Here is a 120300-nt window from a genome sequence, read left to right on the forward strand (position 1 = left end):
AGAAAACAACATTTCAGAAGATGATGTTTGAAATAATGGTAAAATATCTTTAGCAATTGTCACTGAATAAATATTTTCATTAGACAAATCACATTTAGATATAGAAGAATAAGGTATGTCTTCAGATTTTCTTATCAGCGAAGATCCTGGGTGATTCTCTTTGTTACCATCGGTCAAACGACAAGCCAATTCTGGAAAATTCATTGGGTTCTTTGCCTGGGCAGCTAAATATATTTAAATTAAGTTCATGCAAGGCTTTAGAAACATCAATTGGATAAAACTCTATAATTTCATTAACTTTTTATTAATATCAGCTCCAAAGGAATAATATAAACAAGTTACACATCATCAATAAATCAAATTTGCAGATATTTCCATTTCACCAAACTTTCTCTAAGTCATAATATATATTTTAAATTCATGGCATTTTGTTAGGCTAGATATGTTGACTTTTATTTACCACAATAATCTGATTATATAAATTAGGATTACCCAGCTATCATACATTCTTCTTTTTACTGCCCTCCTTTATGAGGGGGAGGTAAAAATCATCATAAAATGTGTGATGCAATTTACAGATGAACCCTCTCTCTCTCTCTCCCCCTCCCCCTATATATATATATATATATGTATATCTACATAATCTCTAAAATCATGTTGGTACCTCTACCTGTTTGAATGTTAGGCCCATTTCCTTAAACTGTTTCTGTGTGGATCTTCTCCATGGGGGTCATCCATAAATGACGTCACGCATTTTTTTGACGATTTTTACCTCCCCCCCTCTCCCCTACACATCGTCACAAAAAGCCAGACCCCCACCCCCTAAAATGACGTCACACAGTACTAGATTCTAGATCTAAATTACTACAGTTGCCTACACTCTAGATTTAGTTCTTAAGTTCTACAACAAGACTACACTAAACTTCGCTAGATCTAGAATAATCTAGATTCTATATATAAATTGATATTGAACATATTCTAGTCTACCTGTCTTAAAGTAAATAGCCTATTTAGTAATTTAGTAATTAATTCCACTCAACTACACTGTAAAATAAAAGAAACTAGATCTAGAATCTAGATCTCTAGACTACTCTTGAGTCTATAAATTAAAAATAAATCCTGTATGTCGTATGTTACTGTCTAAGTCGGAATTTTCAAGAGGGTTTTTTTAAAGTCATAGATCTAGATATAGAATTCTAGATCTAGAAATCTAGACTCTAGATCTAGGCTATATATATTTATTAATTAAATTAGGCTTGATTTCAGATTTACGATTGAAATCTTTTAGGCCTATAAATATCATATTTTATATAGATTATAGATGTATTATTATTATACAGGTTGTATTCTAGATCTATATAAAATATAATATATTTGTGTGTGTGTGTGTTATTTTAAACTTAATTTACTTAAAACAACTTATTGTCGGATTTTTTTTTATTCCAAAAACGAAAGTAGATTTCATAACTTAACTTAAAAAAAAAATAAATAAAAAATATTCACATTTGGTTTGAAAAAACAAAAAAACGCCAGCTGGCAACTACCGGAGCGAGAACTTGGTAAGCTACTTTAACAACTTACAAGCCCAATAGCAGACATGTCCGTAAATGTTAAAGAACAAAGTTTGAATGAAATCAAGCTTTCACCATTGTTTGCTTTTCAAGTTGATGTATCAAGAGCCGTGAGTTCGTTTTCGCAGTTGCTTGTCTTTGTGAAATATATTCGTTCAGATGATAGCAAATAAGAGTTGCTATTTTGTCAAGATATCAGGGAGAAAATAAATACTTTTTTTTTAAAAACTGGATGATTAAAATGGGAAAACGGATGTGGGGTTTATACGGATGGTGCGCCATGTTGAATAAAAATCGGGCTTTCAGTTGAAAAGATTTAGCTCTCTAACCACTGCATGATTCACCGGTATGCCCTCGCCAGCAAGACTCTTCTGACTTCATTGCTAATAAAAGTCGTAAATGATATTAAATCTGGAGACCTAAACAACCATCTGTTTAAAGAACTGTGCAAATACACACATAAAGATCACGAGGTTCTGCTGTCAAAAGGAAATATTGTGACTCGTGTTGTTGAATTAAATTATGAAATGAAGTAGTTTTGGAAGTGCAAAGGAAACAAGACCTGTTGATATACTTTTACGACGAGGAGTGGTTGGAGAGAGTATCATACCTAGCAGATATAGTCAAACATCAATAAAAGTTAAACTTGAGCTTCAGGGGAAATGAACGAATATTATCTCTCTTCATGATAATCTCGAGGCATTTTTATCAAAGCTTCAAAATTGGCGAAGAAAAACAAAATCTTGGAAATATTGCCATGTTTGAGAAACTCAGCAGTGTGGTAGATGAATCTGATTGAAATATAAATACAAATTTCAAAGAGAAGATTTCTGGACATCTTGAATCTCTTGAAAACAAACTGCGGCGTTATTTCCCTGAGGTGAAAGAAGAAGATTCTGCATTGACGCATTACCCATTCTCTGCTTCCTTTGATGTTGCCAGCATTACCGATGAATTACAAAATGAGTTATTGGATTTTCGGAATGATTCCGCGGCACCTACCATGTTTAATGAACACCTGCTTACACAATTTTGGTGCACTATTTATACCCAAACGTGAAATCAATTGTCTTTCAAGTTGTAGTTCTTTTTGTGTCTACATATCTTTGCAAGAGAGCATTTTCAACACTTCTCTAAAAACAAAGAAATAAATTAAATGTTGAAAATGACATGAGGTTGGCGTTAACAAAAACGGGAATATTGAGGCTAGTTAATGGCATGTAATTTGACTCCTTGTATTGAAACAGTTATCGAGAATAATTTATATTGAAAGTCTAATAGAAAATCTCGTTTTAGTGCTTGTTCATTTCTTTACTTATTTCGAATTTTAATTCTATGTGGGTCGCGCGTCACTTACTTTTTATAAAAGGGGGTCGCCACTCGAAAATGTTTGGGAACCCCTGCTGTAACCCAACATTTCCAGCAAACCCTTAAACTAAATCCCTACCTGAGGCAACAAGCACAAACTTCAAACTTTATTCGTCTGACACACCGTATCGTGGTTCAGTTCCCCTCAACTTTTAAACTCATTCATGCGTGAATTCTTTTGATAAACTCTGGGTGCAAACTTAGTTCAGCAAAAAAAAAAACTTCTTTATAAACACCTTCAATTAGCTTCAAACTTGTTCCAACATCTTTGATTACAAGACAGGTTTTTAAAAAAACTGAACTGAAAATGGAAACGTATGCGGTAACGTGTAGTCTTTTATTTTTTTAACCGAGATTCGAAACCAATGTGTTTTTTTAAAAATCTCATAAGCAGGCCATTTGTATTCTCGTTTGAAGCCGCACAAAAGACGTGTTTTTAATTTATCGTATATCACATTACGCGGGGTTTGCCGTGTAACTTTGTATCTGCATATTCATGCTTGTTTTATTGCCCTTAGCTTTATCGTCTATAAATATTTCTTTTCAAGGCAAATACACATTTACTGCAGTGTAAATAATATATATATATATATATATATATATATATATATATATATATATATATATATATATATATATATATATATATATATATATATATATATATATATATATATATATATGTATATATATATATACATATATATATATATATATATATATATATATATATATATATATATATATATATATATATATATATATATATCAAGAAGGAAGCAGGAAGCAAAACGTATCTTTTAGTGATACATTTCACATTATGTATAAAGCCACTACAACTATACTGAATACCGCACTAAACACTGCCCCCCCCCCCCCCTCAACCAGCCCTAACAAAACTCTCCTGCTGACACATACAATCATACATACAACCCAAACAGCAAAACAGCAATTTGTTCCGTTTCTCACGTCTATTAGCGTTACTGTTTTTTATATTCCAATTTTTTTATCAATACAAGCTCAAGTATTTCAAGCAATATCAAACAGGATGCTATGAGTGAAGAAGGGTAACATAAATGTCTGTCAAATCAAAGAATAATGGAGCGGATTTAGATTTTTATACTAGCATCGGACTCGTTTGAAATACAATATGTACGTGTTGTTGTCACAGGTCTGCTTATGAACAGGTGGTACGGAGTGTGTTGATTTCGTTTTCTAAGAGAAAAAATATGAGTTTAATTTCTCGATAAGCCTAGCTAGATTCACAGGTACACGAAAGCTTACGAATTTTGAATGTTCTGGGTTGTACATACATACACGAACGGATGCACAGACGGACGCACATTTCTATATGTACAATATATATATATATATATATATATATATATATATATATATATATATATATATATATATATATATATATATATATATATATATATATATATATATATATATATATATATATATATATATATATATATATGTGTGTGTGTGTGAGAGTATATAAATATTTATGTCTGAGATAAGCTGACAAATACCCCAAGAATTAAAAGACAATTGATAACATGCTACTTTATTCCAGTCACACACACACACACACACACATATATATATATATATATATATATATATATATATATATATATATATATATATATATATATATATATATATGTGACGAGCGAACATTTATCCTGCCGACAACGCCAATTGTAACGAGCCAACAGTTACCATGCTCGCAACGCCACATGTAATGAGACCTAATTGCCTGTAGTGCCACGTGTTAACGAGTTTAACCACTCATTCTAGACAACATTGACCACAGTATAGATACTCAAGATGCAGGTTCGCTATTGATCCTTTATTACATGAATCAAGAAATGCTTCATAATAACACAATAAATCAACAGGAATGCTTCTCAATAATAGTCTGAATCAACTGACCCCTAACAGTCCTTCACTAGGCTTGATATAACTGAATCCACATGTCTATAATCCTTCTTAACACAATACGGCTAACCCGTTCTATAACCGACTTGACATAGTCACACAGACTGACTGATCTAAGCGAGCGATGCAAGAGGCAAGAGCCTCGAAACGGGAAGAGAAGAGAAGAGAACGAGTTCTGCCGTCCCCTCCTATTTATGCCTTGAAATCGTAGTCGTACTTGTCTCCATTTCCGTAATCGATACTTGTAATCGATGTATCCGAATACTACTGTCGCAGTTTCTGACGTACCGTCCGATTCACTAAAACATCTGCGTCCCATCCATCAAAGTTGACAGCTCGTCTGAAACTTCTCGTACCGTTTCCCAAAATAGCACGCGTTGGCTTTGAGATTGTTATCAGACCGATCCAATAAGCCACCTGTTATGGTTGCGTCAGATTTCATACTGCGTCGCAGCTTCTCGTTCGTTATCATTTGTAACTGGTAGTTAGGCCTACCCCAGTTACATCCACCCCTGCTTTTTTTGTGTGTTTTCAACCACAAACAACGCCTGGCAGGTGCACTTCCTAAATGTCCATCGCATCATCGTAAAAAAAAAAAATTTATTGTTCCACTCACTGTCCACGACGTTCCATTCGTATACGATTGACAGTTATACCTATTTCACATATCAACTGTGTCTACATCATCTTCCTGAGACACAAAACAGTTCTAGAATTCACATCCACCCTTTCCATTTGGTGCCTTCACCAGTTCACTTCTATAGCTCTTTGAACAGTCTGTTTTCATACCAGCGCGACCATGAAAGAATTGATGGTTGCTGACAAAAAATTTCGTATTCCTTCTGTTCCTTAAACTTCTCCGCGGACCACTTATCTGATGGTCTACTGTCTCTCTGCTTCTGGAGGGACCGGGATCCTCATTGTTGCCGGTATCCTCCCCTTGCGTATCGCGGTTGTTCTGTTGATGGTGATATGGTTCCGGAATGGGTATGTGAATTTCCGTTATAACTTCCGGTTCCCTAATTGTCTTGGGTTTCTCTGTGTGTAACTGCTCTTCTTGCCTATTCCAATATTTCTTTAATTGAGCAATATTCGCCCACCGATCCGGTTTGGCGTGATCGATGGGTCTTATCTTAAAGGGGCCACCTGCTGCTTTAGGCATCTCCACGACTTGCCATATCTCCTGTCCCCAGAGATCGTGGATTTTGTTTCTGCCTAACGGGTGGCTACGCAGTAATACCCTGTCATTCAGTTTGAGTGGCGGGTCCTTCGTCTGTATCGGCGGTTCCCTTCGCCGAGATTCATGTTCTAGTCTTTCCTGTACTACCCTGTACATTTCTCTAATTCTTCTCATATGTTCATTCACATATTCCAGTGCGGTGTATGAGCCAGTCATACTCTCCCTTTTTCCTAGGAACAAATCAAGAGGGAGTCGAGCCTCTCGTCCGAACAGCAACATGTATGGCGTAAAGCCGGTTGTGGCATGGGGTGTGCAGTTGTATAGATATACCAACTCTGGGAGAAAATCAGGCCAACGTTTTTTCTGTTCAGGTTCTAGCGTACGCAGCAAATCATGCATGCTGCGGTTGAACCGTTCACATTGTCCGTTTCCCTTCGGATTAAATGTGGTTGTTCTAGATTTGTTGATCCCGTAGTGGCTGCACAGTTGGTTAATTACTTCTGACTCGAAAGCCCTTCCTTGGTCAGAGTGTAATTGTCTTGGTATGCCATATTTGATGAACCAATGTTCTAATAAGACCTTTGCCACTGTTTTGGCAGTCTGATCTCGTGTGGGCACCGCCACAGTCCATTTGGTGAATACATCAGTCATTACCAACACATGTTCCGTCCCATCCGATGATTGCTCCAACGACGTAAAGTCCATAGCCACAATCTCTAGTGGTTTTGTCGCTAGTAGGTGTCCTGATGGCTGTCTCATTTTGACAACTGGCATTTTCCCATGCTGGCACCTCACACAAGCCTCACAATGGCGTTTGACCTCCATTCCCATATTGGGCCAGTAACACCTCCGTCGTAATATTTTGTGCGTCCTGTCCTGACCCTGGTGTCCTGCCCTGTCATGTGCCAACCTTAGCACTTCTTCTCTTAACTGTCCAGGCACCACCACCTGGTGTATTGTCCCATCAATTTGGTCATGAATTCTCCGTATGAGAACACCATCCTCTATACTGAGACGGTCCCACTGACTCAGTATTTTCTTTGTTTCTCGACCAAATTGTTCTCTTTCCCTTCTTCCTGGGAATTTTTGTTCCTGGACGTATTTCAATAGCGGTTGTAAGCCACTATCCGTTCTCTGGGCATCTCTTATCTTTTGGTGATTAAGGCAATTAAAATCACTATTGTCCATAAGTCCGGGCTCTGTGGATATGTGCTCCACCCCGGTCTGCCCGTTCTGCATCACTTGTACCCCATGAGGGATATCTGTTGACGCTCTGACCTCACATATTCCTGTCAGCGTTTCTTCCTCATCGCCCGGTCTCTCGTAAGGATTCCTTGATAAGGCGTCCGCATTGCCATTGGACCGCCCCGGGCGATGTTTTCTCTCTAGGTCAACGAGTGCCAATTCTGCTGCCCATCGCTGTTCGATGGATCCCAGCCTTGCTGTAATTTGAAGTTCTTTTTCAATATCGGATAATTTTTCTAGTTTGCCAACACTGTTCTGTTGTCTACTATTTTTATTTACTTCTTCCGATAACAGACGCTCTAAAGATGAACATTTCTCCTGTGCTTTTAATTTGCATGAACTTTCCCTATCCAGTTTCCTGGTTAACATTGAGATCTCATTCTTAAGTCTACCAATTTCTTCCTTATCATCATTTTTCTTAGCCAACAAATTGTTCACTTGAAACTTTTCAACATTCAAGTTCATTTCACAGTTCATTTTTCCACTATCTGATAATTGCCCTTCGAGTCTTGTTTGAGACTCTTTCATTGTTTGTTTCCTTTTGTTTCTTACGCCATAACCTCGCCGCTCTGTAGCCTTGACCTGCCTTACAGAGGGCGATCGTTTCACCGGACAATACCGTGCCATATGTCCGGGTTGTGAACAGGACAAACAAATTGGTCGACCGTCTGCCGTCCATTGGAGTGATGGCTTGGCAGGACGCGGCCGTCCAACCCGTCCCCGTTTTGTACCGTTCTTTTCCTGATTCTCAGCTGTTGACCTGCTTTCCAACCACTTCAAGCGTTGGTCAACCTTCTCTAGGTGGGCCAACAGTTGAGCCATCATGGTCTCCATCGTGTCGGCCCCTGTGGGTGGGGATTGTCTCTGTTCAGGCACAGAGACTTTGTCCACCGACCAGTTCGATTGGTCCTCATCCTCGGACCTGCGGATCGCTGAGTTCCTGACCTGAAGGAAGGTCAACTGCTGGTCTCTGTGGACCTCCTCTTTCAACTCTCTCCTTAAGATCGGGGTTGCTAGCCCCTCGATGAAATGGTCCCTCAGTAGGCGTACATCAATGTCCGGTATTTTGACCTTTACCGAATCAAAGGCCCTGTTCATCCTGTGTGAGTACTCCATCACACTCTCCGCCATTCTCTGCTTTAAGCCCACGAATCCCGATAGCAGTTGCACTCCCGACCGTCTCTCCCCAAAGGTCTCCATAATCAGATCCAGCACCTTATCTGGATCTGATTGGACGGTCCTATCGTGGCACTTAACCTCTGCCCTAACCGTTTCACCTATACTGCCCATCAGCAGTCTTAATCTTTCCTCTGGTGACATATGTCTCGAGGCCCAGGCCGCTTTGACCTCTTCACTGAACCTGTTGGTTAAAGTTGGATCTCCGTCCCCGTAGAATTTGTTAATATGGGACTCTCTGGGTAGGACCACTATATGGGTCTGTTTCTCGTCCAGAGTAGACATTTTCTTCCTTAAGTACTAAAAAAAAGAGTTCTTTCTTACCGTGTGTGTATGAAAAATTTTTCCTCGTTCCTCAATTTTCACAGTTCCTGAATGTCCGAATTCACACACACACTAAACACAGTTATGCACAAGGTTGACTATAGGTGCCTTAAACGGCAAGTCTAGTTGAATTCATCCTGATCGCAGCGCCAATTGTGACGAGCGAACATTTATCCTGCCGACAACGCCAATTGTAACGAGCCAACAGTTACCATGCTCGCAACGCCACATGTAATGAGACCTAATTGCCTGTAGTGCCACGTGTTAACGAGTTTAACCACTCATTCTAGACAACATTGACCACAGTATAGATACTCAAGATGCAGGTTCGCTATTGATCCTTTATTACATGAATCAAGAAATGCTTCATAATAACACAATAAATCAACAGGAATGCTTCTCAATAATAGTCTGAATCAACTGACCCCTAACAGTCCTTCACTAGGCTTGATATAACTGAATCCACATGTCTATAATCCTTCTTAACACAATACGGCTAACCCGTTCTATAACCGACTTGACATAGTCACACAGACTGACTGATCTAAGCGAGCGATGCAAGAGGCAAGAGCCTCGAAACGGGAAGAGAAGAGAAGAGAACGAGTTCTGCCGTCCCCTCCTATTTATGCCTTGAAATCGTAGTCGTACTTGTCTCCATTTCCGTAATCGATACTTGTAATCGATGTATCCGAATACTACTGTCGCAGTTTCTGACGTACCGTCCGATTCACTAAAACATCTGCGTCCCATCCATCAAAGTTGACAGCTCGTCTGAAACTTCTCGTACCGTTTCCCAAAATAGCACGCGTTGGCTTTGAGATTGTTATCAGACCGATCCAATAAGCCACCTGTTATGGTTGCGTCAGATTTCATACTGCGTCGCAGCTTCTCGTTCGTTATCATTTGTAACTGGTAGTTAGGCCTACCCCAGTTACATATATATATATATATATATATATATATATATATATATATATATATATATATATATATGTGCTCTGTCATAAGAGGTGGACTGTGGGCTGGCCCGCCTGTTTACCGGGAAAAATCTCAGAAGAAAATCTCGGGCGGCCCACAGGAACGGTGCATAGACTTATTGGAGTTTTGCTTTTTAAAAATCATTTGTTTGTATTTTTCCATTCCTTCATGCTAGGCCCTAAAGTTCTGGCTTTGATAGAGAAAAAAATTGCTCGATAAAAATTTCAATACAGTGCAGAGTCCCTTTAAAAACGTCTATGATCGCTTGGATACAGTTATTCCACCACTGCCTGTCATAGATTTTTCCTTCGGTAAATACAGTTATAAGTTTTACAAAACCAAAGTCAATGTGATATAGCACTGTTCTACACCGCACCTAACATACATACGTCAGTATAACAATAAAACACACGTTTTAAAACTCATTCATCCGTAGATTATCACCTGATAGCTATATAATCTTTAATCTTTGACAGGTGATGCCGGTAGAAAGACATGAAGATACGTGACTGGAATAAAGTAGTGTGTTATCAATTGTTCTTTGATTCTTGGGGTATTTGTCAGCTTATCTCAGCAAGGTGCTTATATCAGCGAGGTACTTATCTCTGCAAGGTTCATATCTCAGCGGGGTGCTTAGCGAGGTATTTATCTCAGCAGGGTGTTTAGCGAGGTATATATCTAAGCAAGGTGCTTAGTGTGGTATATATCTCAGCGGGGTGCTTAGTGAGGTATATATCTCAGCAAGGTGCTTAGCCAGGTATTTATCTCAGCGAGGTGCTTAGCGAGGTATATATCTCAGCAAGGTGCTTAGTGAGGTATTTATCTCAGCGAGGTGTTTATCTCAGTGAGGTGCATATCTCAGCCTGGTGCATATCTCAACAAGGTGCTTATCTCATCCAGGTATTTGCACCACAAACTTTAATTACACCACATTACGGATGTCTGTGTTGATTGGCCAAGCATTTGATTCACTGAACCAGGAAGCGACCTGTTAGTTTGTAAGAAAGTCGTCAACTCCTTTCTGTATTTCGTGTGTGGGTTTGATTTAGCCCCATGAGAAATGTGGCGTTTCGATAATATACAGAAAAATGGCTGTTGAAATAAATTATAAATCGAGATAAAACACGACATAGAACAAGAGTTAAAGGTCTAGCATAAACTAAAGAATAAAAGGAGTGGTCTAGCGGTCAGTGTTTCTTCCAGACTTTTTTCTCCGGGGGGGGGGGGCACTTGAAATCTTCGGGGGGGGGGCGGTAAACTTTCTTCGGGGGGGCGGACACTGTTAAAAGTATATATTTTCTATATAAATTATATAAATTTCAAATCGTTCGGGGGGGGGGGGCGGTAAAAAAATTTCTGGGGGGGGGGGGCTTCGCCCCCCCCCCCCCCCCCGAAGAGATGCCTGGAAGAAACTCTGCTAGCGGTAGAGAGCTGGACTGCTAACCCGTAAGCCTCGAGTTCGAATCCGGGTTCAAGTCAGTAGACCGTCCCAGAGTCCACCCAACTCTGATGGGTACCTAACTCACGTTAGGGATAGTAAAGGCGGCTGGGCATAGTGCTGACCACACTATCTCTTCATATGCCGAGGTCACAGAAACAAGTGAACTCTACTTCACTTGCCCCATAGACCGTCAGGTTTGAAAGGGAAACTTTACTTACTTTTTTACTATAAACAAAAGAATAAAAGGATAACATAATGTAAAATAAATGATAACTTTACTGCCTAGAATAAATAAAACAACAAAAGGATAACATCATATAAAATAAATGATAACTTTACTGTCTAGCATAAACAAAAGAACAAAAGGATAACATAATATAAAACCAAGGATAACTTTACTTAGGTTGAAAATTATATGGTGGCCACATTAAATCTAATTATTTTCAAGCCAATATCAATATATGTATCAAGTTATTGTATTTATTAAGACAAATTATTAAATCATCATTAAAAAATATTTAGGTAATTCTTTATTCAGCGGTATAATTTCAGTTTTTCTTAAAAAACCTATATACTTTATACAGTTTAAAATTATATACATGTATTTCTAAATATAGTAACCAAAATTACAAACTAATTTTTAATACAATACAGTCTGATGTGCTTAAAGGTTTATACAAATTATATAGCTGCTAAATTCAACACATTTAATAACTAGCAACACAGAATTGATAGTTTACAGTAATAATTCAAGCGAAGCAACATAAAAACATTTTTTTTAAAACTATTTTGTTGTGAAGTGCTGTAAACATCTAAAGTTCGGTTACATCAAAAGCTAAACAGACTATTTATGTCTTTATAGTTTTTGTTGAGTGATAAAAAACTATGTAGTTACTTCCAATTGTGGGTTAGTTTGTTGTGGTGAAACCTGCATGATGCAGTTAAATCATTAGTACTGTAAAACATGTATTTCTTTGCTCTAGGTTTTAAAAATAAAAATAAAAACATTTTTTATTTAACGTTATAAATATTAAAGATGCAAATCCATATTTCTGGGTGACATACAAATGAAGCAAATAGATTTTAAAGACAGCTTTCACACTTTAAAATAATGTCCAGTTGTCTACTACGCTAATTTTTTTTTAATCTTATCCACCAAGGGCAAGCAATCTATCGTCTTAGTTGAAATATCCCCGCTTAACTCCCTTTCCTCTCTGAAAGCGTAAACACTAATGACATGCGCACAGGAAAATAGTTATCTTCCCTGAAGAAAAATTCCGCATAGTCATGTTAGTTTTTATTTACTGAATAATCTTTTTCTACGTTTATCATTTTGACGCATGAATTATTATTAATTACTAAAACTATTTTATTATTAAATATGTTCATTACGTAAAGCAATTTTTGAAATGTTTACAATACATTAATCAATCACTAAATCTAAACATTTTAAAAATTACAAAGCGAAAATATTACAAATTAAAGGATACATTTTTTTATAAAAATATTGATTTCAAAGGATGGGAGCGTAATGGAGCGGATGTAGTAGATGGTGGAGACTTCATCATCATGATTTTTCTATCTTTTTTGTATCATTTTCCATTTTGTACACGAAAATACAAAAACTTTTACCCCCCCCCCCCCCCCCCCACCCTTTCACCTGTACCCCTTTTGAAGCCAGAATGTAAAAAAAATTGTTATGATAATGTTTTGGGGTAAAAAGACAATGGCATCAACCCACTAGATGAAGGCAAACACGGTTGTAAGTTATTTTTAGGCCAGGAAGTTGCAAATTTGCGTTTGACTCTTTGAGTCGTCTTACTCTTTCACTAAAAAAAAAAAAAAATAGAAACCAAAATACAATTAGCTATTAACTCTTATGAAAATAGGTTGTTAAAATATGATTTAACATCAAATATAAAAAAATAATATTTTGTTTTAAAATGAAATTTATTATATGGTTCATACAGTACTGTAATGTCACCACCCCCCCCCCCCCCTTTACACACATACACACACACGCACACACACACACACGCACAAACACAGATAATCGGTAATTCCCACAGAAAATGAGTAATCCCTAAAAATACTTTGTATATTTTTTTTTTGTAATTTAGTAGCTTTATGGCTTTTGTAAATATTGCTTTAATTACCTAACTTATTAATACTACCAAATACATCTTACATGTACCAAAGTGATAAACAAAATATCTTATGTTTAATTAAGACTTCACAATATTTCTTGTAATGTCGCACGCCCCAAATTTTACGCGGTTTGATGCCATCGTTCAACCCACACCCACAACAAACGAAACCAAACTGTACAACGACTAATCGGACGCTAGTCCCCAGAAAGACTCCAAAAATCCTGCGAGTAAGCCGCAGCGCCGTGTTGAGCCGCAGTTCCCGATTCGTGTAGCCGCAATTAGCGGCTGCGTTCAGCCCCCTTGCTGCCGCGTGAGGGTGCGGCCCATCAGGTACTTGTGGCAGGTGTGGCAGCAGTGGGTGGCCACGATCTGGTTCCTCTGGCATTCCTCCACCCCCAGGTAGGTCATGATGCTGGCACAGCTCAGACGCCCGTAGGGGAGGTAGGTGATGATGGTGGGCCGGTCCCCGTACAGGCAGTCCGCTGAAATTATTTAAAAGGTTACGTTTTAGTCAGAGGCGTAGCGAGAGGGGGGAGGGGGTGCGGACCGCATCGGGTGACACTATTTAGGGGGTGGGGTGACACCAAGGCAAAAAAATAGCAAAATATATAGAGAAAATGATAATTCCACTTAATTAAGTGATTAATTCGAGTGTTAAATAGTCTTTTAAGAGGTGCAAATCGAAAGTTTGAGGGGGGAGGGGGGGGGTGCAAATCGAAAATTTGAGGGGGGGGGGGGGTGCAAATCAAATCACCATTAAGTGCCGCACCAAATTTAAAAATTAACAACCTTGTATCAATTAATTAAAGAATATTGTATAAACTTTGTTTAAATAAATATCGCATTAGGGAGTATTAGTAAATTTAAAAAAAATAATAACTCAATATTAGTAAACTTAACGAAAGAATACTGTATAAACTTTGTTTAAATAAATATCGTAGTTGCAAATTTTTTAAAAATAATAACTCAATATTAGTTAACTTAACTAAAGAATACTGTATAAACTTTGTTTAAATTAATATTGTAGTAGTAAATTTAAAAAAAAAAACAACTCAATATTAGTTAAATTAACTAAAGAATACTGAATAAACTTTGTTTAAATAAATATCGTATATTGTAAATTTTAAAAAATAAAATAACAGTCTTGACAACACTGCGGTTTTTCAACATTTGACAATAGGGCTTGTAAGTAGGTCACCAACTTCTAATCATACTCGCCAGTTATATTTTCAAACCAATTGTGATTATGTTTATTAAATCGGTAAAAAAAGAAATAAAAGTTACTTGCGCTATTGTTAAGTTATTTAAAATCGTAAAAACTGATAATGATACTTTGAGAAATCACCTGACCCTGGCTAACGAGATTTCAAATTTTAAATAAGAGAAGCAAAGAGACTTACAAGCCCTATTAAGACGGCGTGGTAGAGAGCACAACTAATAACTCAATAATCTCGAGTTTGGATCCCGGCCGATGACGGTCAGTGAGTACCTAACCGACAGCATCCAATTGACCAATGTAGCCAACACACCACAGATTGAGTACCTAACTACAGCATCTACTCACCAACCTAACCACCACTGGGTGAGTACCTAACTGACGTCATCTACTCACCAACCTTACCACCACTGTGTGAGTACCTAACTGACAGCATCTACTCACCAACCTTACCACCACTGTGTGAGTACCTAACTGACAGCATCTACTCACCAACCTAACCACCACTGTGTGAGTACCTAACTGACAGCATCTACTCACCAACCTAACCACCACTGTGTGAGTACCTAACTGACAGCATCTACTCACCAACCTAACCACCACTGTGTGAGTACCTAACTGACAGCATCTACTCACCAACCTAACCAGCACTGTGTGAGTACCTAACTGACAGCATCTACTCACCAACCTTACCACCACTGTGTGAGTACCTAACTGACAGCATCTACTCACCAACCTTACCACCACTGGGTGAGTACCTAACTGACAGCATCTACTCACCAACCTTACCACCACTGTGTGAGTACCTAACTGACAGCATCTACTCACCAACCTTACCACCACTGTGTGAGTACCTAACTGACAGCATCTACTCACCAACCTTACCACCACTGGGTGAGTACCTAACTGACAGCATCTACTCACCAACCTTACCACCACTGGGTGAGTACCTAACTGACAGCATCTACTCACCAACCTTACCACCACTGTGTGAGTACCTAACTGACAGCATCTACTCACCAACCTTACCACCACTGTGTGAGTACCTAACTGACAGCATCTACTCACCAACCTTACCACCACTGTGTGAGTACCTAACTGACAGCATCTACTCACCAACCTAACCACCACTGTGTGAGTACCTAACTGACAGCATCTACTCACCAACCTAACCAGCACTGTGTGAGTACCTAACTGACAGCATCTACTCACCAACCTTACCACCACTGTGTGAGTACCTAACTGACAGCATCTACTCACCAACCTTACCACCACTGGGTGAGTACCTAACTGACAGTATCTACTCACCAACCTTACCACCACTGGGTGAGTACCTAACTGACAGCATCTACTCACCAACCTAACCACCACTGTGTGAGTACCTAACTGACAGCATCTACTCACCAACCTAGACAGCATACCACTGTGTGAGTACCTAACTGACAGCATCTACTCACCAACCTAGACAGCATACCACTGTGTGAGTACCTAACTGACAGCATCTACTCACCAACCTAACCAGCACTGTGTGAGTACCTAACTGACGTCATCTACTCACCAACCTAGACAGCATACCACTGTGTGAGTACCTAACTGACAGCATCTACTCACCAACCTAACCACCACTGTGTGAGTACCTAACTGACAGCATCTACTCACCAACCTAGACAGCATACCACTGTGTGAGTACCTAACTGACAGCATCTACTCACCAACCTAACCACCACTGTGTGAGTACCTAACTGACAGCATCTACTCACCAACCTAGACAGCATACCACTGTGTGAGTACCTAACTGACGTCATCTACTCACCAACCTAGACAGCATACCACTGTGTGAGTACCTAACTGACAGCATCTACTCACCAACCTAACCACCACTGTGTGAGTACCTAACTGACAGCATCTACTCACCAACCTAACCACCACTGTGTGAGTACCTAACTGACAGCATCTACTCACCAACCTAGACAGCACTGTGTGAGTACCTAACTGACAGCATCTACTCACCAACCTAACCACCACTGTGTGAGTACCTAACTGACAGCATCTACTCACCAACCTAACCATCACTGTGTGAGTACCTAACTGACAGCATCTACTCACCAACCTAACCACCACTGTGTGAGTACCTAACTGACAGCATCTACTCACCAACCTAGACAGCACTGTGTGAGTACCTAACTGACAGCATCTACTCACCAACCTAACCACCACTGTGTGAGTACCTAACTGACAGTATATACTCACCAACCTAGACAGCATACCACTGTGTGAGTACCTAACTGACAGCATCTACTCACCAACCTAGACAGCATACCACTCTGTGAGTACCTAACTGACAGCATCTACTCACCAACCTTACCACCACTGTGTGAGTACCTAACTGACAGCATCTACTCACCAACCTAACCACCACTGTGTGAGTACCTAACTGACAGCATCTACTCACCAACCTAACCACCACTGTGTGAGTACCTAACTGACAGCATCTACTCACCAACCTAACCACCACTGTGTGAGTACCTAACTGACAGCATCTACTCACCAACCTTACCACCACTGGGTGAGTACCTAACTGACAGCATCTACTCACCAACCTTACCACCACTGGGTGAGTACCTAACTGACAGCATCTACTCACCAACCTTACCACCACTGTGTGAGTACCTAACTGACAGCATCTACTCACCAACCTTACCACCACTGGGTGAGTACCTAACTGACAGCATCTACTCACCAACCTTACCACCACTGTGTGAGTACCTAACTGACAGCATCTACTCACCAACCTTACCACCACTGTGTGAGTACCTAACTGACAGCATCTACTCACCAACCTTACCACCACTGTGTGAGTACCTAAATGACAGCATCTACTCACCAACCTAACCACCACTGTGTGAGTACCTAACTGACAGCATCTACTCACCAACCTAACCAGCACTGTGTGAGTACCTAACTGACAGCATCTACTCACCAACCTTACCACCACTGTGTGAGTACCTAACTGACAGCATCTACTCACCAACCTTACCACCACTGGGTGAGTACCTAACTGACAGTATCTACTCACCAACCTTACCACCACTGGGTGAGTACCTAACTGACAGCATCTACTCACCAACCTAGACAGCATACCACTGTGTGAGTACCTAACTGACAGCATCTACTCACCAACCTAACCACCACTGTGTGAGTACCTAACTGACAGCATCTACTCACCAACCTAACCATCACTGTGTGAGTACCTAACTGACAGTATCTACTCACCAACCTAGACAGCATACCACTGTGTGAGTACCTAACTGACAGCATCTACTCACCAACCTAACCAGCACTGTGTGAGTACCTAACTGACGTCATCTACTCACCAACCTAGACAGCATACCACTGTGTGAGTACCTAACTGACAGCATCTACTCACCAACCTAACCAGCACTGTGTGAGTACCTAACTGACAGCATCTACTCACCAACCTAACCAGCACTGTGTGAGTACCTAACTGACGTCATCTACTCACCAACCTAGACAGCATACCACTGTGTGAGTACCTAACTGACAGCATCTACTCACCAACCTAACCATCACTGTGTGAGTACCTAACTGACAGCATCTACTCACCAACCTTACCACCACTGTGTGAGTACCTAACTGACAGCATCTACTCACCAACCTAACCACCACTGTGTGAGTACCTAACTGACAGCATCTACTCACCAACCTTACCACCACTGGGTGAGTACCTAACTGACAGCATCTACTCACCAACCTAGACAGCATACCACTGTGTGAGTACCTAACTGACAGCATCTACTCACCAACCTAGACAGCATACCACTGTGTGAGTACCTAACTGACAGCATCTACTCACCAACCTAACCAGCACTGTGTGAGTACCTAACTGACGTCATCTACTCACCAACCTAGACAGCATACCACTGTGTGAGTACCTAACTGACAGCATCTACTCACCAACCTAACCACCACTGTGTGAGTACCTAACTGACAGCATCTACTCACCAACCTAACCATCACTGTGTGAGTACCTAACTGACAGTATCTACTCACCAACCTAGACAGCATACCACTGTGTGAGTACCTAACTGACAGCATCTACTCACCAACCTAACCAGCACTGTGTGAGTACCTAACTGACGTCATCTACTCACCAACCTAGACAGCATACCACTGTGTGAGTACCTAACTGACAGCATCTACTCACCAACCTAACCACCACTGTGTGAGTACCTAACTGACAGCATCTACTCACCAACCTTACCACCACTGGGTGAGTACCTAACTGACAGTATCTACTCACCAACCTTACCACCACTGGGTGAGTACCTAACTGACAGTATCTACTCACCAACCTTACCACCACTGGGTGAGTACCTAACTGACAGCATCTACTCACCAACCTTACCACCACTGGGTGAGTACCTAACTGACAGTATCTACTCACCAACCTTACCACCACTGGGTGAGTACCTAACTGACAGCATCTACTCACCAACCTAGACAGCATACCACTGTGTGAGTACCTAACTGACAGCATCTACTCACCAACCTAACCAGCACTGTGTGAGTACCTAACTGACGTCATCTACTCACCAACCTAGACAGCATACCACTGTGTGAGTACCTAACTGACAGCATCTACTCACCAACCTAACCAGCACTGTGTGAGTACCTAACTGACAGCATCTACTCACCAACCTAGACAGCATACCACTGTGTGAGTACCTAACTGACAGCATCTACTCACCAACCTAACCACCACTGTGTGAGTACCTAACTGACAGCATCTACTCACCAACCTTACCACCACTGTGTGAGTACCTAACTGACAGCATCTACTCACCAACCTTACCACCACTGGGTGAGTACCTAACTGACAGCATCTACTCACCAACCTAACCAGCACTGTGTGAGTACCTAACTGACAGCATCTACTCACCAACCTAACCACCACTGTGTGAGTACCTAACTGACAGTATCTAACTCACCAACCTAACCAGCACTGTGTGAGTACCTAACTGACAGCATCTACTCACCAACCTAGACAGCATACCACTGTGTGAGTACCTAACTGACAGCATCTACTCACCAACCTAACCACCACTGTGTGAGTACCTAACTGACAGCATCTACTCACCAACCTAACCACCACTGTGTGAGTACCTAACTGACAGCATCTACTCACCAACCTAGACAGCACTGTGTGAGTACCTAACTGACAGCATCTACTCACCAACCTAACCACCACTGTGTGAGTACCTAACTGACAGCATCTACTCACCAACCTAACCATCACTGTGTGAGTACCTAACTGACAGCATCTACTCACCAACCTAACCACCACTGTGTGAGTACCTAACTGACAGCATCTACTCACCAACCTAGACAGCACTGTGTGAGTACCTAACTGACAGCATCTACTCACCAACCTAACCACCACTGTGTGAGTACCTAACTGACAGTATATACTCACCAACCTAGACAGCATACCACTGTGTGAGTACCTAACTGACAGCATCTACTCACCAACCTAGACAGCATACCACTCTGTGAGTACCTAACTGACAGCATCTACTCACCAACCTTACCACCACTGTGTGAGTACCTAACTGACAGCATCTACTCACCAACCTAACCACCACTGTGTGAGTACCTAACTGACAGCATCTACTCACCAACCTAACCACCACTGTGTGAGTACCTAACTGACAGCATCTACTCACCAACCTAACCACCACTGTGTGAGTACCTAACTGACAGCATCTACTCACCAACCTTACCACCACTGGGTGAGTACCTAACTGACAGCATCTACTCACCAACCTTACCACCACTGGGTGAGTACCTAACTGACAGCATCTACTCACCAACCTTACCACCACTGTGTGAGTACCTAACTGACAGCATCTACTCACCAACCTTACCACCACTGGGTGAGTACCTAACTGACAGCATCTACTCACCAACCTTACCACCACTGTGTGAGTACCTAACTGACAGCATCTACTCACCAACCTTACCACCACTGTGTGAGTACCTAACTGACAGCATCTACTCACCAACCTTACCACCACTGTGTGAGTACCTAACTGACAGCATCTACTCACCAACCTAACCACCACTGTGTGAGTACCTAACTGACAGCATCTACTCACCAACCTAACCAGCACTGTGTGAGTACCTAACTGACAGCATCTACTCACCAACCTTACCACCACTGTGTGAGTACCTAACTGACAGCATCTACTCACCAACCTTACCACCACTGGGTGAGTACCTAACTGACAGTATCTACTCACCAACCTTACCACCACTGGGTGAGTACCTAACTGACAGCATCTACTCACCAACCTAGACAGCATACCACTGTGTGAGTACCTAACTGACAGCATCTACTCACCAACCTAGACAGCATACCACTGTGTGAGTACCTAACTGACAGCATCTACTCACCAACCTAACCAGCACTGTGTGAGTACCTAACTGACGTCATCTACTCACCAACCTAGACAGCATACCACTGTGTGAGTACCTAACTGACAGCATCTACTCACCAACCTAACCACCACTGTGTGAGTACCTAACTGACAGCATCTACTCACCAACCTAACCATCACTGTGTGAGTACCTAACTGACAGTATCTACTCACCAACCTAGACAGCATACCACTGTGTGAGTACCTAACTGACAGCATCTACTCACCAACCTAACCAGCACTGTGTGAGTACCTAACTGACGTCATCTACTCACCAACCTAGACAGCATACCACTGTGTGAGTACCTAACTGACAGCATCTACTCACCAACCTAACCAGCACTGTGTGAGTACCTAACTGACAGCATCTACTCACCAACCTTACCACCACTGTGTGAGTACCTAACTGACAGCATCTACTCACCAACCTAGACAGCATACCACTGTGTGAGTACCTAACTGACAGCATCTACTCACCAACCTAGACAGCATACCACTGTGTGAGTACCTAACTGACAGCATCTACTCACCAACCTAACCAGCACTGTGTGAGTACCTAACTGACAGCATCTACTCACCAACCTAACCACCACTGTGTGAGTACCTAACTGACAGCATCTACTCACCAACCTTACCACCACTGGGTGAGTACCTAACTGACAGTATCTACTCACCAACCTTACCACCACTGGGTGAGTACCTAACTGACAGTATCTACTCACCAACCTTACCACCACTGGGTGAGTACCTAACTGACAGCATCTACTCACCAACCTTACCACCACTGGGTGAGTACCTAACTGACAGTATCTACTCACCAACCTTACCACCACTGGGTGAGTACCTAACTGACAGCATCTACTCACCAACCTAGACAGCATACCACTGTGTGAGTACCTAACTGACAGCATCTACTCACCAACCTAACCAGCACTGTGTGAGTACCTAACTGACGTCATCTACTCACCAACCTAGACAGCATACCACTGTGTGAGTACCTAACTGACAGCATCTACTCACCAACCTAACCAGCACTGTGTGAGTACCTAACTGACAGCATCTACTCACCAACCTAACCATCACTGTGTGAGTACCTAACTGACAGCATCTACTCACCAACCTTACCACCACTGTGTGAGTACCTAACTGACAGCATCTACTCACCAACCTTACCACCACTGTGTGAGTACCTAACTGACAGCATCTACTCACCAACCTAACCAGCACTGTGTGAGTACCTAACTGACAGCATCTACTCACCAACCTTACCACCACTGGGTGAGTACCTAACTGACAGCATCTACTCACCAACCTAACCAGCACTGTGTGAGTACCTAACTGACAGCATCTACTCACCAACCTAACCACCACTGTGTGAGTACCTAACTGACAGTATCTACTCACCAACCTAACCAGCACTGTGTGAGTACCTAACTGACAGCATCTACTCACCAACCTAACCAGCACTGTGTGAGTACCTAACTGACAGCATCTACTCACCAACCTAGACAGCATACCACTGTGTGAGTACCTAACTGACAGCATCTACTCACCAACCTAACCAGCACTGTGTGAGTACCTAACTGACAGCATCTACTCACCAACCTAACCACCACTGTGTGAGTACCTAACTGACAGTATCTAACTCACCAACCTAACCACCACTGTGTGAGTACCTAACTGACAGCATCTACTCACCAACCTAACCATCACTGTGTGAGTACCTAACTGACAGCATCTACTCACCAACCTAACCACCACTGTGTGAGTACCTAACTGACAGCATCTACTCACCAACCTAACCACCACTGTGTGAGTACCTAACTGACAGTATCTACTCACCAACCTTACCACCACTGGGTGAGTACCTAACTGACAGCATCTACTCACCAACCTAGACAGCATACCACTGTGTGAGTACCTAACTGACAGCATCTACTCACCAACCTAACCAGCACTGTGTGAGTACCTAACTGACAGCATCTACTCACCAACCTAACCACCACTGTGTGAGTACCTAACTGACAGTATCTAACTCACCAACCTAACCACCACTGTGTGAGTACCTAACTGACAGCATCTACTCACCAACCTAACCATCACTGTGTGAGTACCTAACTGACAGCATCTACTCACCAACCTAACCACCACTGTGTGAGTACCTAACTGACAGCATCTACTCACCAACCTAACCACCACTGTGTGAGTACCTAACTGACAGTATCTACTCACCAACCTTACCACCACTGGGTGAGTACCTAACTGACAGCATCTACTCACCAACCTAGACAGCATACCACTGTGTGAGTACCTAACTGACAGCATCTACTCACCATCCTAGCCAACACAAAGTGAGTACCTAACTGACAGCATCTACTCACCAGGAGGGGAGTCCTGTGCCACCCACTGCCTCAGCCTCTCACAAGAGTTGCAGCAGATCTTCCTCCTCTGGGCCGAGTAGCAGTTGATCTTCACGCTGGACATCGTGTCGTCATACAACGTGCACAGGTTCGGGTTGTAGTCACCCCAGGGACAACCTGGTGGATGAGACGGGTTTTTTTAATTTAGACAACCTGAGTGGATGATACGGGTTCTGTTTAGGGTTGTTGTTTTTTCAAGAAAGTAAGGTAACGCATTTTGACAATGTTTTTGACATTATAAATTTTTTAGCTCTAATGATAATTCATAAGGACAAAGTGAGAAAATAACTAGTTTCATTCGGTCAGCTTAACAGATAAAAGGGAGGGTTGGTAGAGAAGTCTATTGAGCCACGCTGAACAGTAAAAATAGAGACTGAAACGCTAGACTATTGCTGACGGAGTTTCTTTTTAAATCGTTGCAGTACGTGAAAGGGCTTATCACTCAATCGAGCACAAAATTGAAATTTAATTGAGTAATTTCCCTTTTAACGATGGCATTCATGTTTTTTTTTTAAATGTCTTGAGTTAATAACAACTTGACAATTGCATGCTAACTTAACTCTCTGTAATTGGTGACATTTTAAAATTTGCTTGCCCATGGAGGTTAATTAATTACTTATTTAAATACGGTGAATGTTTTATGTGACTGTATGTGCATATTATTTAAGACCTCACTTAAATGCCATTTTAATCTTACTGTGAGTACATGTTAATTAAAGATTCACTTAAATATTTGCCATGTTATTTTGACTACACGTGCATATTAATTTAGAACTCACTTAAATTGGTGAGATTTTTAAGCTGACTGCACGTGCATGTTAATTAAGTACTCACCTAAATTGGTGACATTTTTAAGCTGACTGCACGTGCATGTTAATTAAGTACTCACTTAAATTGGTGACATTTTTAAGCTGACTGCACGTGGATGTTAATTAAGTACTCACTTAAGTTTGTGAGGTTCTTCAGCTGACTGCACGTGTCGCAGCAGAGCCTCTTGGTGTCCGGAATGTAGCACAGTCCCGGGTTCTTCCGCACGTGCTCGCACGTGAATGCCATGTCGCCGTACTCACACGCCGGAGGGGCACCTGTGTCAGACAGACGTGTCATTATTTACATGTCACTCACTGACTTGTACAACATATTTTAAACGACATTAAAAACATATACAGTGAGAGAATTATAAACAGGAACAAACAAAAATAGATTTTGGTAAAAAAAATTTAATTGATGGTTTTTAACTTTCAAATATATTTAATTTTAAAAAAAAAGATTGAATTCAAATCTTAAAAAATAATTGCGATTATATATATTGATCTATAAATAAATTGAAAATGTGTTAAAAAGACAAAGGACCATTGGAAAAAGATGTTAAAATTGACGTGAAACTTGTACATTTTTTAATAAATATAGGGCTTTATGTTTTTTATAATGTAGGTTTTAAGACCTCATTTGGTGTAGGTTTGCTAAAAGACTGCCAAAGATTTTGTACGTGTTACTACTAAATAGTGCCAGAATCCTATTTGGGCCAAGGTTTATAACAACAATTGTGTACTACCTACTCGAACCTCGATTGGATACAAAAAAAAGTGACAGAGATCTATTAGGGCCTGAATTTGTTTAAACCTTGTATACCGCCTACTCGAACCTCTATCGGCTACAAAAATAGTCTCTAAGACCTACTTAGACATTGATTTACAACACAAATTAATGTTAAAATCTTACTTTGGCGCCTGAACCTCTCACACGTGTCACAGCAGGAATATCTGTTCCTCAGGTCGTAGCAGTCGGCTGGCTTCAGGGAGGGGCAGATTTCAGAGTGGTCACCATATTCACAACCTGTGGGACATAATGTTTTTAAAAGGGGCAGATTTTAGAGTTGTCACCATACTCACAACCTACGGGACAAAATTGTTTTAAAAGGGGCAGATTTTAGAGTTGTCACCATACTCACAACCTACAGGACAAACAAGATTTAAAGGGGGCAGATTTCAGAGTGGTCACCATACTCACAACCTACAGGACAAACAAGATTTAAAGGGGGCAGATTTCAGAGTGGTCACCATACTCACAACCTACAGGACAAACAAGATTTAAAGGGGGCAGATTTCAGAGTGGTCACCATATTCACAACCTACAGGACAAAATGTTTTTAGAAGGGGCAGATTTCAGAGTGGTCACCATACTCACAACCTGCAGGACAAACAAGATTTAAAGGGGGCAGATTTCAGAGTGGTCACCATATTCACAACCTACAGGACAAAATGTTTTTAGAAGGGGCAGATTTCAGAGTGGTCACCATATTCACAACCTACAGGACAAAATGTTTTTAGAAGGGGCAGATTTCAGAGTGGTCACCATACTCACAACCTGTGGGACAAAATGTTTTTAGAAGGGGCAGATTTCAGAGTGGTCACCATACTCACAACCTGTGGGACAAAATGTTTTTAGAAGGGGCAGATTTCAGAGTGGTCACCATACTCACAACCTACAGGACAAACAAGATTTAAAGGGGGCAGATTTCAGAGTGGTCACCATACTCGCAACCTACAGGACAAAATTGTTTTAAAAGGGGCAGATTTTAGCGTGGTCACCATACTCACAACCTACAGGACAAAATGTTTTTAGAAGGGGCAGATTTCAGAGTGGTCACCATACTCACAACCTACGGGACAAAATTGTTTTAAAAGGGGCAGATTTCAGAGTGGTCACCATACTCACAACCTGTGGGACAAAATGTTTTTAGAAGGGGCAGATTTTAGCGTGGTCACCATACTCACAACCTACGGGATAAAATGTTTTTAGAAGGGGCAGATTTTAGCAAGGTCACCATACTCACAACCTGCAGGAAAAACAAAATTTAGAGGGTGCAGATTTCAGAGTGGTCACCATACTCGCAACCTACAGGACAAAATTGTTTTAAAAGGGGCAGATTTTAGCGTGGTCACCACCACTCACAACCTACAGGACAAAATGTTTTTAGAAGGGGCAGATTTCAGAGTGGTCACCATACTCACAACCTACGGGACAAAATTGTTTTAAAAGGTGCAGATTTCAGAGTGGTCACCATACTCACAACCTGTGGGACAAAATGTTTTTAGAAGGGGCAGATTTTAGGGTGGTCACCATACTCACAACCTACGGGACAAATAAAATTTAAACGGGGCAGATTTTAGAGTGGTCACCATATTCAGAATCTGCGGGACAAAACTCAAATTTCACAGCAAAACTTCTCTATCTTTCTAAATTATATTGTTGAAGGAGACTATCTCCAAAACTATCAAGTATTACATGTCAACATGTTATGCAAAATGCTGCCTATCTACTATAACTTTAGCTCGTTTTTCTTGCAGGATTTGCCTCCATAGTCTTTGCCCATCCTAGATAAATCAAAACTTATTTAAAGGAAGCCTATACATTAGCCTGGTCGAGTCGGTAAAGCTCATGGTTGCTAAACCGAAGTCTCGAGTTCAAACCCTCGGGCAAACGAGGCTCGTTATCTGGGAGAGACAACTCCAAAATAAAAATAAAAACTGCTATATTGTAGTTTGTTCTTGGTTGGACAAAGGCTATAGAAGCAAATCCAAAAAGAAAAGCAGGCTGAAATCGGAGTCAATGGCCTCAATGGCGCATAACCAGTTGACACGTGTCAGAAACATATACATTAACACATACTAATTTATCAGAGAATACTGTTTTTGATGAATGCTATATTATTAGATATGTATTAAGTTAAAATAGAAAGTGGAATCTAAATTTTAACAAAAAGTTAACGCAGAAGTATTTTCAGCGCGTTTATTATTGCTATAAAGGACCGATTGCAATAAAATAGCATTTTACTTTTAAGAAATTCCTAATCAAAGAATGTATTTACAATTGTAACTTCTACAAACTTTTATACATAATTTATTATATTAATTTATTATTAGATATGTATTAAGTTAAAATAGAAAGTGGAATCTAAATTTTAACAAAAAGTTAACGCAGAAGTATTTTCAGCGCGTTTATTATTGCTATAAAGGACCGATTGCAATAAAATAGCATTTTACTTTTAAGAAATTCCTAATCAAAGAATGTATTTACAATTGTAACTTCTACAAACTTTTATACATAATTTATAACTCTTTTATTCTACCCCACAAAACTACGATAAGACAACTCTAGAAATATTTCTCTAAGAAGCGATCGGTGAACATATGGGCGGCCACTCCGCCGTATCTGTATACATTGTATGTTAGTGTGTGTAAACGTATGTTAGTGTGCTAGCAGTGTATGTATACATTATGTGGTACTGATAAGCGACGCAGACTACTATGTTTACCTCCCGTGGCTAGGTGTTTTCATCAATGGTTAAACATTACGTCCTTAATGGTTCCAAGTCTTAGTTAAACAGTACGTCTTTGACAGTTCCAAGTCTTAGTTAAACACTAGAATACCCGTCATCCGTTGGATAACTGTGGGTTTCGGGGGTCATCCATCAAAAAACATCACGTCTGTCACTCAGAGGCATAGCGACCCTTCCCGGCGCCCGGGGACAAAGTTTTCGATTTGAACCCCCCCCCCCCCCCCCTCAAACTTTTGATGTGCACCCCCCCCCCCCCCCACTCAAACTTTCGATTTGAACCCCCCTCAACCTATCAATTTATTTTTCCAAACCATTTTGGCGCCCCAACATATGTCCCCCCCCCTTCCCCCCTCCACCTCCCCACCCCCCCTTCCCCCCCCCCCCGCCTCCCCTCCCCTCCCCACCCCCCCGCCTCCCCTCCCCACCCCCCGCCTCCCCTCCCCACCCCCGCCTCCCCTCCCCTACCGTCCCCCCCCCCCCTCCTCGGTACGCTACTGCAGTGTCACTTATCGTCACAAAAAACAGACCCCACATTCAAATATATGTTTTTTATCTTTTAAAAACACCGAAAACACCGATTTCGGACTATCCCTTCATAAACTGACGTCACAGGTGACCTACTCAACTCTACTTCACCTGCCCAGTGTCCTGCCAAGTCTCAGACAACATGTTTTTATCGTTTAAAAAACAATTCCAGCCGAGCACGTATCTGACCACACTATCCTTTCATATGCTTAGGACAAAGAAACAGATGAACTCTACTTCACCTGCCCTGTATCTTGCCAAGTTCAGATAGGCAACGTTATCATTCACATCTAAAAAAAAAAATTGAAAAAAAAAATTTCACTGACATATTGGTCTAGAACCCGTGCCTCCTGCATGAGAGCTGACTACGCTACCATTTTAGCTATTTACTCGTGACGTCACAAGTGAATTTTTATACTATACTATGTGTCTCCTTATGCAACTTGATTTACGCGTATAGATTCTAGATCTAGATCTAAAAATAAGTCTAGTAGTACTAACTTTCAAATTAAATTTTATCTTAAATAAGCCAAACAAAGATTTATATAAAATAATTAAGGCCTGAAATAGATTCTAGATGTAGAATTTACATTGAATCTAGTGACCTACATCTAGGCTAGATCTAGATCTAGATCTAGGCTAGATTCATAAATTTCCTTCGATAGCTGATCTTTAGATCTAGAGAAATTTATCGTAAAACTAAATGAAAAAGACAGTTGAAAATTGATATAAGTGTTGGAACGTAATAAATACAGCAAACGGACGTATTGTTAAAGTTATGACCGACAGAGAATTAGATTTAGAACGCGTTAAACTTTTGAATGGGAACACAATTTTCTTCAATAGACGCCGCCATTTTATTGTACTAAAGAGTAAACAAAAACCTGTGACGTCACTATTCCCACAAAGTTTAGTCAAGGTTTTAACATTTTAAAAAAAAATGGGTTATTCTGCGTAGGAATAAATCAATAAATTAATTAACGTCTTTAAATAAATTTGTGATCAACAGTCTGTCTGCATTAAAAAATTATTCTCTACCTGCATACCATTTTACAGCTTTCCAGATAGAGTCGAACATATCACAATTTTCGATCAGGCAAACAAATAAATATTCAAACATGTAAACAAAGTTGACTTTTAGTAGTATATAGATGACGTCCTTATAGTTATAAGTCTGAATGTTGAGGTCGGTTAACAAGGGGTGGAGCGAAGGGGTGGATCTAGTCAGGCGGTATTTTTTTTTCTAAATAGATATTGGTAATAGAGGGAAGATTATAGAATAGAGTAATCCCCCTTAGAAATATAAGGAGTGGTTAATAAAAAGAAAATGTGAGTAGGTAGCATTGCTTAATTTCGAATTAATATGTTGGTGTTTTTTTTTTTAAGTGGAGCTTAGTTGTGTTAATTATCCAGCGTAGGTATTATTATAAATCTTCAATTACTATCAAAAACCTAGTATCAAATATTTTTTTTCTAAATGTTATACGCTTTCCATATGGTCTAAGGTATTCGATGAAATAGGACCAGCTTTGGGTCGGGAAAAAAGGGCAAAGAAAAAAAAGCTATTTAAAAACAGAAAAAAACGTTGGCCGTCTCTTCCAAAGTGATTTATCCATTTTGACATTGTTTCCTGTAATTGTTCCAGCCGAGTTTTGAACTTTTAACCCCTTGAACCCCCCCTCACCCTCCCGGTGGGGAATGTTTAGTGCGGGCCCGACAAGATCTGACCGCTCACCGCACGTGCACTAAGTTTCTACCTACCACAAGGGGGGTGTGAGGCGTAAACCACGTGACCGTACCGTGGTGGGGGGGGGGGGGGTCGTCACGTGACCCCGCGGTGTGAGGACGATGGATCACCATCGGATATCACAGCTGGTTTAGAAAGTTGTTTGTGGGGATCAGATGTGGTTGCCTGGCTTATATGCGCGTGCGTGCGTTGTGTGTGGGTGAGCGAGTGTGTGAGTGTTAGAGAGAAAGAGTACGAGTGTGAATGTATGTGTGAAGGAGACTGTTGTTATGTGTGTGCGTGTGTGTGTGTGTGTACGTAGGAGTGAGAGAGTGAGAGTGTGAGAAAGTGCAAATACGCATGCATGAAAGTGAGTACTCTATCTAATGTCTGTGTGAGGATCTGTGTGAGAGAGAGAGAGAGTGAGAGAGAAAGAGAACGGGTAAAAATATGCATGCATGCATAAAAGTGAGTATTGTGTTATCTATGCATGGGGGGGGGGGTACGTGTTGTAGAGAGAATGTGAAAGAGAAAACAAGTGCAAATATTATACATGGGTGTGAGGACGTCGGTGTGTGTGTGTGTGTGTGAATGAGAGAGAGAGAGAGAGAGAGAGAGAGAGAACGAGTGTGCATGTTTATGTGAATGTGAGTGTTGTTGTATGTGTGTTTGGTTGTGTGTGAGTACATGTGTATATATATTCATGCGCGTGTTTAAGCGTGAGGTATCTTGTTGAGTGTTGTGATCTTTAATTTTTAAAAATTTAAACAACAACTAAAATACATCAGAAGGAAATGAAAAACTTAAACATGCTATAAAGTCCATCTGTTTCGCTCTGTAATGTAAACATTCTAAAATTTTAACACTAACAAATACACTCGCTGGTCTTGTATGTTGTATTTTCTGAATATTCGTTCAAACAAATTATTTGTTTATTTTTACTGCATTAAAATGTTTTTAATTTCCTTTCTTTTGACTGTACATCAACTTTTAAATGGAAAGCTTAAAACAATTATTCTAAGTGTGTTGTTTACAATTTTTTTTTTAAATTCTCGGAGTTTGGTGTTTGATGTCCAATGATAAAGACAAATTAAAAGCACAGTAAAGAAAACAAAAAAATACGCGGCCAATAACATCTATTTCAATTAAAACTATTTGCTTAATTAAAGTTTTACACCGCGGTCTAGAAATAAAATGTGGATTTATTGTATGGCCAAGATACTTAGAGATGAATGAGGGTGGGGTAGGAGGTGGGGGTAAAAAATTTCAAAGATTGTAAAACGTGTTTTACCGACGTTGTTGTTACATCATTGGTGGGTTTACATAGCCTAGATGTGGAGTCGATTATTCACTTAGTTACCTGATCCATTCAAATATCGCAGAGAGCTTTTCACACTGAAGACGGAAAACCGCATATCGTGGAGATCTTAAGGAAGGTATAAAAAGATGGGCCAAATCTGGAGCCAGCTAGAGAGACTGGCTGAGCCTTTGGAGAGCTGTAATTGGTGGCCCATACTCCAGCAGGACAGAGAACTCTGGAGAGCTGTAGTTGGTGGCCCATACTCCAGCAGGACAGAGAACTCTGGAGAGCTGTAGTTGGTGGCCCATACTCCAGCAGGACAGAGAACTCTGGAGAGCTGTAGTTGGTGGCCCATACTCCAGCAGGACAGAGAACTCTGGAGAGCTGTAGTTGGTGGCCCATACTCCAGCAGGACAGAGAACTCTGGAGAGCTGTAGTTGGTGGCCCACACTCCAGCAGGACAGAGAACTCTAGAGAGCTGCAGTTGGTGGCCCATACTCCAGCAGGACAGAGAACTCTGGAGAGCTGTAGTAGGCGGCCCATACTCCAGCAGGACAGAGAACTCTGGAGAGCTGTAGTAGGCGGCCCATACTCCAGCAGGACAGAGAACTCTGGAGAGCTGTAGTAGGCGGCCCATACTCCAGCAGGACAGAGAACTCTGGAGAGCTGTAGTAGGCGGCCCATACTCCAGCAGGACAGAGAACTCTAGAGAGCTGTAGTAGGCGGCCCATACTCCAGCAGGACAAAGAACTCTAGAGAGCTGTACTTGGTGGCCCATACTCCAGCAGGACAGAGAACTCTGGAGAGCTGTAGTTGGTGGCTCATACTCCAGCAGGACAGAGAACTCTGGAGAGCTGTATTTGGCGGCCCATACTCCAGCAGGACAGAGAACTCTGGAGAGGTGTATTTGGCGGCCCATACTCCAGCAGGACAGAGAACTCTAGAGAGCTGTAGTTGGTGGCCCATACTCCAGCATGACAGAGAACTCTAGAGAGCTGTAGTTGGTGGCCCATACTCCAGCATGACAGAGAACTCTAGAGAGCTGTAGTTGGTGGCCCATACTCCAACAGGACAGAGAACTCTAGAGAGCTGTAGTTGGTGGCCTATACTCCAGCATGACAGAGAACTCTAGAGAGCTGTAGTTGGTGGCCCATACTCCAGCAGGACAGAGAACTCTGGAGAGCTGTAGTTGGTGGCTCATACTCCAGCAGGACAGAGAACTCTGGAGAGCTGTAGTTGGTGGCTCATACTCCAGCAGGACAGAGAACTCTGGAGAGCTGTAGTTGGTGGCTCATACTCCAGCAGGACAGAGAACTCTGGAGAGCTGTAGTTGGTGGCTCATACTCCAGCAGGACAGAGAACTCTGGAGAGCTGTAGTTGGTGGCCCATACTCCAGCAGGACAGAGAACTCTGGAGAGCTGTAGTTGGCGGCCCATACTCCAGCAGGACAGATAACTCTGGAGAGCTGTAGTTGGCGGCCCATACTCCAGCAGGACAGAGAACTCTGGAGAGCTGTAGTTGGCGGCCCATACTCCAGCAGGACAGAGAACTCTGGAGAGCTGTAGTTGGCGGCCCATACTCCAGCAGGAAAAGGAAATGGCATTGAGGGAAACATAACTTTCTTTATTCATAGATCCGTATCGATTTTAGTGTGGCAGGTATGGCTAACCCTGGTGCGAATCCTTATCCTAATCTTAACCCTCACCAAAAACTCTAACCCAAAACGTATCTTAACCCTAGCATATTTTACCAAAATATCTCATACCACCGGATTGCCCTGCCGGAAAACAAATTTAGTAAAAAAAACTTTACTTCTCTGTTAGATGGGTTTTTAAAAACTTTCATCCATTACACCTTCCCGTGTTTAAAAAAAATCATCTAGCACGCGTAAACAAACAGCATTCAAAGCAAATAACATTAAAAAAACTTTTAACTACCGACTCGGGCAGGCTGCTTTCTGGGCAGACAAATCTCACAGCACTTCTTAGAGGTCATCTCGTGAGAGTAGCACAGGTAGGGTCCGAATGTGCGGATAGCCTGCTGGCAGTCCATCCCGTTGATACTGAGTTCAATCCCTGTGTCTGGACATTCCTGAAGGGGGGGGGGGGGGAATATGTAACACATATGTGGTTGGCTTACAGTAAGACATACAGAGAAATATACACACTCACTATAACATATGTATGTCACGATAAATCAGTGGTTGTACCTCTACCACTATCTTATAACCCCCCCCCCCCCCCCTACTCATATTTACACCCTACCCTCAACTGCCGACCACATAATTGTCTAAAATTAATGAGTAAATTAATTATTCAATCTGTGTGGGTGGTTGTAAAGGAAGAAACGCCAGCACTCGTTAACCTGCAATATTTAACCCATGGGGAGATGCAAAAGTTAACCTTTGGGGTGCTGCAATGTTTAACGAATAGGGGTACTATAATGGTTAACCTTTGGATAGATGCAATGGTTAACCTTTGGGGTGCTGCAATATTTAACCTATTGGGTGCTGAAATAGTTAACCATTGGGGTGCTACAATGTTTAACCTTTGGGGATGGAGGCTGCAATGGTTAACCTATGGTAACGGCAATGGTTAACCTAATTGTTAGCCTTTGGGGTACTGCAATGGTTAACCCATAGAGAGATGCAATAGTTAACCTATAGGGATGCAAGGGTTAACCTATGGGGAGCTGCAATGTTTAACGAATAGGGGTACTATAATGGTTAACCTTTGGATAGATGCAATGGTTAACCTTTGGGGTGCTGCAATATTTAACCTATTGGGTGCTGAAATAGTTAACCATTGGGGTGCTACAATGTTTAACCTTTGGGGATGGAGGCTGCAATGGTTAACCTATGGTAACGGCAATGGTTAACCTAATTGTTAGCCTTTGGGGTACTGCAATGGTTAACCCATAGAGAGATGCAATAGTTAACCTATAGGGATGCAAGGGTTAACCTATGGGGAGCTGCAATGTTTAACGAATAGGGGTACTATAATGGTTAACCTTTGGATAGATGCAATGGTTAACCTTTGGGGTGCTGCAATATTTAACCTATTGGGTGCTGAAATAGTTAACCATTTGGGTGCTACAATGTTTAACCTTTGGGGATGGAGGCTGCAATGGTTAACCTATGGTAACGGCAATGGTTAACCTAATTGTTAGCCTTTGGGGTACTGCAATGGTTAACCCATAGAAAGATACAATAGTTAACCTATAGGGATGCAAGGGTTAACCTATGGGGAGCTGCAATGGTTAACGTATAGGGGAGCTGCAATGATAAACCCACTAGGAACCGCACCATACACAGACGTTAATGTTTTCTCTACCGTCCGCGACTTACTGAATCATCCTCGTCGTCGATGGTGTAGCTCTGACCAGACCCTGGTAAAGACAGCCCCTGGGTGCCCGGGCCTGGCCTGGAATGTGGGTTGTAAAAGGTAGGCCCGGGGCGGGGTCTCTGGTTGGAGATGATGACAGGACCCCCGTGGATCCCTCGTTGCACGGGCGGATCACGCGTGGTGTATCGTACATTGTATCCGGAGTTGTTCGAAGGCTGGCCTTGATAGTACCACGTAGGTCTGGTGGGTTGGATGTAGGTGGCGTCATCGACGCTGGCGTCTGGTCCTGCTCTGGGCGTCGGTGCCGGAGTGGGTTGGTACCGTCCTTGACCCCGGATGTCGTCTGCGGTGCCGGTGGTCTGGCTGCTGCCGGATTCTCTCTGGCGCCTCAGCTGATCGATGTACCTCCTCCGTTCTTCGTCCCTCCGCTGACGTTCCTCCTCTCGTTGCCGAGCCTCCTCCTCTTCCTCCTGCCTCTGCTTCTCTTCCTCCCTCTGCCTCTCCTCTTCTCTCCGTCGCTCCTCCTGACTCCGCCTCTCCTCCTCTCTTCGCCTCTCCTCTTCTCTCCGTTGTCTCTCCTCCTCCCGCCTTCGCCTCTCCTCCGCTCGCCTTCTCCTCTCCGCCTCATGTCTCCGTCTCTCAACCTCCCTCCGACTTTCCTCCTCCGCTCGAATCCTCTCCTGCTCCCCATCTCGACCCGTGACGTCACTTCCCGTCGCGCCGACACCCTCCCCAGGATTTTCACTCCTCCGTTTTTGCTCCTCTCTCCTCCTAATCTCTTCATCCCTCAACCTTCGCCTCTCCTCCATCAATACCCTCCTCCGTTCATACTCCGCCTGTCTTCTCCTCATTTCCTCGTCTCTTGACTCCCCACTTCCGCTCGAACTATTCCTAGAATCAAACCCCAACTCCACAGCCGCACGCTGATTGGCTGTTCCCCTGACCCCATATGACGTCACTTGGCGCGCAATTTGATTGCCTCTTCCGATATCCCTTGCGTTGGTTGTGATGTTGTCGCCTTGGGACTTGCCGTCCTTGGGCTTGTAATAGACGTACTGTGTGTTCTCTCGGCCGAACGGATAGAAGTACGTTCTACTGGGTCGGGCTGTCCCTGTGTAGGGGAGAGAACAATTGTATTACATGTCAATGATAGATTATGAGGGCAGAGTTTCTTTCAAGGGGAGTCGGGGTGTCGTCCCCCGGAGGAAATAGAAAAAATATATTAGTTTTATAGAAAATGTATCCTTCAACTCATTTGAGCACCCCCTCCCCAAAATGTAAGTACGCCCCCTCCAAAAATGAAAAGAAAAATAACTGTTAAAGAGAAATTGACATGGATACTGTAAGCAATTTTCCCAATGTTTTTAAGTGCCAAATATAGAAGGACTAATCTTATAAGTTATTCCACAAGAACAATCTCAGCGTTTGTCTTGTTTGGGGTCTAGTCTCAGATGATTTTTTAAACCTTCCTTTGACTTGTGGTAATAAAACCTACATAAAAGTCTTATAACTTGGGTGGGATTCGATCCTACCTTAAAAATAAGTAGTTTATTTGGGTGGGATTTGACCCTACCTTAAGTCGTTAATTTGGATGGGATTTGACCCTACTTTAAAAATAAGTCATAAACTGAGGTGGGATTTGAACCTACCTTAAAAAATTAAGTCATTAACTGAGGTGGGATTTGAACCTACCTTAAAAAATTAAGTCATTAACTAAGGTGGGATTTGAACCTACCATAAAAAGTTAAGTCATTAACTGAGGTGGGATTTGAACCTACCTTAAAAAATTAAGTCATTAACTAAGGTGGGATTTGAACCTACCTTAAAAAATTAAGTCATTAACTAAGGTGGGATTTGAACCTACCTTAAAAAATTAAGTCATTAACTGAGGTGGGATTTGAACCTACCTTAAAAAATTAAGTCATGAACTGAGGTGGGATTTGAACCTACCTTAAAAAAATAAGTCATAAACTGAGGTGGGATTTGAACCTACCTTAAAAAATTAAGTCATGAACTGAGGTGGGATTTGAACCTACCTTGTCATAAACTGAGGTGGGATTTGAACCTACCTTAAAAAATTAAGTCATGAACTGAGGTAGGATTTGAACCTACCTTGTCATAAACTGAGGTGGGATTTGAACCTACCTTAAAAAATTAAGTCATGAACTGAGGTGGGATTTGAACCTACCTTGTCATAAACTGAGGTGGGATTTGAACCTACCTTAAAAAATTAAGTCATGAACTGAGGTGGGATTTAAACCTACCTTGTCATAAACTGAGGTGGGATTTGAACCTACCTTAAAAAATTAAGTCATGAACTGAGGTGGGATTTAAACCTACCTTGTCATAAACTGAGGTGGGATTTGAACCTACCTAATACAGACGGCCTGCTGGTGGTACCCCTTATAGAGACGAACACTGAGGCCGATGATGATCTACCCGGATATATACGTGCGGGTGACGACTGTCTCGGGGTTCGAATCCTCAGCTTGCTAGTTATATCCTCCTGGTTCTCTGTGTTACCTAGCTCTACCTGTCCTGCCGAAGACCTGTGGTCGAAGTTCGCCTGTTTGGGAGTTGTAAATTGTATGCTTCATTGTGAATTTTATAGTTCTGTTCTAGCAAACTTTATATATGGAGGATAAAAGGTGTGGTCAAAACTATGCCCAGCCGCATTTACTTTACTTTAGGCTGGTTAGGTACCCATCAGGGCTGTGTTGACCGAGATCCAAACTCGAGACATTCGCTCGGGCTATCAGTCGAGCGCACTGCTACTCGACCACGCCATTCCATATATATATATATATATATATATATATATATATATATATATATATATATATATATATATATAATATGTGTGATCCGATATGATTATATTTAGCAAATCAATAAAAAAAGATGTACTCACATTGCCGTCTGCTTGACGTTTGATCAGACGATGAAGAGCTCGGAATTTTTCTTAAAGAAAAAAATTGATTAAAATAAAACATGTATCTTGATAAAAATAACTCAACCTTTTATGAAAAGTCTTTCTGTTGTGTTTATAAATATTACATTTAAACCTCGGTTTTTATAAGTCACGCTGTAAGACCTATTCATGGGTGGTCGATTTGGTTGTGGATGAAAATCACTAAATAATAAAATAAAAAACTGGGGAAATGTATGCTTAAAACTTAGATAAACTCATATAGCCTTAGCACAGGGGTCTCCAAACTTTTCAGTCCGAGGGCCGCATTAACTATCAAATTTCAGTTCGGGGGCCAGTTTCTTCCAGGCATGTCTTTGATTTTTTCTGGGCGAAGTTCCTCAGCCATCACCAACAAACGATTTTTCCTTGGACAAAAAGATCTCCGCGGGCCGGATGAGAGGACTTCGCGGGCGGCATCCGGCCCGCGGGCCGTAGTTTGGAGACCCCTGCATGAAAGTACAGCGGAACGTGATGTTTTTACCCATTACTCCAATGCTCCTATACGGCATTTTAGGATCACCACACCTTATATTTTACATTTCTAAGATCCCCCCATACCATTTTTACATCACGACAATTTTTTTTTAACTGATATTTTAAACACAAAATATGAAAATCATAATATTTTAGAGAAAAATCGTGTTACATTTCTTTTTATTTTCTTTAAAAATATGTTAACTGTTTGTTATTATTCATCCGAACATGTTCAATGAAAAAAAATTCTGTACAAGAAAACTAATAATGTAAAATCTATGCTCTATACCCCCCCCCCCCCCCCCAATTGATACAAGAAAATAAAACACCATCCTACCCCTCAGCCTGTTATATAATACGCAGACGTTCCTAAGTAGAAAAATTATACAGATCACTAAGCATCGGATATCACAGCATATGAATTGGCAACATTGTATGCTGTATGTCTTTAAGCAGCCTACATTCATTTTGCTTTCAAAAGGGAAAAAATTAGAGGAGTTTTTTGTTTTTTTTTTAATTTTATTCTAGCAGTAATCGCCTTCAATAAAATGAAATGTTTGTCTCAGAGAAAAAATGTGCGTCTCTGAAAGATGGAAATTGTGTGCGAGTGTTTGTCTGAGTGTGTGTGGTCTAAGAGAAAGAGAAAGTGTGTGCGTGTGTGTGAGTGTGTGTTTATGGTTGGATTATCTAACTAGCTTTAAATTGATAAACAGTATGGTGTGGGGTCAGGGGGGGGGGGCAGTATTGATCCTACCTTTCCCTTGATACTAATAAAACTCACTGATGTCTAAGACAACATATGCGATATCTTTAAATATCTTCATCTCAACCCACTCGCCCCCCTGCTCAGTTTAGACCAGTAGTTCTCAACCTTTTTTGAAGGTACCGAACCCCACCAGTTTCATATCCGCATTCATTGAACCCTTCTTAATAGTTCTATCATCGGCACTGACAAATCCGATCGTGAATTATATGAGTTTGTGTGTCTTGACCTATACTAAACCCCTGAGACTGACTCATCAAACCCCCTGGGGTTCGATCGAACCCAGGCTGAGAACCACTGGTATAGACTAAACCCCGAATGATAGCAGGAAACGAGGAAGTGAAGTTACATCGCCATGTGCTGAAGGAATTTCAAACTAAACTATTTCAAATGTTGAACACGCCGGTTCGAGACGGAGTAAAAAAAAACAACAACCTCCAAACATCAAAAAGCGAATTTGTTATCAATGTTGCATGTCAGAGACGAAATAAAATAATTTTAAAAACTTTTCTCGGTGGTTCGCGGAAAAGCCAAATGGCATCTAACAGCAAGCATGTCTGGGAGAATTAGTTAAACTCTTCCCTGAATTTGTTTGAACGTTATTTAAAAAAAAAAACAACATACAAATGCACGTGTTTCGTTATGTGTGGATCGAAAAAAAATATTTTTTAGTACAGAATAAAAACTCACCCACGCATGTTCTAAAAATAGAACCCGGAAACAAATGTAAAAAGGGGAGATGAGTTTAGTAGCTTAAAATCCAAACGCAACTTAGGTGTGGGAAAAGATATTTTTTTTAAAGTTTTGGTATATTTGCAAGCTGGGGGAAAGGTTGTTTTTTTTCTTCACACTTCACAAACAGAGAGGAAGTTTAGTTTTAACTAGTCGACTCTGGTTACTTGTGGATAAGTGGTAACACTAACCAAAACAGGGGCGGATTAGAGCAGGGTGAAGAAGGGTGGGGTAGGGAGGGGTTAGCTGGGGTTTTGACTGACGCTCCTAGACTACAAGGTTATAAACGGTTTATCTCGGTTTTAGAATTAAACACACACGTCATGGCTATAATTTGTTAAATTAATGTCGTCACAGCCAGCTCACATATGACCTCCCTTCCTCCCCTCCCGACTAACCCATTCATTATATTAATCAACACCAATCCTAGGATTAACCTAACCCTAATCCTTTCATCTTACAGTACTGTCGACAGTTTCTTCCAGGCATCTGTACCCCCCCCCTCACCGAAGAAAGTCTCTCCCCTTCCCCCCCTCGAACGAAATGGAATTTATATAAAAAATATATGCTTTTACCAGTGTCCGCCCCCACCCTCCGGAAATTGAGCCCCTTTACCCCCCCCCCCCCCCCCCCGAAAATATCAAGCCCAACCCCCTCCCCCGGAGGAAAAAGTCGAAGAAACAATGGCACGTTCCAGCAACCATTGTGTCTGAACACAACTTCTAACCCCTCTAAAGCTGAAAACAAAAACAGAACATTTCAAATGTTTTCACTAATAACGATTTAATCATCCCATGGTCCTCCGTCAAAAGGTACCGAGACAAAACGGTCCCTTTATAAATCAGCTACGCCGTATCGGCTTCGACGAATATAACAGTCAGCAATATTTTAAGCGCAGTTCAACCATTTCTCAACTCTAGTCGTTAAAACACCATCTACTAGATATCATGGGGCCGCGTGGTCGGGTGGTAGAGCGCTCGACTGCTAACCCGGAAGTCTCGACTTCATCTGGGGCTCGAGTCTGTAGGACGTCCCTGAGTCCACTCAGCTCTGATCGGTACCTGACTCAAGTTACGGAAAGTAAAGGCGGCTGACCACACCATATTTTCATATGCAGAGGTGATGAAACAGATGAAATCTACTTTATCTACACCAAATAACGTCAGGTTCGGGAACTTTATTTACTACACATTAGTGATTATATCTTTATGATATGGTCGGCGTGGTCGAGTGGGTAAAGCTTATGGTTGTTAAGCCGAAAACGTCTAAGTTCGAACCCTCGGGCAGATGAGGCTCGTTAGCTGGGGACAGCCACTCTTCTAGGAGAGACAACTCCAAAATCTGCTGCCTTGTAGTTTGTTCTTGGTTGGACAAAGGCTAGGAAGCAAATCCAAAAAGAAAAGCAGGCTGGAATCGGAGTCAATGGCCTCAATGGGATCGCTTTCAACACTAAACTTAAAAACGAAGAAGAAGAAGATATCTTTAGGAAGTCTACCACCACTTTCCCACACCAAACCAACACAAATGCTGTTTATGTTACTACAGTTTTTTTAGTAAGACGATGTGTTAGTTTTGTCAATGTTTCTGCTGACTAAGGCATATGGCAGCAACGTATTATGTTTTGTTTCGGTACATGTATCTATTGCGCGAAAGCTTATTTTTGGCAAACATTTAGACGATTGTCAATAAATGACGTCAGTGTGTTACAACAAATCGTAGGTGGGTGGGCTAAGGGAATCTCCTGAACTACTACGTAATAGATTCTTTATTTTTTTGCACTTAACAAATGTAAGTGATGAAAAACGACGTCTATTTTGTTAGAATTGAGGTTAGAGGAGTGAGTACTAAAGTGGGGGTATACATGACTCATTGTAGTATTGTATTAACTGGACGGTGTGGTCCAGCGGTAGAGCTAACACGAAAGTCTCGAGTCCGAATGCGGGTTCAAGTCAGTAGAATGTCCCTGAGTCCACCCAGCTCTGATGGGTACCTAAATTACGTTAGGGAAAAAAGACGGCTATGCATGACGCTGACCAGACTATCTCTTCATATGCCGAGGCCACAGAAGCAGGTGGACTCTACTTCATTTGCCCTATTTGCTCGAAAAGGGAACTTTTTTTGTAATCTCGTATTCGTACGTCGAGTCTGACTTATTGTGGCGATCTGTGAGCACAGAACATAGGGCTAAAAATAAACATTAGGGGAACGGCATGGTCGTGTTTGAGTGCTCCAGAGTTCGGATGCCGGATATATGAGGTTCGCTACCTATCTACAGCTACCAATTTAACAGAGAAAACTACCAATAAAACACCTGCTGCCAGGCATATTTATTCTTAAATGGACAAAGTCTTTTAAGCCCATCCAAAAAGAAAAGCAGGCTTTCAGTCGAAGTCATCGAGAAATATGGCGCAATACAAGTAGACACGTAATGTTTAATTATGTTGAAGGAAATCCCCTCCATTATTAGAATCTAGAACGAAGTAGAAAAAAAACCGAAGTTATTTTTGGACAACCACTTTGGTGGAAACTTCATACATTCTATCCGTTGTTTTTTTTTTTTTAAATACGTGTTTTTTTTTTCTCTCCCGTATATTACATTTCTGCCTGCGCAGTTCAGTTGTATTTTTATCGACCTTATTTCTAGCTGAACTTCTTACACTAGATGGTACTTTACAAGTCCTAATACATCAAATAGATCTTAACAAAATAAGACTACATGATGCTTTACATTACAAGTCCTAATACATCACACATATCTTAACATTACAAGACTAGATGGTACTTTACATTACAAGTCCTAAAACATCAAAAAATTACAAGACTAGATGGTACTTTACATTACAAGTCCTAATACATCAAACAAATTACAAGACTAGATGGTACTTTACATTACAAGTCCTAATACATCAAACAAATTACAAGACTAGATGGTACTTTACAAGTCCTAAAATATCAAACATATTACAAGACTAAAATACATCAAACATATCTTAACAAACCTTGACCTACCTCTTAAATCGTAACATTACAACAAGACCATATTCAAAAAAATATTTAATAACAAACGTATGGTCAGTGAAATTACCACAAATTTAGTTTTTGCTTTGATGTTATATTATTTCATCGCTGCAAAAAAAAACTCTTTTTAAAAAGAGGATGAAAACAATCATGACCCATGTTGCACTGCTAATGAATGCGGCTGTGAGTTTCAAAGTAAACGAAAATTTTGTCGACAATTTATTTCAAAGAAACGGATGCCTTCTTCTTTAGTTTATTTGATCATTTTTTTAGAGAGAAATTCGTGTTTTAATTTCTGAAAGGTTCTAACTCTAATAACAAGGATTTGAGAACAGCAATACTATCTGTTAAATGTGTGCTGCGAACCAGTGGCGTAGGCAGGGGGGGGGGGTAGGGGGGGTCATAACCCCCCCATAGACTCCTCGGTATATATATAAAAAGTATGAGGGGGGTGCAAATCGAAAGTTTGAGGGGGGGGGGGGTGCAAATCGAAAGTTTGAGGGGGTGGGGTGCAAATCGAAAGTTTGAGGGAGGGGTGCAAATCGAAAGTTTGAGGGGGGGGGGCGCAAATAATCGAAAGTATGAGGGGGGTGCAAATCGAAAGTTTGAGGGGGGGGGGGGTGCAAATCGAAAATAAAATTTGCCCCCGGGTAAAAATTGGAAACCCCCCTTGAGACGATCCTGGCTACGCCATTGGTGCGACCTGTGAGGTCCGCGCATTTGGCATAAACACATACAGCTAAACTCTACACCACCTGGCCGGACCTGTACCCCAAGACGTTGTAGTCCAAGGGTGTCGAGCCAGCTTCCGTCCACTTCCCCGGCAATTGTCTATCAGCGCTCCGCTTACTTGAACACATATAGACACTAGTTCACCGTCCGGGTGGGTGTTTGATCACCGCATTGGTGTGTGTTTAAACACCGTAGCGGTGTGTGTTTAAACACCGTAGCGGTGTGTGTTTGAACAGCCTTGGCGTGATGACGGGTCTATACTAACGGTAGTTGTTCCATGCCCGCTCCTGCAGGTGGCATGTTGCTTAGGCGCATGTGGCAAGTGTCAAATAGCCCCAGCGCCCTTTCGGGGGGCGTCCTACTGTAGCTTGTGTAACGGACAGTTGCGGCATTGAAATGTCCGCGGCATGGAAATGTCCGCAATTTGGCTTTAGCGATGGCTTTATTATACCCGTGTATGGCCTACCTAGATCAAGTCGGCGTGTAGGCTTGTTTACAAGCGCCCCAAGTGGGCGTCGTAGGCTTGCTCGAACAAGGCGCCCTAACTCGAGTCAGGGCTCAGGCCTAGCCAGCGCCCCAGTTCGACCAGCTTAACGTGTCCAAGAATTCGTGGTGACGGTCTGGGTCGAATGCAGGAAGACCGTCAGTTGTTGAAGATTGTTCATGTTCGTCTATAGGCAACATGGACAATCTTGGACACATTCATAGACCTAATGGGTCTGCTTAGGATCATCAAAACATCACCTCGAAAGGGTTTCGTTCATAGTTATTAGTTTAACCAAGTTTAGTAAATGAGACAACTCGCACAAAACTATGCCTAAACTCATGTATATTGAATACAAAGAATTTATTCATTTATATTGACTACACAGAATTGACTCCTGTATATTGACTACAAAGAAGTGACTTCTGTATATTGACTACACAGGATTGACTCCTGTATATTGACTACAAAGGATTTATTCTTATATATTGACTGCAATGAATGGACTACAAAGAATTAACACCAGTATACGACTACAAAGAATTAACGCCAGTATATGACTACAAAGAATTGACTCCTGTATATTGACTACAAAGGATTTATTCTTGTATATTGACTACAGCGAATGGACTACAAAGAATTGAATCATGCAAGCGTATGCAGACAATCGTGAATTATAACAGGCTTTTAATGCACCAGACAAACGACCCGTGGCACACTACTTGCTCAGCATACTCAGCCGATCCAATACTAATCTCAACGATACTGTCGTTGAACCGTTCAACATACGTTAATTCAGACATTGAACCGTTATGACAGATTGGAGTCCACCTAGCTCTTACTCGCAAGACCAGACTTAGTTAAAAGTAAAGAATTCTAGAATTTACCAAACTATCCCTTCAAATGCCGAAAGCATAGATTTCGATTAACTCTACTTCATTTGCATAATTGATTGTCAGGTCCATAGGGGGTCTTGATTTTATAAACGTTACAATATAATTTCTCAAATAAGAGTTGCTTAAGTTTAGAAAAAAGTTGATAGTTAATGGTGTATGTAAAGCCAGTGTTGCAGTTTTAAGCGAAGTTCATAATAAATAAGCCTACTGTAAAGCTTTCAGTAAAAAAAATATTTGGCAACGAACCAGTTGGCCGTGTGACGAGGGCGTTTATGTCGACTTAGAACATAAAGAAGGTTTGGTTCAGTTGGTTTTCTAAGTTACACTTTTATGAAAAATTTAAAACTTCAGAAATTTTATAATTTAAGAATCGGATATTTTAAAAATAGAATGTTTCGCTCATTTGGTTTTCTTAGTTATACTTTTATGAAGTGTTAAAATTAATACTTTAGAAATTGTATAATTTAAAAACTGGATATTAAAAAAAAGTAGAATGTTTTGCTGGTTTGGTTTTCTAATCTACATTCTATGAAGCATTAAACTTTAAACTTAAGAAATTGTATAATTTAAACACTGGATATTAAAAAAAAAGTAGAATGTTTTGCTGGTTTGGTTTTCTAATCTACATTCTATGAAGCATTACACTTGAAACTTAAGAAATTGTATAATATAAGAATCGGATATAACATTTTTATTGTGGAGAACTTGAAAATTGAGGTGAGAAAAAAAAGCAACGTGAATTCATTAATGGACGACCCGTGAACCAATTGAATCCACTCGCTCACCTAACTATTCTAAAAAGTAAACAGTATACAGATGTTATATGAGACGGCGTTATATACAAGCCCCGCCATGTTACTAAGTGCTACCTGTATTCAGTAACATTACTCGGAAAAAAAACGTAGTAAAAGTATTCCGTAAAAGTTCTTGTACGGTCTTTTAACTCACAATAACTAAAATCCCACAAGCCAGATGAGTTTTTTTTTTATAAAATGTATAAATATTTAAACTTTGCCAGCTACATTATGTACAGTTCCAATAAAACTGGAGCGACTATCACAGCATTAATACACCCATTATCAAACCACAGATTTTTAAATTACAGGTCAATCCTAACCATAACGTAACCCTAGCCTTAAATATATCCTCGCCATATTAGCCACGAAGCAGATTCGAATGACGTAGATGGTACGTCTAACCGAAAAGAGTCCTTCCCCACCCACACCTCCAAGTGAACCAACAACAACGTTTTATTGTGATTATGATTAAACTGTTACAATTATAAGAAAACGGAAAAGGGCATCTCCTCCCTTGCACTTCTCTAATCTACAACACCCCCCCCCCCCCACACAGTGGCGTAGCCAGAAATTCATGGGAGGGGTTCAAACATGTTTCCATATGTATACAATCATATATATATATATATATATTGTTACGACCACCTGGTGTTTAACCTGGGCTGACCCGTATGTTGGGGTAGCGATCTCACGCTCATCCATCAACCTGGCGGTGGTCAGAGGCTGGCCAGCACAGGCCGTGAGAACCTTTGGGCCGTGACGGCCACACCGGATTGGTTACCACGCTGTGGGCGATGCATACCTGGTGTCTTGGGGTCCGAGCTATTAACGTGGCCAAGAACTCGTGATTTACGGCTGGGAAAACCTTCCAGATCGCACAGGGCCGAGATGGACGGTCATGTCCTGACCTGACCTGACCTGGGGGTCAGGCTCGATTAACAAGGTTCCCACACTAGTCAGGGACGACTCGAGAATATTAGGAGGGTAGACAGGAGACTAGGGGGGACACAGACACTCGGGACACACACACGGAGACGGACGGACGTCTCGGATAGCTAGGTTTAGGGGAGACAGACACGGGTCGTCTCTGTGAGCTAGTGGAGAGCCACGACATGTACTAGACCTAGGCTAGATAGACAGTTAGGGACAAGTAGGGCAGTCGATTTAAGGACTTTAGTTGTTGTAGTTACTTGTGTATATTTCTGATAGTTGTACTTCGGTGGCGGGTTAATGTTAGATGTTGTATTTTGTGGCGAATAAATAGAGATTACTGAAGTTGGCATTTATTTATTTTTATTTTTTCTTCTTCTTGTTTACGATCCCCTGACTAGTTCGAAAGGATTAGAGAAGGGGGTGCGTAACAATTGGGGGCTCGTCCGGGATAGGACAGACAACGAGTTGAATAGTTTCTTTTGATGCCATTTTCAGTTGGGGGCTCACGAGCTTGTGTTTTAGTTTTAAGTTTTAGGAGTAGTGAGAGTAAAGTTGTTCACGGAATCAGGAGAGTTTTCCAAACATTGAGTAAGTAGCGAGCTTATCACCTTTGTATTGACACTGAGTTTATTTTTCTTGATTTTTATGTTGGTCCAGTAGAGCTGGAATTTTTATTTTTATTCAGTATAGCTGGAGGGATTAATGCCCAGTATACTCGAATATTTTTGTTTGGTCCAGTGGAACTGGAGTGTTCGGGTTTATTCAGTACAGCTGGAGGGTCATTCCCAGGTACGTGAATAAATTCGTAATTTTTGTTTGGGTTGCTCAGTATAGCTGGAGGGTCCATTCCCAGTATACGTGAGTAAATCGTTTGTGATCCAGTGTAGCTGGATATCTTAGTTTGGTTGGCCCAGTATAGCTGGTGTCTACCTGTTTCAAGTGTCAAAGGTGATAGCCCTACTTTTAATGTTTAAGTTAAAGTGTTTGTTGTGAGCCACATTTTTAATAGTTAACCGCCACCATTTAGCTGAATAAGTTCCGTAAGTGTGAATCATGGACGTAATGAGTTTTATTGAGTGTCCAACTCTAGAAGTTTTAGACAGGTTTTGTCGCGTAGAGTTGTTGCGTCTAGTTGAGGAGCTAGGACTAGAGGTTGATGTGTCGGATAGAGATAGAGTTCTACGAGATCATATTTGTGTTGAGTTAGTAAATACAGGTAGATTAGAGGAGGAGTGTCTAGACTCGATAGAATATTATGAGATCGGACGTGTTAGGGTTGAAGAAATTGAGAGAAAGTATCAAGTTAAGTTGTTAGAGATCGCGAGAGAAAAAGAGGAGAAGTTGTTAGAGATTAGAAGGGATATATTCATGTCAGAATCTTGGAAGGAAATTAACATTAAAAGTTTAGAGAAACTGTTCGGACATGAAGTTAAACTATTAGAGATCAGGAGGGAACGGGATTTACTTATGCTATGGGAAGAGGCGCAGCTTAGTGGGTTGTTTGACTTTCCAGAATCTGTCTCTGTTTTCTCTCAGGCTAGTGTAGTAGTTTCCGAGGATCGGTATAGAGATGAAGATAGTTTGTTGTCTGATAGAGTTGGTAGTGAGTTTTGTCAGTCTCAGACTAAGGCTGCCACTAGCTTTGGCTCAGTCCCTGAAGTCGACTCTAACCTAGCAGAATCAGCACAAACGTCAAAACGTGCTGATAGCTTACGAGTCGAGAGTTGTGTGCCGACAAGTACTGAAGGCAGTCAGCAAGTTATTGGTTTAGATAAAATCACGGCGACCACTCTAATGTTGACCAGTCATGAAAAGGGGCTGTCAATATCTGACCCAGTGGATACAACCACCGATGATATAACGGCAACCACTCTGATGTTGACCAGTCATGAAAAGGGGCAGTCAATATCAGAACCAGTGGTTACAACCACCGCTGAAATCACGGTAACCACCGAGAGAGTGAATACCCATGAGAACAGGCTGTCCTCGTCTGAACCTGAACCAGTAACTGTATCTGATCAAGACCTTACTACTTGTGGTCTTGAAGGCGTCATGATCTTAACTGGAGGTCATGTGAATGGTGACCTACACCTTCAGTTAGACGAGTCAACGAATCTTCTGCCAGCCTCGGTAACGGACGAAATTGTTACCCATTGTCTTGGAGGTGAGCCTAACACGGGCTGTCCTCCCATTATCACGGCAGTGTTTAATTTCTCCCCGACCAAGTCCAGCAACCTGGAGGCCATGACCTCACCTGGAGGTCACGTGGATGGTGTTCTACATCCAGAGATAGACAAGTCAACGAATCTTCTGCCAGCATCAGTAACGGACGGAATCGTTACCCATTGTCTTGGAGGTGAGCCTAACACGGGCTGTCCTCCCATGATCCCAGCAGTGTTTGATTTCTCCCCGACCAAGTCCAGCAACCTGGAGGCCATGACCTCACCTGGAGGTCACGCGGATGGTGTTCTACATCCCGAGTTTGAGGAGACGACGAATCTTTTGTCAACGTCGGTGACGCGCAAAGTCGTTACCTTTTGTTTAGGAGTTGAGCCTAACTCAGGCTTCCCTCCCCTTATCACGGAGGTGATTTATGGTTTTCTGACCGACCCGGTCACGACCAACAACCTGGAGACGGTGACCTCAGCGGGTCACTTCAACCGAGGGTGCGTACAAGCGAGCGCACACCCCATTGCTTTCACGAAAACGGGGCGTGTAATCGTTCCCTCTTTGTGTGCCTCGATGTTCAGGATTAACATCGAGCCAAATCATGGCATTAGTGCAAGCTGTCCTGTGAAACCACGCCTTATGTGCGAGTCGATATTGGTGTGGACGGACAATAACTCTGTTACTAAATTTGTGCTGCGCCGTTATAAAGTTCGGCTTAAGTTTTATGTTTACGGACTCATGATGACCCGAAAGACGGAAAACTAATTTGTGTTTCAAACCTGTTAGAACTGTTCCCAAGATAGACTGTTTCATGTTTTCCCAGGACGCAAGTGTTCTAATCAAAATGAACTGTTTTCAGGCTTAAAGAGTGTACCTTTTACATGTCTTGTTTGAAAAAAAAAAATGTGTTATTGATGTTTTACATGCTGTTGAATTCGTGACAGTTTTTAATTGTATTGACAAGTTTTGTTGACTGATGACGTAACTATCAGTAAAACGAAGACTGTTGGTTTTCAATCTTAGCATTATTTGCGACAGTGACACATGTGTTGCAGATTTGCTGTTTTATTTACTTTGATGTCTATGTTTGATGACATTGTGTTTGGGGTATTTAGTCAAACTTGTTATTGTGACTAAATCATCCACGTTTCTTATCTTTTTAGTAATGATTATGTTAAATGGATTTAGTCCCATTTAGGTTTATTCTGGGACTTTTGAGGAATTGTGAGATTGGTATGGTTGTCTAGTAAGAGATGTTCAATTAATTCACCATGTGGTGGCGAATTAATTTCTTGAAGGGTGGGGGTGTTACGACCACCTGGTGTTTAACCTGGGCTGACCCGTATGTTGGGGTAGCGATCTCACGCTCATCCATCAACCTGGCGGTGGTCAGAGGCTGGCCAGCACAGGCCGTGAGAACCTTTGGGCCGTGACGGCCACACCGGATTGGTTACCACGCTGTGGGCGATGCATACCTGGTGTCTTGGGGTCCGAGCTATTAACGTGGCCAAGAACTCGTGATTTACGGCTGGGAAAACCTTCCAGATCGCACAGGGCCGAGATGGACGGTCATGTCCTGACCTGACCTGACCTGGGGGTCAGGCTCGATTAACAAGGTTCCCACACTAGTCAGGGACGACTCGAGAATATTAGGAGGGTAGACAGGAGACTAGGGGGGACACAGACACTCGGGACACACACACGGAGACGGACGGACGTCTCGGATAGCTAGGTTTAGGGGAGACAGACACGGGTCGTCTCTGTGAGCTAGTGGAGAGCCACGACATGTACTAGACCTAGGCTAGATAGACAGTTAGGGACAAGTAGGGCAGTCGATTTAAGGACTTTAGTTGTTGTAGTTACTTGTGTATATTTCTGATAGTTGTACTTCGGTGGCGGGTTAATGTTAGATGTTGTATTTTGTGGCGAATAAATAGAGATTACTGAAGTTGGCATTTATTTATTTTTATTTTTTCTTCTTCTTGTTTACGATCCCCTGACTAGTTCGAAAGGATTAGAGAAGGGGGTGCGTAACAATATATATATATATATATATATATATATATATATATATATATATATATATATATATATATATATAAGGGTCCATGGGAGTGGTAATAACCCCCCCCCCAACCCCCCTTGACTACGCCACTGCCCCCCCCCCCCCAATATAAAAGTTCAGTTTGATTTCTATCTTAAAAGAAATGTAAAAGCTTATGATATGTCAAGAGTTCCTTACTCCTTGCCCAGATGTTCAGCTTTGACTAGGTGAAGCAGTGGGGGCTGGGGGGGGGGTATTCTTTTAATTTCATGAACCTCGGATGGAAGATCTGATCGATGCTGAGAGGTAACTGGATACATCAGTGCCAGAGTCTCTAGCCCATCACGGACAAACTAGACAGCCGCTTAAGGGTTTCAATTTCCACTGGGGGGTATCGGGATCACTTAAATGATGGAAACTGTTGAAAATAAAGCTAGGGGGGGGGGGGCTTTCTAAATTAAAGGGACCCCGGCTCAATGGATGGACTGAGCCGCCGTCTGGGCCGCCAGGAAAAACTCCAGGTGGGCCGGGATCAAAGATTTAATGAGCCAATCAGTGCTTTGAAATTTTTAAAAAAATGTCTTTAATTAACACTTCTGATTTGTCGTTTTTTTTATTGTTGTATGTTGCAATTTGTAAAGTGAATGTGTAGGCGTCAGTCTTATAGGCTTGGGTGGATAAAAAAAATGCGCAATGAAAATTTAACCCGGTAAAGGGCCGCTTTTATTTATTCCCAGGGCCGCTTTCAGTTATTCCCAGGGCCGCTTTCATTTATTCCCAGGGCCGCTTTTATTTAATCCCAGGGCCGCTTTTATTTATACCCCGGGCCGCTTGGACACCCAACACTGTCACACTTTTTTTTTCTCCGGGCGATGGGGTAGGGGGCGGACACTGGCAAAAGTATATCTCCTATACGATTCTATTTCGTGGGGGGGGGGTCAACCCCTGCACGGCTATGTAATTATGTAAGGGGGCGCCGTGTTACAAAGTCAGGCCCTGGCTTCAACTTACTTCATGTCATGTCAGTGAAGCGCTTCATATCAACGGCGGCCACATAAATAGGTAAACTCTACTTCACCTGCCACATTCCGTAATCAAAAAACTGTATTTAACTTTCCACGACTTTAATTTCTAACCAAAACCTATTTTAACAAAACGGTAACGCTAAATCTAAAAAAAAAATAATAATTCTTACTTTTCTCGACACTAACCTTCTAAAAAAACATGAATCAAGCATCAACTAGATCAATTTTTTTTCTTTCTAATTATGACACATACCTTTCCTCCCTGAATGCCATTCCAGCGCTCCGCCAAGCGAAAAAACTAAAACAACGATGATAAATGTTTTCATGGTATTTACCGAGAATCAACGTTTACAGAAAAAAAAAGTCCAAACACGTAAAGATCCCTTCAAAACAACAAGCTATTGAGTGTAGGAAGTTCCAAGCCTCGCCACGCTTCCCCTTGTGTTTGACTCTCCCATTACCTCCAGGCGTTGTGTAATACGTTGATTTGGCAACATATAATTAACGCAAGATGCGTGCTCAGCTTGAGCTTTCTTCAGTGCCTCTGCTCGACCCACTTATAATTTATTTGACATATTCTTTTTCACCTTTTTTTTTCGTTCTTTGCAACACAAACGTAGCAGTTTTTTTAAAACTCTTCTTTTCTAAAAAAAACTCAAAACTCTAAGCAATTTTATTTCACATGTTCGGCGTTGTTTTGTTTTTTTCCTTTTATTTTAAAACGACATTTTGTTGTAACTTTAAATTACATCAAAATGAACTTCTCAATTGTCAAATTGTTAATTTTATTTATTTGTTTACATTTTATATCGATTTAAAGTATTATAAAAAAAATACATTATTTTTAAATAGCATTCAGAAGCATTAATTATTTTTTTTTTATAAAATACTTTAAGCCAATATATTTTAAAAACGTTAAAAAAAATTGTATTGATAGAAAAAGAAAAATTGACAATTTTTTTTCAGCGGATATAGAACACATGTGGAGGGGAAAAAAAACGAACTAGGTCAAGGAATGAGAACTCTAATTTCCCAGTACATGTAGTTGTTTTCTCCTTGACGAAAAAAAAAAAGACCAAGGGGAAACCACTTAGATAAAGGTAGATAATTAACTTTGTTTAGCGACTTTATAAATACTATTACCAACAGGGGATTGATTTCTCTAAATCACGTGACTACAACACGCGGCCAATGATTTTTTTTTCCACCTTGCCTCGCTTTCCTGTGGCGGTGGCGCGGATTCAACCTCTGGTGCGTTAATAGGCGGGCATGTAGCGTGCAGGCACTTAAAAAACTTGGAAGAACTGTGGGGGAAAAATCCGGAATTTTTTTTTTTTCTTTCGCGCTAGCGTTTTATAGGCGTGCCTTCAATATCCTGTGACATGTGCGTTTTCAATAGAAAGGGAGGGGAGGATGTGTTCGAATAAGCATTTATAAACGGGTCATCTATATATAGTACCGTTAATCTAAGCAGTTGGGTATGAATTGACCCATTAACCCTTTATGTACTGAACTCATAAAAAAAACAGATAAAAATATTTTTTCCCTTATTTAACGTCAGATCTCATGAGAGTACTTTACATCTTTAAACGTCGACATTCGATTTCTTTACACCTTTAACCCCTCGACGCCCACTCAAAGATTATCCTAATTAAATGTCGCCCACTCATAGTTTATCATGGAAATAGATTTTTTACTTTACGAACATCTCAATAATTTTTCTCCTTGCAGATATGAATCACATTTTTTGTTTTCATCTAAAAATCGCATTCCTCGTAGTTGTGTGAAATCACATTTTTTGTGTTGATGGGAAAATCACGTTTCTAGTGTCTATATGAAATCACATATTTTTGTTTTGACGGGAAAATCACGTTTCTAGTGTCTATATGAAATCGCATATTTTTGTTTTGACGGGAAAATCACGTTTCTAGTGTCTATATGAAATCACATTTTTTTGTGTTGATGGGAAAATCACGTTTCTAGTGTCTATATGAAATCACATTTTTTGTGTTGATGGGAAAATCACGTTTCTAGTGTCTATATGAAATCACATTTTTTGTGTTGATGGGAAAATCACGTTTCTAGTGTCTATATGAAATCACGTTTCTAGGGTCTATATGAAATCACACTTCCCGGGTTGATGTGTAATCACATTTCTCGTGTTGATGTGAAAATCACATTTTTACAAGATTTTTCTTAGTTCACAATGTCTGTTTGTTTGTTTGTTTGTGGCAAATTGTGTAACTTAATTTTAATTTTGAATCACTTCTAATACAGCGATTTTGTTCACATTTTCAAGAAACCTTCTTTTTTTCGTTGACAATGGATTAATATCATTTTTTAAAAATCAAATTGAACAATTAATCATTAATTTTTAATTTTTAATTTTAAAATTTCTAAATTTGGTAACAAAGTACTCAAGTGGGTACTCGATCACCCTGTTTACAACGGTGAACAGGGTGATCACCGTTGCCTGATTTCTCGCGTCGAACACGAACAAAGTAGGGGCAGATAACTCTCTTTTATAGACCACAAGCTATTGGTCGGATATAACTTATAACGCATAGTTTTGTATTATGTCGTAGTGTTAACTTCATTTCAAAAGAATGCACTAAAAATAAGAAAATCAAAACACACTTGCTGTCTTTACTAGTTCACTTCTAAAAATAAACACAAGCTGGCTGAAATCTCGCACAAGAAAACAAAAGATCTATCACCCTCAAGTAATCTAAATCAAAAGCACTTTTTTACATCACCCGTTTATTTACTTTTCTTGTTTTTTTATTTGGCAAGGGCTTACGTTCGAAATATTTCTAGGGTTAACTAATTACAGGCGTAATGGTAATATCACTGTGATATAGTCTTACTTCTATAGGAATATTATGCAAGATGTATATATATATATATATATATATATATATATATATATATATATATATATATATATATATATATATATATATATGTATGTATATATATATATATACATATATATGTATAAATACATATATATATATATATATATATATATATATATATATATATATATATATACATATATATATATATATATACACACACACACACATATATATATATATATATATATATATATATATATGTGTGTGTATATATATATATATATATATATATATATATATATATATATATATATATATAATTCCGACCCCTGACAGTAGACACGGCTTAGTCTGTCTCTCAAGAATCAAATAAATGCGTTTATAATCCGCATTAATATAAATGGAAATTCAAACAAAGCTGAAATATACAGTCACATTGAGAGACTAAATTTAGTTTCAAGTTGGACATTTATTATTTTTAACAGAACATGAAACTCGCATTATAGTTAAGGCGTATGACGATGTGCACTTATTTCATAAAATGAAAGAAAGGGGTTAGACTGTTTTATTACTTTGTGCGCAGTGGTTATTTAGATAAAAAATCTCTATTTTTTTTACCCCTCTTTCCCAAAAGCCTTGCCAATTAAAATAGTTAGTAGATGGATAATTTAACAAACTTTTTCCTTCTAACGCGAATTTTGTTTTAAAGATAGATAAAAAGAAAACGTCTCGTAATTATTTAGACAAAACGTAGATTTCACGCAATTTATTTTACAAGACACGTTCAAGTATGAAGCCATGAAGGCCAATTAAAGTCTAAAAATAAACCCAGAAGTATTGAGTAAACTTGTAACAACCGTTTTATTTTTAGGTGCACGTGACAGGTGCTGGGGGTAATATTTTTACCATCTCGCCCCCGGCTCGTCAGTCACCATTTCCCCCGTTACCCCGGCTAATGCGGCTCACGTGAGCCGAGACCAGGGGCGAATTTTCCCAAAGATGTATTTAAAGTAGGGGGGTGGGAGGGCAAGTTTCCGGGACAGGGGGAGAGACGAGTGTACAAAAAAGCTGATTGATAAAGAAAGGATATAGGCCTATATATATATATATATATATATATATATATATATATATATATATATATATATATATATATATATATATATATATATATATATATTAGCGATATATATATATATATATATATATATATATATATATATATATATATATATATATATATATATAGTTATATAGGCCCTATAGTCAAATATATATCATATGTATACTATATGCTATGTCTAACATATATATGAGTGTGTGTATGTGTGTATATGTATGTGTGTGTGTGTCTATGGGTGTATAGCTCCATGAAAAGTATGTATTTAAAAAATTTAACACCTACAAGAAAGATGCATTAAAGAACATAGAGGTACAGACACTGACCAAATAGTCGCATTTATTAGCGTTTCCATTTCATCTTCATTAACCGTGTTAATTATCATTATTCTTACTTTTTAAAATTGATTTTTTCTTAATTTCCCAAAAAAAAAAGTTAAAAATGTCTTTGACGGGCTCTTATGGGGAGCAGCCTCCCCCCACCCCCACCCACCCTGAATACGCCTCTGATTTAAAACAACCTTTTCTTTCAGCCAGCGAGTTGAGGAGATTGGTAGATGGAAGAAGATACGCGTTGTTTGAGATGTGTGAGACGGTTATCGCCCCTGAGTTCTTCAATACTATCTTCACTCGTATCTGTCTATGCAGTGACGTTGAGCAGTCAAAGGGGATGGAGGAGTGGGGAAGATGAAACCGGGGGAATAATCAGGGGGATAATGGTTTGAAAACAATACGTATTTGTGTTTTCTTTGTGGCTAGATACTGCAATAACACAACTTTAATCCGAAACTGTGCAAGTAGACCAAACTCATATTTGCGATTAGATATAGGCTACATACATATACTTTTATATGTATATATATATATATATATATATATATATATATATATATATATATATATATATATATATATATATATATATATATATATATATATATTCCGAAGATTTTAATGGCAGTGTCACATCTTTTGTAAATTCAACTAGTTCTAGAACGATCTGAAGTTAAAAAGAAATTAAACTCGCCTTCGAAAATACGGACTTAGATTTCGATAGCAATAATTTTCTAGCCATGAACAATCATAGTTTAAACAATTACCAAATCTTTACTGATATATTTTTCTACTTCGTCTGTTCGGTGCCAACATCTTCAAAGTTCCACATTTTTTGTATAATAACTTGCTCCACTTTAACATCTTGTTACATATGTTTATTTATTTACTACTCTTCGTGCCAGTCTTTGTCTTATGTTTATTTAATCTTTACTTGTCGTGTCGTTCTCATGCAGTGGTATAAAATATAATCAGGGCCGGCGCTACCTATAAGGCGAACTAGGCGGTCGCCTAGGGCGCCATCCCTAGGGGGGGGGGGGGGGGAGGGCGCAAAGGGTATAATCGCTATTATCAAAAAGTAGCTAATAATGAATAACTTTTATAAAGAAGTAGCGATATATTTCGGCACCCAGGACGAACTATCAATTGTGCAGCCCCCACCCCAAAATTAGGTCTATATAGGCCTATATTTATTCGCGATGGTGAAAATGCAACCTTACCTCCATAATTTGGAAAGTACTTATTACCAGTCACTTTGCCTTTTTAATTTGGTGTCACATAACTGATGTAAGAAACGATTAAATAAGTTTGTAACTTAAATTTCGAACATTTTAATAGGGCTTGTAAGTCTCGTTTTCTCTGACTTTGAATTAGAAACCTGTCCATGTGTATAGGGTTTTGTAATTGTCACTTGTTTGGTAAGTTTTGATGTATTGTTTAGATTTGGGAGTAACGGCGGAAGGCTGTTGCTGGTATGGTTTCGTAGGTATAAAGTATCTAAGTGTTAAAGTGTCGCGTTTTTTATTTGGCTGTTGTGTGGTTGAAGGTCTAGTGGAATCTGATTGGTAGTAGAGAAAAGAGAATGCAGGTGATGAAGTATCGTAGTTCTGGAGTTCGGGAGCTTTGATTCATGTGGTATTAAGGTATCAAATTATATTGACTGTTAAGGTGTAGTAGTAGGTCCAGTGAAATCGTTGTTGATTGGGAGTACCGTTTGTGGAGATTGGTGAAGTAAACGAGTTGGTGTCGTAGTTCTGGAGCATCGAGTCTAGTTATGTTTAAGTATCGAAGTTTGATATGTGTTGTGAATGCAGTAGAGTATATCCAGTAGTCGAGTTTATCGTAAGTAAAATGATTTCAATTCAGTACGGAACACACTACAAAGAAAGGTAGGCGTTCTCAAGTCGAAAAATCTTTAGTTTTTTAGAAATCTATATTACCACTCTTAAAGTATTAATATTTATAAAATAGGATGGTATTTATAAAAAAAAAATAACCTTTGTTTTTTCAAATTATAATATTTTTTTATATTTAATCAATAATTCTAGCAATGTCTAAAACAGTTACCCGTTTTAGGTTTTTTGAAAGACATCCCTTTATTAAGGGGATCCAAAATTTTATCTAATCCTTAAAATGTTCAAACACAACTAAAAGAGTGTCATCAAAATTGAATAAAAGTATGTTTAATAAAGCTACCATTTTTAGACTTTCGAACAAAACCTACATATAAGTATTCAATTGGTAAAATATATTGTTTTCAAAAAATTACATAGCTAATATGAAAGGTTTGTTATAAATATTACGTAATGAAATTTAGAGCGTTGTATTGTGTTTTACAAACATGTCATAGTTACACTTGGTTAATTTAGCAATTATTGTGAAAGCTATTTCCCTTGAATAAAATTTTGTTATTTGGATTTTCAAATGGGAGATAATTCGTTGCTTAACTTTACATTCATTTCTAATTCCTGCACCTTAGGTTGATCGCTTACATGTAAATACAACTTTAAGTTATTATTTGCTACTGTAACAATTACATACAGCTTAAGTTCTAAACAAAATAGTTTGGTAGTTTTTTTAAAGCATTATCAAGTTGAAAAACAAATACATCAGTAGCCATTGTAGATTGCAATACTTAATGTTAGTAGACATACAGTCTTAGTCGTAAATTTAACTTATAACGTGTATGCAATTGATAGTAAATTAATATGCCACTTTTAGTTTTTTTTTTTCTTATACATATGTTTTAGTAATTAATTTAGTGAAAGGGGGCGTTTAATAAGTTTTGCCTAGGGCTAGGGTTGCCAGGTGTTCAGTTTTGAACTGGACAGTCCAGTATTGAGCAGACTGTCAAGGATAAAATAAATATAAATACTGGACAAGTATATGAATATTACTCTGTTACCCCCCTTCTTCTGCTTTGCGGCATACCTGAGAAGGGAAGGGTGGAAAGGTGTCCAGTATTTTCGGAAAAGGTATCTGGCAACCCTACCTAGGGCGCTAAAAAACCTGGCGCCGGCACTGAATATACTTGAATATGTAGGGTAAATATAGCTACCCAAGTAAAAAGAACTCAAAACGTAAAAGATTCTACAAGAAGAATGTGCTTTTTCACAATCCGGAAATGCAATTTTGGGATTAAACCAGTTTAGGGTGGGGGAATGCATTTAGGGCCTAGGGGTCATCCATAAATGACGTCACACTCGTAGGGGGGAGGGGGGGTCCGTAATTTTGTGACGATGTGTGATGAGGGGGAGGGGGGGGGTGGGGTTCAGATGTTGCGACGTCACATTTTTGCGTTATAAAAAAGCAATGTTAGAAAACGAATTTCAGACGTTATTTCGCGTTTTAGATAACTGTTTTAATAAATTGTAATATTTTAGACAAGATTTTAGAAAAATATTGATGTTTTAAAAAATTCAACTGCAATTTTGAGGGGGAGGTTGTAGGTTGAGGTGTGATGTCATTTTAGGGAGGTCTGGCTTTTTGTGACGACGTGTGACGGAGGGGAAGGGGGGAGGTAAAAATCGTTAAAAAAGCGTGACGTCATTTATGGATGACCCCCTATTAGAAAACAGACATTAATTACGGAAATCTTCTAAAAAGAAATTATTAGCAAGAACAGGAATAATGTATATTAGCTTATAACAGATGCGTAATGAGGGATGATCTAGAGAGAGAGAGGAAGAGAGATAGAGACAGAGTTAGAGAGAGAGAAAGGAGTAATGAATTTTTTTTTTAAAAGAGACTAGTTACTATGGGTGATGTGTTGTTGTTTTTTTACTAATGCACATTAATTATTTCAAAGGTAGATAACAATTAAATTATTTCTGTCAAAGTATGCATGTTGTAGTTTCCTCTTGGTGAAATGTTTTGTTGAAATGGGGTCATCCATAAATGACGTCACACTCGTAGGGGGGAGGGGGGGTCCGTAATTTTGTGACGATGTGTGATGAGGGGGGGTGGGGGTTCAGATGTTGCGACGTCACATTTTTGCATTATAAAAAAGCAATGTTAGAAAACGAATTATAGACGTTATTTCGCGTTTTAGATAACTGTTTTAATAAATTGTAACAGTTTAGACAAGATTTGGGAAAAATATCTATGTTTAAAAAAAAATTCAACTGCAATTTTGAGGGGGGGGGGGGGTTGTAGGTTGAGGTGTGACGTCATTTTAGGGGGGGTCTGGCTTTTTGTGACGACGTGTGACGGAGTCGAGGGGGGGGAGGTAAAAAATCGTCCAAAAAAGCGTGACGTCATTTATGGATGACCCCAATGTTTAGTTATTAACCTAACTGTTCAGAAAATAAAATAACTTTTGCTAAGCTACAACCTAGATCTAGTTCTAGGCTAGAACTCATTTTAAAATTAGATATTCTAGTCAAAGTTCTAGCGCTTATAAAATATGAGTTACAGAATCCAATGTATATTACGTAGGCCTGACACAAAAGCAAGTACGCAACAATATTTTATTGTTCGAATTCTAAGACATAGATTCTAGATCTAATTCTTAAAAACAATATAGGCTTGCATTATACAAATATACAATCACGCTCTAGAAATATAGGTCTAAGGCCTAATTAAAATAAAAAGTCAGGCTCTATTTAAAATCCTGAAAAAAGTAAAACTTCTGTAAATAAACCGGGAGTGATCTCCCCTAAACTTTCTCGAATATTCTTATATAAAATAACAGGGGATGGGAACTCGGGCTATAGACATGATTTTTAATCCATTTTAAATACTTAAAGTTTTAAAAATAGAATAAAATCTCGTAGAAAAATTAATTGCACACCCACCAAGTGAACGCCCAATAAAAAAGCGCATAATAGTGCGCAATATTATTATCTATCTATCTATCTATCTATATACTACTAAAAGTCAACTTTGTTTACATGTTTGAATATTTATTTGTTTGCCTGATCGAAAATTGTGATATGTTCCACTCTATCTGGAAAGCTGTAAAATGGTATGCAGGTAGAGAATAATTTTTTAATGCAGACAGACTGTTGATCACAAATTTATTTAAAGACGTTAATTAATTTATTGATTTATTCCTACGCAGAATAACCCATTTTTTTTTAAAATATTTGAAAAGCCACTAGACTCGGCGGGACCGTGACGTCACAGGTTTTTGTTTACTCTTTAGTACAATAAAATGGCGGCGTCTATTGAAGAAAATTGTGTTCCCATTCAAAAGTTTAACGCGTTCTAAATCTAATTTTCTGTCGGTCATAACTTTAACAATACGTCCGTTTGCTGTATTTATTACGTTCCAACACTTATATCAATTTTCAACTGTCTTTTTCATTTAGTTTTACGATAAATTTCTCTAGATCTAAAGATCAGCTATCGAAGGAAATTTATGAATCTAGCCTAGATCTAGATCTAGCCTAGATGTAGGTCACTAGATTCAATGTAAATTCTACATCTAGAATCTATTTCAGGCCTTAATTATTTTATATAAATCTTTGTTTGGCTTATTTAAGATAAAATTTAATTTGAAAGTTAGTACTACTAGACTTATTTTTAGATCTAGATCTAGAATCTATACGCGTAAATCAAGTTGCATAAGGAGACACATAGTATAGTATAAAAATTCACTTGTGACGTCACGAGTAAATAGCTAAAATGGTAGCGTAGTCAGCTCTCATGCAGGAGGCACGGGTTCTAGACCAATATGTCAATGAAATTTTTTTTTTCAATTTTTTTTTTAGATGTGAATGATAACGTTGCCTATCTGAACTTGGCAAGATACAGGGCAGGTGAAGTAGAGTTCATCTGTTTCTTTGTCCTAAGCATATGAAAGGATAGTGTGGTCAGATACATGCTCGGCTGGAATTGTTTTTTAAACGATAAAAACATGTTGTCTGAGACTTGGCAGGACACTGGGCAGGTGAAGTAGAGTTGAGTAGGTCACCTGTGACGTCAGTTTATGAAGGGATAGTCCGAAATCGGTGTTTTCGGTGTTTTTAAAAGATAAAAAAACATATATTTGAATGTGGGGTCTGTTTTTTGTGACGATAAGTGACACTGCAGTAGCGTACCGAGGAGGGGGGGGACGGTAAGGGAGGGGAGGCGGGGGGTGGGGAGGGGAGGCGGGGGGTGGGGAGGGGAGGCGGGGGGTGGGGAGGGGAGGCGGGGGGTGGGGAGGGGAGGCGGGGGGGGGAAGGGGGGGTGGGGAGGTGGAGGGGGGAAGGGGGGGGGGGGGACATATGTTGGGGCGCCAAAATGGTTTGGAAAAATAAATTGATAGGTTGAGGGGGGTTCAAATCGAAAGTTTGAGTGGGGGGGGGGGGTGCACATCAAAAGTTTGAGGGGGGGGGGGTTCAAATCGAAAACTTTGTCCCCGGGCGCCGGGAAGGGTCGCTATGCCTCTGAGTGACAGGCGTGATGTTTTTTGATGGATGACCCCCGAAACCCACAGTTATCCAACGGATGACGGGTATTCTAGTATACTACTAAAAGTCAACTTTGTTTACATGTTTGAATATTTATTTGTTTGTTTGCCTGATTGAAAATTGTGATATGTTCGACTCTATCTGGAAAGCTGTAAAATAGTATGCAGGTAGAGAATAATTTTTTAATGCAGACAGACTGTTGATCACAAATTTATTTAAAGACGTTAATTAATTTATTGATTTATTCATAGTTAAATTAACCGTATTTTTTAAAAAATGTTAATACTTTGAATAAACTTTGTGGGGATAGTGACGTCCCTTGATGTGTTTACATTTTTGGTACAATAAAAATGGCGGACCCCATCATAGACTTTGTGGCCCATTCAAAAGTTTAACGCGTTACAAAGCTAATTTTCTGCTGGCTATAACTTAAACAATACGTCCGTTTGCTGTATTTATTACGTTCCAACACTTATATCAATTTTCAACTGTCTTTTTCATTTAGTTTTACGATAAATTTCTCTAGATCTAAAGATCAGCTATCGAAGGAAATTTATGAATCTAGCCTAGATCTAGATCTAGATCTAGATCTAGCCTAGATGTAGGTCACTAGATTCAATGTAAATTCTACATCTAGAATCTATTTCAGGCCTTAATTATTTTATATAAATCTTTGTTTGGCTTATTTAAGATAAAATTTAATTTGAAAGTTAGTACTACTAGACTTATTTTTAGATCTAGATCTAGAATCTATACGCGTAAATCAAGTTGCATAAGGAGACACATAGTATAGTATAAAAATTCACTTGTGACGTCACGAGTAAATAGCTAAAATGGTAGCGTAGTCAGCTCTCATGCAGGAGGCACGGGTTCTAGACCAATATGTCAATGAAATTTTTTTTTTCAATTTTTTTTTTTTAGATGTGAATGATTACGTTGCCTATCTGAACTTGGCAAGATACAGGGCAGGTGAAGTAGAGTTCATCTGTTTCTTTGTCCTAAGCATATGAAAGGATAGTGTGGTCAGATACATGCTCGGCTGGAATTGTTTTTTAAACGATAAAAACATGTTGTCTGAGACTTGGCAGGACACTGGGCAGGTGAAGTAGAGTTGAGTAGGTCACCTGTGACGTCAGTTTATAAAGGGATAGTCCGAAAACGGTGTTTTCGGTGTTTTTAAAAGATAAAAAACATATATTTGAATGTGGGGTCTGTTTTTTGTGACGATAAGTGACACTGCAGTAGCGTACCGAGGAGGGGGGGGGGGACGGTAGGGGAGGGGAGGCGGGGGGTGGGGAGGGGAGGCGGGGGGGGGGGGGAAGGGGAGGCGGGGGGTGGGGAGGTGGAGGGGGGAAGGGGGGGGGACATATGTTGGGGCGCCAAAATGGTTTGGAAAAATAAATTGATAGGTTGAGGGGGGTTCAAATCGAAAGTTTGAGGGGGGGGGGGGGGTGCACATCAAAAGTTTGAGGGGGGGGGGGGTTCAAATCGAAAACTTTGTCCCCGGGCGCCGGGAAGGGTCGCTATGCCTCTGAGTGACAGACGTGATGTTTTTTGATGGATGACCCCCGAAACCCACAGTTATCCAACGGATGACGGGTATTCTAGTTACTTTTAAAATTTACATTAGTTTTGAGAAATCGGAAGTAGCGTAAATTACTACTTCCAGTCAACGGAAATTACTCAAAATTTAACAGAAGGTAGAGAATTAGATCTTTTACTTACATGTGAAATTTCATGTATCTATCTGAAATAGTACTCAAGTTATAGGCTTTTGAAAAATTCAAAGTAGGAAAAGTACCACTTCCGGTTATCGGAAATCGCTCAAAAGTTGATACGGATCTACGATTTTGATATAATACTTATATATGAAATTTTATCAACCTAGCTGTAACGGTACTCAAGTTATCGTGTTTACACACGGACACACAGACACACAGACACACAGACACACAGACACACACACACACAGACACACACACACACAGACAGACGGACAAGATTGCAAAATTATGTTTTTCCGTATCAGTGAGGTGTAAAACGTCGAGATCTGTAAAAATCTCGATTTTTTTTTTTTTTTGCACGATTACAATACTTTCTCTATACTTCGTATATACGAGAAAGTAAAAATCTGTTTTCGGAAGTTATGGTTACCAGGAAAGTCTAAAAACGCGATGATCACAAACTATTCTAATTTGTAAAGTTGTTGAGCTTAGTCATTAGGCCTAGTCGTCATCCCTATTCTTCTAAACAATTTAGAATATTGACATAAAGATTATCTAGAAGTGGACTTCTAGAGAGTATTGACTCACAGCGGATCAAGACAACATGTCAACGTTACCTAGTTTAGTATGTAAAAAAAAAATTATAGGCCTCTAATGAATGAGAATGACTAGGCCAGGCCCGCTGCCAAATCTACCCACTCTCTAGATCTAACTCTAACGTCTAACTCTATTCATCTAAAATCTAATGTTACATGTAGATTCTAGATTAATCTAGAATAAGCCGCTAGCTAGACTTAGACTAGAGACGTCTAGAGTAACTAGACTCCTAAAGCCTTTTTTAGTTTTAGGGCCAGTTTAGTGAAAATTAGTCTGAGTTTAGGCAGGCAAATTAATATTTAGGGTCTTAGCCGCCCTTGCCTACTATATCTCACTAATAATTAGCCTATTACTTATTTATTAATATCTATATATCTGTTCAATAGCAATAATAATCTATATATGGGGACTATGTGAAACACCATATGTAAACGCATGCCGCTACTCCCCCCTCTCTAAGCATATAGATCTAGCTTACTAGCTACCACCCCCACCAGTCAGACTGGTGAGCTGTGGTTCACGTCCAATATTTACAATCGTAGAACTGGGTCGAATTAGTACAGTCATTATGGGCAGATAATTTAGTTTTTAAACTATTTGAAACTAAAGGGAGGTAATTACACGTTCTGCTTGATCTTTACATTGTCGACAGTAAACTGTCGTCATGGACGGCTGCTTTCACGGGGGGTAGGGGGGGAGGAGGATAATCGTCCTTCTCGAGCTACTGATAGTGTTTTAAAGCAAAATGTTTTGAGTCGAAGCATTGGTAGTGTTGAATTCACAAATAATGAATTCCTGAAAAGTAGAAAATAAGACAACTAAATAGCGGCATATGCTTATGCAGCGGGTCAGCTCGTAATAGTTAATAGGCCTATATTAGACTAGAGTGTGTGGCTCATTAGCAGGTTATCATTTGTAGCAGCTCTCAACAGAGGAGAGGGACAAAATCAACTTTGGTGAACAGCAGTAGAGATTCTCCTTAGTACGTAGAGCCTACCTTGAAATGACATCATAACCTGGCCCTCCTCCACTACTCATTTTAAATGATTTTTTTAGAAATTCAAGTCTGAAATCCTTTCCACCAGGAGTGTAACATTATTTATCATATGGATGACCCAATAAATCTGAAATTCAATATTACAGTGTAATAATGCCTATTTTGTCTGGGATATAAGCCTAATCTTCCAGAGTGATTAGTCTTTTGGTAAATTTTGTCCTACCCATTCTCAAGCTAAGTTTTATCTTGATTTCAGCATCCTAGTCGGGCTGAGAAAATGATATTTGTGAAGTACACGCCACCTCCATTAAATGTGGACCGTGCTGATTACGATGCCTGGCTAGAGCGTGTTAATTATCTGTCTGATGACTTACATTGGCTGCTGCAACTTCCGCATGAAAAGTTTTGGTGCCAGGTTAGTCTACTTAAAACATTAAGACAATAGACATCTCCCATAAATAAGGATATTGTGGTGTACTTGCTGAAAGTATTTATATCAATACCAGTCTTAATTCTAGTATTATTTAACTACACTTACATTTTTAAAGATTTTTTTCTGTTTGGTGGTTAGAAAAAAAAGACTGAAACTTTAAAGAATTTTCTAATCATTTTAAGAATTATAAATCCAATAGCTCTACTTTTAAAAACTTACTGTACTTGTGGTGTTATTTGTTATATATGCAATTTTTTTTTAGGGTAAGAGTAATATTTGATGTTAGATTATTATTCTCACTGTTAGTTCTGTTGAGAATAGTTTTCTACAACTGAAGCTACCATCCATCCCCATTAACTTTAAAATATTTCCACTCTCAGGTTCTGTTTAGAAAAAGATTCTGGAAAAAATGTCCATCCTTTTGCAATTAATAGATTTTATAAAATATTCTTCATGTTATAATATAGAGTGAAAGATCTTTTTCATGTTTTTTTAAAATATTTGAGTCTATTTCATGGTGTTTGAACATGATGTATTTTGAAGTTACATAATAGGGCTAGATTTTTTTTTAAAATCTTGATTTTAGTGATGGTTGTATAGGTCTTAGTGTGTAATGTAGTTATTAAGTTAGTATGTTTTTAAGTTTTTTGGACACTTTCCTCTTAAGTTTGATATGAAAGACTTAATTAGAAAACCATTTCCCCAGGTAGTTTATGATGCAAGTCTACACGAAGCTTTGGATTCCTTTTTACAATATTGTCCAAGGTTAAATTTGATATTTTTATTACAGAGTGAAAGAGAGTGTAGCTGAAATAACATGATCTTTGTTTATTGTTTTCTATACATAAATATATTTTTGGTATAGCTAAAATTTATGAATGTATTAAATCACTAACAAAGATGTTTCTCTACAACTTAAGGTCCCATGATATTGTTTCAAGTCTACCTGAAAATGTAAAAGATAGACATCAAGAGCTTTGCCGCCTGGTTTTTATGACATACCTCCGCATGTCAACTTTCAAAGAATCTAAGGCTAGTTTGTTTTTTTTTTATTTTATATTAAGCTATCTTTAATTTTAATTTATCATTTTAAGTATGTGTTCACTTTGTGTACATAAAAAAATATTTTTCAAATGTTAAATCAAAATAAATAAGTAATTCTGTTCTGTTGTATTATAAGATGTAAATTATTTCAATCATAATGAAAACTTCTTCAAGACTTATGGGGGAAAAAATGTAAGGTTGACTTTTTTTTTAAGCTGACCACTATTTTTTAAAGATAAATTAATCATTTACCTTAGAATAATGTTTATCAAATTATATTCTTTATCTTTTTCACTGAACTTATTTATTTTTGTTTTCAGGATCATTCTTTGACACCAGAAGTCTTTGGAGAAATACTGTATGAAAATTTTCTCTTCGATATTCCCAAAATCATTGACATCTGCTCCCTATTTGGACAAACAAATGGACAAATCTTGTCAAAGATGATTGGTAACATCTTTACTCACCAACCTAAATATTTGGACGATTTGAGAGAGACAGTACCTACTATTTTACAGGTAACTATTTGAGTATAAGACTGCTCAGAAAAGATTTGATATATTTTCTTTGCTCTACTCTGACTCAATAATTTCTAGCAACTAATTTTGCCTCTGGGTTGTAACCTATGAGGCTTGTACTGTGGTATTCTCAGTTCAGAAACAAGTAATCTCATTAGTTATAAGATAGCTAAGCAAAATTTTCATATTCATTTCTGAGTCTTGTTTTCATAGTTATTAGTACATTTAAGTTTGATAGATATCTGACTCAAATTATGGGAATGGCAGTGCAAACTAGACAAATTCTTTCTATGTGGAGGTCAAAGAAAGAAACGTGCTGTGCTTCATATGGCTTTTGAAATGTTAGGAGACATTGCATTTTATGCTGCAAATTTTTACCTCTTGCAACCTTGCTTTAAATATAACAAAGTATAACAGCTCCTCAAAAATAATTGTTTGTTAAGCTAAGAATGTAAATGAATATATCAACTGTATTAGGACAAATGCATTATTTCAGAAAAACCTAAATCACATGAAAAATGATTTTTTTTATTTTCAATCCAATTTAAAAACAGTATTTCAATGTTTCATAAGTATTAAAAAAAATTTAAAATACATTTTACAGTTGTGATCTTCAAGTTTGCTTTATTGCCAAAATAAATATAATTATATTTCTAAGTGGACATATTTCACTTGTCTTCTATAGAGCCAATGTGTCCCTTGGTATTTTATATAAACTAGGTCTCTTTTTTTGACCATCTCAGGTTCTAAGGAACATCGCAGCAGAGTGCGGACTACAACTGGACTCCCCTGGTCCAAGCCCACAAAAACTAGACAGACCATCAGGTGGGAACCATCTTGCCTCCATGCCCACCTCCGCCCTGCAGGATGTGATTCTGTACCTGAGCGACACTGCCGTAGCTCTTAACAGATTCCTTGACATCTACCCACCTGCTTGTGCTGTTTTCCACCAGTTTAACTTCTGCTCTGTGTACGGTTTTATGAGAAAGTATTCTTGTATTGAAATTAGTTATATGAAAGTACTAAACAAAAGTTAAGTGTATTGTTTAATAATTGTGGCATCTCTATACACATATTATAGTTGTATGAAAGTACTAAACAAAAGTTAAGTGTATTGTTTAATAATTGTGGCATCTCTATACACATATTATAGTTGTATGAAAGTACTAAACAAAAGTTAAGTGTATTGTTTAATAATTGTGGCATCTCTATACACATATTATAGTTGTATGAAAGTACTAAACAAAAGTTAAGTGTATTGTTTAATAATTGTGGCATCTCTATACACATATTATAGTTGTATGAAAGTACTAAACAAAAGTTAAGTGTTTTGTTTAATAATTGTGGCATCTCTATACACATATTATTGCATACAATAGCTTAAACACAGTGTCATAATTGAAGACAATGATTTAATATTTTACCCACATAGATTCCAAAAATTAGGTTATGATTATTTACATGATTCTGAATTATTTTAAATTTTTTTAGAATTATGGTATAGCGTTTTGTTTTGCTTTAATTTTACTTCTGATATTTCCAGCCTAGCCAACTTTTATGAGTGCATGGTACCAGAGCTGACAGCTGCTGTTAAAGTCCATAATTTCTCATCTGATCAGTAGGTTTAACACGCACTTTTATTTACAAAAATTTTAGGAAATTTGAACATTTGTTTTAGTGTATAGCTTGTTGATTAACAATTTCTTTCAAAGTGTGATTTAATTTCTCAATAGCTTAAATTAAATTAAAAAAAGAATTTGTGGTGTATAGGTTTTAAAATGTTGGCGATATACTAAAAATTATTTTTTTAAATGATGTAGGTTGAAGAAACAGTTCTTAGTGAAAGTGCGTCAGATAAAAAAATCCCTTGTTACTGTGTTTCGCTTGATTATACAACACACTTGTATTCAACCTATCTTGGAAAATGGAGGGTAAGTGAAACAATACCTTGCAGAAATAAGTGCTTGTGTAATTAACCCATTTTTTGAATTCATAGTCATATCCATTTTTGCTTTAAAATGAGTAATAAGATATTTTTTTCCATAACCCTACATATTTTGTTTGAAAAAGCTATAAACATGTGGTGTGGGTAGTCAAATGTTAATAAGCATTGAATTATTTTATAAGTTTAACGGTGTTAACACCTGTTCTTTGGAGTTTCTGAAGTATAAAAGTAGCATAAACTACCTTGACCGCAATTATATAATACAAATTTTAACTTTTTTATGCAACACTAATAGAAAAAAGTATTACTTTATTTAACAAATTGCAAATATGAAGGGATAGTATGTTCAGCACTATGCCTTTACTTTCCCTAATGTGAGTTAGGTACCCACATCAGAGCTGAATGTACCCAGGGACATTCTACTGACTTAAAACTAAAAAATTTCTAGTTAGCAGTCTAGTGCTCTACTGCTAGGTCACGCTGTCCCATTTTCATGAAATTGTGTTAAGAATTAAATAATGATTACAAATTTTAAGGACATAGCTCAACAATATTTATTCCTTTGATTAACGCCAATCAAATTATTTGAATCAGGAAAGAGGATGTTGTTGGGAGCTGCGCTGAAGACTTGCTGCACACCATGACCTCTGTTTTAGGTGAGAGACAGTTCCTAGCAGTCTACGAAGGAATGTTCTGCTTCCAGGATGATGTGGACATGCTCCTGCAGACCTCAAGCTCTAACCTGTATCCTTTTGATGATGACTTTAATTGTGCTTTGTTGGCCTACATTAGTAAGGCTGACAGGATTTTCTGTTTATGTCAAACCAGAACTGAATTTTTTTCTTCTGTTAATTGTTTTAGTATATTATCTCCCTTGTTTTGATATTGTTTTAGTATATTATCTCCCTTGTTTTGATATTGTTTTGGTATATTATCTCCCTTGTTTTGATGTCATCCATCATTCACTATCCTATCAGTGTTGGGGAAAGTGTAGCTATAAGCACCCACTGCTTTAGTTGTTTGCCAGAACTTATAAGTAAACAACTGTTAACAGTAAGAGTCAAACTGAATAGACTTGTATGTACCAGGATGGACTGGCCAGCCAGTATACCGGGACAAACCTTAGTGGGGCCCCTGGTATAAAAATCATAGTAGGCCCCCAGGAGTGATATACTACTAGGCCTATTTGTGCTTTGATTAAAAAACAATTTGCTGCATGCGTTTCCATTGAGCTAAGGATGGTCATCAGGTTTTAATGGGGAAAAATTCACTATGAAAACTTTAATCTAGGGTTGGGGGCTCCGTCATCAGGTTTTAATGGGGAAAAATTCACTATGAAAATTTTAATCTAGGGTTGGGGGCTCCGTCATCAGGTTTTAATGGGGAAAAATTCACTATGAAAATTTTAATCTAGGGTTGGGGGCTCCGTCATCAGGTTTTAATGGGGAAAAATTCACTATGAAAATTTTAATCTAGGGTTGGGGGCTCCGTCATCAGGTTTTAATGGGGAAAAATTCACTATGAAAATTTTAATCTAGGGTTGGGGGCTCCGTCATCAGGTTTTAATGGGGAAAAATTCATTATGAAAATTTTAATCTAGGGTTGGGGGCTCCGTCATCAGGTTTTAATGGGGAAAAATTCACTATGAAAATTTTAATCTGGGCTTGGGGGCTCTTTTAAAAATTTTCACCGGCGTCTTGGACACAGCCAGTCCACCCCTGTGTATGTATATATTAAATGAAAAGAGTTTTAACACAAAATTATATAACGAGAAAATATATTTTTTCAATTAAAATTGAAAAAAAATCTGTTATCAATTCTTTGACCTGTGTCCAGAGACTCAGCCCAGTTTGATTACATCCAGTCTGCTATCAACTCGGCTTTCGCCACGTATGGACGCAGGAAGTCCCCTAGAGGTGACACCAACACAGGAGGTCGCACCAGCCCAGACGGAGCACCTGACTCCCTGGGGAGCATGGCAGCCATGTCTCAGGCCAGCAAGTGGGTTGACACTGACATCAAGGACGCAGCGGACTTCCAGACAGAGGATTATGTGAGGAATATTTAGCATTACTTTTTCTTTCTTCTTTTGTAATATTGTAGGAGATTTTCTCAAACTCGAATAAGTTTTTTGGTAAAACATGTTATGCGCCGTATCACTAGTTGACTCAGAATTAAGTCTGCTTTTTTTTCCGGATTTGCTTCTATAGACTTTATGTTTGTCCACCCAAGAACAATCAGCAAGGCAGGAGGTTTTTTTTATTTTGTAGTTTTCTCTCCCAGATTGGTTAGTGTCCCCAGCATACAGAGCCTCATCTGCCTGGGTTACCATTTTAAAAAAAACTCAGCTTTTCGTTTTCTTTAACATGGTTGGATAGTAGAGCATAAGTCTGCTAGCACAAAGGTCTTGAGTTTGAATCTGAGGTTAGAGTCTGTAGAATGTCCCTGAGTCCATCCAGCTCTAATAGGTACCTGATTCATGTTAGGGAAACCAACGGGACATAGTCCTGGCCACATTTCATTGTTTTATATGAACTCTACTTCATCATGTACTTTGGGCACAAACAGGAAAAAATTAACATCATACATGTTTGGTGATCTTTGTTTTTTTTTTATTTAGAAATCTCAGAGAATTGCAACTTCCTTCTTTTATTGATTTAGTTAATTAAATTTTTCCATGTGTCCAGGGAGAAGGGGCTGTAGCCCACCCCCGTCCCAACGAAGCTGAGCTAGAATCATTGATAACAAGTGTCAAGGACTTGTTCCCTGATTTTGGAGAAGGATTTATAGAGGTATATTTTAAATTGCTATTTCTTTATAGTAGGGCTTATAAATGTATATTTATATTGCAGTTTTTTAGTTAAGAGATTATTAAGGTATGTTGATATCACAATTTCTTTACATAAGGAATTATAGAGATCTGTTTTTATCACAATTTCTTTACTTAAGGGATTATGGAGGTATGTTTATATCATAATACATTTTTTTAATTTAGATTGTTAAGAATGTAAAATAAACAATTACAACTTTAAAATTATTCTACAAATTTGTGTTGGTTACTTGATTGTTTAATTTACCATGTATTAATAAGTCCATTGATTTTAAAATTTGGATTTGTTAAAATTGTACCTTTAAGCTGGCCTTAGAGGAGCTTGACTGGAATCATGAAAAAGTTGTTTCTTCAATATTAGAAGATAAACTACCCCCATCTTTAGCTGGCATTAACAGAGGCTTACAAAGGTCAGTGTTGTTTACTAACACTATCAGCAAATTTAAATTGGTCTACTAAAAACATTGACAAGTTATAATTTTTAATTTATTGAAAGCAACCTGTTTTATTTTATACATGCCACAATATTTATTGTTTTATAATGTAAATAGTTTGAGTAGTTTCAGCATAAGTAGATGCAAAACATTAAACGTTGACCTTTTTATTTTATTCATGCCACAGTATGTATAAAGAAAGTAATTCTTCAGTCATATAGTTTAAGTTGTAGTTAAACTTTGAACTTTGACCTTACCACTTTTACAGACAAGAAAGAACTGACAACCAGGGAGATGGGCAAATGGACCTTGACAACATTTTAGATTCTCGGAGGAATATTTTTGATAATGATGAATTTGATATTTTCCACAACAAGGCTGTTGACTTTTCAAAAATTCATGTTGGCAAAAAGTAAGTCATAATCCCAGGCAGCATTTTAGTTCGATGAATAATCCCAATATTTATTTTTAAAAAATGAACTGAATTATGTTTCTAAAACAATCAAGTTTATGAATAATCAATTTATTTCCTTAAAAAAATTACTGTTGTATATTTATTGTTTTTTTATACACACAGTATTTTATTAAATATATTCACTCTTTGTGTTGATGACACTATTAATAAAACTTGGTTTTTTTATTAGAGTGGATTATTTTGATTTTTAGTAACAAAAAAATTATATAATTTTAATCCATCAAATCATTATTATTAACCAGGGACCAGAAAGTTGACATTGATGATAAAACCATTGTGACTGTTGCAAAGGAAAAATTTGAAGCATACGGTAACATAGACCAAGACAGTATGTACGACAACCAACAAATGTACGAGGATGAATATGATGACACGTATGACACCAACGCAGTTGGAGCAGATGATGTAGACTCAGCTGACGAACTATCAAATGCCAAGTTTGTAAACTTATACATTTTACGCTATAGATAATTTAGTATTAAAAAAACCCTAAGGTTTGTTATAGATATTCTTGAAAATATTCTAAAACCATGGGTTAATTAATTACTGAGATAAGAGGTACCATATGGGAGTATTGTAAGAATATGATCTTTTAGTTACCAGCACCAAACAAACCTTTTAGTTACCAGCACCAAACAAACGTATGTTAAAATGTGCTAACATATCCAATGCTAGTCCTGACAGCTGCACATTAAATTAATGATACGTACATTCGAACATTATATTAAATCTATATTTATATGGTAGTAGTGATTTTCTTCTTTAACCAACTAAAGTTGCTTTTCAATTTTTGTTAGGTGTAGATTTTGATCTTATGGGATTTTAGCGGTTTCTCATTGAAAATAAACTAGAGCTACATGTTGTTTTTTTTAAGTCTAATTAAGTAAATTGCTTAAAAAATTGGGATGGCTAGGGAAAGTAAAGGCAACATATTGCTGATTATAGTATCCCTTCGTGTGAACTCTACTTCATTTGTGAAATTGATCACTAGGTCTAAACAGGAAATTTTACTTTAAATTCTATGTTATAAACTAATCAAATTAACCTGAAAAATGGAGTTAATTTTATTGATGTATTATATACTAACAATGAAGCCATTTGATCAATAGTAATACTCTTGCAATAAAATTGACTGTTTTTTATAGGGTCCTACCAAGAGTTTTGATGGAGTTGGAAAGAAAGAAAGCTAAAGAAGAAGGAAGATTAAATGAAAGCAGTGATGATGATGGTAGAGAGGAGGAACGACAGCCCAATCAGGTTAGGGTAGTGTTTTAGTTTTTAGTTTTATTTTACTGCACAAAAGCTTATTTGATTTTATAGATGGATGTGTAGTGTTTTTTTTTTCAGTCATTGTAAACAAAAAGACAGTGGTTTAAGATTCCATGCACCATCCAACACTAGTAACATTAAATGCTTTAGTAAACAAATAAGTCCAGTAATATTATTTTGTACAAATAAATGAGTTTCTATTTACATGTTTTCAGGCTTATAATTTATACAAAATAATACATAAAAGAGACTTCTAGATTCTTTACTTTGATTAATTTTATTTTAGAATTTCAGGATTTTAATATTTTTGTTATTGTTGTATTAAAATGTTCTGTAATAAACTTTTTTTTTCAGCCTGCAAGGGATGAGTTTGTTGCAGACCCAGCCAAGCTTAGAGAGCAAGCAGAGCAGAGAAGACAGTCCAAGGCAGCAAGAGGGAGACATTCGCGGGGTGGGGCACCAGCTGCCCCTAGGAATCGTGATGTTGTTGGAAATGCCAAAGGTAAAATGAATTGTTTAAACTGCTGAATATGTATGTTAAAATGTGCTAACACATTCAACTGCTAACCCTTAAGTTACCAGGTGAACTATGATATATGAGTCCAACCTGGTGTAATGGATGGTTTACATCAACTATGGCTGGGTACATTGTACACTGTGCACTGACTACATAATATGCTGTACTGGTTACACAGTCCCTACATAATGCTGTACTGGTTACACAGTCCCTACATAATGCTGTACTGGTTACACAGTCCCTACATAATGCTGTACTGGTTACACAGTCCCTACATAATGCTGTACTGGCTACACAGTCCCTACATAATGCTGTACTGGCTACACAGTCCCTACATAATGCTGTACTGGTTACACAGTCCCTACATAATGCTGTACTGGTTACACAGTCCATACATAATGCTGTACTGGCTACACAGTCCCTACATAATGCTGTACTGGCTACACAGTCCATACATAATGCTGTACTGGTTACACAGTCCCTACATAATGCTGTACTGGTTACACAGTCCCTACATAATGCTGTAACACAGTCCCTACATAATGCTGTAACACAGTCCCTACATAATGCTGTAACACAGTCCCTACATAATGCTGTACTGGTTACACAGTCCCTACATAATGCTGTACTGGTTACACAGTCCCTACATAATGCTGTAACACAGTCCCTACATAATGCTGTACTGGTTACACAGTCCCTACATAATGCTGTACTGGTTACACAGTCCCTACATAATGCTGTACTGGCTACACAGTCCCTACATAATGCTGTAACACAGTCCCTACATAATGCTGTACTGGCTACACAGTCCCTACATAATGCTGTACTGGCTACACAGTCCCTACATAATGCTGTACTGGCTACACAGTCCCTACATACTGCTGTACTGGTTACACAGTCCCTACATAATGCTGTACTGGCTACACAGTCCCTACATAATGCTGTACTGGCTACACAGTCCCTACATAATGCTGTACTGGCTACACAGTCCCTACATAATGCTGTACTGGTTACACAGCCTTACATAATGCTGTACTGGCTGCACAGTCCCTACATAATGCTGTACTGGTTACACAGTCCCTACATAATGCTGTACTGGTTACACAGTCCCTACATAATGCTGTACTGGTTACACAGTTCCTACATAATGCTGTAACACAGTCCCTACATAATGCTGTACTGGCTGCACAGTCCCTACATAATGCTGTACTGGCTGCACAGTCCCTACATAATGCTGTACTGGTTACACAGTCCCTACATAATGCTGTACTGGCTGCACAGTCCCTACATAATGCTGTACTGGCTACACAGTCCCTACATAATGCTGTAACACAGTCCCTACATAATGCTGTACTGGCTGCACAGTCCCTACATAATGCTGTACTGGCTTCACAGTCCCTACATAATGCTGTACTGGCTACACAGTCCCTACATAATGCTGTAACACAGTCCCTACATAATGCTGTAACACAGTCCCTACATAATGCTGTACTGGCTGCACAGTCCCTACATAATGCTGTACTGGCTGCACAGTCCCTACATAATGCTGTACTGGCTGCACAGTCCCTACATAATGCTGTACTGGCTGCACAGTCCCTACATAATGCTGTACTGGCTGCACAGTCCCTACATAATGCTGTACTGGTTACACAGTCCCTACATAATGCTGTACTGGCTACACAGTCCCTACATAATGCTGTACTGGCTGCACAGTCCCTACATAATGCTGTACTGGCTGCACAGTCCCTACATAATGCTGTACTGGCTGCACAGTCCCTACATAATGCTGTACTGGTTACACAGTCCCTACATAATGCTGTACTGGCTGCACAGTCCCTACATAATGCTGTACTGGCTACACAGTCCCTACATAATGCTGTACTGGTTACACAGTCCCTACATAATGCTGTAACACAGTCCCTACATAATGCTGTACTGGTTACACAGTCCCTACATAATGCTGTACTGGCTGCACAGTCCCTATATAATGCTGTACTGGTTACACAGTCCCTACATAATGCTGTACTGGCTACACAGTCCCTACATAATGCTGTAATGGTTACACAGTCCCTACATAATGCTGTACTGGTTACACAGTCCCTACATAATGCTGTACTGGCTACACAGTCCCTACATAATGCTGTACTGGTTACACAGTCCCTACATAATGCTGTACTGGTTACACAGTTCCTACATAATGCTGTAACACAGTCCCTACATAATGCTGTACTGGCTGCACAGTCCCTACATAATGCTGTACTGGCTGCACAGTCCCTACATAATGCTGTACTGGCTACACAGTCCCTACATAATGCTGTACTGGTTACACAATTCCTACATAATGCTGTAACACAGTCCCTACATAATGCTGTACTGGCTGCACAGTCCCTACATAATGCTGTACTGGCTGCACAGTCCCTACATAATGCTGTACTGGTTACACAGTCCCTACATAATGCTGTACTGGCTGCACAGTCCCTATATAATGCTGTACTGATTACACAGTCCCTACATAATGCTGTACTGGTTACACAGTCCCTACATAATGCTGTACTGGCTACACAGTCCCTACATAATGCTGTAATGGTTACACAGTCCCTACATAATGCTGTAACACAGTCCCTACATAATGCTGTACTGGTTACACAGTCCCTACATAATGCTGTACTGGTTACACAGTCCCTACATAATGCTGTACTGGTTACACAGTCCCTACATAATGCTGTACTGGTTACACAGTCCCTACATATGCTGTACTGGCTACACAGTCCCTACATAATGCTGTACTGGCTACACAGTCCCTACATAATGCTGTAACACAGTCCCTACATAATGCTGTAACACAGTCCCTACATAATGCTGTACTGGCTACACAGTCCCTACATAATGCTGTAACACAGTCCCTACATAATGCTGTACTGGCTACACAGTCCCTACATAATGCTGTACTGGCTACACAGTCCCTACATAATGCTGTAACACAGTCCCTACATAATGCTGTACTGGCTACACAGTCCCTACATAATGCTGTAACACAGTCCCTACATAATGCTGTACTGGCTACACAGTCCCTACATAATGCTGTACTGGCTACACAGTCCCTACATAATGCTGTAACACAGTCCCTACATAATGCTGTACTGGCTACACAGTCCCTACATAATGCTGTACTGGCTACACAGTCCCTACATAATGCTGTAACACAGTCCCTATATAATGCTGTACTGGCTACACAGTTCCTACATAATGCTGTAACACAGTCCCTACATAATGCTGTACTGGCTACACAGTCCCTACATAATGCTGTACTGGCTACACAGTCCCTACATAATGCTGTACTGGCTACACAGTTCCTACATAATGCTGTACTGGCTACACAGTTCCTACATAATGCTGTAACACAGTCCCTACATAATGCTGTACTGGCTACACAGTCCCTACATAATGCTGTACTGGCTACACAGTCCCTACATAATGCTGTAACACAGTCCCTACATAATGCTGTAACACAGTCCCTACATAATGCTGTACTGGCTACACAGTCCCTACATAATGCTGTAACACAGTCCCTACATAATGCTGTACTGGCTACACAGTCCCTACATAATGCTGTACTGGCTACACAGTCCCTACATAATGCTGTAACACAGTCCCTACATAATGCTGTACTGGCTACACAGTCCCTACATAATGCTGTAACACAGTCCCTACATAATGCTGTACTGGCTACACAGTCCCTACATAATGCTGTACTGGCTACACAGTCCCTACATAATGCTGTAACACAGTCCCTACATAATGCTGTACTGGCTACACAGTCCCTACATAATGCTGTACTGGCTACACAGTCCCTACATAATGCTGTAACACAGTCCCTATATAATGCTGTACTGGCTACACAGTTCCTACATAATGCTGTAACACAGTCCCTACATAATGCTGTACTGGCTACACAGTCCCTACATAATGCTGTACTGGCTACACAGTCCCTACATAATGCTGTACTGGCTACACAGTTCCTACATAATGCTGTACTGGCTACACAGTTCCTACATAATGCTGTAACACAGTCCCTACATAATGCTGTACTGGCTACACAGTCCCTACATAATGCTGTACTGGCTACACAGTCCCTACATAATGCTGTACTGGCTACACAGTTCCTACATAATGCTGTACTGGCTACACAGTTCCTACATAATGCTGTAACACAGTCCCTACATAATGCTGTACTGGCTACACAGTCCCTACATAATGCTGTACTGGCTACACAGTCCCTACATAATGCTGTACTGGCTACACAGTCCCTACATAATGCTGTACTGGCTACACAGTTCCTACATAATGCTGTAACACAGTCCCTACATAATGCTGTACTGGCTACACAGTCCCTACATAATGCTGTACTGGCTACACAGTCCCTACATAATGCTGTACTGGCTACACAGTTCCTACATAATGCTGTACTGGCTACACAGTCCCTACATAATGCTGTACTGGCTACACAGTCCCTACATAATGCTGTACTGGCTACACAGTCCCTACATAATGCTGTACTGGTTACACAGTCCCCACATAATGCTGTAACACAGTCCCTACATAATGCTGTACTGGCTACACAGTCCCTACATAATGCTGTACTGGCTACACAGTCCCTACATAATGCTGTACTGGTTACACAGTCCCTACATAATGCTGTACTGGCTACACAGTCCCTACATAATGCTGTACTGGTTACACAGTCCCTACATAATGCTGTACTGGCTACACAGTCCCTACATAATGCTGTACTGGTTACACAGTCCCTACATAATGCTGTACTGGTTACACAGTCCCTACATAATGCTGTACTGGCTGCACAGTCCCTACATAATGCTGTACTGGCTACACAGTCCCTACATAATGCTGTACTGGCTACACAGTCCCTACATAATGCTGTACTGGTTACACAGTCCCTACATAATGCTGTACTGGCTACACAGTCCCTACATAATGCTGTACTGGCTACACAGTCCCTACATAATGCTGTACTGGTTACACAGTCCCTACATAATGCTGTACTGGCTACACAGTCCCTACATAATGCTGTACTGGCTACACAGTCCTTACATAATGCTGTAACACAGTCCCTACATAATGCTGTACTGGCTACACAGTCCCTACATAATGCTGTAACACAGTCCCTACATAATGCTGTAACACAGTCCCTACATATGCTGTAACACAGTCCCTACATAATGCTGTAACACAGTCCCTACATATGCTGTAACACAGTCCCTACATATGCTGTACTGGCTACACAGTCCCTACATATGCTGTACTGGCTACACAGTCCCTACATAATGCTGTACTGGTTACACAGTCCCTACATATGCTGTACTGGCTACACAGTCCCTACATATGCTGTACTGGCTACACAGTCCCTACATAATGCTGTAACACAGTCCCTACATAATTCTGTACTGGCTACACAGTCCCTACATAATGCTGTACTGGCTACACAGTCCCTACATAATGCTGTACTGGCTACACAGTCCCTACATAATGCTGTACTGGTTACACAGTCCCTACATAATGCTGTACTGGCTGCATAGTCCCTACATAATGCTGTACTGGCTACAGCCCCTACATAATGCTGTAACACAGTCCCTACATAATGCTGTACTGGCTACACAGTCCCTACATAATGCTGCACTGGTTACACAGTCCCTACATAATGCTGTACTGGTTACACAGTCCCTACATATACTGTACTGGCTACACAGTCCCTACATAATGCTGTACTGGCTACACAGTCCCTACATAATGCTGTACTGGTTACACAGTCCCTACATAATGCTGTAACACAGTCCCTACATAATGCTGTACTGGTTACACAGTCCCTACATATGCTGTACTGGCTGCACAGTCCCTACATAATGCTGTACTGGCTACACAGTCCCTACATAATGCTGTAACACAGTCCCTACATAATGCTGTACTGGTTACACAGTCCCTACATATACTGTACTGGCTACACAGTCCCTACATAATGCTGTAACACAGTCCCTACATAATGCTGTACTGGCTACACAGTCCCTACATATGCTGTACTGGCTACACTGTCCCTACATAATGCTGTACTGGTTACACAGTCCCTACATAATGCTGTACTGGCTACACAGTCCCTACATAATGCTGTACTGGCTACACAGTCCCTACATAATGCTGTACTGGCTACACAGTCCCTACATAATGCTGTACTGGTTACACAGTCCCTACATAATGCTGTACTGGCTACACAGTCCCTACATAATGCTGTACTGGTTACACAGTCCCTACATAATGCTGTACTGGCTACACAGTCCCTACATAATGCTGTAACACAGTCCCTACATAATGCTGTACTGGCTACACAGTCCCTACATAATGCTGTACTGGCTACACAGTCCCTACATAATGCTGTACTGGCTACACAGTCCCTACATACTGCTGTACTGGTTACACAGTCCCTACATAATGCTGTACTGGTTACACAGTCCCTACATAATGCTGTAACACAGTCCCTACATAATGCTGTAACACAGTCCCTACATAATGCTGTACTGGCTACACAGTCCCTACATAATGCTGTACTGGCTACAGTCGGAACTGTGTCTCTCAGTTTATCAAGATTGGCCTCTAACAGAAATCACAGAAGGTAAAGGCAACTGGCATAGATTTGATCACGCAATCCTATCATATGCTGAGATCAAAGAAATAGATGAACTCTACTTGATCTACCATACCCCTAGGACGATCTGGTTTAAATTGTTACATCACTTATATGTACCATTTATTCTCATTATGGTTGATCACGTACTTCTATATCTTTACTACTATTTTACAATCAACCAAGCAGCAACACTTTTCTAACCTTTTTTTATCAGGCCAAGGCCAGTCTGAAGAAGTATTACGCAACAGACAAATGAAAACAAGGCACAAAGGACAGTATCATAAGGCCGGTGCTGACAGAAAAATGAGCAAAGGGATGTTCTAGATGCTGACCTATGAAAAATAGAATGTTCTAGATGCTGACCTATAAAAAATAAAATGTTCTAGATGCTGACCTATGAAAAATAAAATGTTCTAGATGCTGACCTAAAAAAATAGAATGTTCTAGATGCTGACCTATAAAAAATAAAATGTTCTAGATGCTGACCTATGAAAAATAGAATGTTCTAGATGCTAACCTGTAATTCAGAAATCTTTAGGTCTATCTGAGCTGTGAATTCTCTGCATTATTTATTGACAATAAATCACTACAGTATGGGATACTTAGTCTTTTTTTTTTTTATACAGCAGTTTACTGTGTCTAAATTGTCACTGCCAGAGGTAATACGATGCTTTCAAGCAGGCGCTTAGTTTACATATAAGCCATTGGTTGCGAATGGTTGTATCCTTGTTTGTCGTTGTGTGGTTTGAGGGCTGGGGGTTTCTTTCTGTGATGTGGAGATATGTGGTTACTGCATGCGTGTTTGTTACTGGCTGTGTTGCTGTTGCATCTTGTTCAGTTGCTGGCGTTGTCATGAGTGGTGATTCAGATGTGTCCAGTGTTGGACTTTGTGGGGTGGAGATGACTGGTTGCGATCCCAGTTGCTATTGGCGTTGTTGTGTCTTCAGCTGCTATATATATATATATATATATATATATATATATATATATATATATATATATATATATATATATATATATGTGTGTGTGTGTAAGCGTGTGTGCGACAGTCCAGAAAAGGTTTAATAATTATGGCATATGATTTTCGTTCCTTAAAACTTCACGCCAATTAAATTCCCACGAAATAACGGCTAAATTTCGTTTTCTGACATTGCTTTTTTTATATCTGAACCCCCCTCCTCGTCACACACGTGGGGGGGGATTGTAACGGTTACACTCCCCCCTACGTGTGTGGCGTCATTTTTGCACGACCCACAGCAAATAAGATTACATTTGTATGCAAATCTTCGTTACTGTAGATAAGCTGTAATTTGTTTTCCTTAACGTGAGTTACGTAACCATTTGAGTCTGTCCCCATTTCAAAGGGACCCAAGCAAACAATAGATTTCTACACCCTTTTGGGATAAAGTATCATGAAGATCAGGAATCTATATAAAATAACATTTAATTGTAGTTTTTATGGGTTGATCTAAATACATATAAATAAAGTATTAGTTTTAAAATATTAAATTCAGATTTATTCCATAAAACGTAATGCTTTCTGAATTTAAGTTTAAATTTTTAGTAAAAAGAAATTATTTTTATTCGATTTGAAGTATTCATTAATGAATAAGTACAGCCAACTTTTTATTTAAACAAATATAAATTAGCTTCCCTTGATATCTTACTACTGTTCTCCCTTGAAACCATCCATCCTGTCGATGAAATAAATATGTGGAGATCGTTTTAAAATTTTATTTTACAAATACCGCTCTACATTTATATATTTTACATTGATGTGAAGTTATTTTAGGACAACTTCAAAATATATGACAAATTAATTTTTCTTTAACATTTTTAAAATCTATATATATAATTCTCTTCTGGGAGACGCTAGAAAACAAGCTGTAAACGCGCTCACTACCACCCCCACCCTTACAATGTCTGGTGAGCTGTGGTTCACTCTAAATGTTTACAAACAGAGCCGGGTTTAGTGACGCCTATTAGGGGCAGATAATTTAGTTTGAAACGATTCTAAACGGAAGGGGGGGGGGGGGGTAACTAAGTGGAGTTTACTTTAACGGAGGGGGGGGAAAGGATGGGGGGGGGGGGTATCGTTTTTAACGAGATACTTAAAGTGTTTTAAAGAAATATTTTCAGTGACAACGTTGGTAGTGTCGAATTCTCAAATTATGAATAACTGAAAAGTAGAAAAAACAACAACTAAACAGCGGCGTATGATATGCCGCGGATCGGCTCATTATTTATAATTTGCTGACCAGTCGCGCGACGCTGCGATCTAAGTATAGAAGGATTTCATTTAATGTGTCTATGATTAGTAATTTTGGAAGAAAGCCATTGTGGCGTATCTCGGATTTTAAGCGATTTTTAAAAAAAAATCAGTTGGTCCCTTTGTCTTCCCTTGAAGCTTTAACGATTTTTCAAATTATTAACCTAAATCAGGGGTCGGCAACCTGCGGCTCGCGAGCCGCATGCGGCTCTTTTGGTGTCAAGGTGCAGCTCTCTAGCCCGGTGCACAAATATGAATAATTGTTTTATTTTAAAACTCATAAAAGTATTAGTCAGCAGCACTCGCTAATGAACGATGTAATAACAAATATAAACAATAAACACTCGCTATTCTATTAGAATATTTAGCTACTCCCTATTTCAATGTACTTCCTTGTTTTCTAAAGCTGAGTTATTTAAGTGTAAACAATGCCTGTGTTTGGATCAAATTTATCGAGGCACTGGTTACCTACACTACCGCCCACCACCATGGCGTGCTTGTGAAAGACTTCAGTGTACGTTAATCACTCACAGTAATATCTCCGATGATCACTCACCGCCTAATTGTCGAGGACGGAAAGTGGCTCTCTCGTGAATCCGATTACACTACCGCAGTGGCGCTGCGTACGGCCCCTAGCTCGGTTTAATCATCGTATGTCGTATTGTAGGGTGCTTCTTAAAACTAAGATAGGCGCTTAGTGCTCGCGGGATAGCCCTGGACGCCAAATCCGACCCTGCAGAGAAGCCGGAGGATGCGCCTGATTCGATTTAGTAAGCGACTAAATCAACGCGTGTCTATAGTGTATAGCATTTAGCAGTTTTGCCGCTGAATATAATAGTACCCCTTACCCGATATGCAGAACGCCCGATTAACATAGCCGCTCGGGAACTCTGGGCGCCAAAAGGTGTATTGACAAAAAATACATTACCCGGGCGCCGCCCATAAAAAAATTTAAAATGATTTTTATTGTGTTCAAACCTTCCCTGGAGTGTTTTAGTCAACTCCGGAAGGTTTCATGACGATCGGATGAACGGTGTCAAACCGCTATCGACTTTACTTTTATATACAGTATATAGAGAAGAATCGAATAGCGCGCTGCCGGGGGGGGGGGGGGGGGGGGAGGGGCAATCCTGCGAGTTTGAAAAACTTTTTTCGCAGAAACCTTTCCATGAGCATTCTTAGCAACTTCCCAAAGTTTCATGGCGATTGGATGAAAAGAATTGCATAAAAGAAAAACAGACACACACACAAACACACAAATATTGATATATATATATATATATATATATATATATATATATATATATATATATATATATATATATATATATATATATGTGTGTGTGTGTGTGTGTGTGTGTGTAAGCGTGTGTGCGACAGTCCGGAAAAGGTTTAATAATTATGGCATATGATTTTCGTTCCTTAAAACTTCACGCCAATTAAATTCCCATTTAGATGCATTTTCCTTTTACAAAAGATTAGTAATGTCAGAAAAAAAATATGCCTGATCTGAATTAGAGGGTGGTTTGTAGCAAGCGCTAATTTGTTTAGACCAGCCTTTTATGTTCTTTTTTTTTTTTTAAATTAATCCAACAACAGAAGCGAAACCCGTTTGTTAATTTTTAAAAATTAAAATTAGAACAATACAATTAAAACAAACATTAAATTTTGATTTTAAATGTGTACAAAATTTAAATTCTTTTAGTTGTTGATAAGAAGTAGAACTGGTGTTATTTAAATATAAACACGGCACTACATTTCTACCGTTGTTACCGTTAATGAATAAATTGAATAAATAAACTAAACTTATTGATCTTATTTGTTGTGGCGCGGGTTTGTCCACACTACCGGATGTCTTCTGGGTATGCCTTGACTTAACCGCTGGGGCGCACCCCTCTTCGGCAGATTGGACAACACCTGACGTCAGATGAAAAATTCGGTCTGCCGACGGATAGTGTAACCGCAGCCTTAATGAACCTGACTGCACTTGAATGAATGTTTTACACATTTTACTTCAGGGAGGGGCACTTTAAATTTCGGGAGGGGGGGGGGGGGTTACTTAAATTTCCGGGGATGAGGCGAATATATTTTCTATTTAAATCAAGAAGAGATACCAGAAAGAAACTTTGCCCCGAAGAGATGTGTGAAAGAAACTCTGCTTCAGTCATACTTCAAATCAGTGTTTCTTCCAGACTTTTTTCTCCGGGGGGCACTTGATATTTTTGGGGGAGGGGGGGTCAACATTTTCGGGGGGGGGGGGGGCGGGGGCGGACACTGGTAAAAGTATGTTTTTTTATAAAAATTCCTTGTCGTTCGGCTGGGGGGGGGGGGGGGGCGGTAGACTTTCTTGGGGAGGGGGGGGGGGGGTGAAACTCTGCTTTAAATCGGAGATGTAAGAACACCCCTCGGTGAGTCCATGTGCCAGAAGCGTCGCGGGGCCACCGACATAAATTCTAACACTGTAAACAGCGTCAGTGCCATAAATAACAATAATTATGAAAGACAAAACGTGTATCTTGATAGCATACATTTTTAAAAGAACTTATGCTTACGCTCAGTGGCGTCGCTAGGTCGGGTGTCACCCCTTTCCCCCCCCCCCCCCCCCTTCCCCAGACGTGAATTGACGAATTAGTTATTACTATTCTCAACAAAACCTTTTTCTCAGAAAATTTTGCAACGTTTAGTTGGTTTCAGGGGGGATACCTATGTCCCCGGGCGCCGACCTTAGGGGCGCCAAAATTAGCTCATTTTAGCTACTATTTTCAATTATAAATATATGAAAAATATATGGGGGGGGGGGGGGAGGCGCCCAATTGAAAGTTTGTGCCCGGGCGCCGGAAGGGGCCGCTACGCCTCTGCACCTCGGTTAATGGCTTTAAACTGTGCACAGATATACGATGTTCATCTATAATCGGTTATAAATACAGCTGGATGTTTTCTCTATCGTTAGCAGGTTTACGTCATGGTGTGACCCCCTCCCCCCTCTTGTCGGGATTTGTTAATTTTGCTCTTAATTAAAACACTTTTTAACTCTAATTAATCATTTATTTAACTGGAATAATCATTATTTTCTATATATATTTTGCTATATTTTGCTTTGGTGTCACCCCCTAAATGGTGCTATAATGCTAAATAAATGTAGATCTAGATCTAGATTTAGATCTATTCTAAATAAAATGTAAGTGTTTATAAAATAAACATTGCGATTAAAAAAGTTGTTTGTTGTTGCTAGTCTAGTCGTTGTTATTTTGTTGTTGTTTTTTTAGTTTCTATAAATAATGCACTTTTATATTTGTCTTATTTGGTTGGTTTTTTTAATCATCTCATGTGAAAATCTAGATCTAGTTACCTGGATAGATTAAAGTCTAGATCTAGATATCAAAATGTTTAGATTTAAGATGGATTGCAACTGACATTAAATTTCATTTTTCTTGCGCATTCCTAATGCGCATCAATAAAGAGTCGCCATTTTGCCCTTTTGTTTGGGATGTAGAGTTTATTTTTAGTGGTACAACGTTCGTCCAAATAAAGCAATAACCGTGAGTAATCAAGCTGGATAAGATACCTGAGTATCTGAGAGATACAATGGACTGGTTCATGGGGTAAGTACGATCACAGTAACATTTTCAATTATTGTTGAAACCGGCCCTGTTCTTGAAAAAAAGATAATGCAAAATCAGTAGGCAAAATAAAACGAAACCAAGAATCAGCTGTTCTTGATGTCTCGTACTCGTAGAAAGGCTAGATCTAGAATCTAGATCTAGATTAAACTATAAGACTGTTTAGAAAAGAAGTGTTGTTTACAACAACATACTCATAGATCTAGAATTAGTCTAGATCCTAGTAGCATATTTGCTAAATGTTTTCCCAAAATAAGTAAAATATTAAATACGAGCCGACCCGCGGCGTATCGTACGCCGCTATTTACTACAACATTTAGGCCTAGTTGTTTTATTTTCTACTTTTCAGTAATTCATAATTTGTGAATTCGACAGTACCAATGCTGCCACTGAAAATATTTGCTTAAAAACACTAAACCCCCCTTCCCCCCCCCCCCCCCCCCGTGAAAGCAGCCTCCTCTTAGTTACCTCCTCTAAGTTTAAAATCGTTTCAAACTAAATTATCTGCCCATAATAGCCGTCACCAAACCCGTCTCTATGATTGTAAAATGTAAACAGCATGACCACAGCTCACCAGACAATGTGGGGGTGGGGTGGGGGTGGTAGTGATAGTGATAGAGAGAAAGAGAGGGGACTGCGAGGAGGCGCTTGCAGCTTGTTTTCTAGCAGCTTGTTTTCTAACGGCTCCCAGAAGAGAATTATATATATAGATAGATAGATAGATAAAAATAACACCTTAGTCATTTTTACTATTTTAGCGAGTACTGATTGTCCTGGACACAGCAGTTGATGAATAGTCAGAATAGTCTCAAATGATTTATTAATGTTAAAAATAGCGTGTGGTTATAAAAACTTTATTGTGAGGACTTAGGTCGGACTTTACTAAAGATTTTATCTATTGTGGAGGATTGGGGAAAATGTGCCTTTTGTTTGCTTTGTTTTTTTTTTTTTTGGGGGGGGGGGGGGGGGGGGAGAAAGCCTGAAAGAAAGTGCCTGGAGGTAGTGTGCTGTTTCCCAATGGATACCCAAGCACCTGGGGTCAGTTGATTGGTGACAAGCAAGCACAGGGAGTGTACCGGGGTGTCCGCTGTCCAGGCGGTCATGTGACCAAACCATAACAAGGCAGCACTTGGGGCCACTGTAGTGTAAGTAGTTTGACTGGTGGCTTCCACAACATCCCTGTGGTGGCACCCCATAACCTGGGTGCTAGACGTGGGGTGTTCTACTTCAGGGGGATTAACTTACTCTGAATGTCTGGATTTGTTCCTGATCCAATATAAATGTTATTAAACAATGATAGCGATAGATGTGGAAAGAAAATTAAGTCTAAAATAAGTCAGCCATCCAAAAATACATCATTAGCAACAATTTAATGTTTAATTTAATGTAATGATGAGTGTCCTTGAATTTATTTCCGCCTGAGAATCAGCATTTGCCAAGGGCATGCTAATAGCTGATAAAAATATCAACCGAAAGTTAAATGATTAAGTAAACAGATCTATATCATTACGTTAAATAAAGTTTATAAAGACTAAATGCCTTTGCTAGTTGGCCAGGCAGTCACTGGCTAAGTCAATGAAGCTACTGAGAAGATCAGACAATGTACACAAATAACCTTTTCCTAATCTTCTTCTCTATTATGTCCCTACCCCCACATTATTGTTTACATGGTTTTGTTGTGAGAATATAAACTACATGTTATAGATATAATTCTTTGGTAATTGGATTACGTTATAAACCATATAAAAGTTTGTTTTCGATAAAATTGCTGATGTCACTCACTCACTTTTACTCTGAGTTTTAAAAATGTGTTTATTATATCATTGTAAATTAAAGGGGGTACACCTTGGTAGAGATTATTGTTTAATGAAACATGATTATATGCTGTCATAACTCCAAATTTGATTGTTAAAAAATAGCATGGAAAAAACACATTTAAGCTTTTCTTTGTAACAGCTTAGACTGTTATGTACTATTTTTTTTAAGTACGAAAATATTTTAATTAAGCTATCTGTTTATAAGCCAATTTTATTAAAACCATTTTTAAGGAGTTGTCTTTAAAAAATGCGTTAATATCACAATATTTCTTATGATTGTTCCTCCCTGTCCCCATCTCTAATAGTTACAAAAGTGCATCTGTGTCTTAAAATTTCAGTACACTACACTGAAGCCTAACAACATTTTTACAATTTTGAATTTTTCTTTTTGTCGTATTTGATATAATAGCCAAACTGGATCAAGATAAAATATTAATATGTTATCTATTTTAATTTCTAAAAATGTCTTTTTAAAATGTGAAACTGCTGGGTAAATCCAATTAAAATATGTTCTTTTTTGATTGTTATAATGTAATATTTCATTTTCTGCCACCCCCATCCCATCACAACATTATAAAAGTCCGTTCTTCCCCGCTAATAATAGCTTAAACAATTGTAAAAAAAAACTAGGTAATATGGCTCTATTCAATATATTAAGAATTGAAAATTTGCATTGTCTATTGTTAAAAACAAAAATCACCTGTCCTTATCCATGAGTCAGATGAACATATTCCCCAAAAGATTATTAACAATTTATTAACAAATAATAAACTATAAATTTTTTTTAAATTATATATTTTCCTGGTAATAGAGTAGGCTTTAGTATGAATTTTTAATGATTAATTTATTATAATGCAATAGTCATATTAAACCCTTATCTAAACATTATTTCTGAAAATCTCAAAATTATTATTTTAGTGGTATTTGTTGTACATTGGATATATATTTATTGATAAACATTGTGTAATTCTAATGTATTTTTAATTTTTACCTCCCTTACTATAATTTTACATAGCTATTACACAGCTTAACTGACTGTTTACATTTATTCAATACTCCCAGCGGAATAGTGAAGTTGGTTTATTTTTTTCTTAGATTTAATGTTATTTCACCTGGTTATCTCAAACTAAATATGCTGCCCTCATTACACTTAGGAAAGTTAGCCATGTTTCAGTTATATTAATGAATCATTAGCACCATCAATTCAACCAAAAAAAAACTAGCCATTTGCCAGCATTTTTCTTGGGTTTTTTTTTTCATGTTTAAATCCATTAAGTGTAACTACTATATTTCCTGCAGTAAACAATATAATGTAATGTGCTGCTTCTAACTCTATTACTTGATTCTGTTGAGAGCAAAAAGTTAGAACTGTGTTCCAATTTTAATTACTTAGAGGTTAGTCTTGAATGGGTGATTCACTTTTGATATGACTTGATGGTACTTTCAGATTAGCAAACTATGAAATCATTCATCTAGATGTTAGTGTGCATTCTTGCTAAAACTAACAGCATTAGTATTTTAGACACAAGGTACATAGACCTACATTTTGTCGTTACATAGTGTACTCATCAAAATCACTTAAATGTCTGCAAAATATAACAGCCCACAGTCACATAGGCCTACTTACAGGACATACACTACATAATATAACAATATATTAACTGTGTGAAACTGAAACAGAGACAAAAAAAAATATATTACAACTGGCTTACTATTACATTAAAATCTTATTCAGGCACTTACCTTGTGCATTTATTAAAATTATTTTCACCTACCTAGTACCTGTATGTGGGATAAATTTTCTGGCACTTACCTGTGATTAACTTGAGAAGAACAGCGTAGGGTTACTCACATTTTTCAATATTTTAAACCCAAGGGATTTAGTCTGAAATGCTGTTTTTTTTTTTTCTGCACAAACGCCAAGTAAACTAGGGTTAACTTGTTTGCATGGAAGAAATATTTCTAGTGTTTATGTTGGGGAAGGGGGTAATTCAGTAAAGTGCATCTAGATAAAAAAAACAACTTGTGCATGATTTATCTTCAGTAAGAGTTTTATGTTTTGAAAACATGGGATGTGTGGGGGGGGGGGGGGGGGGGGGGGAATGGCACTCCATGTGCCAATCATTTAGGACGCCCCCTGTTTGTCCACTTTCCCAAACAGACTGATGCAAATCCCGGCTCTTGTGCCGTCTGCTTATTCCACAGATTTGCATTTCTTGATCTTATTTTCCAGACGACACTGCTGGGATGTGTGGGATTGCTTGTCCTGAATGGGTTTTTTTATGTTCTCAGTTTACTGCCTCATCCCCTCTGATTTAGACGTGCCATTGGCTTTGTGAGAAGCTTTGCTCGGAGTTCTAGATAAACTATCCTTGTTTTTAAATATATATTTTTACAGGGCAGATGATATGGAGATGATCTGAATTTTTATTGGTGTATGAAAGGAGTGTGTGATTAACAACATGCCCAGCCGTCTTAGCTTTCTCAGACGCGAGTCGGTTACTGATTTTAGCTGGGTGGACTCCTTACGGTTTTGTTCCCATAACTGGACCCAAGTTCTACTAACTTGCAATCTCACGCTCTATTTCACTACCATATCGTTATAAGCATTTCGTTCTGTATAAAAACGTGTATCACAATAATTGTTGATAGCTTGAAAAATTATATAAAAACCCCCGATGTAATTAAATATTAACCGCTCATCAGCTTTTCTATTGAAGACGAACAGCTTTTTTTCCTTTTGTCATCCCATGTTTAAAAAAAAATAGCACATCATCGCGTTAGTTTGAATGAACAGAGAAAAACATTAAATATTCATTCTTGAATCAGCACATTAAACACTATGCATTTCAGGTCAGTTGTTTAACTTGATCAACTAAAGATCTAAAAAAAAAACTTCCTCGAAACCTCCCGTCTTTTCCCGCCCCGGCCATTGAGACCTCTTGTAGTATTGATTTATCGCGGGAAATTTCATGATCTCTTTCATCAGCTCTATATTTGGTCTGACCCCCCTGCCGTTCAATTGTCCATCTCTTGCCTGCAATCGAATCTTAATCAATAGTCTACTCAGGCCGGAAAGAAAACGAAAGCGGATGTTTGGTTTTTAGCTGAGCCAATTCGAGGCGAGTCTACAGCTGGCTAGGGATGTCTATGTTACGTCTTTTATCTTGTGAGTTTTAGGTTTCAACTTTTATCTGAATGGCTTGTATGGAGAAAGTATTTTTGATGACTTGTGAAAACATTATGGGACGCTGAGGTGGAGTAGTAGAGCACACGATTGCTAGCCCAAAAGTCTAGAGTTCGGTTCTCGGATCTTACGATGTCTTTGATCTCTGATGGGTGTCTGATTCTAGAAATTAAAGGCGATTGAGCATAATGATAACGAAAAATTACGTCATATGATACAGTGATGAACTTTATTTATCCTCATGGATTTACGTCCAGAGTTTCTTTCAGGCATCTCCTCGGGGGCACCGCCCCCCCCCCCCCCCCCCCCCCCAAGACGTCTACTGTCTCCCCCTTCCCCGAAGAAAAAATGTCTGAAAGAAACACTGTTTACCTCACGTTGCAAGTACCACATAATTTCCAAGTCTGGTAAATTAGACTAACGGTTAGATCTTAGGTCCGATGTACAGCTTTGTTGTGTTAAAACATACAAAAAAACCGGATCGTGATCTCCCTTGTTTGTAAACAAAGATCCTACTGTCACGGACCGTTCTTGTCTCCCATGTGTGCGTGCTTTTAATCTTGTAGCCAATCGTTTCTTCATACTCCCATACCAATGAAGTCTACTCTACTTTCTCCGAGTGCAATCAATATTGTTTGAAGGGGAGGGGGAGGAATGTTGCCAGTTTGTGGCCCAGACTATTACCTAAAGAAATTTAGTTTAGGTGCATTCCTAATTTCTGTTCATTTAAAAAGAAAATGGTGTCCAGACTAATTGTAGCAACTGATCTCATTTCTAGCGGGTTAATAAAATTGGTCTGGTCAGACTAATAGGTTAGGGGTGCGTCCAGTGAGAGATAGCCGAAATTTTTTTTCTATGGGATACATCTAAGATTTATGTTGGAGCTACTTTAAAAGCTGACGTGTAGTAAATAAAATCCAATAGGCCTGGCCTTACTAATAGGTCAGAGGTGCGTCCAGTTAGAGATAGCCGTTATTTTTTCGATGGGATACATCTAAGATTTATGTTGGAGCTACTTTAAATCATGACGTGTAGTCAGAGGGGGGGGGGGGGGGGCGGGGGGGACATATGTCCCCGGGCACCGACCTAAGGGGGGCGCCAAATTGAAAGTTTGAGGGGGGTGCAAATGAAAAGTTCGAGGGGGGGGGGGTGCAAATGAAAAGTTCGAGGGAGATGGGGTGCAAATCGAAAGTTTGAGGGGGGGGGGGAGTGCAAATGAAAAGTTCGATGGGGGGTGCATATCGAAAGTTTGTCCCCGGGCGCCGGGAAGGGTCGCTACGCCTCTGCGTGTAGTAAATAAAAAAATACCTCAAGCGGGTTCGCTAAGCACATTTATTTTGTCAACTCTCCGACGTAGCATTGGTAACAAATTTAAGAAGTTAACAGTTTTATGCAGACTTTGATTTTTTTTAAAATTCCACAGTTTGACAAATGAGCAACAGATGCTAATATTCAGCGGCTGGATGGAATCTAGATATTGAGTTTTGCATAAATAGATTTGAGGTATTAAATGCGTTCAGTTTCAATGGATATGAAAAAAAAAGAAGTATTTAGCTTGAGCGTCTTGGAGAAGGTCGAATTCGGTCAATACTGACTTCAGTTCGAAGGTTTGCATTATGTAAGATCCGCTTATGTAAAGACTGACATAGATTTTGGTTGCTGAGTTGTTCGCTTCATAGTTTTCAAGCGTCTCTTCTCAATGAAAATCAAACTTAAACAAAACTAGTTGATCAACGTCGTACAAGCAATACTAGTAGACCAACACCGTACAAGCAAATTTAGACCCAACTAACGACTTGCATAAAATTACTTTAAAATACCACGTAAAACAAAATTATACAACTGTTATATTCAGTATTCTTGGTCCCGCGCGATTAACAATTTGATCTAAAGAAAAGTGACGTTGCCTACTTTGAGATGTTTTGCTTCTAATAAAATCAATTATATTGAGGGTAATGCTACCCAACGTAGATGATCCAAATCAGTGGCGTAGCCAGGATCGTCTCAAGGGGGGGGGGTTCAATTTTAACCCGGGGACAAACTTTCGATTTGCCCCCCCCCCCTCATACTTTATATATATATACCGAGAGATCTATGGGGGGGTTATGACCCCCCCCCCTAACCTCCCCCTGCCTACGCCACTGATCCAAATACTGGACACTTTTGATTATTTCTGTGATAGCTGTCAGAGCATTGGAGTTGTTCTGCCCACGTCAGGGTAAGGTTAGAGCAGTGGTTCTTAACCTGGGTTGATCGAACCCCAGGGGTTCGGTGAGTCTGTCTCAGTGGCTAGGTGGAGACTCATTTTATCAGAGCGGACAATAGAACTGTAAGAATGGTTGTATGAATACGCATATGAAACTGGTGGGGTTCGGTACCTCCAAAATGGTTAACAATCACTGGGCTAGAGTTAGGCCGGATAAAAGTATATTTGAAGCGGCCCTGCCAAGAATAGATTATTTGATGTACCTGATTTTGTACTGCTTTATACGACCACAAAAGCCTTACTAGTGTTTGATTACACATTTTGTCTAGATAGTTTTATTGTACTACGTGTAACCCTACCGCACCGTTGTTTAAAACCACACCTACTGCTATAATCATATTCCTCGGATTAGCGATATCCTTTATCGCCGCATAACCGTCTTATGAGATTAGCAAAAATGTATTTTTAGAAAAGCGTGTCAATTCTTTAAAAAAAAATTAACAACCGTTATTTAGACGTAATCTTAGCCATAACGTGTTACCTAAACCACATAAATCGGTAGCTGGAAATCGATAGTTAACTGAAACACACAAATCAATAGCGGTTGAAATTATGGTTATTACCTTACCGGAAATACATACCGACATCACGTAGTTTGTGTTGGTTATTTTCAGTAGTCAAGGCAACTGGTGGTTTACGCAACGCCCTCGAGTGGTTGTATCCCCTTGGGTCCGATCCGACTCTACCGTAATAGTAGTAATAGGTTTTGGCTGAGTGAAGCGAACGTTAATCCAGGAAACGTTGTTATAAGGTTTAGTTAGGTCATACAGTTGTAGTTACGGTAAAGACTTACTGTTGTAGTTAGGGTTAGGACTTACTGTTGTACTTGAGCTTTGTTAGCTCATCAGTAGGAGCTAAGATATTAGTGTGTGTGTGTGTGTTTGCGTGCGTTCGTGTGTGTTCGTGTGTGTGTGTGTGTGTGTGTGTTCGTCTTCGTGCGTGTGTTCGTGCGTGTGTGTTCGTGTTCATGCGTGTGTTCGTGCGTGCGTTTGTGTGTAATATTCGTTAAGACATTGTATTCGGACATGCATTAATGGTTATGACATGCTGATTTTTATTCCCCTTAACATAAAAATGTATCACTAATGTACACTTGAACACACATGACACTTGACACACCAAGCCCATACAGCCGAAAATTGGGTACAATCTACTTGGGGCTCTTCAGATGTTTACATTTGTTGTGTTACATTTTACACGCATCGGCTGGTTTGGGCCTTTTCACGCTGAACTGTTTGAATACAAGGTTCATTATGCGTTGATCGAAATGGTTTTGTTGTATTGTTCTGTTTGCTGGTTGAAGAGAGCTGCTGGAGATATATTTTTTTTTTAAATCCACGATACGCGTGTCATTTGTCTGTAGCAACACAACACTAGTTGGTAAACAAATAGCTTCGTTAAGGTTCATTTCTGACTGGTATGGTGTGCATTTATAAAAAAAACGGGTCAGAGTTGTCTGTTTGTTTGTTTACATCTGTGGTGAACCCCCTTCACCCAAATATTGGTTGCTACGCCACTGGGTAACAAGACTCTCAGTGCTACTGTTAAAGTTCTATGTTTGGGAAATGAGTTTACCGATCCACCACCCCCTCCCTATAATATTGAAGTCTTACAATTCTACCGTTAAAATACCTGTTTAGACCATGATTTGACCGACCCCCTTGAATATTGGCACCCCCCCCCCCATCTACCATCAGAATGTAGGCCATGATTTGACTGAGCCCTTCTCAATATTGGCATCCCCCCACCCCGTACTACCCTTAGAATGTAGGCCATGATTTGACAGACCCCCTTGAATATTGGCATCCCCCCCCCCTCTTTCTACCATCAGAATGGCGCTATGATTTGTCCGACCCCCATGAATTTTGGCATCCCCCAGAACTACTTTTGAATGTAGGCCATGATTTAACCAACCCCCTTGAATAATGCCACCCCCCCCTTCTACCCTTATAATGTCGGCCATGATTTGACCGACCCCCTTGAATAATGCCACCCCCCCCCTTCTACCCTTATAATGTCGGCCATGATTTGACCGACCCCTTGAATAATGCCACCCCCCTTCTACCCTTATAATGTCGGCCATGATTTGACCGACCTCCCTAGAATATTGCCACCCCCCCCCTTCTACCCTTATAATGTAGGCCATGATTTGACCGACCCCCTTGAGTATTGCCACCTCCCATCTCTCCGGTGCTTAACTCCCATGGAGAGAGTGAAGTGAAGTCGTGTATTGTCCTGGTCACACACTGGTATTGTCAGCTCCTTCCCGAAAAGGGACATATTTTTTTTTAACATTCATTATATTGTCTTTCTTTTTTCTTCTCTCCTTATATTAAAGTAAAAAAAAAAGCAATTAAAAAAGCCATCGAGATAATGAGTCATATATGTCGTGACTCAGCCGTCCAAGTTAACGTATGTTGTTATTTTGGTTTTTAGATTTTTCCCTACCACGCCCTCCCCTCACCTGACCTCCCTAATCGATAATCACCTGGGAGGGTTTTGTTTACAATCTGAGATCGGCTGACGCCGTTCAAGGCAACGGGGCGCACGGTGGGCGGGTCAAGTGGGATGTGTGGTGGTGTTATGCATGGATTAGCATTCGTTTTCCCTCACGGTCGCCGTTCTAGCCACAAGATTTAGTACCTGCACTGAACATAACCAGTCGTAATCGTTCATTTACATAATAAGATGCACATATTATTATTTATTTCTTGCTGTATAAATTATTCTAACTTTTGGGTAAGGTAAAATGAGAGAGTTTTAGAAGAAAATATACAGGAGATCCTGTTAACAATGTGTTTTGTACCAGTGTCTAATAATACCACAATAATGGAATCTTCTAAAAAAAAAATAGATAGAAGGAGGGCGATGTAGTTAGTTGTAGTGTAGCAATCATGCTAATAGATGTAGTTAGTTGTAGTGTAGCAATCATGCTAACAGGGTGTTCCGTACCAGTGTGATAATACCACAATAATGGAATCTTCTAAAAAAATATAAGGAAAGAGATGTAGTTATTTGTAATTTAGCAATCCTGTTAACAATGTGTTTCGTACCAGTGTCTGATAAAACCACAGTAATGGAGTCTTCTAAAAAAAAATTAGAAGGAAAGAGATGTAGTTACTTGTAATGTAGCAATCCTGTTAACAACATTGTTTCATATCAGTTGCGGATAAAACCACAATAATGAAATCTTTTTTTAAAAATAGAATGAAGGCGATGTAGCAAGATTTTAATACGAGCTAAAGTAGCCTACTTAGTAATGTTAACATTTGCCTCAAAACCTTGGTACTACTCGTAGCTCGGGCACCCTAAACTAAACTGATATTATAGCCTGTTTATTGACCAGTATCCAACCTAGAATACACTTTACTGGATGATCATATTGTCTCACACTGATAGAAAAAAAACAATCCCCCACATAGAGAAGCCTAGACTTTCACACTTAGATCGTGCGTGCTGTAAAACAAAAGAGAATTGAGTACGTAGAAACGATACGACTGGTCAAATAATGATGTCTGGAGTAGATCGTGCCGGAGTCCATCCCGCTGACGGCCATCGTCGGACGTTTGGAGATTTGCTGCAGGACATGGTGATCGGGAGAAGATCTCGTACCCGTAGACACGGAAAATCTCGGCTTTATCGAGTGTGTTGAGTTTTTAATAGATTCTTTTTTTTTTTTTTTTTTTTTTTTTTTTTTTTTTTTGTGGGACAGTCGCTGTAAAGTGGTCGAGTACAGGTTTACTTATTCAAACGTCGAAGTCTGGTTCCTGGGTTCGAGTCTGTAGACTTCGTTGAGTCCAGGCATGTCGAATGAATGAATACCTAGCTCTAGTTGGAAAGTCAGATACATAATACAATCATATTATGTTAGGGGACGGAGTGGTCTGGACTGCTAACCCGTGAGTCTCGAGTTCGAATCCGGGTTCAAGTCAGTAGACTCACGTTAGAGAAAGTAAAGGCGGCTGGGCATAGTGCTGACCACACTATCTCTTCATATGCCGAGGTCACAGAAACAAGTAAACTCTACTTCACTTGTCCCATAGACCGCCAGGTTTGAAAAGGGAACTTTACTTTTATATTTTATGTTGGGAGCTAAAACAGGTAAACTACTTCACTATCGCCTCCATGTGGACCCACTATGATTTAACTGTCTTTAGGACACACTTCTTGATCTATCCAGTTTGAAGATCAATGTCTCATAATTCCTTTCTTTAAACTCCTTCTGACACCACAAGAAAAGAGCGAACATTGACATACATCTGGGTTAAAGGGGTTTGATTCTTCAGCTTGTACTACTTGTAGCTCTCTGAGTCTAAACTAGAACTGAAGGAAAGAATGGTCTAAGTCTGAAGTTTCTGGTTGTCCGAGTGTAAATTCTAAACAAAATCGTGTGAACATAGCAAGACAAGTGAAATCTTTGCCTAAACTAAATCAGGTGTGCGTGATTTGAGCCAACACGTTGATTGTGTCGCTTTCTAAAACCTACACGATTCAAGAACTGTAACTTTGTATAGAAACTAATGCAAGACACCACATTTATCATTGAAATATCAATCGACCTTCGTTTGTCTGTTACCGTCTATGTATAAAGCCTCACGCGACAGATTCGTTCAACCGTGACAGGATGACACGTGACTAGGTGGGATTAACGTCACGCCACTTTTTTTCTGTACCGGTACTTAAACACGTTACCTTGTCTTACTAAGGCGTACGTTACGCCCAACGGTAATAGCAAGGTCAGGTTGCGTCTAAGTATAGGTGTCTTCTTTACTTTGGTTGGGGCTTATGTCATTTGATTGCTGTTTTTTTTCTACTTATGTTAAGAAAACCGTAGACTTTAAGAACACCATGGTTTTACTCTATATTTAAAAATAATTATAATGACTCATTTTTTGTTTTTTGTTTTTCCGCGTGACTTACCGGGTATAACCGACACACTTCGCGTAAATGAACGTATCCGATTCCTTGTATACGAAAACATAAGCAACATTTGTACTAATGTATGTATTTGAGGTTGTAAACATATGTTATCCTGCTTGGTTATACCCCATTATTTTGTTTGTGCTGTTGATTTGAAATGGCACGAAGGATTTCGTCTTGTTGTGTTCTCTGTATGAGTCGTATGTCCGGTAGTCCAGCATAAATCAATGTCCACTCCTTTTAACTTCCAGAGGAGTTTTACCGAGGCTTGCTATATCCGTTTTAATACATCATATAGATCTACTCTTCTCAAATCAATACGAAAAAGATACGTCTTTTAAAAAAAAATACTGCTTTAAACTCAAAAGTTTGTTGTTTTTTTTACAAACTCGCTACCATCTCCATTTGCACACTTCATTTCAAAGTATCGCTGTTAATCTAGATTGAACTTTAAATTCCATTGCTGTCATTTGCTGATATACGTACCAAAGTCTTGTTATCTGAAATAGAAAACACAATTCAGTTGGAATGCACTTTTTATGTGTATTTATATGTTGTTTTAATTGTTGATACTTTAAGAATGAAGCACAAACGGGTGAAAATAATGTCGAAACTAATTATTAGTCATACAATTTTTTTTTCTCTTTCTTGGAAACTTGTCAAGCTGTTGTGAAATAATAAATATATTCGACGTAGTTTTTTATTATCTGAATTTCGTATGGAGGTTTCGTGGAAATTACTGTGATTACATATGTAGAAACCTCACTCATATGTAAATCTTTTTTTTAAATTAATATACATCTTAGATTAGTTGTTTCTTTGTTCTGTTAAAAAGTTTCTTAGAAAAGGTAATGATTTACAACTGTAGAAAATGTGTAATTAAAAACCTTCTGTAATAAAATCTTAATTTCAACGGCAGCTGTTACACATTTAAAGCTTTAATATTTATATTTTTTCTAATCGCGGACTGGAGTCCTATTTATAGATCCTTATTACTACAGTTTGACGGAAATTCAAAAGCTGCGCCTACCAGTGTACTAGGTGAGGGGGGGGGGGGGCATCCTCATTGAATGTACACGGAAATGGTATCGTACGACTAGCCCACGTGACTCGGGGGTCTCCCTCAATGTTTACATCTGCTAGTCAGAAATCGGTCGAGGTTTTGGCCGGCTGTGTGTGTGAATGCAGCAGTTGTGAAACTCCTTTGTTGGCTTTAGCTTTTCTTACATGGACCTTAAGTGTGTGTGATGTTGTTTTAAAAGAAGGTGATTGTGTTATAGTGTGGAGTTGTTGGTTCATCAAAGCGACGCCTTGGTTAAAGAGTTAAACTAATTCAACCAAGTAGGCCTACATGTGTGGTGTGTTTCATTACAAGGAGATTTGTTTCGTTTTTAGTGGATTCATTTTTAATTCATTTATGCTAGATCTAGATTCTAGATCTAGTCTATCTTATAACATCGCACTTCCAGTCAAGTAAATCTAGATCTGTTTAATTCTTAATCGTGAGGCATTTGTTGTGATTTCGATTTTAGTAAAAAAAAATAATAATAACATAATTAATTATTAATTATTAATTTAGCGAGATGGGCCGAATTAAGTAGATCTATTTAATAATGCATGACTGAAACATTTTGTTTGAAAATACTTTTTAGGTCTGTTACTTCCAGTGTTAAGAGTGTAAATGATTAACGTCATTTTGCGTTAAGTTAAAGTTCGGTGAGGTTTATTTGTGAGCCACAGGTAGTATTTACAGTTCATCTCTATCATTGAGAGTGTTTTGGTTTAAAAACGCGTGTTTTTTACCTTTACAAATGTATATTAACTCTATCACAGCTTTTGTGGAAATATTTAACAAACCATAAATAAACAAAATGTGATTTCCGTCTATAATAGCCATAGCATTTAGATACACACTGCCTAGGTCAAAGGTCACGCCGTCAACGTTGAAATGAAGCCATGCGTTGCTAAAAAGAGGGGGGGGGGGGGGTAATGTCACAGTCAGCAACTTTGTGAGGGTCATCTAGTAACCCTTTACTTACCGTCGGCTAGTTTTGTTCATTGACCCTCCTAGCAAACACTCAACCTTTTAAAGCTACGTTTTTTTTATTTGTAAGTGTCAAACTACAGAGTGTATTGATTTAGCTTGCTGAACGTGTGCAGTGTGTAGATACTAGAGGGAGGGGGTCGGGACGCCATCATTAGCCAGACTGTTTTAGTAGGGGTCAGTCGGGTACACGTTAAACCCACGGCTTTAGTTGAGGACATTACACTAGTCGTACGGCGTCTTTCATGTGTTTTACTCCCATACAATAAGACTAAAAGTACCCAAACACAACCTTGTTCTCTAATAAAAACTACAAGTACCCAAACACAACTTTGTTCTAAGTAGGGAGGTTAATGATAGACCATGTTAGAATTCAATTCTACAACAAAGATCTATTTGTTTCTTAGACTTTTATCAAAGTTTTTGTTTTATGTATTTTGAAAGTCCATATTTTTAAAAATTCAAATTGAACAGCTGTTGTATCAACTATAAAGGTATTGAGATTACAAATCATAAAACCCCCAGTTAAACTATGTTTGAAGTATGTTTATTGAAGTCAAAATTTATGAATAGGTTTAGGAAGTGTAAGTTTGAAACGCACTAGAATCGAATTCAAACAGAAGTTAACTTGAAATTGAATCGTTACAATTTTTCCAAGACTATTCAAGTTAGCTAGTACTTGAGGTAATTCTAATTAACGAATTCTCACTTGAAACATCAGCCTGAGGCGGTGTAGATAAAATAATATCAGGAAGTGAATAACATCAGCGACATGAAACAGGGATGAGACTATCAAGTTGGCGTATAGCTGAAGAGGGCGTCTTGATGTGTCTTATTCTGGTGACGTCTTGTGTGTGAGTGTTGATCGTAAGATGGACAGTATCAACTTTTATTTTAAATCCGACACGAAGAAGGAAAGCGGTCTCGGTTACATCATCCAATCTCTTTACATGTTTCAAAACAGATTCTGGTGAGTCGAGTTTGATTTTTTTTTCTACTTTCAGATGTATAACATCTCGATAAAATTGGTATCTGAGTTAAAATAGTAGGTTGTACTGGTCAAGCTAACTCAGGGTTGAGTTGTCTAATAAGTTTTTTTCAGCGGCCTATGTCCTAGCGCAACAATGGCTAATGACAGGCAGCCATCTTGAAAATAATGAGTTCAAAAACTCTCTTTGGAGTATAAGTCGTCTGTGAGTTAACCCAGCTCAGTTGCGTACCCGGTATAAGTAGCTGGAATCAGCAAGAGACTGCATGACGCTGATCATGCTCGCCTTTTATTTACACAAGAAATAAAAGAAAGTCTGTTTTAAAATAAATCTCAGTGAGTCGACACTCGAATGATTCTACGTGCTGGTCCAACTTTGACTATATGTTCTTAACTAGCATTCTGCCTTAGTGGGGCTTAGAATAGAACACTGACTAGGGCCTTACAGTCAACTCTACTCTCTGCCTAGTTTCTCCAACTACCCCCACTAGTAAGCTATATATTTTCATTTTATCTGTAAGAATTAATCCACCAACCCCCTATACATTAAGTTATATTGTTTAGTGTCATTGTTTTTACCTCTGTTTACATTGGAACAAGTCCCTCCCCCAACATTATAAGAAAAGCCTCGTCACCCCGGTCAAACACACACGTTGTCTACTCATCGTGTACACACTCTCACCCTGACCCCATTCATGATTGTATCATTCACCGATTTTAAAACAAGTTTAACCCCAGTCAAGCAAGGTGACTGAGATAATAGTTCTCTCTTCTGACCTTGTTACTATATTAAGTTCAGATAACTTTATCACTTGAGGATTTTGTACTTACTAGCGAAGCTTTGATTACTTTTCTTTCTTTGATTGAAGAGTCAACGCTAATCAAGTTCAAAGGCAAAGCATGTTTTTAAAAAAAATTAAAATCTGTTTCGACTTATTGTTTTCGTCGGATAAATAATAAATCAATTATAATATGATGAAGTTTTGAATTTGACTAAAGTGAATTGGTATATTATTGTACAATTATTATGGTATAACAGAGCGTATGATCGATGCTTAAACACTAACCCCTAACATATTCATAATGAAATTAATTTAAATGACTAGAGTACGAATTTTTTTTTTCTTTGGCTTCTCACAGAAGCCTTTGCCGGCTCACATCCTTGTCATGTGTGTTCTATTTTTAGAAACATAATAACAGGGGATGCTGTATGTTTTCGTGATAAATGAATTCTGAACGTTCTTAATTTTTTTTCATGTCAAAAACAAGTAAGGAACAGATCATAGTGGTTAGCCATCGTCAATTGATCCTTGAGTTGATATTGGAAACATGTTGTTTAGGGTACTCCAGTTTCGCTCTCGGGGAAACTACAGCGGAAGTAAGTTCCCGTTCCAAACCTGACGCTTTATGGTGCAAGTGAAGTAGAGTTCACCTGTTTCTGTGACCTTAGCATATAAAGGAATAGTGTGGTTAGCCTGCGTCAATAGATCCTTTTGTTGATAATGAAAACATGTTGTTTGGGGAACTTTAGTATCGCTCCCGGGGAAACTACAGCGGGGCTCATCAATTAAACACGACGTTACAAAAATAGTCGGGGCCATTATTCACCATTAGGATTATTCGGAGGCTACCTAATTGCGACGGATGGAACGTTTTCACCACATGGGATGATTTTTTGTTGTTGTTATAATGAACACGCCTGTTTAAAAATACAGAATTGTAATGATTTTTTTTTTTTCAAATTAAAATTTTCTTCCAGTTTCGCTTTTAATGTTAGGAATATGGTTAGGATTAGAGATTACGATTCTGGTTAAGGGCGGTATGATGACACTGCGAAAACTCAGGTTCGATATGAATATTACTGACGAGTAAGATGAAAATGATTTACAATATATATATATATATATATATATATATATATATATATATATATATATATATATATATATATATATATATATATTCACGTTTCCGTAAGAAAACAATACACGTTTTGAAATTAAATTTCGACTATAAAAGATGAATTGATTTTATTCCCTCTCGGAACTGCCCCCCCCCCCCCCTCCTTAAGTTTGTATTCTCAGAACGTAAGGCGTGCGTGGATTTGTAATGTGTCATGTGAGGGCGCGCCGTAAAACAAGCAGCAAATATCCGACAGCCAACATGCGCTGGGTGATGGCCCAAAGTCTCCAGCAGCGCATTGTTCCTCTCCCTCCAGCCCCAGCGATATTCCGATGTTGTTCTTTTTTTTTTCTGAGCTTGTGTGCCATAGGGGGCGCCGTGTCCACAGCTTGGCGCCCTATCCCATTCCAGCCCGTTATTGGGTTACTGGTGCACTCTTGTTGGTAAACATCGTCCGGTCATCAGCGCCCATATGATGAATGTGACAATTAGGTTGTTGTTGTTGTTGTTGCCCCTCCCCCCCCCCCTGTTGTGTTTGGTTTAATGACGCGTTTTCCCACAGAGTGTTGGCGTGTTAGGATCAAAGTGACTAAATTTGTTTTTTTTTTCTTTGTTAACATGATTGTGGCGAGATCTTAAGAGGACCTACGTGATTGTGATACTGTTGAAACACTTGTATAGTTGGAACACACACATATACTGCTGTGTGTACTTCTCTGTTGATGTGTATGCTACCACATTGGCCTGGAAGATTTGACTGTTGAAAGTGTGTGGAGGGGGGGGGGGATTAAAAACTTCAATATAAAAAGTCATCTGATTTTACTTGTATGTTCGTGGTCTACTCAATCTTTTGCCTTAATGTTCTTTGTCCACTCAATCTTTTGCCTTAATGTTCTTTGTCCACTCAATCTTTTGCCTTAATGTTCTTTGTCCACTCAATCTTTTGCCTTAATGTTCTTTATCCACTCAATCTTTTGCATTAATGTTCTTTGTCCACTCAATCTTTTGCCTTAATGTTCTTTGTCCACTCAATCTTTTGCCTTGATGTTCTTTGTCTCCTGGATCTTTTGCCTTGATGTTCTTTGTCTCCTGGATCTTTTGCCTTGATGTTCTTTGTCCACTCAATCTTTTGCCTTAATGTTCTTTGTCCACTCAATCTTTTGCCTTAATGTTCTTTGTCTCCTGGATCTTTTGCCTTATTGTTCTTTGTCCACTCAATCTGTTGCCTTAATGTTCTTTGTCCACTCAATCTTTTGCTTTACAGTGTCCCATGTGTCGGTCTTGTTAATGAATTTTTAAAAAAAGATAATTAGTGTTACTACTGTTGCGTTAGATTTGATTATCCCCTTTTCCACGAACCAAGTGTCTCTAGTCAGTGAAGCGTATCATCCCCCAACCTTCCACGGTACAGTAGGTTTGATCACACAGCGAGACGCATCAACAAGAACGGGCTGACGTCATGTTTCAACAAGTCATGTAGCAAGCCTAATCTCGCCACCGGCACTCGGTTCTAATTGTAAGCATTCGGCTATCTGTGCGGCAGATTAGATTCATTTATGTCGCTAGTTTATTTTACGCCGTGTCTTCCTTGTTGCCGTACGGCCTAATGGCTTTACACCAGGGGATGTTTAATAATACACGTTGTTTACGCTAGGAGTTAGCTCCCTTATCCTGTTGTAATGTTGGACATTCAGATTTTTTTTTTGTTTCCTGATATATTGAATATGGCTCTTTATTTTGCGTGTGTTATATTCTAAAATAATTTTCATAAAAATATGATTGTTTGGTTTTGAAAACGAATGTTAGAATTATTGGTGTTTTTATTTGATATAGATGTCTATGCATAAACCGTGTCTATGTCCGTTTTGTACGCGAGTTAAAAGAAATGTCCTTATAAAATAATACTGTATAGCGTGTTTAAATATACTTTCTTATTTACATGAGTCATTGTGTATTCTCTGTACATAAGGTTCTTAGCCTTTTTTGGAGGTACCGAACCCCACCAGTTTTATGTGCGCATTACTAGTTCTATCGTCAGCACTGACAGTCAGACCTTGAATCATATGAGTTGGGGTGGGGGGGATCTCTTGACCTCCACCGAACCCCTGGGGTTTGATCGAACCCCCGTTCAGAACCACAGCTCTATAACCCATCCCGTCCTCATATGTCCATTGTTGTACTTTTGACTCATATAAAACTCAGCATTTTCCCCATCGTCCAGCACCCCAGCAGACACTCCATGTATTCGTTCTTAAATATGGCACGTTTAAACGGAAATGGGGCGATAGGAAGACTGAATGTTATGGGAGAATTTCAAGTAGTTCAGGAAATAGGCTGGAAGTTCAAATCTGTTAGGTTATAATTCAAATTTTTGAATACTTCCTGTTGTTGTATACCAAACAACAATACATTAAAAACTGTGAGGGGAAGGTGGTTTAAGTTTAAGGCCCTCAGTTCGAAAAAAAAAAACATCCGTCGGGTCGGTTTGTGCCACGTTCGCTTCTGTAGTGGTACTGGGTCAAAACAGGCATGTGTAATACTGCACCGCAAATGTCGCCACACCAACACACACCACACTAACGCGTGTTTGTGTAACATGTGTTGCACACCTGCGAGAAAATGCGTTGCGTTGAACGAATCCTCACACAACTTTATGAACATTTCGGTATATAATATATATATATATATATATATATATATATATATATATATATATATATATATATATATATATATATATATATATGGAATATAATATATATATATATATATATATATATATATATATATATATATATATATATATATGGAATATAATATATATATATATATATATATATATATATATATATATATATATATATGGAATATAATATATATATATATCCGGTATATATATATATATTATTATATTCATATATATATATATATATATATAGATATGTATATATATAATATATGTATATACATGCGTATATGTATGGACATTATTTATGTATATATGTGTGTACATGCATGCATATATATGGGTATGTGTATAGGTTATGTTCTGTTGTAGTTTGACGTTAGCGTAGCATCGATACCGTAAGACCTAGCAAAAAACGTTTTAAAATTGGTCAGACTCAGAAAGCTTATACCAGAGAGAGCCGACTCACAAGAAGCCGACTTGGGTGCAGATGAGACTTATAAATACCTTACCGTTTAAGGTAAAGGCGGAATTTTTTGACGTTTAATAGTGTGTACCTCACCTAGTCATTAGCTGCATAATTGGATGTTTTTTTCTTGTGGTGAAAAATGAAATTATGCTGAGTATGAGTCGTCAATCAACCGAGTTTTCATAACTAGCTGTGTTGACAAACTTTGGGAAAGCTTGCCTGATACGTCATATTAGGTAAAGCAAGTTTTTTTTTTTTTAGAAAAAAAATAGCGACACGGTGACAAGGTAAAGCTTACTACTTTACTCTGGCTTGTCGTAGACAGTTGAGATAAGATGTAGTACATAGGTGAGATAAGAAATAGGTGGCGGAATGGGGGAAAATCATTCTTAGAATCTGGGTTATAAGTAATTTATTTTTGGTATGTTTTGGTTGAGAGTAGGTTATTTGTGTATGTTTTTGTTAAGGATAAAGGTTATTTATGTATGTTTTTAGTTAAGGGTAGGCTATTCGTGTATGTTTTTGTTTGAAGGTTGGGGTTATTTGTGTAGTTTTGTTGTTATTTAAATAGACTGAAAGAAACTTTGGTTGTCAACGAGATGGGATTTAGTAGGTGCCTGTAGCCGTATGGCACGTGATGGAAGAGGAATCCCCAATAACAAAGTACGTGCTGGAGGTTGGGAGTGTGGACTTATCTCCAGAGTTTCTTCCAGGCATCTCTTCGGGGGGGCGAAGCCCCCCCGAAAATTTTTTACCGCCCCCCGAACGAAATGAAATTTATATAATTTATATAGAAAATATATACTTTTAACAGTGTCCGCCCCCCCGAAGAAAGTTTACCGCCCCCCCGAAGATTTCAAGTGCCCCCCCGGAGAAAAAGGTCTGGAAGAAACACTGCTTATCTCAAGCACCGCCCTGTGTCGTGTTCTTAGGATTACTTGGATAACTTGTCGTCTATTGGTAGGGAAGGGCTCAGACGATTTATAAATCACCATTTGATAATATAAATCAAACCTTTTTTTCTTCTTGTAAACTACACTCTTGTTCGCTTTGTTCTTCTTTTTTTTAAGCCTTTAAAAAACATAACTAACGAACGTGGTATCTGGGTTAACTTATAAATTGATTAGACGGGCTATTAATTACGTGTAAATTTATTTCGCTACGCTCAAGCCTGGCGTCGTACATTACATCATTTGCCCTTCTTTATTTCCTGCGACCTAGGGGAAAAAACTAGTGTTGACCTTGTCTGGAGTTCTGTCCCCTGTATTGTATAACCACCACGGTTTTGTAGGCTACATTTCCTGTGGTGGAAGCCGACCTTATAACGCCATACATTGGGCTAAAGTGCAGGAAGAAGTAGAGCCGCCTGGTATGCAGGGTTATGGTTTTAGTTCTTGTGGCTTACAGTTCCACATGGTCAACGTGTGTACAGTGTTTCTTTCAGGTATCTCTTCGTCTAATACCACACCTCCCCCAAACGAAATAGAATTAATATAAAAAATATATATACTTTTAACCAGTGCTCCCCCCCCCTCCGAAAATTTAGCCTACCCCATCCCCCACCCCTTCGCGGAAAAATGTTTGAAAGAAACACAGCATGTGTAACAAAACAAAACTTCACCTATTTGATTAACCATCCCCATATTGCTAGCTATACCAGTTCTTACAAGAAAAAATCTTAGGTCAAGTTAAAGTTAGTTTTGGGGTTCGGTTTTAGAATATATATATATATATATATATATATATATATATATATATATATATATATATATATATATATATATATATATAAAGTATATAAAATAACTTATTTTAGTGCCCATTTAGTATACTTTTAAATGACAAGAAATAAAATAATAAACCCATTAATGCCATTGATTTAGCCTGTAGCGCAAGAGCTGAGTTGTACTTAAAACACCTTTCCAGTTAATTAGGTCAGCCTATATGTTCACCAAGTGAACCTACCTCCCTGATCAACTCGACGAAATAATCAATTTCTGCAACCTTCGTGAGTAGATTATAAAAAGAATCGATGCGCGATGAATCGATCGCTGTTTCCTAATTAGGAAGATTGGTTTATCAGTGCACGTGTGTTGTCCTATTGCTGTAACGGTTTACGGCTCGGGGTCTGCTGACTGCGGTTATCTGACCCGTCCCGTCCATCTGGACACACTCGACCCCATCAGGAGCAAAAACAGTCTTTTGTTATCTCTGGTTATCTGGTCTTTGTCAAGGCCACGGCAATCGTTACCTTTGTCTGTGTTTGGATCAAGTGTTTAGAATTTAAACAGTGTTGCTTCATTGCGTTGTTATGGTCAGGGTGTTGATGTTCGATAATGGCGTTGAATGTTGTAATACTTAGATCAAATGTTTAGAACTTAAAAAGTTGCTTCATCGCTTTGTTAAGGTTGGTGTTTGCTAATGGTGTTGAATGTTGTGATGTTTGGATCCAGTGTTTAGAAATTTTTTTTAATTGCTTCATCGCGTTGTTAAGGTCAGGGGTTAGATATTGCTAATGGTGTTGAATGTTGTGATGTTTAGATCAAGTGTTTAGAATTTAAAAAGTGTTTCTTTCATGGCGTTGCTAAGGTCAGGGGTCAGTTATTGCTAATGGTGCTGAATGTTGTGATATTTGGATCAGGTGTTTAGAATTTAAAGTTGCTTTTTCGAGTTGTTAAGGTCTGGGGGTTGGTGTTTGCTAATGGTGTTGAATGTTGTGATGTTTGGATCAAGTGTTTAGAATTTGAAAAGTTGCTTTTATGCGTTAAGATCAGGGGGTTGGTGTTTGTTAATGGTGTTGAGTGTTGTGATGTTTAGATCAAGTGTTTAGAATTTTAAAAGTGTTTCTTTCATGGCGTTGTTAAGGTCAGGGGTCAGTTATTGCTAATGGTGCTGAATGTTGTGATATTTGGATCAGGTGTTTAGAATTTAAAGTTGCTTTTTCGAGTTGTTAAGGTCTGGGGGTTGGTGTTTGCTAATGGTGTTGAATGTTGTGATGTTTGGATCAAGTGTTTAGAATTTGAAAAGTTGCTTTTATGCGTTAAGATCAGGGGGTTGGTGTTTGTTAATGGTGTTGAGTGTTGTGATGTTTAGATCAAGTGTTTAGAATTTTAAAAGTGTTTCTTTCATGGCGTTGTTAAGGTCAGGGGTCAGTTATTGCTAATGGTGCTGAATGTTGTGATATTTGGATCAGGTGTTTAGAATTTAAAGTTGCTTTTTCGAGTTGTTAAAGTTGGGGGGTTGGTGTTTGCTAATTGTGTTGAATGTTGTGATATTTAGATCAAATGTTTAGAATTTTTTTTAATTTGCTTCATCGAGTTAAGGTCAGGGTTTGGCTATTGCTAATGGTGTTGAATGGTGTGATGTGTGTCGACACAGAAAGGTGGTAAAAACGTGTCTTGTTGCGTCCTCACTTAATATCGGGGTGACTTTTTAATATGGTGATGTTTTGCTTGATGGTTGGTGTCAGTACTCGGCTTTTAACAAGTAGCTATGTGACATTTAGCATTAGGTGTAGGATCTTTCTGATTAGGAAGATAGAGGGAGGGGGGATATTGAAATACTCGAATTCTTGTTAACGCATGTTTCAATGTTAAGTATCTAAAATAAGGCGTAGATGGTCGCTCCTTAAATATATTTTAGAAGGAACAATTACTTGAAGTTTATTACTCATCAGTTAAAGGAAATCAGCTATTTTTGTCTCAAGCTTCAGCTATTTTAAAAATATTTTTTTGGAAACAGTTCGTTCTATTTTGTCATGGTTGAAGTCACGCATAATGTATCCTGTTTTGTAGCCGTGTGTATTATTATGGGTAATCCCCGCATCATTAATAATTATCGACCCCCCCCCCCCCCCACGTGATCGATATGTTTTGACATGTGACATCGCGACACGTGACATGGCGACATGCGAGACGACCTGTACGAGCCGTGACTAATGTGTCGCTGTGCTAATTTTAGACCCGGCTCTTCAGACATACGATGTGGCGTGATTGAGTTAGCTCGGTGTCACTGGTGGGGGTTATGTCCCTTGACACTTGGATGCACGGATGTAACACTTTGTTGGTAGCAACGTGGATAGAGGACGTTCTTAACTTAGTCTGTATGTTGATAAACACATTTCTTTATGTTGTGGTTTTTTTAAAATTATGTTTCAAGTGACTAGTGTTAGAGGGATTGTTTCATTAGAGTAATGAAGTCTAGATGACTCGATTGAGTGAGTCAGTTGTATTTATCATCTACTGTGTGATTTCATTTCCTAAAGCCTTTAGGTGATGCATGTTTCTGATGTAGTGCTTTGTTCATTGTGAACATTCGTTGATGTGATGGAAGTGTAAGCCGGTTGTGAAGGTTGTGTTCAAGTAAACTGCAACACTATGGTTTAGTTGGCCGGTTGTTGTGCTATTGTTTCTTAGGCCGGCTATAACGGTATTTTTTATTAAGCCAGTTGTTACTGTCTTGATCTATAAGCCGGTGGCAATTATAATGGTCTATAAGCCTTTTGTTACTGTGATGGGCTATAAGCCGGTTGTAATTATTATGGGCTATAAGCCGCTAATTATAATTGTCTATAAGCCGGTTGTAATTAAAACGGTCTATAAGCCGGTTGTAATTGTGAAGGTCTATAAGCCGGTTGTAATTGTGAAGGTCTATAAGCCGGTTGTAATTGTGATGGTCTATAAGCCGGTTGTAATTGTGATGGTCTATAAGCCGGTTGTAATTGTGATGGTCTATAAGCCGGTTGTAATTGTGATGGTCTATAAGCCGGTTACAATTATAATGGTCTATAATATAAGCCGGTTGTAATTAGGGCATGTAATCCGCTCGGCTTTAGTGCCAACCTCCCAGAAGAATAGTGGAGGTTAGCCAATGTTGGTATACAGGATAACAGGATACACGTTTACTTCGAATCTTTTTGACTAACATTACACTGTGCCTAGTGCTTAACATGGTCGTTAGACATCCTGTTGTTCTTCTATTCATTTGTGTGGAGTATTTTAGTATTCATTTGTCTAGGACTTTGTCTTGCTGATTCGTCTAGAACTTTGTTTTGTTGATTTGTCCAGAACTCTGTTTTGTTGATTTGTCTAGAACTGTGTACTGTGGACTTCTATGTTGACGAGTCATGTCATAAAGATTCCCCCCCCCCCACATGTTGTTCTGTCATCGATGTATAAGTGCTTCCAAGTAGAGCAATACAATCTTGTGTCCAGGTCTTGACTGGTGCTGTTGTTCTGTCATCGATGTAAGTGTCCCCAAGTAGAGCAATACAATCTTGTGTCCAGGTCTTGACTGGTGCTGTTGTTCTGTCATCGATGTAAGTGTCCCCAAGTAGAGCAATACAATCTTGTGTCCAGGTCTTGACTGGTGCTGTTGTTCTGTCATCGATGTAAGTGTCCCCAAGTAGAGCAATACAATCTTGTGTCCAGGTCTTGACTGGTGCTGTTGTGCTGCTGCCAGTAAGTGCATCGTTAATTGGATTGCTAATTACAATCACGTAGGTCAGCCATTGTGCCTTATTTGGTCAGCGTGTGTTAAGCTGTGTGCTGAGATAAGTCCAGCACAGTGTTGACGGTTGACCTCAGCTATCGTGTTACACAACGGCTCAACAGTTCGTACATTGGGTTGATCTCCTCTGTGGTGTTTCATTAAGTCTCGACTTCTTCACCTCATCGGGGGAATGTTTTTGTTATTTTATAAACGTGATTTCATTTATTTTATCCAATAGATTTTTTTGTCTATGTTAAATACTAACATTTCTAAAACAAATAGTTAAATACTGATTTTTTTCAAGTAAAATTTATCTTAAATATTCAAGAGAGATTAACTGTAAGCTTGAATTCATTTGGATATTTTGAACTACCTGGGAATGTTTTGGGATTCATAACTAAACATTGAGCTCCAAAGACGTTTTTTTCAAGTATCGATACCGCCTGGATATATACTCGAAAGGCCACCCACACACTCCAGACGTAGCTTTTTGCCGATACTACGGGACTTAGTTCCAGAAGGACTAGCCACAAACTTCAGTCGTAGCTTTTTGCCGACACTACGGGACTTAGTTCCAGAAGGACTAGCCACACACTCCCGGCATGCCCCTGCTGATGAACGTCCAAACAAAAAGCTGCCGCCGGCACCACAGCCACATGGACTCTACTCTACAAGTCATCTTTGATGCCCTCGCCTCGCTTACCAAAAACCTGTAAGTATTTGACCTACCGAAACCTCAGTTATACACTTATCATGGGTAGCCTTTCTTTCTGTCGTGGTCCTACCTTCGTAATATAAAACAGAATAATAATACTACTTTATGTATTACTTTAAATGACTTGTCTGTACAGCACTAGCCGCCCCGTATGATGCCGTATCTGCTGGCGTTTACTCCTTAAGCGGTCGCGACTAGCACAAGTCAAATCGGGACACATTAGGCCTCTATGATAAACACTGTTGTATCCCGTAACTGTTTTGCCGAGCAAAGTTTAAGTTAGCTTTCAACCCATCTAAAACTATTACGTTAAATTGCGTGAGTTGTTTCTCTGGGTGTAACCAGACGTGATATTGAAAAGTCCTATTAGTAAAGCGAAAGTAAGCAGAACATGGTTGCTATGGTAACAAGACGTGTTGCTGTCTAGAACTGGATCAGAAGAATGTTTGTAAACACTGGAAGAAAACTTGGACTCTGTGAGTCTGTCGTCATCTGACCCTCCCCTTTGTTCGCAGCACGATCCCCTGTTGCCCCCCACAAGTACGTTTGTCTAGTCTACGTGTGATAACAGGCAGTCCTCTGTCCTCTTCTTGTGAGTTCTTGTAAGGGGTTGAGTTTTTTTTTTTTTAAATGGAATGTAAACAAGATCGGTTAGTTTAACAAATGATTGAAGTACTAGCTGGGCCAAGCCTTCTGCTCTTTACAATTATTTTTTTTCACTCATCTTGTGTGCTCATCTCGGTAAAGTATCGATTCAACTTAATCGAACTTGGAAATTTCTGTTTGTTGATCTGAGCCTTACGTTGCTTCAACGTAACCAAACTTTAATTTAACTTTTTTTTTCGACTTGACTTAACTTTAAATTTACAATTTTTTCAACGTAGCCAAACTTTTAATCAACTTTGGCCAACGTAGCCAAACTTTGAATCAAATTTGGCCAACGTAGCCAAACTTTGAATCGACTTTGGCCAACGTAGCCAAACTTTGAATCAACTCTGGCCAATTTAAACAAACTTTGAATCAAATTTGGCCAACGTAGCCAAACATTGAATCCACTTTGGCCAACGTAGCCAAACTTTGAATCAACTCTGGCCAATATAGCCAAACTTTGAATCAACTTTGGCCAACGTAGCCAAACTTTGAATCAACTCTGGCCAATATAGCCAAACTTTAAATCAACTTTGGCCAACGTAGCCAAATTTTGAATTTAACATTAGGTCAACTTATCCCAACATTGAATCAACTTTGGCCTAACTTAACCAAATTTTGAATCAACTTTGGCTCACAAATTCAACACTGCATGTTGTGTCTGAAAAAAAACCCACTTCGTCTAGAGCAGGGGTTCCCAACCTTTTTTTTTTACTCTAGAGCACATTCTAAAATATCGGTAGGGTGGCGGGCACCACCTATTTTAAATCGACAAACTCCTTCCATAACTTGTCATTTTCCCATAATTTATTTTCTTTTTTCTTATTTTCTTATAGTCATACTGTATTAATAAATAATAAACAAAAATGTTTCAAAGTAATAAAATTATTTGGCATTTTTTTCATATTGAATACACACAGAGAAATGTATTTACAAAACGTAAAGAAAGTAAACAAAACACATAAATACAAAGAAAACATTTAATTAAAAAATATAATAAAGTCAATGTGATCTTTGGCATAATGTTAAAATTATGTTTATGAAAAAAATTCTGTCTCTGTCGAATAGTGAGAGGCGGGCACATACGAATCGTTCATCGGGCGCCATGGCGCCCGCGGGCACAGGGTTGGGAACCCCTGGTCTAGAGTCTAGTGAATGAAATAAAGCAGTTATGTCGGGCATCTGTTGCTTCATCTGTCTGTCATTTGCTCCAGTATCTGACACATCAGGTGCTCACAATTAACTTCTCGATTGGCAACTAGCCGAACCATTTCACTTTCTCATTACGGTAATAGAGTGGAAAAGTCTATGAAATCATACTAAATTTTTAAAAAATTATTTTAAAAAATATGGCAAGCGATAAAATTATAGCTACAATTTTAAAAATTAAAGTCGATTAGGAACCATCGATTACACTCATTTTCATATTTTTGTGTTGAACATAAGCCGTTGAAAATGATTTTGAATTATTGTATAAATTTAAATATTTAATAAAACCGCCCTCAACCCCACCTTGAACTGAACTGAAGTGGCCAGGGAGAGTAAAACGATAAATGTCATAATATTTATTGTCCATGATAAATACGAACAAGGTTATCCAAGAAAACAAAATGGCGAACTAGGGAATATTTTCAGTTCGATTCAGGCTTTCAAAATTCGTTTGTATCCCTTTTCATTATAGTTGGCTTATTTTTTTATGACTGTTATGCTCAGATTACTAATATCTAACATTATTCTTATTAATTATTACCAATGTTTTTGTAGAATGTTTTTAACGCACGTTTCATTATTTTTGTTAGGCCTGTGTGTGTTGTGACTACTCACTGTGACTGTGAGTTCTGTGAGTGCTCTAAGCTAGAGATCTAGATCTAGCTATAAGTTTCTAGATCTAATCTAGATCTAGATTATCTAGACTAGATATTTTTATAGAGAATCTAGATCTAGTACTAGATCTAGATCTAGATGGAGTACACTAGAGATCTATTATCTACTAATCTAGATCTAGACTAGAATTAGTAGAATCTAGCTAGATTCTAGAATCTAGATCTAGATCTAGACCTAGATAGATCTAGATCTAGTATTAGAATCTAGATCTATATACTATACTATATAGACATCTAGATCTAGTCTAGTAGTAGATCTATTATGTTACGGCTTTTTAATATGTTTAATTATTTAGGCCTAATAAATATAAAAATACTAGATCTATTCTATTTAATTTATAAACTTAATACTACTCAATACTCAATAATACTAACTATAGATCTAGATCTTATAGTTAGTTAAAGTTAAGTAACTTAAGTAACGTTATATTGTAGGACAGTAGATTTCTAGATCTATTAAGTAAGTCAAGTAGTAGAGATCTACTCTAGTCTAGAAGTTATATAATAAATATATATTAATATATTTTATAAAAATCTATATTAAATAATTCAATTTCAATAAGTAGATCGAGGTCTATATTCTAATAGAATTTCTTCCAGACATTTTTCTCCGGGGGGGCACTTGAAATCTTCGGGGGGGGGCGGTAAACTTTCTTCGGGGGGGGGGGGGGGGGGGGCGGACACTGTTAAAAGTATATATTTTCTATATAAATTATATAAATTTCATTTCGTTCGGGGGGGGGGGGGGCGCGGTAAAAATGCCTGGAAGAAACTCTGATATTCTATAATGATTGTACGAATAAATAGTAGTAAATATATTTACTATCGTAGTAGTATTAGTAAGTATAGTTACTCTATACAGTTACTAGGTATATAAATATTATAATACTTACAACCTCATAATTGCAAAATCATGACATTAGTGAATAAATTATTTTGTAGGCCAATAATTTCTATATTAATTTAATTTTAATAGTTAATACTTACTAAATTACTAGATCTGTACAAAATACATTTTATTTAGAATAATATAGGCTATGGTACAATTACATTGTTATTATGATAAGGGCCTAGTTAGAGGTAATTACTAATTAGACTTATGATGACTTATGTTAGTCTAATAACTAATAGATTCATATTTAATAGCAGTAGGTCTATAGGCTTAAAATAGTATTGTAAAAAAATAAAGTATGCTTAATTTTTACAGTTGTCATATTACTTTTAGTTTCAGTAAGCCTATCTAGACTGTAGATTTAGATGTAGTAGCTTAGTAGTAGTCTAGTAGGCCTGTGATAGCGTAGGACGGCGTAGGTAGTTAGTATTAGTATGTAAGTTAAACAAAGTTAACTAGGCTTAATAAGGCTACAATTTTAAACTGTCAAAATTACATGTAGCCTAAATAAAAGGTTACAGACTAGTACATTAAATAATATCCAAAATTTAAGTTTAATCTAGATTAGTAGTCTAACAGTAATTTTAGGCCTCTAATAATAATAGTAAAAATTACTGAATAGAAGAGTAGGTTTACTAGTAAAGAGCTTATTTTAGTTCTACTTAATTAACTTAATATATGACTTAGTCTACTCTTAGTCTTATGTAGTGATCTTTAGAACTTAAAACGCAGAATAGTTGATAAAGCCGAAAGATGGATTAACTTACTAATCAAATAAATATAATTATCCTAATATTTATTCTAGTATGAATTAATGATAGTTATAGTAGCCTAGTTTGAATATCAATTTTCAACTAATTCCTGAGGTGGCTAAACATAAGTAGTAGATCTTTATTGATACCTTTTTTTTTAATAATAAATACATGACTTTTGGACTCTTTTGAAGGCTTATTGTATTTAATGACAAACACCTTACATTAAAATATTAAAAGTAAATTATTAGACCTATATTTTTTAATGAATGGTAATGGTTAGATAGCCCATACAATCCAATACATAAATACGCATCATTGCTTTATAATCTTTATAAGACAGGCAAATATTTTTATTTATAACATTAAGAGTTAAAAGTATGTAAACATAATGAGTTTAATATAACAGTTTATGAAATTTATTTTTGTTTTTTTAGATACTGTGCATACAGAGAAGACAAAAGTCAAGATGAAGCTCAATTTAAAAACTGATCCAAGGATACATGTTGGACCCAAGAAAACTTGTTCATATTGAACAACTATTTTTTATTATGTTAGTTCTGAATGGATATGGCAATTAAAAAAAGAAAATCATAAACTTTGTTATGTTTATTTTTTTTTCAGCACTGGTTGTGTGTGCTGGTGTAAGCGGAAACTATATTATTGCTACCTTAATTCAATAATTAACTTAAACTGGCGAACTATAGTTTTTAAGAATATGGTGCTGAAGTAGATTTCACCTAGTTTTGTTGCCTCTCCATATTAATAAATTGTATGGTCAGCAAAATGTCAAACAGCTTTTACTAAGTTGTACTGTCTATAACCAGTCAGGTACCAGTTAAAGCTGCTTTGAATTTGAATCAGAGACAACCTAAAGGATAAAATTTCAACTCAAGAACTTTTGCTTTAGCAAATGTGTTCACAAATATGTAGTCCCAAAGTCTTACATTTGCATATATCTATCATAGATGTTAAACATAATGTTAAGGAAAGAATCAAGAATATGGGTTTTTGTCAATTCTAGCCATACCAGCATATAAATGTAGACCAGGCTTAGTGAAGCATGGCTGATAACTAACCATCAACCACAAATACACCAAACTATAATCACTACCTGTTTCCTGGTAATGTGTTGTTATTGGCCGTGCAAGTTTATGAACATGTTGTAATTGTTAATATATTACAAAAGAAAAAGACAGTTGCTGATCAGATGCATTCCAGATATTTAAGGAAAAGATGTTTTCTATAAGGATAGGCAGCTATAGTAAATGAGGTTAGGGGAAATGTTGAGTTAAGATAAACTATTTAATAATTGTAATGGCAGAGATACCATCAAAACAACAATTGTAATTGGGTTTGTATGACTAATTAATGAATATCCTATAAATAATAGCAAAATGCTGTAGTGGTCGTCCATAAAAGACTTTGAGGTAGTGGGGGAGATTTGGACCTTTGTGTCAGGGGGGAGGGGGGTTCAGAAAGTAAGATGACACTTTTCCATGTTCAACAAACACTCATGTTAAGAAACTGAATTTAAGCCTTTAATTTGCTTTATTAAAAGTTGTTTTATAAATTGTTATAAAATAATTCATCAATAGGCCTACATTGAATGTTGGAAAAGCTCATAGGTCTAAATATTTTATGAAAATCGGTGCTTTAAAAACAAAATAGCGGGGGGGGGGGGGGGGGGGGGGGTTGGGCTTAGGTTTACTTTTTTGGGGAAGGGGGAGGTCTGGCATCGTTGTGACATCGTTAATAGATGACCCCATA

The 120300-nt window shown here is 38.8% G+C and overlaps 2 protein-coding genes across 2 annotated transcripts; one reads left to right on the forward strand and one right to left on the reverse strand.

Annotated features, from left to right (window-relative positions):
- Positions 1–13262: 13262 nt before the first annotated feature.
- Positions 13263–52396, reverse strand: LOC131937986 (uncharacterized). Its single transcript, XM_059295784.1, has 9 exons — positions 52048–52396; positions 37668–37717; positions 37130–37322; positions 34759–35867; positions 33350–33503; positions 25242–25355; positions 24464–24604; positions 23481–23636; positions 13263–13868 (listed from the first exon to the last, which is right to left on the reverse strand). Exons 1-9 carry the CDS (start codon positions 52118–52120, stop codon positions 13678–13680), a joined length of 2181 nt encoding a protein of 726 aa, XP_059151767.1. The 5' UTR covers positions 52121–52396; the 3' UTR covers positions 13263–13677.
- A 12297-nt stretch (positions 52397–64693) lies between these two features.
- On the forward strand, positions 64694–82579 carry LOC131937987 (activating signal cointegrator 1 complex subunit 2). The gene is made up of 17 exons (XM_059295785.1): positions 64694–64854; positions 66080–66238; positions 66963–67021; positions 67177–67288; positions 67621–67818; positions 68562–68788; positions 69362–69436; positions 69639–69749; positions 70358–70507; positions 71600–71816; positions 72451–72555; positions 72900–73003; positions 73296–73439; positions 73745–73939; positions 74648–74759; positions 75126–75273; positions 82197–82579. The coding sequence occupies exons 1-17, from the start codon at positions 64834–64836 to the stop codon at positions 82304–82306; spliced, it is 2247 nt and encodes a 748-aa protein (XP_059151768.1). The 5' UTR covers positions 64694–64833; the 3' UTR covers positions 82307–82579.
- Positions 82580–120300: the final 37721 nt, after the last annotated feature.

The sequence above is a fragment of the Physella acuta genome, unplaced genomic scaffold, assembly GCF_028476545.2.
Source record: "Physella acuta isolate Inbredline_101_S28 unplaced genomic scaffold, ASM2847654v3 ptg000226l, whole genome shotgun sequence".
Lineage (NCBI taxonomy): Eukaryota > Metazoa > Mollusca > Gastropoda > Physidae > Physella > Physella acuta.

What these genes read in the sequence shown, in the direction of transcription:
- LOC131937986 (XM_059295784.1), bottom strand. Translation starts at nt 52,120, where the DNA reads ATGAAAACATTTATCATCGTTGTTTTAGTTTTTTCGCTTGGCGGAGCG. An exon ending in CAGCAGGCCGTCTGTATTAG is followed by an intron (nt 35,868 to 37,129) that starts GTAGGTTCAAAT and finishes TCCCCTACACAG; the next exon opens with GGACAGCCCGACCCAGTAGA. An exon ending in GGCACAGGACTCCCCTCCTG is followed by an intron (nt 13,869 to 23,480) that starts GTGAGTAGATGC and finishes AAATAATTTCAG; the next exon opens with CGGACTGCCTGTACGGGGAC.
- LOC131937987 (XM_059295785.1), top strand. Translation starts at nt 64,834, where the DNA reads ATGTCAACGTTACCTAGTTTA. An exon ending in ATGAAAAGTTTTGGTGCCAG is followed by an intron (nt 66,239 to 66,962) that starts GTTAGTCTACTT and finishes CCATTTCCCCAG; the next exon opens with GTAGTTTATGATGCAAGTCT. An exon ending in CCTATCTTGGAAAATGGAGG is followed by an intron (nt 69,750 to 70,357) that starts GTAAGTGAAACA and finishes TATTTGAATCAG; the next exon opens with GAAAGAGGATGTTGTTGGGA.